At 48.4% G+C, this 139,589-nt stretch overlaps 7 protein-coding genes across 10 annotated transcripts; 5 read left to right on the plus strand and 2 right to left on the minus strand.

Annotated features, from left to right (window-relative positions):
- Positions 1-10,464: 10,464 nt before the first annotated feature.
- Positions 10,465-31,686, plus strand: SLC2A1 (solute carrier family 2 member 1; the record flags this gene model as incomplete). The annotated part of the gene is given in 11 exon segments (XM_082776781.1): positions 10,465-10,487; positions 10,489-10,603; positions 19,076-19,168; positions 26,257-26,417; positions 27,188-27,428; positions 27,852-28,014; positions 28,091-28,278; positions 28,446-28,550; positions 28,731-28,832; positions 29,151-29,354; positions 29,774-31,686. Coding segments are annotated over 11 exon segments (1,593 nt in total). The 3' UTR covers positions 29,972-31,686.
- A 3,355-nt stretch (positions 31,687-35,041) lies between these two features.
- On the minus strand, positions 35,042-47,565 carry ZMYND12 (zinc finger MYND-type containing 12; the record flags this gene model as incomplete). The annotated part of the gene is made up of 8 exons (XM_082776861.1): positions 35,042-35,223; positions 36,397-36,542; positions 37,531-37,651; positions 38,802-38,924; positions 40,323-40,492; positions 41,558-41,729; positions 46,963-47,104; positions 47,450-47,565. Coding segments are annotated over 8 exons (1,110 nt in total), but the record flags the coding sequence as incomplete, so codon positions are not given.
- A 64-nt stretch (positions 47,566-47,629) lies between these two features.
- Positions 47,630-51,581, plus strand: PPCS (phosphopantothenoylcysteine synthetase). The gene is made up of 3 exons (XM_082776835.1): positions 47,630-48,146; positions 48,373-48,476; positions 50,172-51,581. Exons 1-3 carry the CDS (start codon positions 47,645-47,647, stop codon positions 50,493-50,495), a joined length of 930 nt encoding a protein of 309 aa, XP_082632961.1. The 5' UTR covers positions 47,630-47,644; the 3' UTR covers positions 50,496-51,581.
- Positions 51,582-52,774: 1,193 nt separating this feature from the next.
- CCDC30 (coiled-coil domain containing 30) lies at positions 52,775-93,022 on the plus strand (the record flags this gene model as incomplete). The annotated part of the gene is made up of 21 exons (XM_082776862.1): positions 52,775-52,957; positions 53,585-53,699; positions 66,531-66,602; positions 68,863-68,978; positions 70,362-70,469; positions 70,887-70,987; positions 71,853-72,045; positions 75,852-75,953; positions 76,668-76,793; positions 79,092-79,249; positions 80,258-80,504; positions 82,184-82,357; positions 84,054-84,263; positions 84,864-85,021; positions 85,604-85,751; positions 86,671-86,792; positions 87,532-87,673; positions 87,809-87,945; positions 88,243-88,357; positions 91,620-91,687; positions 92,485-93,022. Coding segments are annotated over 21 exons (2,991 nt in total), but the record flags the coding sequence as incomplete, so codon positions are not given.
- A 15,789-nt stretch (positions 93,023-108,811) lies between these two features.
- Positions 108,812-119,536, plus strand: PPIH (peptidylprolyl isomerase H). Of its 3 annotated transcripts, none has more exons than XM_082777144.1 (10): positions 108,812-108,914; positions 109,027-109,091; positions 109,633-109,656; positions 110,172-110,216; positions 111,551-111,593; positions 113,410-113,502; positions 115,060-115,147; positions 115,939-115,979; positions 117,293-117,381; positions 119,343-119,536. In XM_082777144.1, the coding sequence occupies exons 1-9, from the start codon at positions 108,849-108,851 to the stop codon at positions 117,359-117,361; spliced, it is 534 nt and encodes a 177-aa protein (XP_082633270.1). In that variant the 5' UTR covers positions 108,812-108,848; the 3' UTR covers positions 117,362-117,381; positions 119,343-119,536. The 3 variants fall into 3 exon arrangements, with proteins under 3 accessions (XP_082633270.1, XP_082633269.1, XP_082633271.1); XM_082777143.1 differs by having other exon boundaries at positions 119,433-119,536; XM_082777145.1 differs by lacking the exon at positions 119,343-119,536 and adding an exon at positions 117,828-119,334.
- Positions 119,537-123,366: 3,830 nt separating this feature from the next.
- Positions 123,367-133,222, plus strand: YBX1 (Y-box binding protein 1). 2 transcript variants are annotated; one of them, XM_082776895.1, is made up of 8 exons: positions 123,367-123,687; positions 124,031-124,094; positions 127,619-127,652; positions 129,621-129,710; positions 129,931-130,233; positions 130,634-130,716; positions 130,811-131,088; positions 132,843-133,222. In XM_082776895.1, the coding sequence occupies exons 1-7, from the start codon at positions 123,528-123,530 to the stop codon at positions 131,055-131,057; spliced, it is 981 nt and encodes a 326-aa protein (XP_082633021.1). In that variant the 5' UTR covers positions 123,367-123,527; the 3' UTR covers positions 131,058-131,088; positions 132,843-133,222. The 2 variants fall into 2 exon arrangements, with proteins under 2 accessions (XP_082633021.1, XP_082633020.1); XM_082776894.1 differs by having other exon boundaries at positions 123,473-123,687; positions 130,823-131,088.
- A 3,217-nt stretch (positions 133,223-136,439) lies between these two features.
- Positions 136,440-138,570, minus strand: LOC309886227 (claudin-16-like; the record flags this gene model as incomplete). Its single annotated transcript, XM_082776863.1, has 4 exons — positions 136,440-136,753; positions 136,874-137,038; positions 138,066-138,168; positions 138,457-138,570. The coding sequence occupies 4 exons, from the start codon at positions 138,568-138,570 to the stop codon at positions 136,440-136,442; spliced, it is 696 nt and encodes a 231-aa protein (XP_082632989.1).
- Between the last annotated feature and the right edge of the window lie 1,019 nt (positions 138,571-139,589).

Genomic DNA, 139,589 nt, shown 5'->3' on the forward strand with positions numbered 1-139,589 from the left:
CCAGCTCCCACTCTGAAGATGACCTTGCTTCGACTTCCAAAATCTCTGGGAGGCAGCATCCCTGCCCGTCCTGGTGGCACAGGTCACCCCAACGTGATGCAGGACACCCAGCCCACAAAGCAGGGCCCCCTCCCACCTTGCTGCTGCTCATCGGGGTCCCTGACCAGGGGTGCTGTCCCACTGCACCCAACTGTCTCCCCCGGCACCGGGGCAGGTGCAAAGCCAAAATCCCTCTTGCAGAGCTGGAGCCGACCTGGCCCCTCCATGCTCTATCATGCTGGTTAATTACACTGCGGCTTGCCACCCCAGGCTGCCTCGTTGGGCGGCGCGGCCATGGGGAAGGCGAGCCGGGGCCACATCCTGCCTCCCTACCCTGCCTGTGCCGGGGCGTGCGTTGGCCCAGGAGAGGTTTGCGCCGTGGGGTTTTTTGGCTGCTCCTCCCCAGCCCAGGCGCTGGGTGAGCTCCAGTCCTTCTGCTGCCTGAGCGAGATTTAACCTGAAAAGAATATGAAAAAGCATAAAATTGCCTCCGAGTCACTCAGGTGACTCCCCAGCCCCAAAACCAGAGGCCTGAAGAACTGACAGGCGCCCAACAAGGTGCTGTTTTTGGAGCTGGCAACAGTGCTGACAACACGTGGCTGAGGTTCCATAATGATCCCAGGTGGTCTGAGCATCCCCCATGGCTCAGCACCCCCTCTCGTCCCCGGGAAGCCCCCAGCCACACCACCATGGTTGTCCCCAGAGCACAGCCCCAGGTGGGTTTTCCGGCATGCTGGGACATGCTGGGAAGCGCTGGCTTTTCCAACATTTTCCTATTTCTCTCCACTCCCATGCGTAGCATTTGCTGCTAAAACCTGCCCTGAAGCATGGGGAGCATGGGCTTCGCTCTGCTCAACCCCACCTTCCTCTCATGTCCTGCTCCCGTGGGGTCTGGCTTTGGGGAAAAAAAGGAAAAATTGCATGGGACTGCATGGGAAGCAATGCCTAAAAATGGGGAAAGAGCCAGTTCCGCATGCACAGGGAGTGTTTGGGGGATGTGGGATTAAGAGTAAGGGGAATATTTTGCATCCGTGCAGTTTGGGGCGGACTTGGCCACCCTATTTGCAGCAGCCCTTCAGTGAAATTCAGGTATCTGTAAAGGTCCCGCTGCATTTACAGCCCCTGGGAGTGAGAAATGAAATGAAAATCCAACCTCGATCACTGGAAAGATACCAGAGCCGGTTTGGCCGGGGGGGACTTTCAGGCTCCATTGGAGCCTTTACAATTGGCTTACAAGTGTTAAACCCTGAAAAGTGCCCCGATAAGGAAGTTTAAGCCTGAAAACTGCCCCGATAAGGAGAAGCTCCAGGGGTGATGGATGCCCTGAGCAGCTGCCTCCCAGCATCTTCTGCATTCTGGCCAAATCCTACAGGAGAAACCCCCCAAATTTGGGGATTTATATCAAATGGCATGGCTATCCCACACCATCCCCACTTTTTTGGGGCCATGGGGAGTGGCAGCTGAACCCGCCAGCATGCTGTCCCCAAGCCCCAGTCCTGCACCACTGCTTTCTTCATCTAATGAGCGGAGAATTTCCCTCCGCCTTTGTGTTTAATCAGCTGCTCATTAAAACTTTTGCTTTAATTGCTCCAGACGAGGTGCAGCGGAGCCCGACATATTTCCAATTTCCTTTCTTTAATTCTTTTAATTGGGAGAAGCAGTGGGACGGTGACCCAGCTAGCTCCTGGCTGCTCAGCAGGGGTAACTGGGGGCTCTTTCGGGCCATTTTCCACCCATTTTATAGGGCTGTTTCCCACTGCCCCAAAAAATGGGCGGCTCCTCTGACAGTGTCCCCAGACCCCTGTAGGGTTTGCAAGACAGCAGGGGGGGCCCTGAAACAAGCCGAGGGGAAGCGTCACCTCCTGGCAGCAAGGGCGGCTTTCCCCTTGGCTTCCCCTTAAGCACTGCTGGCGGTGAGCCCAGGCTTGATCCTGGTGGCATTTTCAGGTGCCCTCCCAGTGCCACTGGACGCTTTTCCCCCCATGGGAGAGGCCCCGAGGCTGCAAAAGCGCCGGCTGTTATCTCATCCATCAGAAACCACCGCATCTGCGCTCAGGGCACGGATTTGCTGACTGCTCGCCTCTCCCTACCTGGCATGGCCAGTAATGCTATGAACCTTTCTGCAGAGCCTTTCATCCAGGTTTATTTATGGTTTTTATAAACTGTAAATAAAGGTTTCTATAAATCCCCAGGCTGGTGGGCAGGGCTCGTGGGGATGGTCCTAAGCACCTTGAGCTGTGTCACTGCCCGGTGGCTCCCTGCGCTGCTCCTGGGGCTGCGGCGCGGAGCCATGTTCAGAGCTGTAACCTCTCCCGCTCCCCAGACTCGTCCTGGATAAGAACAGGTCAAGTCTTGAGCTTCGAAACCCAGCTCCCAGATTCAGGGACTCGCTGAGTAAAGAGTTCTGAGCGCAGGGCTGTTGGTGCTGCCTAGGCAGCGGGTGCGTGGAAGATCCAAGCCTCTGGCTGGGTGGAACAAGATGAGTGTGGCAGACTCGGAGGGGCGGGGGGAGCACCCATGGGTGCTGCTGTCACTAGTATCATGTCACCATGTCATCCATGGGGGACATCCTTCAGCCCTGTCCTGGAACCACTTCCCAGCCATGGGGCGAGGGCTCAGCCAGGCGGCAAAGGACCACGCCATGCAGCAGGATGAACTCCCCGTGGTGCCATGTCACAGAGCACTTTGTTGGGTCCCTCTGCTCCTGCTGCCATGCCCTGGTGGGAAGGATGGGGCCACTGCTTGCAAAGCACCCCTGAACCCCCCCAAACAGCCCTTTTGCATATTCCTGGGAGACTCCAAGGCCCTAAAACTGAAATACAAAGCCCAACACCACTGCTTTTCCCCTGCAAGTCCGGTGCTGCCAGCTGCCATGCCGGGACGGAGCAGTGCTGACTCTCACCGCCCGGGGCCAGGGGATGCTTTTTCCTTCTTCTGAGTTAGCAGAATCTTGAGTCGGTACATTTGATGTACGGGGCTGCATTTAAAACATGCCTCTACAAAAGAGCTTTTCATGACTGAAGACTAAGAATACCTGACTAATTATTATTCAGGGAGTTATTTAGGTAATGGGTATTAATTCGTCTTCCTGTGCAGAAGTAATTGCTGCAGTGAGCCTGCTCCAACGTATTCCCAGTGCAGGGAACCAGGCACTTCCCGGTGGGGCCCAGTCCAGCAGGGAGATGTGGGGCAAAGCCCATCGTGCCCGTAGCCGGAGGGGTTTTCATGAAAGATTTGAGGCTCTGCGAGCCCCAGGAGGGGCTTCTTTCCTCTCTGGTGCTTTGCAGCTTGCAGAGTGCATGGGGGTGCCCACGCTGCAGCTCCCCACGTGCTCCCCAAAGTACCTGGGACACGTTCACCTGGCTCCAGCTTTGCACGGGCACATGGTGGAAGGGAAAATCGGGGTAAAGGTTGGGGGGCATCACAGGGAGCACCCCAAATGCTCTTTTTCTTCTCCTTTCTCTGTCTGAGGCAGGAGCAGCTCTCCCTGCATCATCAGAAAGAAGCTAAGCAGGGTTGTGCCTGCCCTTTCATTTAATACAGCAACAGTGACAATGTTCCCAGCCTCCCATGAGAGGGGGGACCATGTTCATTCAGCCCCCCCCCCATCCCCAAATGCCTCCCCACTTCTAACCCAGGAGCTCACCCATTCTGGTGAGCTGGCCCCAAAATCCTCCTCCGGCCCCTTTTCTGCCCCCCTCCCCATGACTACTTGCAGTCCTGTGGCTGGTGCTGCCATGGAAAGCCCATTCCGGGGATGCGGGTGGGCAAAGGATGCTCCCCCTGCAATGGTGGTGACACTCATCCACCCCCGCCATAGCTAGCAGGCTGCCAAGCATGCCTTAAAATTAGCATGATTTGGGTTGGAAAATCAGCATATCTGGCTCTGCCATGCCCAAAATCTCTCACCACTGGTTGCAGGGATGATGGGCACCCTAAAACCTACCTGAAAGGTAAGGCATCCTTAGGGATGGCTCCATGGAGCAGGCTTCCTCTCCAACAGGGTCTCCTTGCAGCACTTGTGGGGCTGCTGCAGCTGCCGCTGGCACGGCCCCTATCAGGGTGGCCTCGGGCCGAGGTCGGGTTCTTCGGGACGCAGCCTCGAGGCAGCGAGCAGGAGAAACCCCGCTGGGATGTCCTTCCTCTGCGCCCCATGGAGGGGGAACCGCAGTGGTCAAACCCAGAACCCTGTCAGACCCCAGGCTGCCCGATATCACTGCCCACACTGCAGGGGACAGGGTGAAAAAATAACTGAATTCATGGGAAATCAAAGAAAAAGGAGCCTCCCTGCAAATTAAGACACAGGAGTCACTCGATGACCTTTTCAGTGCTTCCCTTGGTTGTTATCACTAATGATTAATTATTATCATTAACAGCAGCTCTCCTTTCCCTCCAGAAATACCTCCCAAAGAAGAAGAGAGCTCCAGCAAATGGGGGTTGTTTCATCTCAGTGTTAGGGAAAAAATCGCCTTTTTTTCTGCCAACCTGGGTGCACAGGGGGTGGGAGGGGTACACTCAGTAATGGTTTGCAACATCGAAGCCATCGGGGTGAGGGAAAGCAGTGTGTTTTACCTCAGTATCAATATCGATGTACGTGCAGATCTGTGTTTTCAGGAAGAGGAGTTTTCATGGGGCAGGAAGCGCCCAGCACCATGACCCAGGCTCATGAACGTGCGAGGCTGAAGGGCGGGTGGCTGCGTCCTGCCACGGCTGTTGTCTCTTGGTGCTGTGGTGACTCACCGCCGTCAGCGCAGCACGGTTATTTTTAGGTGCAGCCTCTTTTCTCTCAGCTGTTTGCTGGCAGAAAAGTTGCCCTAAAAACGCAAATGTGAGAAGAAAAAAGGCTGAGGTGCAACACCAGTGTTTGGAAGACCTGGCCCTTGAGCAGACCAGGGACAGGCTCTCCCCCCTAGATGCAGCGGGGAAGCAGCGCGGCGCTGGCTGTTGGCTTGGCAATTCCCATCTCCTCCCCACGCCCAGCTTTTAAAAATCTAGCTTGAATTCCTTTGTACACAACAAAAATTTCCTCTTCTGTTCAGCCCTTTCCGTCTTCTCTAGCGGGTGAAGAGGCACAGGCATTAGCACTGGAAGTGGTGCTGGTATTGCTTGGAGAGCTTTCTTCCCTGCACAGAAAGTGGCTGGAAAGCCGAAAAACATTAGGCTGGAGCCTTGCTGCTCATTAATTGGGATAAATTATATGACACATATGGCTGTAGTGGCTCTTACTTAGCGTGTTAATCATTATTGCTTTTTTACAGTCCACGAGGTAATCTGTCTGTCTCGCAGCCCACGGACTGCAGCACTCTGGTTTTCCTGTGCTGTGACCAGCCCGAGCAGGATGAGGCCACTGCCAGCCAAGGACAAGGAGCACGCTGCAAGGCTCGGGCTGTTCAACCCCGACCTCGAGGACATCAAGGTGCTGCCAGCATCTCCAGAAATGGGGGTGCAGGGCTCAGGTGTCACAGTTTGCCTCCTGTGCCTGACCCTATGGGACTGGGGTGCTGCATCAGGACGGGGAACGGGCAGGAAGCTGAAAACATCACCGGGGGCAAAGCACAGCCCCGAGGGCATGGGCAAGCCGTGGCAGATGGGATGACAAACCGTACCGCGCCCTCCTGCTGGTGTGGGGTGATGAGGACAGTTCCAGGGAAGGCTGCGCTGGCATTGCCCAACCCTTCCCATCGCCCAGCCCTGCTGCCCCGTGGACTTTGCCTGTGTTTTGTCGCTTTGAGCTGATGCTTTTCACACTGGGCTCCTGCCTCAGCTCCTGCCGCTTCTGGGCTTGACACGGTCTCACCACACGGCTTTGAGGGCAGCCAACCCACCCAGCCCGGGAGGTTTGACCCAGTTTGCCTTGGATTGCAGAACGTGGCCTCTGCAATGGGGTGACCGGGGTGCGGAGCGACCAGTAGGCAGGCAGGGCCACGGCCTGCCAGATGTTGACAGCTGTTCCCAGCTGTTGTGCAAGTTGTAATAGGAAATGCAAGCGCATTTAATGCTAGCTTTGAAGAGCTAAACCAAAACACCTAAACAAGCACAGGCAGTCGGGGTGACCCAGCCACCAGTCCCAGGGCTGCAACACATGCCTCAAGTGCCATGTGGTGTGGGTTGGGCTCTTTGGGATTTTTTGGAAATGGGGGCAAATTGGGATGATGGCCTTGGCCGTGCTTCAAAAGCCCTGACATTGCACGCTGCAAGGACAAGTGTCTTTGTGCTGCTTTTTGGGCTTCTCTTTGGACAGCAAGCAGGAAAAGTGACTGGAAAACTAACCAAAAATGTGAATTAGACCCAAGCAAATTAAAGCCATTTAACTCATGAACAAGCACGTCCACACCAGCACGGAGCACAGCTCAGACTCTAAATTTAAGTGTCTGTTCCGATGGCTTTGCCCAGCACCCTGCATGATGAACCTGCTCCCGGTGAGGTGGCGGAGCCGGCGTGCAGGTGCAAACAGCTCTGGGGACAGTTCTGTGCCCTGATCTGGGAGCAAAAAAAAAACACCCCAAAGCCCTTTTAGCTCAGTGACTGCTTCTTTTAAAGCTCCTTGGGGCTTAAACACATTGGAGGCCTAGGGAAACATTCGATAAAATTTGCCCTGAAGTGGATTAACTCTGTCCCGCAGCGCAGCGGGAATGCTCTGATTCAGAGTTCAAGTGCCCTCGGCTTAATTCCTCTTCACTCACTCCAGAAGCAAATTCGCTTTGGGGCTGATGAAAGGTGGCTCTGAGCAGCTGGGCACTGATTCCAGCCCCAGCTGCAGGAACGAAGCTCCCGAAGGCATTTCCGCAGCCAGCTCCTCTCCCCCTCCCCCGTCCCGCAACTTTGGCCCCTCAGCCCCAGGCTGGGAGCAGGGGGTGGCAGAAGCCTTCTCCTTCAGCTCCTGGGGGAATGGCTGCTCCCAGTGCTTTACCTCCCCGCAGTGGAAAGAGCTCTGCCCCCTGCTTCAGCTCCCTGCTTCGTCCTGCTCCTCCAGCCCCCCAGCACAGCATCGCTATGGGCCCCACTCCAGCCACCCAATGCTAGCTGTAGCCCTGCCACTGCTTCAGCCAAAATAATATATATAAAAGAAATAAAAAGCAAACCCAAGCCAGGTGAACTGAAGCCTCCCAGCTAGGAGGGCACAGCTGGAGCAGCAGGATTTGTCTCCCCAGGGCGGTTGGGTTTTGGCTCATGCGAGTGAGGGAGTGTTTTTTTAGGGAGCTAGGTGGGCGGCAATGCACAGGGCCCACGCTGCACCCAGCTCCATGGATTTTAAGGACGAGGGCGAGGAGCATTTCCATCCCTTCCCCTGCCTGCAGGACCAGTGCTTCTGGCTCCTCACTCCACAGTCACTCCACGTCAATGCCAACATCAATATCCCTTCAAAGCTGCCTCCCCCCAGATTTCCCTTCGGAAATACTGATTTTACTGCCTAGACCCAAAAAACAGCCCCAGAAAGAGGTGGTCCCCACTTTGCATCCTGGCACTGCAGGGGGGTTTAACACTGCTCTGGGCCATTTGTCTCTTATTTTTGCTCAAGCAAACAGGGCAAGCCAAGACTGGGAGGGCTGGGACTGTGCAGAGGGAAAGGGGAAAGCACTTCAGTTGTTGGGCATCTGGGTGCTGGGACAGCTGTGTGTCTGGCAGCCCTGGGCCTGATCACATCGGTGCCAGCCATGGGCACCCTGGGGATGGGAGAGGTGGCAAGCGTGGGGGTGGTAGCACTGACGTGACACAGGGGAAAATAAAGACAGCAGACTTCCTCGTACGCCCGGAAATCAGATTTTTCCAGAGAATTCATGCCAGCTGTGCATGGAGTGGCAGTTTTGGGGCAGGAGGCACACAGGGAGACGCATGAGACCCAAAGCTCCAGCTTCGCCCCATCGGTGTGATTGCTGTGCCGGCGGCGCTGGCCAGGCTGGGACAAGCCAGCGAGAGGCAGAGGTTGCTCGAGCTGGCAGGGAAGGAGCCCGCTCGCCCGCGGCCCCGTGAGTCAGCGGTGGCCCAGCTTTGCACTTGGGCTCTGGAGCGCTCGCAGCCGCCTGCCCGCTCGCCCAGCCCCAGCAAGGGTGCGATCCCCAGCGGCGCCGTGGCCGGCTGGCTGAGCGAGCACGTGCTCGCACGCTTTGCTGAATCAACCCTCGCCGAAACAGCCCCAACCCACTGGGTTTCTCCGGCCCAGCCAAGTAGCGAGGGCTTGGCTCCCTCCACGTGGGGGCACGGCAAGGCAGAGCCCCTCACCGCAGCCTCTGTCCCCAGCGCCAGCTGAAGCCCCCTGCTCAGAAGCCCCCCATTTGCCCTCTGAGGAGCGATGGGACCCCCGCTCCCTGCACACACTGTAGTCCCCCAGCAAACCCAGCACCCTAGCACCTGCCAGAGCCGGGAGAACTCCCCCTGGGCATGGGGATTTTATTTTTACCCTTTCTGCCCACCCACTCAAAGGAAAGGGACGGGCAAAATATCCCCTAAATCCCCCTCGGGGAGCAGCTTATCAGCACAGACGGAGATTATCGCCTCTGTGTTTCCAAGCCACCCTTTTCCCTTCCATCAGCACTCGCCCATTGTAGCGAATCTGTCCCGGCTCCCAACAGTACTTTCTTTTATTTTCTTTCTTTCTTTTTAGTTTTATTTATTTATTTATTTAACAAAATGCCAGTTCATCAAAAGCCCTTCCTCATGCACGGGAATTTTACGTTTCCCATTTGCAATGAGTAAAAAGGGGAAGGAGGGAAAAAAAAAAAAAATGGTGAGTGGGGAAGTCGTGGAGCCGCCAGAATTCGGACTTGCTGCTTTCCCTGCGTTGCTCAGCCTGAGTCGAGGACTCACCCGAATGCCCAAATTCGGAACAAACCAGTAGGCTTTAAGAAAACAAAACTTGACTTTTTTCCGCACAACCCCCTCCTCCCCAACCCCCCCCCCCCCCCCCGCCCCGGCACGACTTTTTGCACAATTCACGCTTCCTCGCTCCTTTACAAGGCAAAAAGAAACCGTCCGGAGGCTTTAGAGCGAGCCCCCCTCCCGACCCGGCGCTCACACCGCCGTGCCGAGCTGGGTCTAGGGCTGGGAAGCAGCGACTTTTTGCTTTTATTTTGCGAGCACAGCGCCGGCGGGAGGCTTCGGGGGCCGGGGCAGACAAAGCCCCCCCGCGGGACTCCCGCCGCCGCCGTGCGCGGCCCCGCGCGGAGCCGGGCGGCGGGGTGGGATGGGGTGGGATGCGGTGGGATGGGATGGGAGGAGCTGGCGGACGTGCGCGCCGGCACATCCAGCCCCGAAACCCCTCCCCGGCCCCTTTCCCCCAAGATTTCCAGCTCGGCAAAGCCCCCTCCTGCACCAAAAGGGGCAGCGGGAGCCGGGGGGGGGAGCTGCGCTGCCGGCCCCGCACCGGGCGCACATCGTGGGGCGATGCTGCGGGAGGTCCCCACCCCGTCGGCTTTTAAAACGCATTTTTTTAAAATTAATTAATTAATTAATTTTTAATGGAAAGACTGCAGTTTGGCAACTCGGGGCCAGGCCTGCCCGCACAGGAGAGGCTTTGACGCTGCTGGCCCCGCGGTGCCCTCGAGCTCCGGGGTTTGCTGGGGCGAGTTTTTTCCTCGCACGGCTCCGCTCTGTGCAGCAGCACCCAGCCGTGCTGCACGCACCGAGGGCTTGCTCGCAGCCTCTTTCTTTGTCCGGTATTAGTATTCAAGCGCCATTCCCGGCGAGCCCAAGTTTATTCAGCAGCAGGACTGCCGGATTTTTGGGAAGGGAGCCCGGGCTGCAGCCAAGGGAGCGCGGGAGCCCCGGAGACCCCCAGACCTTGCACGTAGCGAATGGGGTCGGTGCGAGGAGCTGCCACGCTCCACGTGCAGCTGGAGGCCTCGTGTGGAAACTGTTGCACACACAGAGCGGCGTGCACGCACGTGCACGGCCAAAGAGACGCCGCCACGCGCATCTCTGCGCACACAGGTGCACGCAGCCGCGTGGAGAGGCGAGTCCATGCAGCTGCGGGCACACTCGTGTGCACTCACACGCACGGATGTGTGCACGCGTGCGTGCAGGGCTGCGTGTGCACACGGACCCACCAACACATCTCCGTGCGCGTGCACGCGGCTTTAGGCACATATTTCCACGGGCACCCCCGCACGTGCGTGTGCCCCCCTGTGGATGCTCCCCCCTGCACCCCCCTATGCAACTTCCCATGCCCCCTCCCCACGCTCCCCCTATGCACCCCCCCGTGCACCCCCCTATGCTCCCACCACGCACAACCCCCCCGCACAGCCCTCCGTGTCCCCCCCCCCCCCCGCACCCCCCCCAGCCCCCAGCCCCCCCTCCCCAAGCCGCAGGGCCTCGCTCCCTCCCCCCCCTCTCCCCGCGCTCCCCCCCCGCTCCCCCCGCCCCCCGCACACCCCCGCCGGGCCCCCGCTAGGCCCCTCCCCCCCTCCCCCCCCCTCTCGGTGCCGTCCAATGGGCGCCGCCCCCCGCGCCCCGCCCCCCCCGCGCTCTTAAGCCGCTCCAATGCCCCCGCGCCGGTCGCGCGCCACCGCTCCGCCGCCCCGCGCCTCGCTCCGCGCCGCCCGGCCCCGCCATGGAGACCGGCAGCAAGGTGAGCCCCGCCGAGCGGCACCGGCACCGGGCACCGCTCCGCCCGCACCGCCGGGGCTGCTGCTTCCCCCTCCGCCCCCGCTCCCTCCCGTGCCCCCGGAGCGGCGGCGTCTGCCCCGGTGCAAGTTGGCGGGGCCGGTGCGCGGCCCCCGGCGGGCGGCTTGGCCCCGGTGGGGGGTGGGGGGGTGGTAAAGCCCGGGCGGTGCTCGGGGTCCTGCCGCTCGGGATCCTGCCCCGGGCTTGGGCCGCGGGGGTTTGAAGCTGGCCGAGCTTAATTGCGTCAGATTTAATTGCATCGCTGCTCCCGGGGCCGGGCTGGCGCTGCGCTCCCTTCTGCCTCTTTCCCCGCTCCGCGTTTTGGGTCAAAACTAAAACGAAACGAGAAACCGAAAGGCGAGCCCCGAGCCGCAGCAGCTAATCCCAGCCCGAGCTGCCCGGAGAGCGCCTCGGAAAGGGGTTTGAGGAGGGGCGCAACCGGGAAGGGCAAACCGAGGGGCGACCGAGCGCTGCCCCGGCTCACCCGGGGGGCTGGGGGCGCCCCGGGCGCTGGCCCCGTTCCGAATGGGGGCTCCCAGCAGGTCCGGTGGCGTCGCAGCCGTGCCGAGCCCCGATTCTGCCGCGTTTTGCTGGAAATGGGGTCCCGGGAGCGTGGTCGGGGGGTGAGTGGAGGCACCGGGTGCAGGGCAGCCCCCCAGGGTTTGGGTTGGAGCATGTAATTTCATGGGGCTGTGAGGCCCCGGGATGGGCTATTGGGCTGTAGGGTCGCTCATATCAGACCCTGGTGTGGGGGGGTCTGGGCGGGCAGAGCTGCCTGTCGGGCCACTGCCGAGACCCCTGTTGCTGGGGCGTTACGCCAGCACGGTGGCCTTGCTGGGAAGGGAGCACACTTGGCTCCTCGGCAGTGCGCTGTCCTGCATAATAAAAAACCATCTTCCAGTTCAACTCTTGGTGGGAGCCCAGGTGGCTTCTGGACTTTGTTAGTGATGGCTCCAAGCGATATTCCTGCTCCGCCACAGGCAGCGAGAGCTGCGCTCAGCTCCCAGCTGCTTTCCGGGTCAGCCCCAGGCGGAGCGGGACTGGGGAGCTGCGCCCAGCCTTCCTCCTGTCCTTGGGTTTGGGGTGCCTTTTCGGAATAGTGGGTTTTTTCCTTCAAGTAGGCTGTGCTGGACTGCTGGTGGAAGGCTTTTTTTGGGGCTTGCTGGGTGGAGGAGGAGGGTTGGCACGTGGTGCAAGGTGCTGGGGACACAGCCGGGGGACGTGATGCCCAGGAGCACGTCAGAGCCAGCGGAGGGAGGCATCAAGAAAACTTGCTGCCTTCCTTAACAAAGAAATCTGAGGCACCGCCAGGCAAATCCAGCCCTCAGCTACAGAAATGGAGGCTTGTAGGGGCCAGAGACAAATCTGGTCTGGTTTTCTGTCTGTAACAGCGATCCCCGTTAGAAATGGTCTATTTTGGTTAAGTGAGTAATCAATCACAGGGCTAGCCTGCTACTCTGTTATGGGTGATGCTTAAATACCAAGTGCATGTTTCCAAAAGGGCCCATCCTGTGGCAGCCAGGCACCTGGCAGCCCACCCCTGGGGGGGCCAGGAGCCGTGAGCAGCGGCGGGGGGGAGGATGATGACCCCCAGGGCTGTGGCTCAGGACTTTGCATAAGAGAATATTTCCTGGGCTTGTTCAAAAGGCATTCCTGCGGTTGCAAAATTCAGAGCGATCTTGTTGATGTCCCCAGCTGACCTTCTTTTTTTTTTTAAAAAAAAAAAAAAAAAAACAGTAAAAACATTAGGCTGATTTTCCCTTCCCCTTGCTATGAGCTTTCTCCCACACCGAGGCCCTTTGGTGGTGATAATCCCAGCACCCGCCTGATGCCAGAGCCCCACATGAGCCCGCGGTGATTGCAGTGGGGCTGGCGGCTGTGCCAGCCTCTCATGCCCTGCCTTGGCTGTGAAGAAACTCCCTCGGCCACCCCATCTGCAGGCACCGGTGCTGTGGCATGTGCTCTCAGTGCTGTGTCTGCTGTGTGGTGTTATTGGCAGGTTTACCGAGCCCTGGGCAGTGGCAGAATTTTTTCCTGGACTGAGAGCTAACACAAGCCCGGTGTTATCGCTGGGCTCTGGATGCCTCCCTGGAGACTGCACAGTGATGCGGTGGGGGCTAGGGCTGGTGGCACGGTCCCTTCCCCAGCAGGACATCGTTTCCACGAGGAGGGATACTGCTGGTGTGTCCTTGGCATGGTGGCCAGCAGGCATGTGATGTTCTCCCTCTCTCCCAGTCCCCAAACTGGTCTGTGATGGTGGGGGGGGGAGGGGGAAAGGGGATCCTGCGCCTTGTGGGACAGGCCACTGTGTAGCCAAGATCTCAGAGGGGTTGAGGCGTTCATTTTAGTTTGCTGGGAGCCTGCCTTTGCGTGCCATCCTAGCTTGCTTACGCCATGGCTGCGCGGGACGCTGTGCTCACAGGGCTGTCTGTTTTGTGATGCAAAGTTTATTTTCTGTCGTCTGCTGCCCCCACTCCAGCAGCCTGGTGGAAGCCTCTTGGGCAGTGGTTTTGTCACACAGAAAGCTTTTGCTGGAGACATCCTGTGGAGCGAGCAGGCTGCGAACCCTTACTCGGAGTGACCTTGCTGGTGGCTGCGGGGTGGGGAGGATTACTCACATGAGTAAGGATTTGCTCCCTCAGACTTTGTTTTTCCAAAACACTAAGCGTGTGTTCAGGCTACATTCAGACAAGCTGGTGGGTGCCCCCACACACCCATGGAGTTTCATTGTCTGAGAGGCAGCCTGGCATTCAAAAAACCTCACAGGGAGCGACAGACCCTGCTCCCCCCAACGGGCAGCCTGCAGGCAGAGCCTGCTGCTGCTGGTGCCTGCTATGGCAAGGCATGTTGCGGAGGGGTCACATTTGCAGCAGGCTGCATGCCTTGTCTTTACAGGCTATTCTAAAAGTGGATTGTCCTGTAATTCCCTCCTGGGAGTTTTTTTTTTTTTGTTTTGTTTTTTTTTTTTTTTTTTTTTTTTTTTTTTTTTTAGATTATTCATTTCCTTGTTCCATTAGGCAGGCAGAGTTCCTAAATCCTTCCATGCTGGTGAAAAATGGGTAAAAAGTGAGGCAAGGGAGACGAGCAAAGGCAATGGGGTCTGCTCGGGACTGAGCTAGCGTCCATCGCGCCACAGGTGCTGGTGAGTGTGGCAGCACCCAGGCAATGCTACCCTCTGAGTGTCTTCAATTCCATATTCAGCAGGAAACAGTGAGCCAAACATCCTTCATGGCGAGCTCTTGCAGTACGCTGGAGTTAGGAGAGGGTATGAGTCTCTTATAGTGCATAGGTCTCCCTGTAGCTGGTACAACACATTTGTTGTCTGTCTTCAGGCTTTGCGGGCCTTCATTTGGAAGTAGCTGCACAGGAGCAGGAGGGGGAAGTGCTTTTTCTGAACTCCAAACAAAGCTGCTGCTTTCTGTTAGGCTCCAAGTGAGGAGTTAACAAAACAGAACTTGCTGCATGGGTTTACAAGAGTTTCCCATGAAAGATGGCTGCTAGAAACTAGCTTTTTTTTTTTTTTTTTTTTTTGGCTCTCCATCTTGAGCCTCTCCTTTAATGGCAAGGTTAAGGCTGAAATGCGGCTGGCCGAATGGCAGAGCAGGCTCGGCAGCGTGCTCAAATGCAGGCGCACGGCAGTGAGCAGGCAGCACTGAGTCACAGCGGTCCCGGCTAGCTTTGCGCAGGGACGGTGGCCAAAAATGCCAAAAGCCTGTGCTGGAACTTTATTCCTTCATCTTGAAGCTGGTGGTATTTCTTAACAGAAAAATGGGTATTTCTGTCAAAGATTAAGCTTGCAAAAGTAGTGTTTTTCTTACTGATAGGCACTGTGGGGTGTATAAAACAGAAGGTAGGGTCTCTTAAGTGTTTTTTGAACTTTTTGCAGTGCAGCCCAAAGTGTATGCTCAGAGCTGAAGACTTCCACTTCTTGAACGCACTCACTCAAAGCGAGGTTCAGTGCCCTGTTTCTTTCTCCTGTACACCAATACAAAGCCTCTGTCCTCAGTTGTGCTGATTGTCTTTTTTTTTTTTTTTTTTTGATAGTAAAATCCCAAGCCTGTGCTGGAAAAAGCCCCTTGTGAAGAGCCAGTACTGCCTGTAATCTTCCTGGAGCAAAGTTCATGCTGAGGACTGGCCAGAGCACCTCATCCCCATCCTCAGCCGTCGCTGCTCCCTTTCATAAAAGCTAGCTGTGCAAACAGGCGTGTTGCAATGGTGTGACTCACCTGCAATGTACAGCACACCCCTTCCTGCTCACCTGAAATGTGCAATATGTGGGGATCGATGACAGACATTCCTAGACGTGCAAACCGGTGCTCGCCGGCATGCTCCTGTGTGAGAAGGCTTTGAGTGGCTAAACAAGGCTGAAATTGCCACCCTTCAGATAGGGAAAACAAAAAACACAAGGCATTTCTAAGTGTTCAAGCATGGTTGTTTTTTTATACGTTAATGGTGGTGTGCGTTGTAGCTGTGTGGAGCAAAGCCATCTGAGGCTGGTGTGGTTTGTGCTGAATAGCCGGAGAGCTGGAAGAAATTACAGCCCTGTGACACTGAGCTGTGCGTGCTGGATGGGGGAGCTTGGGGTTGGGGTTTTGGAGCATGGGGTGTATTTCTGTGCCTGCCACTTGTTTTTCACTAACTTTGGCAGCATTTCTCAGCCTGCTCTCACCCTGCATTGCAGGTCTGGGCCACAAAGCTGCAGTGCTGGGATTTGTTGGGAGGGTTGAGATGCTTTAATTGTGAAAAGGCTTTTGGGCAGCAGCGCAGGGGAGAGCAGTGTCACCATAAAAATGGAAACCTGCCAGGTGTGTGGGGCCTCGCCACCAGCTTGTGGGGTCAGTGAGGTGCAGGAAACTGAAGTCCAAACTCCTGCGGCTAGTTTTGGGAACTGTGGCCCTGGGCTGGTCCTCGCTCTGAAGTTGGCATTTTTTTTCCAAGGTTTGTTAGACGTGCTGGACAAAAGCAAGTGCCAAAACCTCCCCAATTTCTTGTGAAGTGGAATTGTTGTGTTCAGGCCAATACTAATTAATGAACTTAATTAACGGGGCTGGCTTTGTTTCCTGAGGCAGATCAGGGTCCTGTTGGATGCTCACTGGGAAGAGCAGCTAATTCCCTGTTAAAGTGGAGAAAGGCGGATTGGCAGGAGAGCCAAGACCAGCAAGCAGTAGTTACTGCTGCTGAATGCTTTGTATTTCAGCACATATCCCTTGGTGTGTTGTCTAGTCAGCTGTCACCATCACCATGTTGTGCTTAGGTGGGTCTAATTGACACCAGACCTCTGGAAATGTTGCTCTGCGGTGCCAGAGGAGCAAAGTGGGGCTGGAGGTAGCTGGGCAGGCTGCCACTGCCTCCAGGTCTGTGGTTTCACCATGCTCCCCAGCTATACTCCTACTTTTGGTCTTCCAGCTACAAACAAGTGCTGGGAACCACTGGACAAGTGGCAAAACCTGCAGTAGGGGTCTCAGTGGCTGTGGGGAGCTCTAGCTCCCCAGGGAGCGATACACTTCTATGTGAGGTGCTGCTCACATAAGTTTTTCATCTTGGGAATCTTACGTCCCATGCTCTGGATTTCTGCTTTGCAGGAAGGGCAGCATGCTCTGGCCAGGAGCACCCGGGAGTGTCGGGTTCTGTCCAAAAACCATGCCAGGGCCTAGCTGTGCTGCCTGAGCTGCCAGCGCTTAATTGCAGGGGTGCAGGGAGCCTGGGAAGCCCCACGAAATGACCTTTGAAGGCTCTGGGAGCCAGAGGCTACCGTCCCTTTTAGAGGGCTAGATTTGTCTGGTTGGGCTGGATTCAAGTCTCCAAGGGCCTGGATCTAGCACCAGAAAACCAGGGCAGGTCTTTGGGTGGGCGTTAATCTGGATCTGGGCTGGCAGTACTCTTGTGAGCTGTCTGGTACTGGTGAAGCCTTGCACACTGAGTGTGCTGGGTGGCTGCTGCCACTGCACTACATCATTTGTATTTTTGGGGACTCACCATCTGTTTCTCTTGCTGTTGCCCTCCACTTGGGCCGAGGTTCACCTTCCAGGGGGCTGTGCTGGGCTCCCATCGCACGCCTCACCTCTGGGCCCCAGCACTGCTGCTGCTGTTCATGCATCGAGTAAAATGCATGTGGGTCTCGCTTCAAAGACAGCCACAGCCAGACACCAGGACCTGACATCTGACAATTGCAACGTGGTTTTCCCTCTGCAGGAAAACGGGACAGGAAGCGAGGGGGCTGCACTGAGGGAAGAAAGGCCCTTTCAGGCAATCAGGCAGAGAAAAGGAGCAGGAGGAGAGCTGCATGGGCAGCTGTCAGGGCTGGGATGTGAATGGGAGAAGTGCAGCTGGGAAAATAAGTAGGTGGTCAGGTCAGGGAGCTGGCGTGAGTGTTGTTGCTGGGGTTGGAGGCTGGTGGCAGCTGAGGAAGGAGAAGTGAGACTGTTGTATGCAGTTTCGGGCCCTTCCTGGCAGACTTGCTGCGTCACAGACTGGCCCATCCCAAAACGAGATGGTGTGTGCAGCAGGGCTCTTGTGCCAAATCAGGTGCCTGTGGCTGAGACTTTGGCTCTCCACAGCAAGGGAACAGTGCCTGGGATTTGGCAAAGAGTGCTCCTTGCTCCAGCGAGGCCTCCTGTCTGCTGCAGCAAGCATCGCAGCTGTGCGCGAGTGCTGAGCCCCAGAGAAGGGGCTTTAAGTTCACGTGAATGTCCCTAAGCTGATTAACTGAACCTGGGAACATCGAATCCCTGCTCTTGGGGCACTGTGGCTGGGCTGAGCAATGGGGAAATCTCTTGCCAGGGATAATTGGGCCATTGATGGAGGTGTCCAAGTGCTGGCCTGCCCTGACCTTGTTCAGAAACAAGCCTCCAATTGTTGCTGTAGCTTAAGCAGGAGAAAAGGGAGGTGGGCAAGTGCTTGCCAAATAGCCAAAGGCACTGAGGCGTTGGATAAATGCTGGGATTTTGCTTAGTAACTGTGAATTAGGCTCTGACACAAACCTTTGTTAGCAGTGGCTGAACCATGCTGTCCAGGCCATCTCCACGCTGGTGACGGGGATGGTGCTGCCCAGTGTGGCTGTGCTTCACCATGCTGACCCCCAAGCCTTTGGTGCTGGGGCTCGGCTGCCCCAGGAGCACCTCTCTTCCCTTGCTGTTTTCTGTCCAAAGTCCAAGGTCACAGTCTGACGAGGTGCATGGGCAGCAGAGCCTCACAACATAGCCCAGCAGGAGCCGTGAGCACCCAGGTGCTTTGAGCAGATCCGAAGCATGGGTTCCTGCAACGTCCCCAAAAGTGGCCCCAGGAGCTGGGTGCCATGCACTGCGTGGTCAAACCAAACAGGGCTGGGTGCGGCAGGCAGCTGGGGATATCACCGGTGTGCTCGGCTATGTGGCTATCTCTGGCATGCTGTTGCTGTGACACCCTGGCTGAGCGCTTGGCGTGGGGGATGTGGCACATGTAATGACCCCAATGTCTGGGACTGCTGTGGTATAAAGCCTCTGGCCTGAGTCAGGAGGCAAAAAATAATAATAATAAAAAAATAATCCTGGGATCCCAAAAGTTTTGTGTTACTTAGCCCATGTGGATGTCAGGAAACCATGAAAGCATGATGTCTCTTTTGTCCTGGGTTCTGTCCATTCACACTTGCCTGACACAGCCAGTCCGCCCTGGTGGGTGCCCAAGTGCTGGCTCAGTTTGGGTGAGCACAGGGCCCCCCCAGGGTGCTGCAGTTTCAGTTTTCTGAGTTTATGGTTAGGATTTATGGAGGGGGCCTGGGGCTGTGCTTTGATCGGAAGGAAGACCCCTTCCCTCTGGAGGGAGGCATTTTGGGGGTTGCTTGGCCGCCTCAGCACAGCCAGTCCCACATCTTGGCTGGGGGGCTCCCTGTGGCAGGTCTGTGGCACGTGGCCTCCTGAGCCTGCTGGGCTCAGCATGGGCCGGGGTCTGCAGCCTGTGGCTGCTTGAGTGGGTTTTGGGCCCCCAGTGTGTCTGCCCGCTCCAGCAGTGTGTGGAGCCATCATGCTGGGGGGGCTTGCTCCACGGAGGCCAAGGGGGGTTGCTGAGGGCACAGCATAAGCCTTCGATGCTTCCCCTGGGAAGAAGACACGGGTGTGTAATCTGGCCATAGAGGATCTCTGTGACGGAGGTGGTGTGAGCAGGGTGGCAGGGACAGACATCTGAGTCGCTTGACTTATAAAGTATGTAGTACCAGCGGTTCCTGGGGCTTTTGTGCTGCCTCATACTTAGCAGCTCCCCAAGGTGACCGGGGGTCCCGGAGGCGGGGGCAGATGGGGCAGGGTGCTGAGGGTGGATGAGGAGGAGCTTGGTCTTGGGGGTAGGAGGGCTTGAGCAGAGGTAGGGGCTTGCCTCTGCTGGGGCTTGAGTGGGCTGGGGGTGCCTGAGTGGGGCAGAGCCTGGGACCCACACCTAACCTCTCTCCTTTTTCTCCTTCATGCAGATGACAGCTCGCCTGATGCTGGCTGTGGGAGGAGCAGTGCTGGGTTCCTTGCAGTTTGGCTACAACACTGGTGTCATCAATGCCCCACAAAAGGTGAGAGCGGAGCAGCAGCAGGACAGCACACGTGCTGATCCAGGCATGGCAGAGTGCACTGAGCAGTCTGTCTGTGGCAAAATGGGGGGGGGGGGGTTGCTCAAAGAGGCTCTTGCAAGCACTTACTGCCCACCTCGCCCCTCCACCATGAGCCTGGCTAAAATAGTACATCCTGCTAGGCAGCTTACTGCCTCTAATGGGATTTGTTAAGGAGCTATTTAGCTCTTGTGCTCCCAGGAGAATTAGTTTCCTCTTGCTTAGCATTTTGCTGGTGAATTCTGGGAATGCATGTGTGTGCTTCAAGAGGCTCTTGGGGTGGGATCTGTGTAACTTTTAACCTCAGCCTTAGCAAAGATTTCGAAGCTAATTGGGACCTTAGTCATCTCCCGGGCTGTGACCTCTCTGATGGGCAACTGAAGAAGCTGGTTGTTCTCCCACGAGAGGCTGAGAGCTGGAGCCCTGATGCGCAAGGCATGCCATGAGAACTCCAGCACTTTCTCTGGTGTGGCTTTGCAGGGTGAGCGGTGGAGGAGTTTGGGATGTGAGCAGGCCTGGGAGTGCTCACCCACATGGCCTCACAGATCTAGATAACCACCCCAGTGGGCTGCCCTAGCAGGGAGGGGCAGATAATGATTGCCCCAGTGGAGGCAATGTGCAGGAGGCTGCAAAATACCGATGGTTTGGGGTTGCCAGAAATACCTGGCCTCCACCGCAAAGGAAGCAGGGTGCACCAGCCCCCCCCGTGCCTGCCGAGCCTTCACACCCATCTTCTTCCCTGCAGGACGGAGGCGGTGTTGGCTCTGAGGGCCGGTTTCGGCTGTGGCAGGGAGGGTATCTGGCATTGCCTCTTGCCTGCGCCCTTTTGCCACAGTGCGGGGTACCTGGCAAACTCGCTCATCCTTGACTCAGCAGGTGCCAGGCAGTGACAGCTGGGGAGATGGAAGGCAGGGCCGATCCTGCTCTGGGTGTGGGGAGCAATAACTCACCCGGCCTGGGTAACTGCTGTCCTTCTAGGCTGCAGCATGCTGTCCTCCCTCCCACTTCTGAGACAGGAGCCTGGTGTGGGGCAGAGCTGCAGGGGGCTGGGAGCAGTTCCTCTCCCAGCTGCTGGGGTGGCCAACAGGGGGGCCTTCCAGGGGGCAGACATGGGGACCTGCTGTGGGATGTGGCAGCTGTCTTGAGGGGTGGGGGGCAGGATCCTTCTTGGGGTTTCAAAGGGAATCTGAAGACTGTGGTTAGTTGGTGGTGTAAAGGGTGAGGGTGTTGGAATACCCAGAGGAGCATTTATAATGGGGATCCATTGCAGGCATAAGAGACCAAACATCCCCAGGTAAGTGGGTGAGCAGGGACAGACGAGATGAAATGACATAGCTGTGTGTGAGGGGGAATGGAGAGCAGTAGGAATTTGCTTTACTTTACTGCATCTAGCAGATACGAGGACCCTCCCATGATCAGGCACCTGGTGGGTACTTGGGAGTTCTGAAAAACTCGGGTTCCTCACAATTGCACAGCCCTTTGAAGTTTTACAGCCCTGGAAATGTTAGCTCAGAAATCCTGATTTGTGCTTGTTACATGCCCTGGGCAAAGCTCAGCTGCCAGGGTAAGGTGTTGAAAGAAACTGGGCTCCAGCTGCTGCTTGGCTTGAAGGAACTGGCTGGTCCTGGGCTGCAGAGAGGCTTTGATATTTTAACTCTATGGTACACAATCCCAAATAATTAAAAACACTTAGGCAGAATGTGCCACTACTGTTAATCTTATTACTGGTGGGATTTGCCAACGGGCTGTGAAATCTCCTGACATTGCCTGGGAGCACAAACACCAGTGTGTCACCTCAAGCACTGAAGAACTTGTGAAAGGGAAGACCCCATGCAAGTACTTCCCAAAACATGTCAGCATGGAGGGCTGAATCCTCTTGAGGGGAGCAGGGTGCTTAATTGAGGCTGCAGCAGTCTTCATGCTGCAGGATGCTGGGGGCCTGCACCTCCTGGCAAGCTCCTGTGGTGCCTGTGGAGGCCAGGTTCATGGGATGGTGCCATCTTTGCCTCTGCACTGGCTCTGCCATCAGCCTGGATGGCTCTGAATGTCCTCCCCCAATGCTGGCAGCCACAGGGACTGCTCTGCTCCTGGGGAATGTCTGGTCCCCCTTTCCAGGAAGGGGGAGTTGTAGGAGGGCCTCGAAGGGTGCCACCACTCCAGCTGACTTAGTGTCAATGCTTTGACTGTGTGAACAAAGCCCAACAGCTCGAGCCTGTTCCTGCCCAGCCTTCTTGCTCCCATAGTGTTTGGATGTAGAGTCAGGAGCACTGAAAGCACTCAAGAGCCAGAGCTCTGCAGCATCTGCTGAGGGCATTGTGCTGTTCTGGCTCTGCTGGAAAACCCTGGCCTTCCCCTGCCAGATGTCGTCCCCAGGCACCAGAAGGACCCACATGTGCTGCTGGCCTTTACATTGGTCAGTGGTGAGGCTCTGGAGCAAAGCAGGGGTTGGGGAGAGGTGTTTGCCTCCTGCCCATCCCAGAGACAGGCAGTAGGAGCAGTGCATGCAATGCAGTGAGACGGGAAGGCACAGAAGTGTGCTGGGAAGTGGCTTCATGGTTTCTGCTCTCATTTACCCATCCCCTGAGCTCTGTGTGGAGAAGCACTCCTGATATGGTGCACTGTGCTCTGGGACCTTGGGGAGCAGATGCTGTGTAATTACTGCATTGCATCAGTGCCATACCTGCCTGACTCCAGTGCCTGGGACGAGGGCATGAGTCATTTCCTTACACCTCTTTTTCCTTATGGCTGCAGGGACTTTTCTCCAGCCTGTCCAGCTGACCCATGGCAAAGGGAGATGTGAGTCTCCTTGAGGTGGGCAGGGACCACATCTGAACTGCCCTAATGGTCTTTTCTTGGGGGCAGGCACCAGGTGTGATGTGAGGAGAGGCACATGGATGGGTTTTTGGCAAAGAATAGATCTTTCTCCAAAGTGTGTTTCCAGGTGCTTCTATGTCTTAGAGAGCCTGGTGAAAGCTGTCCAGCTGTGCCCTAAAACCCTAGTAGCTCTGGTTCATATGGACCCACAGCAAACAAAGGTCACTGATGCCTCAGTTTCCCCTTGTGCTTTCTTAGTGTTAAGACCCTAGGCTCAGCCCCGAGATGGGCTGTGTTTTGGGGGCAAGTCTCCTCGCAAGCTGCATTGTGCTTGGGGTGCAGAAGTGATGGGGAAAGTGGTTTGAGGTGCCCACTTACTACAGGAAAGCCCCGCTCTGTACCAGGGGAACAAGACAGCAGTGCACAGTGAGGCAGGAGGAAATCTGTTGTGGGCAGCAGAATGTTCTGGGTGTGGGAATTAAACCCTTGCAGCTGCAGGCTTTGTGACCCTACCGAATCTGAGCTCTGAACTTTCCCTGTGGGAAGCAGGGCATGGGATTGGGGTGCATCAGCCCCTTGGCTTTGGCAGTGTGCATCCAGCAATGCTTGCGCACACCAGCACCCTGCAGCCAGCTGCCTTACACACATACACACACACAAAAAAAAAAAATCTAAGAAAGCCTCCTTTCTTGCACTGAGGGCTGAACGCCGGTTTTGTGGTCCTCTTAATATAGTTCTCCCTGCTGAAACAGCTGCTTGTTCCTTGTGGGGCGTCTGTAGACATGATGTGGGGAGGAGATGGCCTGAAACTGTGTGAGGGCTGGTGGAAACACTCAGCCCAAATTAAATGGGGGTGAGGGAGGGGAAGGCAGGAGGGACAGAGAGCCTTTGGGAAGCATAGCTCTTCTTTCTTTCCACCCTTCACGCTTTAAGCTCACAAGGGTTTTTCATCCCTGTATGGCAATCAGATCACAGTGGGATTCTTCATCAATCATTTTTGCACAAGGAGAAGGGCTTACAGGAGGTTTTTTTTTGTTTGTTTGTTTTGTTTGTTTGTTTGTTTTTGAGCTGGGGGAGCCTTCACGGTGCTGAGATGAGCAGCAAACCCGTAGCCCAGAGGAAGCTGGGCCCTGGGATACCAGCTGGCACTTGGATGATTTTCCTTGAGGGGAGAAAGATGGAGGCCTCTGGGGAAGGCAGGGAGGGATCTTGTGCACCACAGTTTGGTCTGTGTGCTATACCCTCAGGGGAGGCAGAGAAGTTCTTCCTCCCTCACTGCCACGTTTTGGAGGGTGGCTGTGCCCAGGGGCCTCGCAGCTGCCCATGCTGGCAGGGTGGGCGATGGAGCTGCTCCGACTCACCCAGGGGAATTTTGGGGTCTTTCCAGTGGGGTCAGGGTGCACACCCTCCTCGAGGGAGCGATGGCACCTGCACTCAGATCCCACGGGAGAAGGAGGTGATGGTTTCCAAACGGCCTCTTGCAGTCCTGCTGTTCCTCGTTCCCAGGAGGCAATAAAACAATGAATCAGGGCTGCTGCTGCTAACAGTTTCACTTGTGTGTCCTAGTGGGGATCCGCTGCAACCTGATAGTGCTTTGTGTGTGGAGCTGCATCCCATGTCCCATTGCTGCCCCTATTTTTAGCCTACATCATGCTGGTGTGTTCATTATATAAATTGTTAAATAACTGCAGCCAGTAAATTCCTGGTAGAGAAGACGGGGTTATTACCTTCTCTGCCCAGCCTGATACTTTAAACACTGTTTCCCTTTAACCCAGCATCTGTCTCCCTAACACAATTTTCAAGTGTTTCCATAATTGGGACTTTAGGTATCAGGCTCTTGATCTGGGAAGAAAAATCAAAAACTTGAAAATTGAAGCCTGCTTCTTGCTTTATGTACATCTCTGAGTCCTGCTGTTGTGCAAGCCAGCTTGGCATGGGGTGTTTAAGGTGGTGGGCTTTTCTGACAGGCAATTCTGTATGCTCGAAATAATTAGAATTGCTTGTTTTGGTGACTTTAGGAAAAGAGGGAGGGAGTGAGGACAGGACACATAAGCATCAAAACATCTATGCTAAGCAGGACTGGGTGACCTGGAGGCAGATAAATGAAATTACTTAAGCCTTGTGAAATCCTTTAATTTGGGGGGTTCGTGAAAGGAACAATTTAAAAAGAAGAAAAATCCCACCACTATTATTGAAATCTACAGTGAGGTACATGGTACAGATTGTATTTCTTGTGCTTTCTCTGCCACGGGTTCTCATTCATAGTTAAAGTGATGGAAAAACTAAATTAAGACTGATTGTGCAGATGTTTTCTGAGGCTCGTAACACGGCTTGCAGGAATGAAGGCTTGCTTCCCATTTGGGAGCTGAGTGTGTGTGCAGCCATTTGAAGCTTCAGGATCTATGATTTTGTCTAAGAGCAGCTTCTCTTGCTTACATGAAGTCTTTCCTCCTTGCAGACAGGGTTGCTCCTCTCTTAGAAGGGACGGTGTAAGTGCATTGCTGAGACCCATGTGTATTTCTTTTGGGCATGGGTGAGCCTTATTCTGTGAAGGGGCTGTCCATGGCCCTTAGGTAACTTGAGTGAAGCTCTTTGCCAGTTGACTGGTTGTGTTTCTTTAAGAATGTATATTAAAAAAAAAATGTTATTCTGCTAAGAAAGTAATTAAAAATGTGCACCTGTCTTGGCTGTCAGCAGCTACTACTAAATTAAAGCCCTAGCTACACATCAGTAGGGAAAAGGGGGTTGTTTTTTAAACTGGGGTCTTTGTTTAGTAGGACTCAAGCTGTGCTCTGGCACAAGTATTGCAGAAATACACTAGAAACAAGCACAAGGAGCTGTGCAGGGGGATGAAAACTGAACTCATCCACCTCCAGCTGCACAGACAATATTGCTTTTATCTCCATCTTCCTCCAGTGTCTGTCCATCTTCCTCCTCCCCATGTGTAGCTTCTCCTCTTGGGATGGAGACCAGAGCTGCCTCCTGCAGCCTGCTCAGCCCCTTGCCACTGCTCCCTGGGCCCTGTGGAGGTGGCCAAGGAGGAGCCCGACCTTCCTGCAGCAGAGCGGCCGCTTCAGAGGCTTTTTGGCAGTGCTGAGCATTGGCAGGGCAAGCTCAGAACCTGTCTGGCTGCATTTTCCCTGTGCATCCCTTCGGGTTTCCTCCCAGATCTGAGCCCTGCTATATCAGCTTGCTGCCAGCCTGCAGCTGGGTGGCTCCCATCTAGTGGAAAGCAACGAGTACTGGGTTTAATGGGAGCGTGCCTGCAAACCAGGGCTTGCTCAGTGACACATTGTCTTGTGACGGGGAAGAGATGGGCCAAGCCTTGTGACTGAGGCTTGCGGGCCAAGGCAGGGGTGATGGGGAGCTGCCTGCAGGCTGTGGGTGGCTGGGCTGAGGCAGAGGAATTTGTGGCACCTGTGATGCAGATGAAATCTTAAGCAGCAGGAGTGGAGGAGGACATGCCCAGCCTTAGCAGATGGGTGTGTAGTTAATAGCAGGGGGAGCCCCTCTGCTTTGAAGGGTGCTTGGCTCTGCTCTTGTGCCAGCCTGGGTCTCAGTGGTGGAGGTGCTCTGCTGCCAGCCCATCCTGGCCTTGAGTTGCTTGGACTGCGGTGGCCGCACCGAAGTCATGGTGGGATCACGGTGGTCTGCAGAGAGGAATTAGGGCTGTGATGAGGCGAGGAGCCTCATTCCCCACCAAAACTGGGAAGGGAATGTCAGCCCTTGGCCTGGGGTGCCATGTTTGGTACAGACTGTGTGAGCAGCAGTGTGTGGCTGCCGTCACCATGTTCTGCTGGGGCTGGAGGCTGCAGGTGAGCCTGGTGTTTGTACCACTTCCAAAGCAGGCCTGGGCCTACCTTCACACCCCAGGCCGGGTGAACCCTGCCCTGCAGCACGAGGGAGAAGGGCTGGTCCTGTGATGAGCCTGGATCCAGGCAAACCTGTGTTGGGGTGTGCTGCAGCCTTCCTGTGCCAGCATGGCTTGTGGCAGTGGTGCTGGGGACGAGGTCTGCTGAGGACTGTGTTGTGGCACCCAGCATCACGGTGGGGACATCAACAGGGCCATGAGCAGAGCCACAGGCTGGTCTTCCTGAAACGGGGAGCATTATAGGTGCCTGTGTGGCTAGAACAGGATGCTATCATTGAAGTGCCTAGCCCTGTGCAGATGTAGGCAAACCTCTTCTCATGAATGAGAGAAAGTCTTACCCTGTGGTTTCATTTCTTCCCCCTTGCAGGTGATTGAAGACTTTTACAACCGCACCTGGTTATACCGATATGATGAACCCATCAGCCCTGGCACCCTCACCACACTGTGGTCCCTCTCTGTTGCCATCTTCTCTGTTGGAGGCATGATTGGATCCTTTTCTGTGGGACTCTTTGTCAACCGCTTTGGCCGGTGAGCACTGAGTGTGTGGGACCTGTGCTGACCCCTCCCTCCCCCATGGGGCCCTGCTGCCTCATCCCCTGTCGTCTCAAACCCACACCCACCCTCTGTGCTGCATGGACCACTGCTTTAGCTGCAGCCTTGCTTTAGTCATGGCAGTTTTCTCCTCTGAGAGCTCTACCACTTCCTCTGGCAGTGGGAACTGGTGGAGGCAGGACTGGCTCTGGTTCATGCCTTGCCCATGAGACCATTCTTCCATCCTCAGTAGCTTGTTACTGCTCGTGCTGGGAGCTGGCACATCTTCCTTTCCCTGCCTTCTCCAAGGCTTGTCCTGCTGTGGAGCTGAGCCCTGCGTGTGAACCAAATTTGTATAGTCTGTCTCCTAATACTGTCCTATAATCACTTCCCTGTTGGCCTTTTCAGAGCCCGCTGATTCAGATCAGCTTGTGTCAAAGCTGTGTTGCATTTTGGTCCTTAGGGCAGCATCTGTATAACTGTCTTGCTGTCTCAGGGGGGCATTGGTCTCATCCCTGCTAGCACCTCTGTTTCTCAGCTGTGTGCAGTGATGTGCTTGCACTGCCTCACAGAATGTGGAAGCAGACTGAGCCCTGTGTGGTGCTTATGCTTCAGCCTTGGATGCTTTTCTGCATGGGAAATGGCTTTGGACACCTCCCTCAGGCAAAGAGTTGGCATTTGGTTTCATGCAGTTAAACAGTGCCTACTGATACCCCCTTTAGCCTGACACCTGTGGTCCTCACTGCCCTCCTTCCTTGCCTCCTCAGGCGCAACTCCATGCTGATGTCTAATGTGCTCGCCTTCCTGGCCGCTGTCCTCATGGGCTTCTCCAAGATGGCTTTCTCCTTTGAGATGCTCATTCTCGGCCGCTTCATCATTGGCCTGTACTCCGGCCTCACCACTGGCTTCGTGCCCATGTATGTGGGTGAGGTGTCACCGACTGCACTGCGGGGTGCACTGGGGACCTTCCACCAGCTTGGCATCGTCTTGGGCATTCTCATTGCACAAGTAAGTGCTGTCCAAGTGGTCTGTCTATCCATGCTGGGCCACAATGCTGTTTCTGCACAGTCAGCCAGGGTTTATTCCATGTTGCTGAAGCTGCTCTGGGCCTTGGAATACGGTGGTCCAGGAGCATTGCTTGTGCTGTGGCTCTGCACTTCCACTCAGAAGGAGCCAGGGACAGAGCTAGGGCTCTGCAGGCATGAGGGTGCTGTGAGATCTAGGGTTGGGATAGGCAGCGTTGGGACACAATGTCTGTGAGCCACCTGGATGCAGCATGGGGCTCTGCCCCTCTGATAAGTGCACTGTGAGGCTTGGGCATCCTCAAGTGCCCCAAGAAGGGGAGCACTGGATCCGGCTTGCATCAAGCTGGGTTAAAGGAGAAGGGGAGGCTCGGTAGCACTCACATGACTCAACCTCTCTTGTCCTCAGGTGTTTGGTTTGGACTTGATCATGGGAAACGACTCACTCTGGCCACTGCTCCTGGGGTTCATCTTTGTCCCTGCGCTGCTGCAGTGTGCCATCCTGCCCTTTGCCCCCGAGAGCCCTCGCTTTTTGCTGATCAACCGCAATGAAGAAAACAAAGCCAAGAGTGGTGAGTGACCCATGTCCCCAGATTAATCCCATTATGCGTGGGGCTCTCAGCCACTCCTGACCCTGCCTCCCCTCAGTCCTCAAGAAGCTCCGGGGCACAACAGATGTCAGCAGCGACCTCCAGGAGATGAAGGAGGAGAGCCGGCAAATGATGAGAGAGAAGAAGGTCACCATAATGGAGCTCTTCCGTTCCCCCATGTATCGCCAGCCCATCCTCATTGCAATTGTGCTGCAGCTGTCCCAGCAGCTCTCGGGGATCAATGCGGTGAGTTTAGGGCAGGGCTGGCAGGTCAAGTACCACATGTAACTTGTTCCACCTGGGCCCAAAAGCTTGGGCTGTGTTGGCTCCATGTCTCCATTGCCTGTGGATCAGTACCAGCCCCAAGCTGAGACCTGACTCCTTTCCTCATGGTGCTTCCCTTCTGTTTGTAGGTTTTCTACTACTCCACCAGCATCTTTGAGAAGTCAGGTGTGGAGCAGCCTGTCTATGCCACCATTGGCTCTGGGGTGGTGAACACAGCTTTTACAGTAGTTTCGGTGAGTTTTAGCCTGCTGTGGCTGTCCCACCAGCAACCACTGTGTTAATGCAGGGCTGGACTGGTGGGCTCAGGGGCAAGCATGTAACATGCTCCCCAGGGAAGGTGGGTGCAGGGGGAATAGGAGTGCTTTTCCCTGGGCAGGGATTGTGCTGACAAACACATCTCCCCCATCTGACAGCTCTTCGTGGTGGAGCGAGCCGGACGCAGGACCCTTCACCTCATCGGCCTGGCGGGGATGGCAGGGTGTGCAGTGCTCATGACCATTGCTCTGACACTGCTGGTGAGTGATGGGGGCTGAAGGGTGGGCTGAAGGGCCCAGGTGGGTGGGCTGGGAGGAGGCACTGCATGCTGCTCCTCACTTGGTGGCTTGTTGGGAGGTATGGTGGGAGAGCAGGACATCCTCCTCCCAGGGGTGACTGCAGAGTGGTCCCCTCTGCCCAGATTGCTCTTGGGGTCCCAGGAAACCCTGTCTCCAATCTAGAGAAACCTCACGGCTTCTGCCAGCATCAGGCTTGCCTGCAGTCTTGTTTGTGCTTTGTCCATCCCCACTGCAGGGCACTCACTAACCTTTTCTCTCTCTCTCTCCCTCTTGGACTAGGACCAAATGCCCTGGATGTCCTATATCAGCATCGTTGCCATCTTTGGGTTTGTGGCCTTCTTTGAGATTGGTCCAGGCCCCATCCCCTGGTTTATCGTGGCAGAACTGTTCAGCCAAGGCCCTCGCCCTGCTGCCTTTGCTGTTGCTGGGCTGTCTAACTGGACCTCGAACTTCATTGTGGGCATGGGATTCCAGTACATCGAGGTAATCATCTCCTGCTCTCCGGGGGGAGTGGGTCTGGGGGTGTGTGCAGGCAGCCTTACATTGTGCCAGCTGGATTATGTGATTAGAAGAGATTTTGAGTCCTAAAACCTGTATTGAGAACAGGACTTGGGTTTGCTTTGAGCTTGGCTTGGGAAATGCACCTTGGGAAGAGGCTTGGGGACAGGACTTGGGGAGCTAGACATATCCTATAGCATGCTGGATTTATTTTTGAAGCAGCAGGTAGGGACAGGACAGTCACTAGCTGAGAAGCCCCTTGGCTTGGGGGGGGTTGGGCACAGGCTGTGGTGCAGTGCTTTGCACTTGGAACTGGTGAGCAGCTGTGCTCTGGCAGCTCCTGCAGAGCCTCTGGTCTTTGGCTCTGTTTGTACACTCACCATTTTGGTGTCTCCCCTTTTCAGCAACTCTGCGGCTCCTATGTCTTCATCATCTTCACAGTGCTGCTAGTCCTCTTCTTCATCTTCACCTACTTCAAGGTGCCAGAGACAAAAGGCCGGACCTTCGATGAGATAGCCTCTGGCTTCCGTCAGGGAGGCGCAAGCCAGAGCGACAAGACCCCGGATGAGTTTCACAGCTTGGGTGCCGATTCCCAGGTCTAAACAGCCCGTGGCACATCCCGTCTCCTCCAAGCCTCCCAACTTCTCTCCTGAGTGTTTTTAATGCTTGTACAGAAACCAGGAAGGAGGGAGCGGGGGGTCTGGTTCTTCTGCATACGCTCCTTCTCCAGACTCCCCCACTGGCCGCCTGGTTCATCAGTGACAGACTGACATATTTTTGCTAGGAACAATTTTAGCTGGTTTCATGTCCAGGATTTCAAAGCTGATAGATGCAGAAGCAATGACTAATATTTTAAAACCAACCAAGCAGCGTCCTCCAGCCTCCATGCAGGAGGGTGGCTCCCTTTTTAATGAAGTGATAGGTTATTTAATGAGAAATCACAAAGTAGAAGGTTTTTAAAGCTGGAAACTTTTTAACATTCTAATCATAGAAAAAACATGTAATTTGACTAAGTCTAAAATAACAAATTTATTTTTTAAAAAATAATTTTTTAAAACAGTAAGATTTCAACCCCCTGTGGGTTCGTGGATGGGGATTCCCTGCCCTCCGGGAATGCCTTGGGGCAGCACTGAGGATGGAGAGGTCTGCGGGTGCAGTCCTGCTCCTCTGTGGGCGCCGGGCTTGAGTGTTTCCCAATGAGGAGGTTGGAAAGGTCACTAGTACTGTAGCAGGTTGCAGAGCACCATCTCCCTTTGCAGTCTCCAGCAGCAGCTCCTCAACTTTCCAAGCAGAGGGCTCTGTTTCTGGCTGTGCATACTTCCTTGTCTGGATTTCAGCTGTTCTCTTGCTGGCTGTGTGCTCAGGTGGGCTGAGATGGGAGGGGAGAGGGGTCTCTTAATTTAATCTTGGCAATATTTGCCTGATTGGTCAACTGTGACACGAAGCGTCAGCAGATGGGAGAGGGGAGAATGCGGCAGAGCAAACCAGTAGCCCTGGCCTTCCCTAGCACGGCGGCATCCCTGCCAAGTTGAAGCCCTGTGTTTGCAGGAGCGGCCGGCGGTCCCACACTACATCCAGCAAACCTGCCCAGCACTACCACGTCAAGTCCCGGACTCACCAAAATTCATCACATGGATACAAACATTTCCTGCTCTGTGTATAGACTGGAAGATATTTATATTATATATATTTTTGTTCAATGGTGTTAATAGCAGACATTAAGTTATAGTGTTTCTGATTGACAAGCAAAAAGTACTGTAAATATTCTTTTGAGTATATTCACATTGTATAATGTATACAAAAGGTACAGATAAAAGGTATAGTTTCTATAGCAACTGTAAGGAAAGCTTGTACATGGTTAGGATGACTTTTGTATAGTTAATTACCTGCACTGTAGTTGTATCTATTGCACTGAATTTTAGTCTTTAGTATATTAAAAATAAGAAATACCCTTCTTTTAAAACAAAACTTAAAAAAAAAAAAAAAACACAAACAAAACAAAAAAAAGAAAAACACAAAAAGCAGCCCTTCTCCCCTGAGTGCAACTGTTGTAGGAGCTACTGGCACAGGCAGTTATTTAATAGTGTTTTTTTTTTTATTTGTCTGTTTTGGAAGTGACTATAATAACCACACCTGAAAGTAAATAAAAGGAAGTAAAAAAAAAAAAAATAACCATGTGACAGAACTCATCACACAGCTGTGCAGCATACCAGAAACTGTGCACTTCTTTCTTTTTTTTCCCCCAACAGATGCATAAAAATAAGTGCCAAGAGAAAGGCGTGTGGTGTGCTAACAATAAATGAGAATGTATGCAGCGACCCAACCTCCAGTGTGCTGTGCTTTTTTTTTTTTTTTTTTGGCTGGGGCATGCTGGTGACTTATGGGCAGTGGATCAAACCCTTACCTAGGCCTTTCCCTTTGGCTCTTGGTCCACTTTGGACATGTGTTTGTTGTCACAGAGCATTTTTCTGTGCTACCCCCCACTCCAGGGGTAGCAGTTGATGGGGAGCAGTGCAACACCCATAGCAGTCCCCAGAACAGAGCTATTACCATCCCAGCTGTGGCCCAAGATAAGGGTTTCTGTCTGTGTTCACCAGTGCCCAGATTTGGGCTGGCTGTGCCCCAACTCCGTTTTTCTTTCCTGCAGCACCTTGTGGTGGGGCTGGAAAGGGGGAGGCCACACTGCTGGAGCCAGCGGGAAGGCAGGATGGGGAAATTTGCTGTCTCCACTGGTTTGGAGATGGGCACAGCTGATGGATGCAGGCCTTGTTCTGGGAACGTTGCTTACAGCACCTTTTGTAGATTCAGGTTCACTGGGATAGGCAGTGGCTGTGCCTGTCCTGCTCCCAGAGCAATTTGTTCCGGACTGGAGCAGTCTGTGCAGCCAAGGCCTCACGGGGCGAGGCAGGGCGTGCGACGGGCTAAATTCCACATTTACCACTTGGCAAAAAGTGAGCAGCACAGGGACAGCCAGGCACCTTTTGGGAACTGCAGAAGACCCCAGCTGGGCTGTGGGGCTGTGGTTTTGGCTGATGCAAGCCAGCAGAGCCTCGTTGCTCACAGGCATCGTGTGCTGCCTACCTACAGTCAGGCCCAGGCTGCCTGCAGCCCAGGAGCTCTGTTTTGGGCCCTGCTAGGTGCCAAGCAAGAGCTCCTGCCAATGAGCTACTTTATGGGATTGCCTCAGCACAGGTGCAGATTAGCAGGGCTCCTCCAGCATGCACAAAACTTTCCCTCAAAGGAAACCAATGCTTTTGGTTACAAAAGGTCTGTGCCATGCTCCTGGATGTGTTGTTGCCACCTCCTGGTACTGCTGAGCTGCCCTCAGACATCGCCAAGCTGCTGCATGGGCCCATGGAGGAGCCTTACCAGGGCCATCCTTGGGATTTAACTGCCCCAAGCCCCACCTGGGACCCCCGGAGCTGCACTTTCTGCTGTGGAGGTGCCACCTCTGCCTCCATCTGCAGCTCTGCGGGTGGGCACCTGACACGATCCATCCCCTGAGGGCTGTCGCTGGACCCCACAGCTGCCCCTGGTCCAGTTGGCTGCTCTGGGAGCTTCTGGGGCTGGGATCTGCGTCAGGACAGCACGTTCCTGCGGCTCTGCTGCGAGCACCTAAGACAGGGAGGAATGGCGCTGGTTCCTGGGGGAATTTTTCCCTTTAACAAGGTGCCAAGCACTACAAGCCCGAACACTTCCAGGCAAAGAAATGCTGATGTTGATAACTTCAGTTTTCTACTATTTATTGAAATGTCTCTTTCCCCTGAAGTGTATACAGAGGAAAAGGCTGTTCCTGAGGGTCAGAGGAAATAGCTCCTGTAAAAAATCTTCCAAATCTCCCAAAAATGCTCCTTGTGCAAATTCCAGCAAGACACACAGTGGAACACTGGGTTGAGGATAAGGTCATCTGCCCAGGGCTCCTCTCATTACCATTTCTAGGGTTTCCTTTTCCAGCCCTTGCTCATCAGTGTGTAGGCCCTGCTCCTGGAGATGCCCGGCCCTCAAACCTATGAAAAATTAATTTTCACACTGCTTTAAATAGCCGGGAACAGTGATACTGTGCTGTGTGGCACCACCATGGAGGGGACACAAGCCTGAGACGTCACGCAGAGACAGCCTGGCTGTGGCATGCCCTGGGGGGATTACTGCCTCCAAATCCCCAGCCACAGTGATCCAAATCCTCCATGTCCTGAGGCACAGTGCCAGCAGGCGCTGAGCATCCTGGCTGCTGGCACGCCCCCTTGAGTCCCCCGCGTGCTCGGCCCAGTTTCAGTGAGAGCTGCCCTGCTCAGCTGGAACAGAGATATGAGGGTGGATGTGTCCACCAGCATCTCCCGTAGCAGTATTTGGAGGTCTCCCACCTGCCCCCAAGTCTGTCTGCTATGGGTTGCCTTGTGTGCACTGCTCAGAGCTATCCCACCCTCTGTAATTAAAATCAGTTGAACTGGAGTGAATGGCTTTCCCTTTACCAGGAATATCAGTCCTTTCTAATTGTTCAGGTCCCAGCTCGATGAAGCATTTAAAAGCGTACTTGACTCCATCCCAATTCAGCAAGGCAATTAAATGCATTCATAAATCCTCCTGAAGTAAATGAGAATTAATCGTGGGCTTAACGCTCAGCTGAATCCAGACCTCAGCAGCAGGGCAAGTTTCCCTTAACCTCTTTCCCAGCTGTCACATGCTTCAGGGTCTGAACCAAGCTCACTGCGCAGCTGCCTCCAGGTACAGGGCTGGCTCTCGTGGGGCTCCTCTAGCCCTTCTCTAATGCATCTTGGCCTTCATACACCAAGGGTCACACATACTCTGTGCCCTGCTGTTCTTCTTTCTCTGCTCTGCAAGGAAGCCCATGAGAGCTTGGCAGCCAGTTTGATGGGAGCCTATGGGGAGCAGCACACAGCAACTCAGGGGATTTTGTCCTCTCGGGGCTGGCACCAGAGAGAATGGGATGCCTATGTGCTGGCAAGCTCTTGGACATGAAGAAGGCACTTCTTTGGGCTGCAAGCTCTGCTTGGCTAAAAGGCTAGCTAGCTTTTTAATCTTTTGCCTCAAGTCCATTGACAAGCATGCTTACAGCTCTTGATGCTGTTCTTATGGGTCCTCCTGGATGCAAGTTCTCCCACGTGTGGAACAAATGAGTCCCTCATTGTCCAGAGCTACCTATGAGACTCCTTTGAAGTGCTGCAAAAAGTGAGACCGTGGTTGGAGACTGAGAGGTATTACAGAACGGTGAAACACCTGAGCAAGCCCAGCCATGTTCAGGGGAGCAGGTGTCAACCACCCAAGTTAGGAATGTAGTGAAGACCTTCCCTGGTTTCCTCCCATATCTCTCCATGGTATCTCACTCATGAAAGTGAAAAGAAAATTGAGGAAAACAGTAACAAGTATATGTCAGCTGGTTTTAGCTTCTGAACAGACAACATGAGGATGTAAAAGGCTGTTCTTATTTACATAAGCAAGTAGGTAACAATTTATGCATTTTGTGATGGTTGTGCTTTTGTTTCCCACCCTCATGCTGTTATTCCATAACAGTCTACAGAGGTTGACCAGCATGTGAAAATAAACTAATACCACAAAGCTGAACTTTCAAACACCTGGAGATGGAAAAGGACACATCTAGAAAGATGACAATAGCAGACAGGACCTATGCCTTGTAATGTATTTTCATCGTTTTCAGCAACATAGTTAGATAACTAGGATCTGTAGCTAAGGACCTGGCCCTGGTAGAAAGGGCTCCTTATTTTGTGTAAAAAGGCTTGGAGTTAATCAACTTTAACAAACGGCCAATGGCTTCTAGAGATTCTTGTTGGGGCAGTTGTTTCAGCAGGTCAAAGGCTTTTGTCCCCATTTCATAAGCCTGGAATGAAACAAAAAAGACAATGTAATTGTCAGAAATTTGGCTTTTCTCAAGGAGCACTTAAAATACCTGCAGAGGCTCATTGGAATAGCTGCACTGGATCAGATCCAGGCTCCAGTCACTCAGCTGCCTGTTTCAGAGGGTGACCTGTACAAGCTGCTTTAGAGGAGAGAGTAAAGCTGCCAACAGATTTATTTTATTTATTTTATTTATTTATTTAGGATCCAGTGGTGCAGACAGAAGAGATTACTAACCCCAGCTCCTCCTGCTGGAGATCATTACCTCCCATCTGATACAGCAGTTCATCTGAACGTTCTCAAAGCTATTTCAGGCAAAAACAGCTGTATTGACTCAGTTTGAACTAAATCCCTCACTTCCCTCAGCAGTTCATCTAGTGACTAGACATTCCCACAATTACAAAGCTTTGCCTTTTTTCTAATTTGAATTTGTTTCTTTGTGTCTTCCAAATCCTATGGCTTTCTCTAGTAGAACGAAGAGACCATTAATAATCTGTATTTTCACCCTTCAAATCACAGGCAGAAGAAACATGAGTTTCTGACTGCTTATCCCAAACAAAAAGGCCCAATTTCTAGATGGTTAGTGTTCAGCACTTTCTCAAAATCCATTATTCTGAATGCAGAGAACTGGACACTGGTTACACCTGAAATTTGTAGCCACAATCTCTTAAATAAAGCAGTGCAAATTCAAAAGTGAATTAGAAGGTCCGATAGTGTGAACCTACATAAACATCATGGTAGATGCAGGGAATCTTGCTCAAGTAGGGACACATGCAAGACCTATGTTTTTTTTGCTGCTTAACATCCAAACTGATGTCTAAATGTGGCTTGTGACAGGCAGGTACACTGCCAGGACATCCCAGATAAAGGACAAACCTAGAAAACATGAGTAACTACTGGACCCATTGTGGATGGTGTGGCAGAGATCAAAACAGATCCAGTGTTTTTTTTTTTTAACTTTGACAGGGTGCAAATCATGGGCTGGCTTCATGCAGAGCTGCCAAGGCATATTTGCCTTAGGTTATCCAGTGCTCCAAGGCAGTTTTGCACTCAGGACAGGTGCCAGGACTGGCTTGTTCCTCCTTTTGTGGGATGGGGCCAACACTGAAGCAGAGGTAGGGAACCCTCCTGCACCCTTTCACCTTGTGAAACTCACCTTTGATAAATCCATAACCAGATAATAAAGCATTGCAAGAGCATGTAAAACTCTTGCGGTTTCACCAGGTTGTTGCTTCGGTGCCTGTTCTCTGATGTCTAGTACTGCATTCAGTACTTGAATTGCTTCTGCTTGCTGGGCTTCAGCTGCATCAAGAATGAAATAAACTTGTTGGATGTATATATACAAGATAATGTATTCAAAACTAACTAATTATCTCTTCTAGACATCAAAGCTGTTCTACTACAAGCATCAATGTGGTATCCCAGCTCCATGCAAATTCCATACCCATTAACAGATACCTTTTCATCCAGTCAGTAATTGTGTTGATTAGCCTTTAGTAAGGATGTGAAGTCAAAACAGCTGTATGAAAAGAGCAACTTTCATACTCTTGTCATAACCAAAGATGGAATCATGTAGCCCTGCCTTGTGTGGTTCCTATTGCAGCAACTACTGCTTGAGAGAATGCCAGGCATGGAGATTTGCAGAAACATTTTTCTTCTCTGACAATATTCTTAGGAGCATAGACGGTTAAAAGAAGACAAGGAACAGAGCTTAGTCTTTTCCTAGTCACTTCACTTCAGTGGAGTGTAGAGTAGTACCATACAACCTAGCGTATTTCTTAATGCTTCATGCAACTTCCCCTACGTCCAAGTGGGAGATTCCCCAGCTATTCTTCTGAGAGTATTCTCCAGATTAATATATCCAATTATCAGCATATGCTATTCCACTGTGTCCCACTGCTTCAGATGGAAACCTACATAAGTGAGATGAAATATCACTTTCACATAATTAAATGGACAGAAAGGAGCTGTCAAGAAACAAGAATGCTCAAGTGGAATAAAATCATGAAATACAAAATCTTGTATTGTTGAAGTCACTGCCAGGAGTGCTGTGAAAAGGAGCAGGTAAACCAAAAGGAGAATGCTGTGTTTTCACTTGAACACCCTCATTTCTAAAGTGGTCTCACTTGTTTCATCCAGCACTATCCACTAAGCATAAATACCCATGATTCTGATTAAATTTGGTCTAAAGTAATGCAGTGCAAAACCCAACACAGTAAATATGAACACTAAGATATATGGATTTTTTTAAAATCCTGTCTCAGAAACATTTTTGCGCAATGGTGATTACTCATATTGTCTTCACTGATTTCCTTGTCCTCAGTGAATGGAGACTTTTCTGCTCTTGACTTGTGAATTTGCTCCTGTGTTTGAACTGACTTCGTAAGAAAGGCATGCCAGATGTCGGTTACCTACCAGGAAGTAAATGAATTATTTCACTTGTATGAACACACGGCATTTAGCAACTAATTATTCTATAAACAATGTGTCCTGCAATGCATGCCCCTGCCACAATAACCCAAGTGCTTGCTGGTCAGTGGGCCGGCTGCTGCCGAGCTGGCTCTTTCACACAGAGATCTGATGGCTCTTCTCCCAGTGGGAGCACAAGCTGGAATTTCATTGCTCTATCTTTTAATTTTCATCAGACTCTAATAAATCTAACTAAATTGTTAACCAAAAGCAAATTTGGTGGATGTTTGTAAGGGGAGTGGAGGCAGATTGCATTATCTGACACAGCCTCATTTACCACAGAAAATCAGGCTAAACAAATTAAAGATTTTTTTTTTCTTTTCAGTTATGATGTTGGTTAGACAACTGTTCACAGAATCATAGAATCACAGAATCACAGAATGGTTTGGGTTGGAAGGGACCTTAAAAAACATCTAGTTCCACCCCCTGCCATGGGCAGGGACATCTCCCACCAGATCAGGTTGGTCAAAGCCCCATCCAACCTGGCCTTGAACACCTTCAAGCATGGGGCATTCAAAGCTTCTCTGGGCAGCCTGTGCCAGTGCCTCACCACCTTCATAGTGAAGAATTTCTTCTTGTTCCTTCCTTTGCTTTGCATGCTGACAAGCTTTTATCACTGCGACTTTTCACTGGTACTCTGCTTAAATTTTACATTGCTTGTTCACATTCCATTGCTGCTCTTCCACCCTTCCCTCACTAGGGAAACTCTGGCCACCATCTCCAAGACATCTGGGTATGTCTTTAACCTTTTGTGGGGAGCTTTTGGTAGTAAAGCTATTTTTAACAAGGTTTGGCTGCCAAAACTGAAGACTGCAACTTTTATATATATATATATATATATATATATATATATATATATGTATGTATGTATGTATGTATGTATATACATATATTTAGCACATGTAGAATTTATCTATTCTGGTTTAACTCAGGGAAATATATAGGTATGAAAAGTTTCTGAGATTGATGCTAAAATGCTGATATAGTGACCATCATATTAAAGGCAGTCAGAAACAGGAAAACACTGAAAAGTGCACAGAAGAAAAAAAAAAAAAGAGAAACAGATACAGGATGAGTACTGGTTTTACTAACCTCAGCATACAGTGAGTCTGCTATGTCCATTTTGTTTTGGCGAAAGAAAACATTAGCCATGTGGAAACACCCTCCAGAGGTCTCAATAGATTTTAGCCCAAATGTAGAACTAGCAAGGTAAATCTGAAAACAATATTTAAAAAATAATTATGCAGAAATTTAGCATTCATATCTACCCTGGGAAATTTTTCACTACAGATTAGTAATACTGCAAGCCTTCTGTCTTTCTGTGTAACTATAACATTAGTTACACCTAATTATAACTATAAACTATGTTACTACAAAACCTGTATTTTGTGTTTTATACAAAGGAATGCAACACCCCCAAATCCCTGCTAGTTGGGGCAGATGATTCCTTATCATGGTGTGTTACCCTGCTGAAGAGTGGAACAGGTTTCCCACACCTCTTACTGTGCAACTCATGTCTCTCCTCTTCAAACGAACAACTTGCTGCTGCTTTTCAGCTCTCCAGTCATGAGCCAGGAGGCTGTTTCTCCCCCCGAAGCCCCAGCCAAAGTGAGGGGAGGGAAGTGGGAAGGCAGTGGTACATTGCAGTAGTACATTCCAGCTATTCTGAGCTGGCGTGTGACTCTCAGCAGATCTCAGACACGCAGCCAGAATTCGAGCAGGTCTTGGGCTGCTCTAATGTAGGCCAGCGACTCATTAATAGTAAAAAAAAAACTATAACTTTACTCCTTTCAGGCACCAGATTCAGGGAACCTAAAAATACAGTGGCATAGCAGGGAATCTCTAGGTTTACAAACTAAACAAAGACAGGGCTGTATTTGTTAGGATGGAAAGTGTCTAATTCTCCTCCACCTTATGTCAACGTTTACACCCACACAAAGCTGTTGTAAAAAGCTACTATCAAATTCAACAGTAGTTGGTATACATCACTCTGCACTGGATAAATTTAGGCTATACGGGACATAAATAGGAAGTCATGGAGACCATCTGCCTTTTGGGGGATTAAATAACAGGCAAAGCATCCCAAAGAACACTGCTGGAAATAATGACTTCAAATTTTACAAACTGCTCTTATGGCTAAAAAGATTGAATTGGGGAACATGTTATTGAACCAGACATTTAAATAGTTAAGTAAAACATTCATTAAATAATGGATGATGGAGAATTGTCACCTAACAGAAAAGTATTAAGGAAAATGACAGCCAAAATATAAAGAAACCTATCTGTTGAATAAAAGGCAACTATACCAATTTATGGTAGGAATGCCTGTTCATCTCAGGACCATAACAAAACTGATAGATAAATTTATAAGCAGACCTAGTAAAGCCAAGTTATGTATCACTCAAGAGAATAATGGCAAGTGGTAAAAAACAACTTTAGCTAACACATGGATACAAAGGTGTCTTAGACTACACAGGTCAAGTGTTGTTAACATGTACTCTTATGGTACTTAAGATCACTCCCAAAAAACTGTCTGCTGAGGTTTTCTATAGGATCTGGAAAAGCTAGAGAAGGAAGGAAAATTGAAGTGTTGCTGTATTTTAATTGGCTCACATCATTTGCCAGGTGATATAAAGCCTGTTCAAAGTTTCCTTCAGCAGCACAGAGAAGCCCCAGACTGCGATGTAATCTATGCTGAACTGCAGTGCTGCAGTCTGGAGTTCTGAGGACAATCCACTGAGCTTGGGAGAGATACTTAGATGCCTGCAGATGATGGCCAACACCTGAAATGACAAAAAAAAAAAAAAAGAAAAAAAAAAGAAAAAAAAAAGGCAGAATGAAGATAATTTCATATTTAGAAATGCAGAGGATACTGCCAGCTATCCCTTTGCTGTAGATTGACATGAAGACCTAATTTGTGCATTCCCCTCTTTTCAGAGTGCTCCTCAGTCAAGTAGGTATTGAGAAGCTAACTTGCAGGCAGGCTAGAGCTAAGAGAGAAACCAGAAACTGTGTATTGCATTCAGGACCTCTGAAAGATGTGTACAAAACAGGCTAGCTCCAGACAGCAACTAACAACTAGTGTATTATCACACTAGAATTACTGATGTGATCTTTTTCCCTTACCTCGCCACTCCATTTTACAACAATCCTTGAGATTGCTCAGTTTTGCCAGTAGAGTATTGTGGATACTCCTATAACAGCAATGGTTTACAGTAGTTATAGAATCATTCAGGTCGGAAAAGACCTCTAAGATCATCTAGTCCAACCTTTAATTTTAGAAGTTTAAATTTAATTTCTCAGTCCTTTATGTTTACAGCTGAGGAGACCAGTTCTCTGCATAGAGGGTCCCAACTTGACATTTTTTTTTAAAGCACGCAGTCAATGAGAAAAAGCTCTGCTTCTGGTGGAGCTCACTTCTGTGAATGAACTGAGGTGTTCCTCTCATGCAATGGCCTCAGAAATGTGCTGGTTCCCAGAGAAAACAGCCCAACCAACCACCCTTGGGAATTTAATGCTTTTGAGAATTCTATGAAGCCACAGAGGTAAACAATAAAATTTTATACTGCTTCTCATGTGGGAATCGGTAGAGACGGAGAAAACATTTCATTTGCTTTCATTGATCTCTCACCACAGATGAGTGATTCTTTTCCCCAGACTCACGCAGAAAATGGGGAGTAACTTCTCAAATCTCTCTGGAATGCCCTTGAGGCAGGGCAGAGTAGAGACATGGCACAATGCTGAAATGTAGAGCTGGTCCTTCCCTGATAAATGGTAAAAGGAAACCAGAAATCTGATCCAAGGGAGATCTTGTCCTTGCCAAAGTTACTATTTAGACCAGTGCTTACCAATGCAGGCCTCAGCCAAGAGGAGATAAGCAGGCACCAATTGCACAGAACTTGAGCCATACACTTCAGTGCTGAAACGCAACGCATGCAAAGCTGCAGGCATTGCTTTTTCGTGCTTTCCATCCCAAAGAAACTTCTGTGCTGTGCTGTATGTAAGATCAATGATGTATTTCTGCAGGGATAAATAATAGTGGGACAGAGTGAGCAAGGGATAAGGAGAAAGAATATGCAAGGTCTCTTTTTACATCCAAGTTTGCCAATTGTTAACAGCGATTGTAATTTTTTCTGTGTCTGTAATTAATAGATGGAAATTAAAGCTGTCATATTAGAACTTGGATTCCATTGCTACTTCTAGTAAGAACAGCTTTGGGCACCCTCTTAGGTCAGGTGCTGTCTTATGAGACAAGGAATCCGTGAGGCCTATGAAGAAAGACTAATAAGGTTGTAGCAATAAAAGCTATGAAGCACAGAAAATGATCATCACAAGACCACAGAAAAGATTAGACAAATGGGCTACGGCAGGATTTTGCTGACGATAATAACAGTGGCTCATAGCAGGCAGCAGAGCGTATGGTTTACCAAGCTGGTGCCAGCATGGCACAGCTCCAGCTGCAGGAGATGCTGTCTGGAAGCAAGGAGGGAGCTCACCGCATAGTGCTGCAGCACACTGCCCTGCAGCTCTGAGTAAGGTCAGGGCGGGACAGCAGCATACCTGCATGCATCCTGGAGCATCCTGGTTGCCAGCTTCCCCTCACCCTCTCCTGGCCAGTTCTGGGCTCTGAAGGCCTGCCGGTTTGGGTACAGAGTCTGGAAAGCTGGTCAAAGTCAGAAAACCCTAGTGCATTGAATTATACTCTTGTGTCTCCATTGCCCAAGCTCGGCTTGGTGGTCAAACAACTTTGTAGGATTTCTGTTTGCTGTCAGAAACCATGTTTCTCACAGGTATAGTTGCTTCCTAGCAGTCCACACTGCATTTGGTCTTTTTACCCTTTGCAGCACCTGATCTGCTTATCAACTCCCAAAATGTACATGTATCTCCATTTGAATGCCCATTCATTGCCAAGTGCTCTCCAGCAACTGTAGAAGCTGTGCCCTTACAACAGGCTAAGGGTTGCCAACAAAAAAGAGCCAGGATACTTACTTATCTATTTCTCTTAGCTTTCATCATAATTGTTGCCAACTCCTGGCACTTCTGTGTTGGCTTTTCGTACAAGTGGTGCAGAGGGAAGGCTGCCTGCACAGAAACCTCATTGCTGGTGTGCCTAGCAGGGCGGCCATGGTAAGGCAGCAAGGCATCTTCTCTTGCCTGTGCAGCGAGCACCCGCAGAAAATAATGCTTTACCTCTTTGCAGGCTCTGCTTTGTTGCCTGGTTTTCCAGCTGCAACTGAGCAGAGGGCAGAAAAAGCAAATTCCAGTGCTTTTAGAGGACAGGTTATGGCTTAGGCATTTTACTGAACTTTAAGTGATCAGAGAGAGTCATGCCATAGGTGAAAGAATGGCTCAGGGACAGGGAACCACAAGGACAGTGTATGAGTGCATCCTGGAGATCACAGCTGAGATAAAGGGACTGTGCTTTCCAGATAAATGAGAGCCTTGAAGAACCCTGCTGCAACAAGGAGACCCAAGAGCATGGAAACACAACCATCACCCCCTCTCTAGCCCCTGAGCTATCAGCATATAGAGAGTGAAAAAGATGCAGAATCATGGAATGGTTTGGGTTGGAAGGGACCTTAAAGCTCATCTAATTCCACCCCCTGCCTTGGGCAGGGACACCTCCCACCAGACCAGGTTGCTCCAAGCCCCATCTAGCCTGGCCTTGGGCACTGCCAGGGATGGGGCAGCCACAGCTCCTCTGGGCAGTCTAGGCCAGTGCCTCACCACCCTCTGAGTGAAGAATTTCCTCCTCACCTCTAATCTACATCTACCCTCTTTTAGTTTAAAGCCTTAACTCCTTGTCCTATCACTGCAACTCCCTGACAGTCCCCCCCAGCTTTGCCATAGACCCCCTTTACGCACTGGAAGGCCGCTGTAAGGTCTCAGTCTGGGGAAGAGGAGGCTCTGGGGAGACCCTACAGCAGCCTTCTGATACCTAACGGGGGCCTGCAGGAAAGCTGGGGAGGGACTCTTTGTCAGGGAGTGCATATGCACAAAACACAAACTGAGTTGGGGGATCAGGTGCTGAGGTGAAAGTCCGCACATGGTGAGGGCAAGACACAATGAAAAGTTGCTGTTTATCAGACCGTCTTTTCCGTCCTTGCCACTTGTTCTACCAACGCTGGCTCTGATGATCAGATTGTCATCTGGAGAGGTGCTGGAGATCTGCATAATTCTCGTTTTACTCCTTGTCAATAGGATGATCACCAATTCCCATGAGGTAAGTTATCTTAAAACACTGGCAGTGAGGACAAGCTAAAGGTTAGACTCTTGCACGGTTCCCAGGAGGAGAAAGGGCAGGAGACAGAAGCCCTGCAGTGCTGAATATCTAAGGCAGCACAGTGGCAAGCCTAGAGGGCATCGTTAGCTTTGGCCCTGCACTGTCTTGTTTAGCCCCACTCCTTCCTGGAGACCTGCAAGCTCTGGGCTCTTTTCATGTGTGTTGCAATTACAGAGATCTCTCTGAAGATGCCCCCACACAGTTTTTCCCTCAGTTAGGGTTTGAGGAGGCTGAGGACCCCAGCTCTGCTCCAGGCGGGAACAGGGGGCTGGGCACACACCTGGGGTTCTGTGCCATGTTCATTTCCTCACTCAGAGGCACCCATAAAGATGGCATGCTTGAAGAAAACACAATTTGAAGAGGAAGTCAGGCTTCCAGTCACTTTGATCGTGGGTCCTTGGAGTTAAAACCCACAATCAGCAGGGCTAGCATCAGTGCTGGAGGACTGCTGTAGCTGCGGTGTGAACTCTTTTCCCACACCCAGAGGCTGGGGTAAACTGACAGCACAAAGGCAGGTGAGGCTATTTTACAAACAGAAACTTGGAGTTTTGTCAGTTTGGAGGTGCTGTCTGTAGGCACCCCCACAGCTATGTTGACAAAAGCAGATTTCTATCAACAAAGTTTTGGAGTACATAATGAGGTATGAAACTCATAACCTCCTGGCTCTCAGCTTAATGCACCACCTTCCCTTAGGCCAAAGGGCATTTTGGCTTTCCTGTGTCCTGACAGAGGCTCAAGCTGTGTTTTTTTCAAATAAACACAGTGCAGGAGTTTGTGAAGTACAAGAGAAATGTTCAAAAAATAATAAACCTATGTGCTGGCTTTCAGCAGAATAGTTTCTCTATGATTGTGAGGACACCACATAGCTCTTCCCTTAGCTCCAAAGGCCTTCTTTAGAGCATTTTTATTAGCTCTGTGAATAGGAAAATAATGAAGTCAGCAAGATGGGGCATTAAATACTCTCACTGTCTCCATACTGCTTTTCTGATGCTTGTCAGTCAACCTAGGCCAACCCTTGTTTAGCAGTTTCCCTATACCTTGCTGTACGTAAAAGCAGACCTCATTTGTAGGCCAGGAGCTGCAGTCTCAATGTGTGAGAAAGCAAGTATCAAACAAGATGTTTCCACTTCTTCACTCCTTTCTTAGGAAAGAAGGAAGACAACGCGTATCCTCATATAACATTCTGAGAATGTGTTTTATTTAAATAGTTTGGAGACAAAGGTCAAAGAACAAATGCAATCATAGTTGTTAAAAATCCTATAAATATCTTCACTTAGAAAAACAATTTCCGTTTGCTGTCTGTAGCTTTTCCTACAAAGCCAATCCAAACCTTGGCTCAAGCAGCACTTTTGGAGTCACTGCATGCTAACCTAGGTGTGCACTCTAATCAAGAGGAGGGATTCTCCCTTTGCATACTTCTCTATCAGCCCTATGTTCCAGGTGCTTTCACTGGAACCTAATAAAAACAAATGACTAGCTTCTAGCTAAAGTATTTCCCTGACTCAGTGGTCACGTGAACTGTTGTAATGTACACAGCATAACTTTAGTTGCTATAAAATCAAAGATGTAATGACTGATGTTCAATGTCAATGTTCAATACGTAGGTAAAGTTTTCTGGAAAAGCTTAAAAAAGTAGGATTCCCTGGTTTGCCCCACCCCCATGCTTTTGCATTTTTCTTGAGGCTGACCCCGTATTATAGAAATACTCAGAGAATTTGAAAGACAGTTGTGCAACTTAAGGGTTTGTTTGGGTCAGGAGTGAAGCCTGTTTTTCTGATACTAAGGATGTCTTTCCCATCTCCAGACAGTGGGATTATAATCCATCCTACATGTTTAAATCCATAACCTTTTTTACATCGTCACTTCCACCCTCTTGGTTTCTAGGACGTATTGTTACAACACGCTTTCTTCAGTCAACAATCTTATTTGTGATTTTCCATCAGATGGCATTTTCAAAAACAAACCGTGTTGTCAGTGCCTAATTCCTACAAATCTTAAAGGAATCTGTTGCCTGAAGCTTTCACAAGCTTTTACCATGCAGGACTTTTGTCCACCCAGCTTCCAGCCCTTTCAAGCCTTTTTTCTTCTGTATGCTCCCAAGAGAGGTATTGACTGCAGCAATGAGCCACTTGCACCAAAGTACTAGCATCTGGCCCAGAAACAATCTTCAAAGCAATACAGGGTGTAAAATCCAGAAGATTAATGATGTTAATCTTCTCAGTTAACATTTGATTGTTACCATTTTACACAGCAGTTGTTCTGCTGTCCTACTGTTCTGTGATTTGGAGTTATGTAACGACAGAAGGATAATTTATTTTTTATGGAAAAGATCATTCTAAATGGTAGATGTATTTGGGTGGGTTATTTTATTCTATCAACATTGTGGAAAGGCAGATGCTGCACCCCATAAACAAAAAAGAGTTCAAAACCTCCCCAGCTGGAAAGGAGCAGCACATCTGCAACTCCTAAGAGGCCAACAAAGCAGAGATAAAAGACCGCAGTTAGTGGGAAGGAGCATTTAAAGTTGGCCAGGTAAACAAAGGGAGAGGACTTTATTTCTTTACACCCTGCTCAGAGAAAGGGGAATCCCTCTCATCACTGAAGGACGAGTACACTCTGTAAGAACCAAAACTGGTTCCCAGTCTCATTGGGGAGATGTACAAACTACTGATTGCCCTTGCAAGGCAGGAGGTGCAGGACTACTGCTGCCAGGCCAGCAAAATGAAGAAGTTCAGAACTAGGAATAAAGACTGCTAAAAAGGCAGTAGGTTTGTAGAATTGGAAAGAGGAGACTCCCGCTCCTTTTATTAGGAAGTTTTAGTTGCAAACTCCACTCTTATTTTTTTCAGATACTGATTAACCAACCGCATGCCCTCCCAACACAACGCACATCAACATATAGGAAGAAGAGATCTAATTAAACTTCGCCGGCAGCACTTTGAAGTGGTATTCCTTCCTTCTTGTACATACCTGCCTCTTCACCAGCTGTTCCACTCCATGTTTTCTTTCTTCTTCAGGAATGAGAAAAGGGAGGGATGTGCGGACTGGAACCAGCAGCTGACATATTTTCTCATGGATACTAACCCAGTCGGCTTTCTGGTGATCTGCATCACTGGCAAAACCAGGGGGGAACGATATTTTTGTTTACTTGGAAATGATGTAAAGAAAGATTGTTTCTGCAGGGCTTTCACCACAGGAATTATTCACAGCAGCCACCAGCCCGTAACGTCTGTTACTCAGCCTGATTACAGAGCATTTAACGTGCTCAGCACAGAAGGGAGCGGCGTCCTGCCGAGTCGCAGGTGGATCCCGGCACGAAAGCCCTTCCCGAACCCCTCGCAGCCCCCCCGCTACCGCTGGGTTTCGCCGCTTTCGGCACGGCAGCCACCCGGGCCTCACCGCCGCCGAGCCCGGCCCGTGAGGTGAGGGAGCAGCGCGGGTCGGCTGCGGGACCCACCAGTAGTGCGTGAGGCGGCAGCGGCCGCAGCGGAGCCGCGCGGCCGCCCCGCACAGCTCGCAGCGCCGGGGCCGCTCCAGCGTTGCCAGGGCGACGGAGCGGGGCTTCCGGCGTGAGGGCGGGGCTTAGCGCGAGGGGGCGGGGCTTTCGGAGGAGGGGGGCGGGGCTTCTAGGGCGGGGGCGGGGCCGGCGGCGATGGCGGCGGCGGCGGCTGCGGGCGGCGCGGCGGAGGAGGCGGCGGCGGCGGCGGAGGAGCGCGTGCGGGCCTGGGCGGAGGCGCAGGCGGCGCGCGGGCGGCGCGTGGCGCTGGTGACGTCGGGCGGGACGCAGGTGCCGCTGGAGGCGCGCGCCGTGCGCTTCCTGGAGAACTTCAGCAGCGGGCGGCGCGGCGCCGCCTCGGCCGAGCGGCTGGTGGGCGCCGGGTACGGCGTCTGCTTCCTGCACCGCGCCCGCTCCGCCTTCCCCTGGGCCCGCGCCCTGCCGCCGCCCGGGCCCGCCCTGCTCGACGCGCTCCGCCTCACCCCCGGGTCGCCGCCCGGCGTGGCCGCCGAGCCGTCCGCCCTGCCCGGCCTCCTGCCCGCCCTCCGCGAGTACCGGCGCGCCGCCGAGAGCGGGGCGCTGCTGGCCATCGAGTTCACCGGGCTGGCCGAGTACCTGGCGCTTCTGCGAGCCGCCGCCCGCGCCCTGGCGCCCTTCGGTACCGGGGGGGGGGGGGTGTAAGGGGGCTGGCCCCGGGGGCAGCACCGCTCCGAGCAGGGTGGTGAGGGGGGCCCGCGGGCACCGGCCTGGCTGGGCTTGGTGTGAGGGGGGCTGGAAGCCGGGGGGCCCCGGTCGGTCCCTGGGGGTCGTAGTCGGTGCGAGAGGGCCTGACAGGTTGGAGCAGGTGAGCAACGGTGAGTGCTGGCGGTTGTTGTCTCTCACAGGCTCTAGCGTCATGTTTTACCTGGCAGCGGCGGTGTCTGACTTCTACATCCCCGCCTCGGAGATGCCCGAGCACAAGATCCAGTCCTCGGAGGGGCCTCTGCAGGTGAGGCACCCCTGGGCTTGGCAGCCCCCATCTGCAGCCTCGTAGTGACCTCCGAGCACCCTGGTGGTGCCATGGTGGTGCCGGTATCCTGACGGGGTGGGGATGGCAGGGGGATGACTGAATAAGACCTGGGAGAGGTCACAGAGCAAAAGCTCATTGGCCAAAAATGTGCATTTTCCCTGGGAATGCAAAGGTGCATTTCCATGGGAGCAGGAATTTTTTTTTTTTTTAATTTGTTTGTCTTAGGGTGAATTGCTGCCTGTCGTGGTTTAACCCGACCGGCAGCTAAACACCACGCAGCCGTTCGCTCACCCTCCCCCCTCCCTCTCTGGGACGGGGGAGAGAAATGGAAAGTGAAGCCCGTGAGTTGAGATAAAGACAGTTTAATAAGACAGGAAAAAAAATAACAAAAATAATAATAACAATAATAATAATGATGATACAATGGTGATAATACGAAAGTAATAATAGTATGTACAAACAAGTGATGCACAATGCAATTGCTCACCACCCGCTGACCGATGCCCAGCCTAACCCCGAGCAGTCTGGCCCCCTCCCCCCGGCTAGCCACCCCTATATATTGTTTAGCATGACGTCAGATGGTATGGAATACCCCTTTGGCTAGTTTGGGTCACCTGTCCTGGGTCTGTCCCCTCCCAGCTCTTACTGCACCCCCCAGCCTGCCCGTTGGCAGGACAGAGCAAAGGCTGAGATGTCCTTGGCTTAGTATAAGCACTGCTCTGCAACAATTAAAGCATCGGGGTGTTATCAGCACTCTTCTCATTCTAAGCCAAAACACAGCATTCCACCAGCTACTAGGAAGAAAATTAATTCTGTGCTAACTGAAACCAGGACACTGCCTAGATCAAGTTCCTCTTGTTTCCCCAGCTGCCTCTTTGAGCTTCGCTGCAAAAGAAGCAGTGGGGCTGTGTGGTGGGCAAATAAGAGGGCACGGCAGGATCAGTCCTGTCCTAGAATGATCTGCATTTATGTTTAGTACCCTTCCTGTGGTTAAGGGGTGTAGTGCATGTCTCTGGTGCCCAGACCCTTTTTACTTATGGGAACAGGTGGATCTGGAGTTCTGTATATAACAAATACCAAATTTGTTCTGCTGGTTTAGTTTAATTAGCTTTTAATGAGTTGCTGGTCTTATTTTTTTTAATCCTTAATGTAGGAAAAAATAAGATCCTACCTGAATCCAGTGACAAGCCCAGAGGCTGAGAAGTTGAATAAAAAGGCTACTATGTGCCCCCTTCTTCCCCCACATATTTTGGCATATATATGCCTCATGTGTCTTGAAAGAGTTCATAGAAAGGAGAGTTGAGCCTTGACAAGGTGGATTTTGGAGAGCCAAAGACACAGTGTCTTGCTGTTTTAAGTCTGTACTAATCTTCCTCTGCTTAAGTTTAAGTTCTTGAGCACTCAAATGAGAGAAGTATGTTGATGCAGTTACAGTTTCATTGCTTAACAACACCCTAATTGTTGTGAATAGCAGGTATTTGAATCTAGTTTTTCCGTTCATGTTAGTGAAATTTTGGTGAGATCTGACAAAATATGGTCTTGAAAAATCTCCCAGTGAGAAGTCATGTGAAGGCAGAATTTCCTTAGTCTTTGTGTTGCTGTCCTTATCTCTCATTAAAACACATTGTTATGTTTTTACTGAAACTTTTTTTCTGTTGTGTTTTCCTAACGTAGATCACAATGAAGATGGTGCCAAAAATGCTCTCTCCTCTTGTCAAAGAATGGGCTCCGGAGGCTTTCGTTATTTCCTTTAAATTGGAGACAGATCCCTTGATTTTAATTGATAAATCACTGAAGGCTCTGGAGAAATATCGTCACCAGGTGGTGGTAGCAAATATCCTGGAGTCACGGAGAACCTCTGTTATTATTGTAACCAAAGATTCACAGACTCCATTGTCTCTTTCTGATGAAGAAATAGGGCAAGGCATGGAAATAGAAGAAAAGATAGTGAGCTATCTTCAGGGCCAACATACCTTGTTTATAGAGAAGAAAATATGAGGTTTGGCTCTGAATGAATTAAACAAAGTTGTACTAGAGAGGGAGTGGAACTGGAGCAGTTCTCTATTCCAGGTAAATAGAATCACGCTATGGAAAAGGCTGCCGTCCAAAACTGTCTACTTTTCTACAGCTTGGTGATGGTTATTGTTGATTGCTTTGAAAAAGTAAAATACACAGAAGTGAAAACATTCCAAAGGATGATAAATTAAATTGTTTTAGTTTGTAGAAAAGGAACAGGCATACTGCTATATTTCTGCCCCATGGGCTTAGGAGAACTGGGAGGTGGAGAAATGGTATCCATATGTCTATAAATGATTTTTCTGAATCTGCCTCTTTAAAGTTTCTTTTTGAAATGTTGGATGGAAAGAATGGAGCTCTGCAGGAAATAAGATGTTCTGTTACACACTGGAGTGGAACTGTAGTGCTGGCAATGGACTGGTATTGAAAGTGGATGGTGAAACCAGCGTGGCAAAAAGGAAGGAGACCATCGTGGTAACAATGGGCAATGGTGGAGAGCATCTGTTACTCTGAGATAGATCCTGTGGACCCACACTTCAAGAACTCTGCCTACAAACACTTTTCAGAGCAGAAATGGTAGCAGTTGCTGAAGTTGTGGTTATTTTCTTTGAGCTGAGTCCTCTTGAGTACCTGTTGCAGGAAGTGCTGTTCAAGCTGAGCTGAGAGGAACTGGAGAGTGGCAAGAGCAAAAGAGCAGCCAAATAGGTACTGTAATGGTGTCCTTAGAGCAGCTTTGCTCAGTGATGTTCTTTCCAGCGTGAGTGTTCCCAGATTGCTGGGGGGCATAAAGGTGAAGGGACATGCAGCACAGAGGATAAGTGGCAGTGTCAGGTTTGGGAACAGGTGGTTAGTGATCAGCCTCGGGAGGAAAGTACTTGTTAGCTGTTGGGATGGAGTTAAAGAGGGAGCCAGTTAGAACTGTGGGATTCCAGATTTTCCCTAAATCCTGCTTCCATGTGATTGCTTATTGTAAGCATGAGGAATGTATGCTTAGAAGCTGGTTAAATGTGCCATTAATTACAGAGTTAAAAAAGAGAAACAATAAATTTAATTGCATATCTACTGTTGTCCAATGCGTGCCTTTTTGCATACTTTCCTCAAAATGAATTTACTGTAATTCTGTAAACAAAGAAAATACACTGTAGTGCAATTCTCACACTGAGTCCTCTCCAAAGGTGAGGATCATCTCATCCTTAAGGTCCCTTCCAACCCGATCCATTCTATGATCTTAAAACCACTGAGCACACAAGAAGGCAACAGGAAGAAGTGCTGTTACGACAGCACCGATCACCTGAGAATAGGTTTGCTCAATGAGGAAAAGAAACCCAGCAGAACAAGAAGCTGAAAAGAGCATGAGAACGGGCTCAGCAGAGCAGGAGGGGTGCCTGAAAGACTTACAGTTTGCAGGCAGGTTATACATGTATTTAGTGGTGGAAGAAATAGCCCAGGTTCCTCAGGAGAGCTGAGAGAGCTAGCAGTTTAGGAGAAGGAACCAATACTTTATGTATGGCCGGGACTGATGCCTGCAGAGGTCTGTAGTGGTTGTTAAAAGTGGTTGATCTGAAGGGAGAATCTGCCAGCACAAGTGATGCGCACGTGGCTGGTGCTGAATATTCCTGTTAACACTGGAGACCTGGCCAACCTGCACTATCAGGGAGTAAAAGGCTGCCTCCTGTCTGTAGGGTAACAGCAGAGTGTGTTTTAAGAAACTGAAATGGAGACTGTGATCAGATGTGGGAAGTACCTGTCAAAGTGCAAGAAGGTAAAGTGCTTAGGAAAAAACAGAATGTGCTGCACGTGTATTGTATGTGCTTGTGCACTCGGAAAGCTGCCTGTTTTAATCTTTCGGTGCATGATCAATATGAATGTATGGTCCTGCTAGCTTAAAGGTTTCTGTTGCCTTATTTTGAGTCTTGCACTTACAAACAGAGGTGGGCTGGCAAAGGTGAGAATTACATGAAGTCAGGTCCGAGTAAATTAAGCACACCCTTGAAGCACTGTTAGAATAAGTGGTGGAAGAAGTGCAACGAATGTCATCTTGGTACTCTGCCCTTTGTGAGGGGGTTATGGAGGAGGGAAGCCCCAGGCTCCACCTCTTGGAGCCCGCAGGAGGCCGTGGCGGAGCTGGGCCATTTTGCCGGGACCCCTCGGGGGCCTGCTCGGGGGGCGGGCCTCTCGCTCGCAGGCCTGAGTGACGGCTCCCCCGGCCAATCGGCGTCGCGCTCGCCCCCCCCCGTTGCCACGGCTCCCGCCGTGCCGGGGGGGCCGTGGCGGGGCCCGGGCCCGCGCCGCACGGTGCCTGGGGGTGCCCGCGGGTTGACCGGCAGCGCCCGGGCCGCGGCGTCCCGCCCGCCGCTTACGGCCCGTCTCGGTTCCCCCGCGGGCGGAGCAGCCGGGCCTGGCTCGGAGAGCTCGAGCGGCGGCGTGCGGGGGAGCTGCGAGAAGTAAGGGCCGGCTCCCGGCCGCGGGGCTGCCGGTGCGGCGTTACCGCTGCGCCTCTCGCCTCCCGTGCCCGCGGCGTGTAACGGGGCGCGGTGCCGGCTGGCGGGCGCTTTCCTCTCGGCCCTGTTGTCAAGTGCACGGCTGCCGGCAGCGGGCCTCGGGCTGCCCCGCTCCTGTCAGCGGGCCTCTGGTCCCCACGCCAAAAAACCTGCCCGAGAGCGGGGCCAGTGCGGGGCCAGTGCACGTCCCCTGCGCCCGCCGGTGAATCCGGTTAAAGGCCGGCTCGGGCTCCTGGTGTTGTGCCAGGTCTGCTTTGCTGCCCAATGCTGAGCCTTTCTGTGTCTCTTCTGATAAGACCTTTTTTTTTTTTTTTTTTTTTTTGTAAGAAAAAAGGGGTGGGGGGGGAGAGAAATGGGGCCTTTCTAGTTGAAAGGCTGCCTCCCTAACAAAATGTCCCCGGATTCTAAAATGGCACAAAGCGTAGTGTTGTGCAAATGGTTGAGTTTATCTTGTAAATCTTGGGGGTGAAGGGAGCTTGAGAGTTACTCGTGCCAGTAACTTGCTGATAAGTAAGTTTCTGAGCTGGTCGTAAGCGTGCTGAAGCATAGGGACGTTTTCATGTTTTCTAGGTGGAAAGCTACGTGGGCCATGTCCGTAACCTGACAGAGGAATGGGACAACGTCATCATGGAGTATGACAAAGAAAACGAGCACCTCAGAGATGAGCTGATGCAGCTGCAGCAGGGTAATCCTTTCGCTCTGAAGCACAGTCCAAGGGGATGCATTGCCAGGTAGTGCTCTACAGGTTTTCCAGCAGAGCTGGCTGAAAGCTTCTTTGCAGGAAGAACAACGTTTCTCAATGAGTTCTGTGAGACAAGCGTTCATGGCTTATTTTTTTGGGAGGTTGGCAGAAGTGTTGATGAAACTGAAGCATTAAAATTGTTTTGTAATCGACTTAGTGATTCTTGTCTGCTTTTACTGGCTTTATTCAGTAAGTTGGACAGTTTCTCACCTCATGTAGATGCATTGTCACACAAAGTATCTTTCAGAGCATGTCTGAAGAACAGAATGGATTGTACTGTTCATCTTCCTACTCTAAGTTGTCCGGTAGCTGAGTGTTGAGCTGTGCTCCTACTGAAGTCAATGAAGCAACGTTGCCATTCATTGGCTTTGCTTTAGACAAGGCCCATAGTTTTTAAAAACAACTTTGAAGGACAGATATGTTTGCAACAGTGATTCAAAACTTGTAGTTTGTGCTTATTTTCATGTAGTTGTTCTGTTTAGAGCAAATTATTTCACTTCAAATGATCTGCTTCTCTCTCAAACCTGGGGTTGTTTTGTTCTTGATTTTCTTCAGTCTTATGAGTCTTCTCTTGTGCTTTGAGTGCTGCTAGCAGCACGCTGTTACCGTTAGCTCTTCCTTCTGTGGTATGTATTATCCTGGGCCAGTGGCGAGACTGGGGGTGAGAAACATAGCTTGAACAGGGTCTTTGTTATGCATGCTTTATTTGGGGCAGTGAATATAGGAGTTTGGGGAAATGTATTGCAGGTCTGAGCGTTTGGCTCTGGTCAGCATGCAGGTTTCAGGGAGCATGTCTGGTGAAGTGACGCTTAAAAGATAGGTGAGCTTAAGCACTGTCTGAAAATCTGGTCCTCTGGCACCTCTGGGCTCCAAGAGCTGTACTGTACTGTTGAGTGCTGGTGCGCAAGGCTTTGAAATGACCCAGTGACTACGCTAGGGGTAGAGAATTTTATTGCTGATTCTTCCCTCATCTTTCCCACGAGGTGGCAGGCGCGTGATGAAAACGTCTACAAAGCTGTATTTACATTTGTTTCCTCGTGGTGGCTCTGCTCTTTTCAACTTTGTCCATTTTTAAAGGATTCTCATGGCTGTTGAGCAATGATTAACACTGAAATGGAAGCTGACATCTGTGACCACGATATTGTTGGGTTCCTAGTTGTGACCAAGTTATTACCAGCCTGCAATTCCTGAGGAGTTCCTGTGGTTCCATGGTGCTTTGGTGCTGTATGGTGGTTTCACACAGCTTTCTGGAGAAGTTTATTTTAGGATGTTGCTGCCAGACTTTGGTTTTTAAGACCTGTTATTGCCTTACTGATGGTGGTAGCTGCAGTTCTGCAACACATACTGGTGGCTTAGTGATCTGGCCAGTGGTATGGATACGTCGATAAAGCCCTGTCTTCCACTAGGGTGTTCTCCACAGTGAGAGATACCAGCCTTGGTGTGTTTTGGGGTGCTTATGGATAGCTTCCTTGTGGAACTGGCCTTTTGGCTTGTGCAAGGCAGCTGCTGGCCATGGAAGGGTGCAACAGGTGACAAGCAGGCACTATTATTGGCTGTGCAAGGCAGCAGCTTGGATTGTGGCTGAACTACCGTGTCTGCATGTGCCAGCATGTCCCTAGAGATCCAGGGAGAGGTGCTGGAGGGAGGACTGGAGTCCCTTTCTTACAGGAGTGAAGTTCATCATCTTCCTATCCCACCTCCAGCTCCTTCGAGGGTGATGTGAGACTGCTGGGGGGGGGCAGCTTGAGGGCTGTAGGCATGCTTTGTGGTCTGGTGCCAGGCAGCAGCCTCACGTTGGACAGATCTGAGATACCTTTGAGTCTGTGTCCTGGGTCCTTGCATGTTTGTGTCTGTGTGTCGGCTTTTCCCTCTGAAGGTACTGACTGACACAGAAGTGGATGCTCAAGTTGTCTGTTGTCAGTGATTGCTCCAGAGTGCTCGGAGGTCCCTGGCTCTGGGCACGATGTGACTCAGCTGGTAGGAGTTCATGTGGGTCATTTCTTGCTCTGTGAATATTTGTTATTTCTGCCATTTTTCTCTTTCCGTTCTGTTTCCTCCCCACCTATCCTTCCTCCTTTACAAAACAAAACAAAACACAAAAAAAACACTGGCCATCTCTGGCACAGAGCTGCTGAGCATGTTGAGGAATGTGCTTGTGCCTTAGCAGCTGTGCTTGCTCAGTCCTTTACCTGCTCCGGTTCTCTGATCCACCTCTGCTGTGTGGCTGCACAGTTCAGTGCTGCATCACCACGTTTGTTCCATGGGCCTCTGCTTTCTCCTGGAGTTTGTGCAAACCAGCCGAGAGGTTCCTCCCGTGTTCTGCGGGGTGCAGAGCAGGCTGAGGGTCGGTTGCCCTCTGGGTCTTATTGCACCTCTTGTTTTCTCTTTAGGAGGGACAACATGATACTGCAGATCAGGCTTTAACAAAACAGGGCTGGAGAAGGAGTCTTGTGAAAAGGAAGACCCCAGCTCACTGGGATTGTTAAACAAAAAATGTGAGTAAGGCTACTCCAGAGGGCCACGGCAGGGAGCTTTTGGGAGGCTTGAAATCAGTTCAGATGGGAAAGGGTAGTTGAGGACAGTGGCTGGTTGAAGCCTGTGGTGCAGCCAGAGGATCAGCATGAGTGGCAAGGTGCAAGTGGACAGGATCTGTCCAGATCTGGAGTGCAGGGCAGGCCAGTGGCAGCTGGGAGAACAGGCTTCGGAGACCAGGAAGGAAAAGTGCCCTCAAAAGAGGTGCAAAGACTTGGGTAAATGCGGGACATCACTTGGGTGGACTGTGGGGGCTGAGCATGCTCCCTCTTCCAAAAAAACACCCAAACAGATCAGAAGCTGTGCTTGGTCCTAGGATTGCTGTGAACAATTTGATCTGCCAAAAGCTGTTTCTGATGATAAAAGCAAGTTTATGCTTATATATTTATTTCTTGCCTGGAACGGGCCCGCAGAGTTCCTGCCGTGCCTGGTTTTATGCTGAGCTATTGATCTGAGCTTTACCTCATTTGGTTCCTCTGCCCAGAGTGACATTTTTCCTTTCCTCGAGGCACTTCATAATCCATTTCTGATGGTTCTCATCTGATATGCTTCAGTGTTTTTGGAGGGCAGATCGAAAACTCATGCACAGAATTACCAAAGCTTTTATGAAAAACAGATGTAACAGAAGTAAAACAGGATGCTGTTGGGGCCTTGCCATGATTTAAGGAGTGAAACAAAAAGAATCGTCGTAGCCTGAGCTCGTTTGTTGTGACAGCTGTACTGCTTAAATGTCCCCTGCATGGATGAGAGGACACGGCTTCTGTGGTGGGTGTGGTATCTGTGAATTGCACATTTCTGTGCATTAGGTAGAGAAACTTCCTCTCTTGCTTTACAAAGGTAAGACACCTTTGCAGAAACAAAGCTCACTTCAGAGAAGCAGAGGTGCAGTAGGTATGTGCTTGTGGGAGCACATCAGGGCACTGACATTGATCATTCAAGGTGTTTGCTCTCTTTGCTAGGTCACATATGATATAATACAGAAGGGGGTTGTGAGATGCTTGTAAGGAACCAGTGGGCTTTTACAGGAAGGTAATTTGTGCTTTGTGCTGCAGTGTCCTCTCATCCTCACAGATCTTTTTTTTTTTTTTTTCCTCTTCAGCCTGTGGAAGATTTCTAGATCATGTTGCCACATCTATGTAGCATAGTATTGTTTTGCAGGCTGCATGCAAGGGAAGTACCTTCAAGCAAAACTGTCCATATAGGAGTAGTTTTGTGAGTTCTTCTGTGAGCTCAACTTGTGTGAGTTGTGTGAGTCCCTTTCACCTGCTGTCCTGCTTCTGTCCATAAGCAAAGCAGCTACCAGGGGAAGATGCAAGAACCCCAGTTTGGATTGTCAGTGGGAGGAATCTGTGAGGCAGCTTGGAGGCCATGTGGGTTTCTCAGTTTAGTGTGAGCTGTGGGTTCTTCATAAGGCATATGGAACAAGGGGTCAGTTATTTTTAAACTGTAAACTGCAATATTTTGTTCTCCTTCATACAGGAAAGCTGCAGGAGAGCCATGCTTTACCTCTTCATTGAACAAGCTGTAATTCATAACCACAGGGAGGGTGAATGGGAAACCGCAGGGTGTTTTCCATCCATAGGGCTGGACAGAGCCAGCTGCAAAGTGCAGAGTGGAAACAAGCAATTGATTTGAGCCTTAGGGTGTGATTGTGCTGGGTCCCCTGTTAAATCCAGTGTGTGAAAGTGCAGAGCAGGCTTGTCCAAAGCTGTATATGTATTCTGTGTAAGAGTATGAGAAATACTTGTTCTGTGTAACTTCTGAGGCTTAGCTCCCTAAGCAGTGAAGGAGTGTGACTATGCCTCCCTCGTCAACAGAAACCCCGCAACTCCCTGATTCCCATCCTACAGCTCTTGGAAGCATTTATAAACTATTTTGGGCTAGAAATTGGGAATAGTTTTCCTTTTTAATGTTAATTAAATTACTGGAGAAAAGACTGATGAGAAATGAGCAGTGTTTACATAGGGAGGTTTTCAAAGCCCTTCTTTAGATTAACAAGCTAATAGATCCAGTGCAGGAATTGCTGCCATGGCCACGAAGGAGACGAAGGCATCCTCATGCTCTCCAGGTGGATGAATTGCCAACCAAAGTGAGGGGTTCTTGTGTATTTTTTTTTTTTTTAACAAATGATCCTGAGCATGCTGCAAAATGGAGTTCAAACCAAATAGGAAACCTCTTGTATTGTGGTTTTTTTTTTTTTTTTTTTTTTTTTCCTGCACGTTTCTTCTGACAAATGTACCTGGAGAAGTGTAAACACAACTGTATAGTGCTTGTAACCTGGGCAGTAGAGCCAGCTGTGGCCCCAAACAAAGCAGTGCCTAGCTGTAAACAAATACCGTTATGATCCGTTTACCTCAAAAGCCATTGAATCTTGAAGTTTTTCCTAGTACAGAGTCTTCCTAGCTGTAACTTTGGGATAAATAGTAATTGGTAATTTAATTCTGAAAGGAATTTTTGCTTGTTTAATCTTACAGGAGACCTCCAAAAAGCAGGTTTGCGTTACCAAGAAGTTGTCCTTAGCCTGTGGGATTACAGCTGGTTTTGGAGGAATGTGCATGGGGGAAAAAAGCTCTTAGGAAAATTCTGTTTATATGAGTGATATGGTATTTTGTGTCTCTTCTTTCTAAATAAACTGCTTATGTGATTGCCTGCTCATCTGCTTGGTTTCTCTTAATGCTTTTTTAATCTGTTTAGTTTCCACCAAAGTGTGTTAGGGGGTAAGAGTGTCAAGGACAAAAAGGTTGGTGAAGCATAGCTGCTGGGTGGAGGTAAATGGTCATAACAACTCACCCCTCTTAAGGGCAGGAGAATTCAGATGTAGCAGGTCCTGTCACTTGCTTGTCAGGCAGTGTAGTGGGTGCGAGCGGGAATGTCACAATGGTGGGAATAGGACTACCATGGTAGGAGAGAGTGGGGGATAGGAGGGAGCAAGGAAGCTGGGAAGCAGGAGAACAGATTAGAATTTTTGTGAGCTGTTGGAGCGTTCCAGGAGAAACTGGGGCTGTCGTGGTGTTTAGAGAACTTGGGGCACAGATCCTCAGGGAACTGGGCTTCCTTTCTTCTTGTGCTCACAGAAAGCCTTGTCTTGCAGAAGCCCAGCTGAAGGAGGTCAAGGAGATGCTGGAACAGGAAGGCTTGTCCGAAATAGCTCACAGTAATGCCAGCGAACAGATTGCTTATTTATTGGTAGAAAGAACAGCGCTGCTGGAGAAACTGGAGATCACAGATCAGAAGTTGAATTCACACAGCTACATAGACAGGCTGTGTGCTGCACAGTTTCAGGTACACCCTGCTTTAGCTGCTCAGACTGTCTGAAAGCATGCTGGGGAAAAGAATATCTTTGAGATTTTTAAATTAAAAATTATTCTTCTATCTATGGATTGTTAGTGATGAAGTTTATTTCTGTATTAGTTTTCATTTAGTTTATGTTTATGCTTGATTTGCTCCCAGGTCTTGCATAGGGATAATGAATAGAATTATTTTTGAGAGAATGTTGAAGAATTTGTGATATAATTGGGTCTGAATATCTTCATTGGGCTATAATGGCTTCCTACTGATCCAGATTTCCTGATGATCCATTATTTAATTACAGGTGAGAGAATTCCCTTGACAGTCATTAATTTAAGAAAAACCTTCCCTGTACTCTAAGGTGAGGTTAAAACTCCTTCCTTGTCTTCTAGCTGCGGAGCTAGAGGATGGAAGTTAAGTAAACCTCTGCTTACAGATTTTGTTCTGTAAATAAATTTGACAACATGACTTGGTGGTTGGCAGGCTAGGGGAAGACCATCTACATCTTGACCCTTACTTTTGAGGTCAAGATGACAAAACGGACAAATGGTGGAGGAACAGCAGCTCTGGTGTGTCAGAGAGGCAGTTTGTGACCACCTGCCTCAACTAGGGCAATCTCCCTCCCAGCAACTTTGACACCGACTTCCACCTACTCCTGAATATGACTGTTAAAGGGAACTGGGGCCCAGGAGCTCCTGGCCATTGTAGTTCCTCATTTGCAGCTCTCCTGCATTGCTGTGCTTGTTGGCTCTGCTGTGCAACGCTCAGTCTGCCCTTGTGCAATACTCACCTCAGCCCTAACTTCATTTTGACAGTCATGGCTGTCAGATGTGTAGGAGCATAAACGTTGCTGCCCTGGGCTAGGTCAAGAGCCTGTTTAGACTGCAGCATTTGTGATACAGAATGTTCAGTTTCTCTTACTCTTCCCAATCTTCTTCTGCCACTTTAGAAGTGGCTGGACCAGGTTGTGCTTTGGGGTGGGGGGAGCTGTTCCTGCATAGGGACGCAGTGGGTGAGCTCTGGGCTGAAAGGGAGATGCAGGAGGGCTTGGAGCTGCAGCCCCTGCAGAGCACAGCCAGCCAGAACTGGGAACAGAGGAGATGGCAGGGCTTGGTGACACCCAACTGTTTGCCGGAAGCAAGGGCTGCCTGCTAGGGCATCAGCAGGTGGAAGATCTGTGTGCAGACCATTTCATTTCTGTCACTACCTTGACTTTTCTATAGTTAAAAAGTTGGGTTTATAGTTTTTCATTCTGATAAACTGGTTGGAGTTGAAAAGCTTCTTGGCCTCTTTTGGGTGAGCACACTTAAGGAGGGGGGCTTGTCAGGCCTGCTTGTCAGGCCTGCTGCGAAGCTCAGCTTGGTTTGGACTGCATTGCACCATCTGAATCTCAGAGGACTGCATAAGGGCAAAAATGTAGTGGTAGTACATCTGAAATATCCCCCTTGCCTCCAGTGCTGTTAAGTGTCTGAACTGTAGGTGCTATCTTTGTATTTATTAGTCCGTGATTAATTTTTCTCTTCTGTGAGTGTGGTTGCTTGTTGACGCCATGCAGTTTTCTTACATCCTCAACATTTTGCAGCAAGGTTCAGTTACTGACACGTTCCTTTGTTTTACTGTGCCATCGCTGGGCTTTGCTTAATGCTCTCCAGCTCTTGCATTCAAGGCAGTGAACAATTGCCTCTTGTCTGTCTTTGCTGTGCCACTCAGGATTATACTGACCTCAAGAGCCTCAAGGCTGGAGAGTCCCAGTCTGCCTAACTGTTACCGGGTTATGTGTTATTCATGGTTCATTAGTGGTACAATAACACCTTCAGATATAGGTATTTTCCTCAGAATCAACGAGTTTGCTTACAGTGAGGGAGAGATACTTCCCTGAGATGTTGCCTCCCCCTCCTTGTTAGAAAATGTCTCTCTGTGAATCGTGAATAATCTGCATGTGAATGTCTGTCACTTAATACAAATGTTTGCTGCAAACAGACCATTTTTCTGATGAAGCATTGTAATAGAAACCTCACTGTAGTTAAGAGGAAGCAGAGCTGTAACCTTCCAGTGAAATGCCAGTTAACCACATCTGCTACTGAGCATTTACGAGGAGTGATCGGGTTTGCACTTCCTTCACTGCCACGTCTGAGTAAGAGAAGTAGAGCCAGGTCAAATGAGGAATGTAGATGCCTCCAAGTCCGGTATTGAATCCAGACCTTCCTGCATGGAGCTCATCCTTCTGAACGCGTAGCTGATGGGGACTTCTGTCTAACAGCCTGCAGATAAAGCACGTACCCATGTAAGGTGTAAGTTCAGGTCCCTTCTGTTGATCACTTCAGAGGAATTCCACTTGCATGTTTCTCTCCCTGGGTAAATGAATGACTTTCCATCCTTGTGTTGGAGGTGGCCACTGAGCAGTGAAGACAGGTTCCTGGAGCCGGAAGAGCAAGCAGGCAAGGAGCAGGACTGCAAATAGGGGTTAGGGATGGAAGTCCTGCTTTCTCCTTCTGCTCTCATTCCTTCCTATTTCTCCATCCACTCTGGGGCTGAATGCCCTCTACACTTGGCTGCAGGCTTCCTGGAAAAGAGCTACAGCAGTTATGCATTCAAACTTCTGTTGTGGCATACGGTGTCTGCAGCAACAGCTTCTCCTAGCTGCTCGCTCTCAGACCATTCTTTCTGATGCTTCCATAATGACCGCACAATATGTTTCTGTAACAAGGCTGGCGTTGACTACTGGGTAAAATTGGAGAGTGTATTGTTGCAGCTGTGCTGGGTGAAGGACGAAGCCAGGGCAAAGTCTGGTCCGTAGAGATAGTATAGTCTACATGTGAAGAACAATGTGGACTTTTCTTGAATTCCTCCTGTTACACAGTGCTAGACTCCCCCGTTATGTAAAGACAGGCCTGTAAATACCTGACTTCTATCCAATTTTCATACAGCTGTTTAGAAGAATGAGGCTTGGAAAGGCAAGTGTATTCTTGCGTGATCAAAATATATTATAAGGTTAATGCTCCTCATTCTGAATCAAACAGAACTTCTCTGCGGTTCTTACACTGGACACCTTTCTTTCTGTGTTTTTAAAACCAGGTGAAAGACTGTGAAGATGTGCTTTTCAGGAAAACAATTTCTAAAGCAGACTGTTTTTTCTCCCCAAATGATGTCATTGGTGTTCATGCTTGTGAGCTAGAAACTGTTGATTAAGCACTTCCTTCTCCTGGGTAGCATCACACATTTGTTCTACAGGATCATTAGAGTCACAGCAGTGTTTCAAGTGAAAAGGTTAATTGTTCTCATTACTCTGTTAACTGGAACGTGTAACCTTTCTAATTCTCAAACAAACTTACGTGCTTGTTCAACCTTATACCGAAAGTCCAAATAAGTTTCTGTCTGTTATGGAAATTAATATGTTTGTTTTTTTTTTTTTTTGCTAGACTGCTTAAGCATAGCTGATTTTTTTTTAATGCATCCTCAGTAATGTCGAAACCCTGGGTACAAACATGCATTTTTGTGTAGTCATCCTGATACACAGGTGGGAAAACACTTTGAGTAGTGCCAGAGAAACCTGGCATGTACAAGCACACACCTCTCTAGCATCAAGCTGCAAAAATGTTAATGACAACTAACCTGAGTAGAAGCAAATCCTTGATGCTGATTCATGTGCACAGACCACAGGAGCAGGAGGAATCTGTAAACTTGGTAAGCAATTCAAAAGAGAAGGGCATGAGGAAGTAACCCACCGTTACACTGATCGAGTAAATCTACCATAGATTTCTGGGAGCAAAGCTGGGCCACTATGCTCAAAAAGGAAGTTGCCAAGGAGATCCTGACTTTAAAAAAAAATATGTAGTGGGCCTGTAGAGTACTAGCAAAGTATAATAGACAACTGAGGATTTTCCCAGGGATGTGGTATATCTCAGGTTGAAACTTGTCCTTTAAGGTATGATTACAACCCCTTGTTAATGAAGGTACGTTAAAACTGAGAATACTACACCCTGGTGTCCGTGGCAGCATGCTTTCTTGTGGTATTGATCTATTAAAATCTCTTTCTATGCAAGGGTGAGTTTGATCACATTCATCAGACATTGGAAGATGAACTCCAACAACAGTACAAATCCATGCAGCATGCAGAAGAGATGATAAATGAGGTAGTACATCTGCACGTTGCTTGCTGATGACGTGACATGTAGCTGAGATTTCAAGCAGTGGGTCTGTTCTTGAGCACACTGTGAGGTTACTTAGTGTTTTTTGCTGACAGGTTGGGAGCGTGCTTTGAACTGCAGGCTGTGCAATCTTATGAGCCTGGTGCTACACATGAGTTACTAACTTCTGCTGAGAGCCAGGGCTAACATCTCACCAGGGTGAGATGTCTGGGTTGGGGCTGTAAGTGCTGTAAGTATTCATGTGCCTTTCATTCTAGCCACACATAAAACATACTGGAGACAGAGCAGACCAAAGTCATGGCTGTGAGGAACAGCCCTTTTTATATCAGCTGAAATTACTTCTCGGCACAAACACCAGGTCAGTGGGTGAAGTGTCTGGCTCACAGACTAGGAACATTTTGTAGGCTGGAAGAGAAGGTTTCCATTGCTGGGCTTGGTTGGGACCAGCTCTCACAACAGCCATGGGACAACAAACATGCAGAACTGACTTGTTCTTGGAGCAGATACTCACAGGGTGTGATGGAACCCTCAGCTTGGAAACCCCCCATATATAGATTTTTCTATGTGCTGTCTGTAATCATTCGTCCTTGTCTTCAAATGTGCTTGAAAGTGCACCTTAATTAACAGCATTGTCTCAAGGAAAGAAAAACAGAGCTTTGTAGGAAGCAGCCGTGGCATGCTGTTCAATGTCTGCTCTTTGACACCTGTCCGTGGCAAGGTGTCACCCTCTACATGTGTGTCTCTTGCCTCTGCAAGATCACCTGATTTCTGTTTGTGTCACCACCCCTGTTCTGGTGGGCCCAGAGGAGCGTGGAGGGGGGATCTCCTGTCACCAGGAGGGTTATCTCATTTCCACTGGAGCATTAGATTGTGTGCTCCAGTCCTACAGAGAGGAGCTGGAGAGGGAACAGGCATCACATGTAAGAGTTGAATGAGAGCTGGCTGAGGCCATGCAGAAGCTGCTGGTGGTCCACAAAGGGATCTGGAGGCTGACAGATGAGCTGGATACACAAAGAAAGGAGCAGAGCAAAATACGTCAGTGCTTCTTGTGTGGCTGTGTGCCACTCCTAATTACTGGCCTGCATTTAACCCACCCCTGTTCAGTGTGAGCCTTGCACTTCTCACCCAGGGGAACTGGAGAAAGGCCGTCCCATGTCCTTGTAATGAGGAGAAATCTGCTTCAAGGGTTGCTTCAGTACCTAGGAGACCTGAATGCAGAAACACAGTCAGGATGAATCTGGAGTGTGGAAAGCCAGAACATGGGGCAATCTGATCCTTGATAGGAGTAGCAGCAGCGTCTTGACTTAATTCCTCTCCCTGGCTTGTACAAAGGGAGAAATACACAACACAGAAGGGGATTGAGAAGAAATGGTAACTTGCTCCAGAAACAAAACAGCTAAAATAACTCATACACAGTGTCAGCATGTCTGAACCACCCATCTCCAGGTTCTCCAGGTGCTATTTTTGGAATGCTACCTCCTTTAGGGGTCATTAGCAAGAGCTCATAACCAAGGCTTGTCAATGGTCTTGAAGTGACTGGTTGGATTCTTACAACTGCTAATACTCATTTAACCTCCTTGAAAGTGTTTAACCTCCATATTGAAACATCTGTTATTGTCCAGCCCTGCAGTATTCCATTTTTTTTAAATTACATTTAAATACTGACAAAAAAAAATAAATAATAATAACTGTTTTTTGGAAAGAAGTGAAACTGTTTGGTAAAGGTCCCAGTGGAATGATCCCTAAAGCCAGGTCCTTCACTGTTGCCTCCAACAGGAGGCTCCCCCAGCAAAACACTGGTTTCTAGATGCTCTTTTTGTTACTCAAATTGTCCCAAAATCTGTGATACAGAATTTCAGCTGAGAGCAGCAAGGTGTGATACTGCCCCATCACCTTTGCAGCAGCTGCTCTCTTAAGGAGACTGGTACCAACGTGGGCAGGGTGATGGCAGATCACGATGCTGACCTCGCAGCTTGTGCATCACACTCAGGTGTAGTCACTAAACCTTCTAGCCAGCCTCCAAACCCATCGTTGGCAGCTTTTTAATCAAAGCACCCTGCAGTTATCTGCTTTGCCTATTGATTGGTACGCATGCATTCGTGGGCACAGAGTGAATGTTGTGTTGCAGCCTCCAAACCATACTGCTTCTCCAGATTTCGGACAGGCTGCAGCATGACTCCTCTCCCTGGATCTTAGCCTGAGTGGGGAATCTGTGTTCTATAAAATTCCTAAGTATCAAATGAATGTAAGACTTTCCAAACTGTGAGTAAGGGTTTCATGCTTGCTATGTCTGTGTGGTTTATTATGCTGTATTAGTGTGCAAGATTAGTGCTATAACATCTCAGTGACTTCCCCGATGATGTATATCTGCATGCCTTCTCTTCCCCATGCGCTACAGAACCAAATGCTTTGTAAATAAACTGATTTTTAAATAGAAAACTAAATGAAATCTCTGATCTTCAATAAGATTCCACTTAAGCAGTGTATTTTGGTTCAGTGATTACTTGCAGCTGCTTGCTTGCATTGATGAGAAAATACAAGATTGCTCCTGGGCAGTTTGTAGCTCAGTTATTGGGTGTTGGTGATGGTGATTGGAGATTTTAAGTCGTGTGCAGTGGTCTAGATGTCTGCTTCTTATTTTTCATTTTTTTAATTTTCTTACAACTCTATATTTAACAAAGAAGTGCATCAAAAATGTTGCTTTTTTTTTTTTTTTTTTTTTTTTTTTTTTTTTTTTTTTTTGCTGTTGTTCAAAAACATGCAAATGAATTGCCACAGCAAAACTGTCTCTTTGTTGACCTTGCAGAAACTGCCTTGTGGTCAGCCCTGCAAGTGCCTGAGAGCTGGGAAGAAGGGGTGCGTGAATGGAGAAAGAGTGGTAAGTCGACCAATTTATAAGTGGAGAAGATCCAACATTTTATCTGTAACGGTAGACAACTTTTAAGCAAAATGAATGCTTTGGTAGGAAGTGTTTCTTCACTTTTATTTTAAATTACAAAACTGAAAATCCAATAGCAAAATCCCTGTTTGAAAGTGGGGTGTGTTGTTGTTGTTTTATTTTTTTTCCTCTAGTTTAGAACCAAGAAAATAGGTATATTTTTATTTTTGCCTGACAAAAAGTCAAGTTTAAGTTGAAAAGGGAAAAATCGCGTTCATCATTTCTGTAAGGAAAACTGGCTTCTCTACTTCTCTATAGTTCTACTTTTAGGAGCAGAATACCAGTGTACATGCAGTCAGTCAGGCATGTTTCTGTCAATGTTTCTAATACAAACATCTTTTTCCTGATTCTGCCATTTGAAATACTAGATGGTCTGTGTCAATTGGTGTGATGGTTGCATATGCATATTGATTCAGACTTGATGGGTTGGTATACAATGATTTTTACTCTCTGGTCATGCCATAAACACTAATGTTAGCACAACACTGGTATATTCACATTGTAGTTCCTGCTCATAGCAAGTCATGAATTTTAAGCTGAAGTTGGAAGTTTCTCACTGATAAGGTAACTTTTCCAAACCGTTTGAAGTATATTTTGTGGACAGGCATCAGGTCTGCCCATGCTGCTGATTCTGGCTGGAGTTTGAACTAGAGCATAGCTCGCGTGTGCATGGTGGCTGGTCGTGGAATTTGAACTTGAAGGTGAGCTTGAGCCCTGAGCTAAAGTGACAAATGCCCAAGGACCGCTGTGTTACAGCAGAGCTTAGACTCCTCCCTTATACATAATCTAATACATACGGGACTAAGGCTTATTGTTGCAAATAGATTTTTGCACAACTTTGATTTAGCAGCAATTTAAGATTTATTAATACTTTAATGGTAAATCACAAGATTGAATTGTATGAGTCTTAACAGCACTTAATCGTCAGCCAATTCAACACAAGGATTCAACAGTATTTGCTGCAATACAAACAGATTTAGTTAAAAATTTGATAATGGAAATGTTCATGTGAGACTTACAGCGGGATATGGGGGGGAAGTGTTCTTTACAGAGTCATGCGCTTTCAGGTTTTTTCCCCCTTTTCAGTGAATGTCTCACCCTTCTCCTTTGTCAGTGTTTGTGGAGGAGCTGTGGTCCTCGAGGAGGTCCTGAGAGGTGCCCCAGCTCAGCAGGAGATCGAGGGTCACAGCCCAGTGTGATCCCCAGAGAGCTCAAATAAGCTTTCTCTGGCCACTCTATTTATAAGATAAAGTGACTGGCTCCTAGTCATACTCAGATTCCTTATCATGTTGTTCTCGAGCTCCAATGTGATCCGTCATTTCCCCATGAGGGATTTCAATGGGTACCTGCTTTCAGGCAGTACCTCCCTTTGTTCGTGGTCATGGCCGTGGGCATCCACCTGGCACTGTTGGTGGCGAGCTGCCCGGTTCAAGGGACAATCACCTCGAGGCCTCCTGTGGCTCAGAAGCCTGAGCAAGTCCTGTGCCAAGTGCAGGAGTAGAGCGTCCCTGCCACACTTGTGTATACTCTTACTTTTTCAGACATTCGTGGCATGGACCCCCCCAGGGTGCTTATCTTTACCTTGGTTTAAAAAATAAAAAGAGTTTTGAGTCTGGCTGGACTATCCCCCACCCTCTGCAGGGCTTGTGCAGCATATCACAGGTGCTGTGCTGTCCCTTTCAGAGCAAACATCCCCCTGCATGAACTGTTCCCAGTGCTCACCCTCTTTCATGTTGCATGCTTTGCTGTGATTTTGTGGGATGATACTTGCCAGAAATTTCTAGAAGAAGTTTTAAAATAAAATTAAACAAAACCTGTTTGGAGTTTTCTAAAACTTACTGTTGCTCTTCTTGAAACCCATACCTACATGTCTGAGGCAAGGTGTTTTCCCTGATCTAGAAGTAAAGTTATTCCTTGGAATAACTATGGAGAGACTGCTGTGATCCTGCAGTAAACAGCATGGCTTAGTAGCACTGATGGCGAACCTGGATCTCCAGAAACATAAACCTCTACGGTATGAGTAAGAGAATGGTGTTCCCGCATGTATCGGGAACTGCTCTCTGTGCTGTGCTCCCAAATACCTGTACGTAAGGGCAATGTAATTTCAGAAACAGTATTCATGCAATAGCTCTGCTCTGAGCTTGATGATGGTCAAGGGCCAAGGAAGTGTTGGTGAGCAGCCTGTGTGTGCTCTGTCCAGACAGGACTGCGCTACAGAAGGCCATGGAGCACAACAGCAGGCTGGACAAGGAAATTCTGGCACTGCGAACACGGGTCCAAATGCTTGACTTGGAAAGAAAAGCATTCCTTGATTTGGTGAGTACCCATCTTGTCCTGGCTCCTTCTCCAGGCCTGCTGTGGAGCCACTATTCCTGGGTTGGCTCCTGAGGCTTAGATGTGCTCCTTATCCTGCCCTGCCTTTTTATTTCCTCTCTTTTTTCTTTAATGAGTATTTCCAGAACTGCAGCTCTGATGTTTTGTGGCTCATGTAGTAACAAACACCAGGAAACTGGCAGAATAAATATTCAAAGCATGTTTTAAGGCAGCCGCTGTTACTGCAGCCCTAAAAGTAATAATAATAATAAAAAAATCAGCTATCATAGTATCTTTCAGTGCAGGATGAGATCGGTGGTACTTTGATCATGGAGGGGTCTGTTTATGCTCAAACTGAGTATGTGCTTTAGGGCTCCTGAGATGCTTGGTTTCTTGTGCACAGCATTCAGGATCAGATGGATGCTTTCTGGTACTAGCTGTTGTTTGCACAAAATTAGGTGGATAAACAGAGGCAGCAACAGTTCTACATCTTCTTGGGGATTGTTAATAAAGAAAAGAAGTAAGTTTAGTTTAAAACCCTATTTTTCAAATTATTTTTATTTTTTGCTCATGTGTTGATACCTCTCAGCCTCTTTGGCTTTTTAATGTAGTTTTGCGGGTTGGCTCAGTAGAAGATAAACTTGTTACTTTTCATTTTGTGTGGAATGTCATTGCTATTACTTAGGTGGCTGATATATTAAGCATTGGTTTCTCTAAATGTTGTAATCTTTATCAACAGAGTAGTTCCTTAATGAGATTGGCAATAGGAAATAAATATTAAATGAATATTAAAACATGTAATTTGGCACAAATTTTGCTTCTGTTCTTAATTCTCAAATTCTTTGTATTAGTCCTTCAGCAGCCTATAATTGATTCTCAGTAGTATGTAATTACTTTTGCCATCCCATGTCTTGCTGTTCAGTAACTAACTGAGCTAATCTCAGTAACTGAGAATAAGCGTGTGAATGATTGGTGGCTGTGTGGTGTGAATGCTTACCTGCTATTAGGAATGTTATATTGATCCTATCAATAACAGCAAAGACAGTCTTAGAAATAGTGGTTGTGATCAGTCTTCCCCTTGGCATTCAGTCCTGTTTGGTAAGAGGGGATGCACAATACATGCACAATCAACAACTTAAATGAAGAAAAAATGCTTGCTTTTTAATGCAGTGTGGTATTACCCATTTTACTTCTCTTTACCTCTCAAATAGTCTGAGGCCACTTGGCTATAGCAGCCATGTGAGCTCCTCAGCCAATCCCTCAAGCTGAGTGGTTAATATTAATAAATCAACAATTATCTGTGTCAAGTTTGAGGAGGATCTTAGTTTTCTAAGACAGCAAGATGAAAATCAATCAAAAATACGAGCAAGTGTTTTTATTTTGAAGGTTGACCAGCTCAAAGAGGAGATCTGTGAGTATCAAAAGGGTGAGAAGCAAGGATTTCCATTGTCTACACCAGTTGAGACTGAAGAATTGAGCATGTTGCAACTACAGGTACTTTAAAGGGCCTTTTGTTCACTACTGTAAAAAGCAAATAGAGCAAACAGGCCCCACTCTGCATTTTAATCCCCTGTCATAAATGAAGAAGCATAGCTTGTTGTGCAGAAATGCTTGTGTTTTCCTTTCTGTGTATGGGACATCAGTTTATTTGGTATGCCCAACATAAATCTTATGTGTAGAGCACATCTGTAGGTGTAAGCTTGTACCCACTAGTGCCTTCATAGCTGTTACAGGCCTTGGAAGGTTTTGCTATTATAGCCAGTGGATTATCTAATATGAGTAGTTGCAGCTGATGCAGCTCATGTTTTCTTGTCCCATTCATTTATGAGGGACTTAGGTAGCTTTAGAATCATGTCATGCTAAGATTTGAGTCTTAATTGTGTAGTAACTTCATTTTCTCTTTATGCACAGGGCACAAAGGATGAAGGGAGGGTTGAAGGGGACCACACTTCAGGCAAAGCTGGTTCAGATCAAGAAGACAGATATCAGAGTAGTGAAACACTTCATAAAAGGTTTGCAATATATAAGTACTTTGTATATTGTCTTTTTCTAGTGGCTTGTCTGGCACTCTGGTTGCTGGTATTCTGTCTTGCAGGGTGCGTTTAAGTATTGGGTTCTTTAGAGTATTCTTTGGTACCAGTTTTGTTCCTTTGCTCCCAGATTTGAACGTTTGGAGGTAATGCAGTTGTGAGTGGGTGTGTAGTCCTTGCTATTAAGAATACAGGCTGTTTTCTGGCACATTCTCCAGTTTTTTGTTTCCTAAAAGAATAGGTGTTGGTCTTTTGTGGATCCCTGCAGACAAAAGCGTTGTTTTTGAAGCTGTTTTGCTGCTGGGAGGATTTCCTCTGGATTTGGTTGCTGTCCAGGGGTGTACCAAGACACTTGGCTTTCAGACTTCCATGTGTAAACTGGGATTTTTGAGGGAAATCAAATTTTTATTCTCCTGTGGCCTGCTTAGGAAATTGCTGCTGCTAAATCTCTTCTAGCATGTTCAAGGAGGAAAGGGCTGTCTGATCCAATCCCTCTGTCTCTTTTCCCTTTCAAATGCCCAAGCTTGTTCCCCCACTTCATGAGGCTGACTTTGTCATTGGCTTTCTGCTGTTAGCATCCTCCTGCCCGACCAGTTCTCTCCACAGACCCTCATCGTTACTCATGCAGAACGCATCGCCAATAATTCCACACATCACCACCTAAATGAGAACAGGGACAGGTCATGCTGGGTCTGAGACTCAGAATTAGCAGGATAGATATCACACAGTGGAAAACACATTGGGTCTTCCTTGCTTGGTGGTTTGTCAAGAGGTAAGTGATCTGTCTGTGTGCTGATGTGTTCACATAGCAGTTTCAGCCTCAGTGATACTGGTCTTTGGTGTGCAGGTGCCAGGAGGTGATTGAAAACATTGAGGGCAGGAATTCACAGCTCCTTCACAAGCTGCAAAATCTTGAGCAGGAGCATGAGGATTTGGCTGAGCACAACGAAGAGCTGGAATCAATTCTGGGAGAGACACGGATCCAAACAAAGCAGGAAAAGGAACAGTTTGAGAGTGAAGTGGAGGGACTTCACTGGAAAGTAAGTAAGAAATGGAAGAAATGCTGTTTGGTTTTGTTTAATTCTAGCTGCTTTTCTCTCTGCATATTCATTGGTAAAATAAAATGTTGCTTGACCTAAAGCTGCATGCTCCTTTGTTTAGTTTGACAAGAAATACAACTAGCAAAATCTGCCAGTTTCAGAAAAGTGGGAGAAAAAATAATTATAGCAGTGAGTAAATGACTCTGGCTTGGAGGTACAGATTCCCCCTGTGGAGGTACAGCAACATTGTCTTTTCCAGCTTCTATTCCCCTTTTTCATGCTTGCACAAGAACTGTTAAGTAGCCAACTTACATCCTGGATCCACAAGACCAGTCAATGCTCCCTTCACAAACCGCCTTTTCTGTACATGTGGACTGTACTAGCATTGGTTTCTTCTCTGAGCTGAAGCAAAGCCTTTGTAGTTCAAGTTTGAATTGCCTCATTTTTCTCTGGAGCTATTTCTTTTGAGCCTCTTGTAGTTTGGAAGCATTTATTTCCCCTGAGAAGCTGTCCTAGGTAGCATCAGTGCTCCTGCCAGACTTTTGCATCGGTCTCCTTTAGGAATTGCTTTTCCACCTCGGATGGTTGTTTCTGCTTCTGCAGTTCCTGCTGAAGAGCAAGTTCACTTTAACTTCAGTCCCTCTCTCTTCTCCAGACCTGTCCAACAGAGAATGTGGTCCCTGTGGGGCATTGGTGCCACCTGAACCCAGGAAAGGTCACTGGTTAAGCATGCTGGTGATGAAACACTGCACTTTTTGACTTCTGATGCCACCTTTGTCAGGGTGCTCTTTAGCTCTGATTTGATTAGGGACTTTCCATCCTCCTGGAGGTAGCTTTGCGAGGAACACCTGTGCTTTCTGACCGCTTAGTAACTGCTTGCCCCAAAGGAGATGCTGTCTGCAGCATTTGTGCAATGTTGCTGCCAGGACACGTGGTCTGCTACAGACAGGGCAGTCAAACAGGTCTTAGGACAGGTCCTCTCTGCTAATTTCTAGGCAAAAAGAACAGAGTGAGCCAGGACCTGTTTTTGCTTCTAGGTGGGTTGGCAGCTTTTCCTCCAAAGAGGCTGGTGGAGGAGATCTTTTCCACTGGCAAGCTCAAGGCCTTGCTACCTGGCCAAGGGTTCTTCCTTGGGCTGCGTAGCCCTCTCCCATCTGTCTGTGGGTAAGAGATGTTCTGAAGCTGCCAGGCAGCAGGACCAGTCCATGGTGTCCCAAGAGAACCTTGGATTTCTGAGGTGAGAAGGAAGGACACAGGTTTTTGAGTCAGGAGTGGCGCTTTGACATATCCACACACTTTCTGTTGTGTTACACTGCAATGTAGGAGGTGGTACAAGTGTGAAGGTATTTCCCATGTGAATGGGCAAGCAGCCACACATCTCCAAGATGAATCATTACAAGTAATTTATCTTGTCTTCCTTTGAAGTAACCTCTAGCTGTAAGGGAAAATTGTGTAATGACAGTAAAACAGACTGAAGGTGTGTTCAAATATCTCCTGAAAGACCCCAGCAGATGTCATGTTTAGAAAGGTATAGCTGAGGAGCCGAGGGAAGACACTGACCGTGATGGGAATGGCAGCAGGTCTGTCCACCATGACAGGGCTTTTATTTAAATTGAATGGAGCATTTGTTCAGCACACATTCAAATGTTTCTCACTTTTCTCACTGAAGTAGAATAAATCAACTCTCCACAAATCAAACAAAATGCATTTGCAGTTTGGGGAAATCCCTTCTTCCCTCAGTCTGTTGTTAAAAGAATTCTTGGGAATGCAGAGCGAGCGCAGTGGGGGGCACCAAGTAGTCAAGGAGATGCAAAGCATTTTGGCTGGTGTTAGCTTGGAGCTGCGTTCTGCTGGGTACAAAAAAGAGCTGAAAAGGGCAGCGGAGAGACAGGTGAGACAGACTGTGGGATGGAAGAGGAGGGGGTTAAACCTTGGCTAGATCCAGCCTCTGCTCAGATGGAGGATGCAAAGCTGCATCCTTCAGCTCTGAGTGGCTTTTGGATACCTTGGCTGTAATGAGGGAAGAACTGCACAGAGGCATGTGTGCTGGAGCCTGGAGAAAGCAGTGCCCCTGGGCGTTTGCCAGGCTGCACTGTGTGAAAAGGACCTGGGAGTCTTTTCTGTTTTGGCAAGCCTACAAAAGTCCTGGCTGGTTAGGCCACTGACACAGAACGAGGACACCAGGATACAATGTGGTATTGTTCTGCCACTTGCATGGGACTTACCTGCCCAGCTTAAATGCTTAAAACTTAATGGCTTGGGGAAAAATAAGCAAAATAATTGAAATGCATAGCTGGGTATCAGCTTCCTAAGCAAAGGTTGATTGGTAGCTAGGGAGGGGAAGTTTGTTTTGTTCCTGAGGTTCCTTCCACAGCTCCAAAGTCTTGTTGAACCACAAACTGTCATCTGGTCACGGAAGAGAAAGCAGGTTTCTGTCAGAGGCCTGGGTGTTTCACTCTATGAATGTGCGTTTAACACCTGGTTTGGTAACATCATCTATCTTAGAAAACAATACATCTGCTGCCCTCTGTTAGAGATTGTTCCTTGCTGGGAGCTTCAACAGAGCCATCTTGTGCCTGAAGCCTGTCAGTGGAAGCAAAGCTCTCTTGAGCTTTGACATGCTGCTTTGTAATCACTGAAAAAGAACCGAGTTTTGCAGAGACTTGGCACTTCCTTTTGGCTTCCTGTTGAAAAGGAATGAAAAATAGGATCTGAATATATGCAGAGAAAGGAGAAAGAGAGAGACATAAAGCCTGTGAACGTGCTGTGGAACAGGTGCATGTTCTTTGTATGTTATGGTGTATGTGGTGGACAGATGAACACTGAGGCCGGACTTCATCCACTGTAGCTGGACTTCATCCACTTCCACTTGCTCTGCAGCCTCATGAAAGTCCAGCCTGTTCAATGGGGAGGCCAGCTTGGTGGTTTAGAAACAGGAAAATCAGCACAATTCCCCCCCCCCCCCCCCCCAAGTGTAAGAAGCTGCAAGGAAAGGCTGCTGATTGCTGTGCTGGCTAGCAGTGAGGCAGGCCTGGGCTGTTAGTGCCAAGACTCCCATTTTTCAAAAGGATCTGCAAGAACCATATCAGGAGGGGAAATTGGACTGTGGAAATTGGACTATCTAGCTCAGATAAACCCTTTAAAACAGCAGGACTGATAATAATTACCACCAGGGCCCCTGCACTGGAAGACTCCTCTGGTGGAGGGGCAAACTCGGAGGGCATCTTTGTCCAGACGCCTCTCGTCTGCCAGGAGAAGAGTACACGTCAGCGTCCAGAGCCCTTGGAACCTTGCAGGAGGGAGTTACAACCTCCTCTGGGTGGTGGAGGGACTAGGACAGGTCCAGGGACTGGGTCCAAGGTCTGCTTGGATGAGATCAGCTGTGGGGGTTGGGCACTTCTACCTGAGCATCATGAGACTGTGGGAAAGGAGGATGGTCCATGGTGTTAGTCAAGGGTGCCTTTGTATAGGGTCTCGTGGCATCCTGTGTGCTGAGAGAGCAACATGTAGAAGGCCCACAAGCTGTAGAGGCCTTGAATTTTAACCACATATCTGGGTTGTTTCTCTCCTTTTGTGAAGCAGGGTTCTTTCATTTGCCTACTTGGCCCTGGATGACCTGTTCAGCCTTTGAAGCAGCAGGATGAAAGACGTGAGCTGCAGCTAGCCTGTGTTGGCAGCTACCCACATCCCCCCCCAGTCCTCACTTTCAAGCACAGGGTTTATTCTGTAACTGCTGCACAAGGAGCAAATTCACTACTAGTTGCGGGTACTGGTTTGGTTTTAACTTATGGTTTGTGTATGTTAAGATCATGAGTTTAGAGACAGAGTTACTTGAAGTGCAGAAGAACAAAGCTGAGATGAGTGGGGAAGAGCTGGCGTTGTCTGATGGAGCACAGGAGATGCAAGAGGTAAGAGGTTTTCCTTGGGAAATACATTCATTTGTTTAGAAATGTATTCAATGAGCATCTAATGTGAATGCTCTTTGTCATCTTCTGAGAATTTGTATTCCATCAGCTCATGCGAGGCAGATAGCTGTTTTCCTCCAAAGATATCCAGCATGCCCACATTATCTCTGTGATAGCTCATTTCTTTGAATGCTCTCTTAAGAGATTGTCTTGCTATCAGCACTGCAAGCTGAGGAGAATGTTGACTTCCCTGTGAGGGTGAAAGGTTTACACATGTAGAGGAACATCAAGACCTGAAGTTCTGCTTGACCATTATTTAGAGATTAGTGAAACCAGCGTAGCATATAGGTATGCTTGCCATGAGGCTGATTCGCAGCTAGTTTTGGGCTGGCTTTGCTGTCTGTTTGTTACTTTCTGGTCAGATGATGCTAGTCAGACAGCTGGAGTTTGTTACTTGTTAGTCAGGTTTCTTTCGTGGGAGAAGACAGAGCTTATAGCGTGGGGGAGATCAGCTTGCTCAGGTACCTTGGGTCAGGTGAATGCTCCAGAGGTGTCTAGCCAACTCTAGATAAAAGGTGTAGGAGCTCTCGAATGTTGCCAGCAGGACTATTTTTCCCAGTCTCATCTTTCTAGAAGACTTATTTTCTGCAATTTATTTCTCTTTTTTTCTAGAATAAAGGATGCTGTGGAAGTCATTCTTAATCTTGCTTGTTCCAGATGCTGGAAAGCTGTCAGGAAACAATAGAAAAGTTGGGAAGTCAGCTGGGAGAGCGGAGAGAATGGAGAAAACAACTTGCATCTGAACTTGAACTGTTGCGGGAAGATCTGAAGGCTGAGAAGAAGGTACTGGGCAGTCAGATGTGCATCAACTACAAGATTGTGCTGTTCTCCCAGGAACTGTGTATTTTGTAGTTTGAGAAGTGGAAAATTTTTCTAAAGGCTCTGCTCTTTCAGGAGAATCTGCACATAGTTCCTACAGTGTGACTGCCTGCAGGAGACAGTTGCCTTTGTGACTCCATAAAACATAACAGTTGCCCTCCAAGGGTGTTGCGTGGAATTCTGTTGACTCATTTCTCTAGTCCAGCCAGTTCCAAAGCTTATTTGGCAGATGGTTTTAAATCTAACTGTTTTAATGGAACTGTCTCTAACTCCATAATATATTTTTTCTTTCAGTGAATCTAATAACAAAACAGTAATTCAAAGTCTATAGCCAAAGCCCTCTTCTGTAGAGGACAGAGAAAGAGTTTTCAGATTGAGTATTTTAATTAAAAGCTGTAAGTCATATTGGTTCCTTAAACATAAGTAAAAAACAGGGAGGGTCTGAACTGTTGGTGTAATTGCATGCATGCCAAAGTCTTGCTGGAGGAATGGTGTCATCTAGAGGGCAGGTCTTTTGTAGAACTTAGGCAACAAATTCACATTGGAAAGCTCATGTTGCAGACCAGGCTTTGTGGAAAAGCAGGTTAGGAAGTGGCTAGGTCAGTCTATAAATAAGATATAAAAAAAGGAATCGTCTGATTTGGAGATGATGGGAAGAACAGGAGAGGTCACTCTAACCTCTGCATCCCAGTAGTTTAATCTACTCATAGTCCAGGGACCTTTTAATCAAAATTGTATATATCTGTGAATTTGTTTGTCATTCAGCCACCTGTTGGCTGGTGGTTTTGCTTAAGCTGCAGAGCAGGCTATTTCTCCATTAAAGGGATCATGAGATGAAATCCAGTGGCCTGTGTTAGGCTGGATGGCTGTAATCATCTTGGAAATAGAGGACTTGCATGTGTTTGGTAGGATCATTGACTTCACAAATGCATTCATCCCCTTTTGTTAGAGTGGCTATACTGGGACAAAACATCTTCCAACAGAGTGCTGGAAGTGAGCCTGGCATGAATTTATTGGGCTGTTATGAGTAATATGCACCTAGAGATCAAGATTTGAGGTTGTTCGATGTTGTTTGTTGGGATGTCCAAAACACAGAAAGGGCCTAGTAATTTCAAACTAATTATTTTAGTCCTTGTAGCTTTTAATAATGACTATGTATGTGATGTGCCATGGGCCAATGCTATACACAGAGCTGTTTGCATTTGTTGGAACCTTTTTCTTGTTTTTTAAAAGATTTCTGGACATTTGAGAGGAGAAAGCTTTCTCTGAGCTTATAGTTAGAGGTATTTCATTGCTAACTGCTTTCTTTAACATGGGTTGCCTGACTCAAAACCAGACCATAGAAGCCATTATAATGACCTCCAGAGTCTGCAAAGATTATCAGCAAACAGGGATTTCTTTAACGTATTCCACGAGAAGCTACAAAAAGATAATGCTTTGTTAGATACAAAGGTGAGAAATGTAAAGGAATCACCGTCCTTCTAGTGTCTGCTGCAGATAGAAGCTGCTTGTCTGCATTGTTCAGTATAAACAAACACATCTGAGGGTGGATAAGAAGACCTGGAATTAAAATATTTGTGCTAGTATATACTTAAAAAGAGCTATTGATATAAACAAACACACAACAACAACAAAACCACAAATTTTACGAAACAGAGTAATAACTCTGGGTTTAACAGCATTTTCCTTTGAAGGATTTGGTTTTGCCACTGCTTAGAAGCAAATACTAGGCTAGGCAGATCCTGGTTCCAGTCCAGTTTGGGAGTTCCCGTGTTCTTACGCATTCCTCATTCCTTCTTTTCTTTTTCATCCCTTTTATTTTCTGTGCGTTTGCTCTGTGTCTCAGGCTTTGGGTTTGGGTCTGCCATTGCCATGTTAAGGCATAGGTGACACTGAAAGAGGAGAGCAGCCATCCACAGAAAGTTGATTTGGTTTGGCTTTGGTTGGAGGATGCTCTCTCTGTTTTTCCAAGAGTTGCTAGTTTTGTAAAGAAATGTGGCATGTGATATAAAGCACTGAGAACTACAGATGGCCAACAGAAGGATGAAATCAAATAATAACTGTGATTTGGTGATAGTTTACACACAGCTGCCTCCCATGATGGAAAACTTGTATATATATCTTCAGAGGTCAAGAGCTACAATAATTCAGCTGCAGAATAACAGACCTTTGCTTGATGGAGTCCCCAGGCTGTGTTATACTGTTTGGAATATTTCAATGAGAGTGAAGAAAATGAAAGTCATGGTGTTTCTGACCTTGCAGGCCTCTGAACTTGTACAAGAAAGTGAGCAGATTAACAAACCTGAGCAGCAACATGAAAATTTATGTACAGATGAAAAGACACATGAAGAGCAGATGGCTAAAGTAGTATTTTTGGAAGAGCAGATCCAAAACTTGACGGATGAACAAGAACTTGTACGGTAAACCTTAAAAAGGCCTGTGGTACTTTCTGCCATTTATCTTTGATGATTAATTGTTTAGTCTTTTCAAAATCCAGAGTGTTTCTTCTGGCAAGAACGGGCACAGCAGTTTGTGCCTTCCTCTAAGGTATAAGGTAATCAGCTCTCTGTAGGGATTTTTGATGAATAAGCATTTCCCTTAGTGATATCATGATCAATCAGCAGTAAGCCTTTTTTTTTTTTTTTTTTTCTGCACCTGCTCCACATTCTGAACAGCGTAAATGAGAGCTATTCTTTGGCAGTGGGCTTTTTCTCTTTGAGTTAGGTAGCATTTGGACTACTGTGGTCCCAAAGAGTTCCCATCATGGGTTAAGGCTTCTTGGGCCTAACCCCTGCCAACAGCTTATGTTGTACATCCTGCTCTGAATTTCAGTGATCCTTGAAGAACAGGTTTCAGCAGATGTCAGGGGTATTCCTTCACTCCCCTTTTTCGGTAGACCAGTACAAATTTGAAGTTAAAGCATCCATGCTCAAACTTTCATTAATAAGTAAAAGTATGGATTAAATCCAGTATGGTTATAGTCAGCTCTCAATTACCTGGCTAGCTCAGTACTGAGATAAAGTAAAAATTGGGATAAGACAGGTATATTAGCTTGTAAGGTCGTATAGTTTGGATCAGGATAAGTCAGACAGCTGATGGGGAGAGCTGAGCCCCTACTTCCATGCAGCAAGGCACTGTGTGAGTGCTCTGGTGCTGCTTGTTGGTGCAGAACGGTTCACATGGGCCCATGCGAGTGTTTCTTTGCATAGCAGTTAAACTAGTAACTAATGACTGGGAGCTGACCCTTTGGATACATAGTTTTGTGGATCAGTGTCTGTGGGAGACTGAACCTTGCCCAGAACTGCTAGTCCCCAGGATTAAAATCCCTGGGATTTCACTGGACTCTCATATCCCTAGTTTTCTGTTCAGAGAGTGATTTCCCATGGATGTGTATAGTTATCTCTTTGATTTACTATTTCTTCTTCAAGTTCTGAATTACTAGAAAGCAACAAGAAGAGAGAGGAGCTAGAAAAGCAGCTAAAGGAGAACAATGAAGAAAAACAGTTGTTATTGGAAGAAATTGCCAAGCTAAAGCAAGATATCCTGACTACCAGGGAGCAGCTTGACAGCACAGTTGAAGAGACTTTGAGGACGAATCAAGGCATGGTCCATGGAGACAACAGGTTTCTTGTGTCACAGAGCTCTGCAGGCAGCTTAAATGGGAGCATTAAACAGGTATGGACAGTTTTGCAATCTTTGACATCTCCAGCATCAGCCAGTTCTTGCAGTGCTATAGTGTTAACACACTACAGCAGGAGATGAGAGGCAGGCTGATTTCCTTGGGAAAAATGCTTGGGAATGAGCAAATGTAATGATTTCCTTCTGTCATGTTTTTGGACATAATGAGAACTTGGATAAACTGAATGCCTCTCTTACTGCAGGTGAAAGAAATAAGTTATAGAGTCCTCAGATAATATTTTTGACTTTTTTAGAGCTCTTTCTTATCTCCCTTTTGGAGTGTGAGCAACAGAGCTGGCTTTCAAGCCCTTACAAGACCATCAGAAACTATTCCACTGCCCTTGGGGTTTTCTGCTTTTGTACTGCTGTGCCTGAACTCATCACCTGCTGACTCCAAGTGGCAGCTCACAAGCCCCTGGATTTTGCTGCAGCCTCGGTTACTGCTTGCCAATTGCTCTACCAGGCGGCAGGCAAGGGCTGTGTGCTGCTGTGTTTATCTGCTTTAAATGCAAGTTGTTCACCTGTCTTACTGCAAGAGCTAAAAAAGGAGGGGAAGAGCAGCTAGCCCTATCAAGAAGAAGAAATGATGAAGAAACCCAGGCTGGGAAGTTTTAAGATAAGCAATGATTATGTGTGGGAGTTTGGAAGCAAAGAGAGGACAGGAGGGCCTGCAGGCAGGAGTGGGAGTGCAAAAGAGGATCAGAGCTGCGCTTGATACCAAGATGCATCACATTTGTACAGTTAGAGCAGACCAGAAAAGTGTACTGTCTTCTAGAGCAAGATAAGAGGTGTAGAGGGGATACAGAAAAGGATCCTAACAGGATAAGGTGAGAACAAATCCCTGTTGGGGGAACATCTGGGAACAAATGACATTGCCAGATCCAAGAGCACCAAACAAAGGGTTCCCACACAGCTGAACATTTATTGAGAATGTAAGCTTGATCTTCAGGGGACTTCACCTGGTCCCAAGAACAGAAGGTGAAGCTGCAAGGCAAGAATGCAGATCACCAGATGGCTGAAATTGATGCTGGGAAGAAGAAGGATTTTGATACACCAAACATAGAGCTTCTAATCTGTGTACAGTGCACTTTCAAGAAGATGGGGGACCGAATAGCTCAGTCATTTTCTGAAAGCTATTGTAAACCTGTTTTCCTGTGACAGAAGTGGGTGACCACTCCAAGGTGTCCAGGCTGCTGTTGCACTGTGTCAGTGTCCTGCACTGCTGCAGGACCCACTTTGTTCCTCCTACCTCTGGAAGTTGTGTCTGGGTGCACCACTCGTGCTTAGCAAGACTGTCACAAAACTCTGCAACACCATCAGAAACCAGTTCAGCATCAGATATCTGAGTTAAGAGCAACCTGCGTTGTTTTTCTTTAGTTTGCTAGGTTAGCTTTAACGGGGATTTCTTGCCTGATCCAGGTTATTGCATCTTCTCCTTCAACCTCTAGAGCTGTATAAGCTTCTCCATGGAGATGGACAGGGTAGGACACAGGTTATGGTGTTGTGGCAGTGACCTGCTTGGGTGGGAATCAGAAGAAATACTGTACCCCTTTTCCTACTTAAATGCCCATAAAGTCTACTGGCATACTTTTGCAATCCTCACCTTTCTTAATTACCAGTCTTTATCCTTCCTTTAAATCACTTCTCCCATGACCTTTGTTTTGCTGTTCCTGCAGAGTATGTCTGAAGAGAGATTCCAACAGCAGGAGGTAGAAGTGCAGCAGCTGCGTCAGGACTTGCGTCGAGTTCAGAATTTGTGCAGCTCAGCTGAGAGGGAGCTGAGATATGAAAGGGAGAAAAATGTTGACTTACAAAAGCAAAATCTCTTGCTCCAGCAGGAATGCACCAAGGTAGGAACAGAGCAGGGATAACTGCTTGAGGAAAGCATCACCTCAGTGCCAGGAAAGGTGGTGGAACAGGTCATCTTGAATGCAATCACACAACATGTGCAAGACAATGTGGGGATCAGGCCCAGCCAGCATGAGTTCATGAAAAGCAAGTCCTGCCTGACCAACCTCATCTCCTTCTGTGACCAGGTGACCCTCCTGGTGGATGAGGGAAAGGCTGTTGACATAATCTGCCTAGACTTCAGCAAGGCCTTTGGCGTGGTTTCCCACAATATTTTCCTGGAGTAGATGGCAGCCCATGGCTGGGACAGGTACACTCTGCTGGGTTAAAAACTGGCTGGGTGGCCAGGCCCAGAGAGTGGTGGTGAATGGGGTAAAATGCAGCTGGCCACCAGTGGTGTTCCACAGGGGTTGGTGTTGGGGTCCATCCTTGTTAATATCTTTATTGATTACTTGGATGAGGAAATTGAGTGCACCCTCAGTAAGTTTGCAGATGACACCAGGTTGGGGGAGGAAGTGTCAATCTGCTGGAGGGTTGGTAGGCCCTGCAGAGGGACCTGGGCAGGTTGGGTCGATGGGTAGAGGCCAATGGGATGAGGTTCAACATGGCTAAGGACTGGGTCCTGCACTTTGGCCACAAGAACCCCATGTAGCTTTACAGGCTTGGGGCAGAGTGGCTGGTAAGCTGTGCAGAGGAAAAGGACCTGGGGGTGTTGGTCGATGCTCACCTGAACATGAGCCAGCAGTGTACTCAGGTGGCCAAGAAAGCCAACGGCCTCTTGGCTTGTGTCAGGAGTAGTGCAGCCAGCAGGGCCAGGAAGGTGATCGTCCCCCTGAACTCTGCTCTGGTGAGGCCGCACCTCGAGTACTGTGTTCAGTTTTGGGCCCCTCTCTACAAGAAGGACATTGAGGCCCTGGACCGTGTCCAGAGAAGGGCTGCGGAGCTGGTGAAGGGCCCGGAACACAAGTCCTGTGAGGAGTGGCTGAGGGAACTGGGGGCATTTGGTTTGGAGAAGAGGAGGCTCAGGGGGGACCTTATTGCTCTCTGCAACTGCCTGAGGGGAAGGTGTGGGGAGCTCGGGGTTGGCCTCTTCTCACAGGAAACTAGAGGGAATGGCCTCAAGTTGCACCAGGGGAGGTTTAGGTTGGAAATTAGGATAAATTCCTTCTCAGAAAGAATGGTCAGGCATTGGAAGGGGTTGCCCAGGGAGGTGGTGAAGTCACCATCCCTGGGGGTATTTAAGGAAGGGTTGGAGGTGGTGCTTAGGGAATGGTTTAGTAGGTGACCTTGGTGGTAGGGGATGGTTGGACCAGATGATCTTGGAGGTCTTTTCCAACCTTAATGATTCTGTGATCATTTTACAAGCTATGGGAGGTCTGAAGTGATGATTTGAAGAAACTGGGTCTCATTTGTGTTCTTGTTAGCACTAGTGACTATTTGAGTCTATGAATGTATTGGTCTCTCTCCAGTTTTTGCCCAAGAAATGTTCTGACCGTGCAGTAGCTGATGTTGTCAAGCATCCTCTGCCTCAGCTCCATGGAATTGCACCACCTCCAAATAAATATGGTGTACTTGGTCCCTGTATTTATTCTTTTATTCTTTTTCAGTGTCTGGTAATCCTGTTTCCCTGTTCTAGATCCAGACATTTCAGATAATATATATAGAAGTTCAGACTTGATTTCTTCTTTTGAAACTCAGGTCAAAGTTGAACTGAAGCAAGCTCGGGCAAAGCTCTCAGACACAACTGAGACATGCTCCTCTCTCTCAGCACAGTTGGAAAAAAGTCAGCAGAAGGTCAAAGAACTTGAACAAGAGCTCTTGAAATGCTTCCATGCTGATAAATTGCAGAGCAGCCTGCAAGAGAAACTTATACAGGAGAAGTCCAAAGTGTATGAAGCACAAAAACAGGTAACTCATCAACATGGACTAAGGTAACATCTTAGCTATATTTTACGTATATTAGGTATATTTTTAGCAGTTTTATATAGCTGCAGTTCAGAAAAAGAAGCCCTAGCAGCTCACAAATCAGCTCCCTGAAGTCTATTTTACTTGTTTGAGATCACCTGGGAGGTTGGCTGAGTATTTTAAGAGACATATTGGTTAATAGTGGATGCATAATTAAGACAATAGAAAGCAAATTGGATGCCTTAACTCCTGACTCTAAAGTTCGGTATCTGAGAATACTTATAGTGGGGCTGGCAGATGTAGGGAATCTGGATCATGTCCTCACAGAGGACCCTGGCTGCTGTTCACAATCTAGTGAGTTACAAAAGCTTATGTTTTCTATAGCATCAATTCTTCTGTGTTCCTGACTAATCTTTGGGTTTGTTTTTGAAGGGTACAGCATTGATTTAAGTGTAAAAATAAAAATAAAAACATGTTGCTAATTCATGACATAGTATCTGATCCAAACTAATTGATAGCCATTTAAAAATATTATTCATTTTGGGTCCAAGTACTGGCTTGTTAAATTCAGAAAATTTAATCCATGTCCCATTTTAATCTGAGATCTCAAAGCTCCATCAGAAGTTGAAGGATTCACAACACCAGCTCCTGCTGGCAGAGACCCGTGTTTCAGACAAGAAACTCCTGGAGGAGGAACTGAAGGAGGCTCGAGAAAACGAAGCTCGAGTGCAGCAAGAACTCCGTGAGGAGCTGCTGAAAAGGTACCCAGAGCTGGGTAAGAACTGTGCTGTGAGTGGAGAAGAGGTGTGTGCCAGCCAGCAAATGCTTCTGTGTTCCCAGCTACCTTCTGCAGCTCCATGCCTGGCCCTAGGTGGGCTCACAGAGTTGCTGATTTTTGCCTCCCATCTTTTCTTTTGTGTCTGTGATAGACAGTCTCCAAGTGTCCGTGCCAGACAGAATCCCCTAAAAAAAAATTAAAACATTTGTGGAGACTTCAGCTGCCTCAAAAGGTGCATGTGCCTTTCCAGCCAGCCCAGTGATTTTGGTTCAGTGATTATTTATCTTCTAGACGCCAGCAGCTGTTCCTGCAGTGTCCCAGCACAGCTGTGTTCACACTGGGTTTGACATTCCCAGATAGGACAGTCGCCGTTTTGCAGGGCACTAGGACATGGGGACACGTGGGATGTGCTCGTTTCTTTCTACCTACCCTCAGAGTTGTCCAGGGCAGGTGTGGATGCAGGCACGATGTTGTTTTTAGACCACAGCTGGCCTTCAATTCATGGTGGGACACCATGGGCTGGCCTCTGTGTCTGTGTCTCACTGTCACACCGACGTGCTTTTAGGAAGCTCCTGGAGCAACAGGTGGAGGAGCTGCGGCAGCAGCTCCGGCATTCGCATGAGACAGAGGCATCACTGGCCAAGATGCATGTGGAGCTGCAGGCCAAGACTCTGCATGCCCTAGAAGATGAGAGGAAAACTGATTCGAGTGAGGTGAGCTGCAGCACAGACACGTCCACATCACCCAAGGTGATGCTGTACTGGTGGCTGGCTCCAGGGCAGACTGAACTCTAGGGAACAATTTGTGTGGGTAAATGGGACCATTCCAGTATGAAATCTGTGTGTGGGAACTGGTGAAATATGGCCAAATCCAGCCAAGTGCTGAGCAATTACAGATCCCATTGACTTAAAAAAAAGAACTGGAGGAAAAGCACCATCCCATCTTGAGTAGGTTTCCTGGGGATGCAACTGTGAGGGCAGGGAAGGAGGGCTTGAAGAGAGAGAGGAAAAGGCCATCCCATTTTCTCATGAAGCATGGAGATTTTCACAGGAAAATTTTGGTAGAGTTCACTGTCTGGCAGGATGCATTGTCTTCCTCTGCCCTGTTGAAGCTTGTGGTCCCCCAGCAGCACAGAAGTTCATATTCCACTTTCTTTTTGGGGAGGTGTGGTGGTTTCACCCTGATGGGCAGCTGAACACCACACTGCTCTCTCGCTCTCTGTTTCTCTCTGTTGTTCTCTCTCCCAGCTGCTGTTGCACAGCAGTTTTTTCCCTTTCTCTGATATGGTCTCCCAGAGGCACAACCAACGGTGCTCATCGGGTGGGCTTTGGGCAGTGGCAGGTCCCTTTTGGAGCTGTCTGGGACTGGCCTTTCTCTGACACGGGGCAGCTGCTGGGCTGTGCTCACAGAGGCCACCCCACTGTCCTGTTGCTACCAAAGCCTTGCCACGTAAACCTGATGCAGGAGGAGGCAGTGGCTTTGGCAGCAGGGAGGTTGGGAAGCAGGATGGATGGATATTATCTGTCACGGGGAATGTGAGGATTAATGACAGACTGCAAGAGAGACCAGCCTGAAAAGGAGGCAGAGGGCTGCTGTAGCTGAGGACACACAAATAAAAAATAACTCTTCCAGCATCTCCAATGTCACAAGGAGAACCAGAAGCTTTCAGAGCAGCTTTCACTGCTGAAGGAGGAAAACAAAGCTCTTTATGAGGAAGGAGTCCGTCTTTTGAACCAGAAAGATCTGTACATCAGGTAAGGACTGAAGCAGCAGGGAACATGAAGACAAATTTCCCAGGAATTGCTCTGGTGGTCACACACGCCATCACTGTTCTGTAGCCGTTCGTGTCTCTCCTGTTCAGGACATTTAGCACTGAGATACTAGCCTTAACCTGATGCCCTTTTGTGCAATTAGGTTATGCATCACACATCTGCTGCTACTTCGTGTTCCTCTTGGCAGCTAAAGCAGTGTGCAAAATGAGAGGGTGTCTAAGGAGAGCTGTGGGTGCTGCTGTTTAGGGTCTGGGCAGAGGGGCTTCATGGAGCTGCTTTTTCCCATCAGAATACTTTTGAACTAATTTGAAGCCCGGTAGCGTTTTTCTCATGAGTTTTGAGCAAATGTATGCAAACGTCCCTAATCTGATAGAGACTTTTGTATGATATTTTCCAACTGGGACAGAAAGGAAAATTAATTTAAAAAAAAAAAAAAAAAAAAAAAAGGAAGTCTTTCCTGCCTAAATGGACAGGATACAAGGGGAGAGCAGCAATCGCAAGTCTCAGGAAAGAAAAATATTTAACCCCAGTGTTGCTGGTTACCAGTGAGCTGGTGTGCTCATTCTGCCTTTAACTGGGAAGCCAAATACATGTAGAGCTTGGTAGATGGCTGCCAGTTCGTGCTTGGAAAAGCCCGAATAAACACAGAACATCTGCCTTGTTTTTGACCCAGAACACAAAAAGATTTCATGGCCTTAAGTTTGTCTCTGTGCCTCTTCAGGAAATATAATGAAATGCAGCTCCGCCACAAAGACAAGATCCGCAGAGCCAAAGAGACGTTCATCCATGAGGTGAAACAAAGGGACAGCAGAATTAAGCAGCTTGAAAGTGAGCTCAGTGAGTCAAAACTCCAAGTAGAAAAGGTAAGAGAACACATCAAGGGCTTTCCCTCCTAGGGAACATGCTTGATGGTGATCCTTTTGGTAAGACACTTTGAGTGGATAGAGAAGAACAAAGCGTAACTGCTGGTTGTTGTTCCCTTCTGCAACAACACTCAGGGGAAGGTGCTGATTGCACAGATCACTACTGAGAATGAGAAATTACTCCAGGAAAGAAGACGACTCCTCCAGAAGATAACTGACCAAGAGGAGACCCCTTGGAGCACCAGGTCTACGATTGCCACCCTGCAGAGCAGGTAGGCTCCTAATGATGTCTTGGTGAGATGCTCCTGGAAACCTGCCTAATCCTAGTACTTCTTTGTTTTTATTTTCCTTTCTCTGAAGAAATCCCTGTTCTGTCTGGAGGAAAGCCTGGATTATGCCTCAGTCACTAGTGCTGGGGCTTTCGTTGCTGTGGGATTTAGTTAGGCCCTTGGCATGCAGCTGAAGGCTGTGCAGGCAAAAGGGTCTGAGTTTGAAAAAGAAAATGCCCTTTTGAAAGCACAGTGTGCCTGGATGGGAAATAACTTATGCCTTGTATACAACGTGCCCAGAGTGAAGATCCTGGATGAGGAGAACATGGGGCTGCATGAGAGCAAACTGCAGCTCTCCAGCCACGTGCCCACCTTGCAGCGCGCCATGAGGAGCATCCACACTCCCAACACGGAGGTGAGACCCTCTGAGCAGACAGGTTACAGGAGCTGATGTCCTGAGAGTGGGTCAGTATCCAAGCTGCAGCTGAGGTGCCAGGGAAGGGTTGAACCGATCCTCTGCTTTGGGTGGGAAGTGACGCCAAGCCCGCAGTAGACTGCAATGGCTTTGTCATTGAGGAGGGACTTCAGGGGTAGCTGACCTCCTAGCCTGGTATGGCACTCATTATTATCTGCCCTTGCTTTTTCATGTGGGTAGCGACAAATTTATGATGAGAAGTCCAAGGGTGATTAAAGGAGACTTCAGAGCCTTTGGGATCCTTTGAGATATTGGTAAAGAGATCATGGGTGCCAGCAGAATTATCCTCTATCCTTTGAATTGTACGGAATTATATCAAAACAAGCAGGCGGATCTGGCTTATCCATATGTGGTTCCAAGGCTGGTGTCATTGGCAGAATTTGGCTTTTTTATCATGCGGTAGTCTACGTGACACCAGGCCTGCTGGGGCCTGGTAGGATTCACCTTTCTTAAAGGGGGGAAAGAGTTTTGCTTACAAGTTCGTGTGGCTGAGTGAAAGAGCATTAAACTAGGTTTGAAGGGGAAGAGGGATAAAATCAGGCTCACTAGTGATAAACTATGGGACAGCATGACAGTCTTTGAGGAATATTGTGCTGATCAGAGCTTTCACTGAATACACTGAAGTGTATTTGAAATATTTGTATGCTAGTGCACACGGTATGAGGAACAGAACTGGAAGCTTTGGCTCAATCTCACACCTATGATATCATTGGCATAAGGGAGACTTGGTGGGAAGAGTCCAGTGATTGGAGAGCTGTGATGGACGGCTTTAGGGTCTTCAGGAGACATAGCAAGGGCAGGCGAGGTGAGGAGCTGATGCTGCACGTAAAGGAGGGGTGAGGCTGTATGCAGCTTGCAGTTGGAGATGACATGATTGAGAGCCTCTGGGTAAGGATTACAGGAAAAGCAAATAATGCAGATGTGGGAGTCTGTCATCATCGTGGCTGGATGGCCTATAGGACAGGTGTATTGTTCTGTAGGGAATTGAGGGATTTCTCTAGACTTGTTTGTATCCTTTAGTGTGACTTCAGCTTGCCAGATGTTAACTGGGAATACCACACAGTGGATACAGACAGATCCAGGAAGTTTCTAAAGCATGTTGGAGATAACTACTTGGTATGGGCACTATGGGAGCTGACTAGGAAAGGTGCTCTCCTAGATTTGTTGTTGGTAAAACAGAGAGGGTCTTGTGGGTGAACTGGCGATCGGTGGCTGTCCTGGCCACAGTGACCGTGAAGTAATTGAGAACTGCCTCCCTTACTTCATCAAGGATCCTTTCATGATTGCTGTCTCCAAGACAGCCTCCAACTGTCCTTCATTCACAAGTGCTTCCCTCCTTGCAAACAGCAAAACAAGTGGGGCACCTTCCTTAGCTGGCTCACTCACCATTTGTGTCGAGAAACTATCCTCCACACAGTCTGGGAGTCTTCTAGACTGTATCCGCTCTGCTGTGTTGTATTTCCAGTAGATGTCTGGGAAGTTGAAGTCCCCCCCCACCCCAAGAACAAGGGCTAGTGAGACTTCTAGTAGCTTACTGAATGATTAATCTGCTTCTTCATCCTGACTGGGTGCTCTGTAACAGACTCCCACCATAATATCTGTCTCATTGGCCTTTTCCCTGACACTTAAGACAGAGACACTCAACCTTTTTATTGTCCTCGCCCAGCTCCATGCAGTCAAGGCATTCCCTAGTGTACATGGCTATCCCATCTCCTCTCCTTCCCTGCCTCCCTGTGTTGCAGAGCCTGTAACCATCTATCCCAGCATCCCAGGTATGCCGTGTCTCACTGAGGTCAGTGATACAGCCATGAGATTTAACTAAAACTTCCAGTTCCCAGTGTTCATTTCCCATACTGCATACATTTGTGCAGAGGCACTTAAGTTGGACCCCTAGTGAAACTGGTTTTTTGGATGAAGTGGCTGGAATTACTTTGTGCTGCTCTTCAAGTGTTATCCCACAGACCTCTGATCCCTTTCCTGGCTCCGAGCATCTATTGCTGGCACTGGCATCAAACCAGTAAGAGCTGAGTGGATTGAGGTTCCTCTCCACTGGTAACTTCAGTGCAAAGGCCTCTTCACCAGTTAGCAGGCCTGTAACCAAAGATGCTCTTTCTTACCTCCAACAGATGGACCCCATCTGTCCCCAGTACACCAGGTTTCTCAAAGATAGTCCCATGGTCTAAAAAGCCAAATCCCTGGCTAAGGTACCAGTCCCATGCATTGATCTGCTGGATTCAGCTGCTCCTTTCAAAGCCTTTTGACTGGTAGGATCGGACAGTAGAGCACCAGTACTTCAGAGCCTCTTACAGCTGCTCCAAGGGCTCCGTAGTCCTTCCTGATACACCTTGAACTGCTCTCGACAGTGTCATTGGTACCCAGATGAAACAACAGCAGGCGATAGCAGTCTGTGGGCTGCCCAAGGCTCGGTAGTCTCTTGGTAGCAACCCTGATACAAGCCCCTGGTAGGCAGCAAACCTCTAGAGAGTAAGTGAGGTCGGTGAGTGGGTACCTGTGTTTCCCACAGAAGAGAGTTCCCTAAGTTCACATTGTCTCTGTTTCAGTTTTAGCGCTGTTAAAAGACTTCAGTAATTGGGGCCTGGCCATTTTGAAGCTAGCTTTAAAATTCTGAATAACCCAGAACATTGTGGTAGGGAGTTAGGTATGTTATTTCTGTGAGCCAGGAAAACCTCAGACAAAGCTGACGGACAGTAGTGACTAAACTGAACTGAACAAAGCATGTCTTACTTATAAACTCAGCTCTGGATTGAACAAATTAACAAAAAAATTAGGGGGGAGAAATGGGAAAAATCCAGGAAAGTCAAAGATTTTGTTTCAACAACTCTCCAGATAAAACAGGTGGATATGGAAGTTTATTGGTACATTTTGAAATTTAAAAGGAACCCAAAGCAGAAACACGTGATTACAAATGAAACAAAGTGCTTTCAGGACCTGGTAGAAATAGCTGTCTGTATGCTCCATTGCATTTCATTTCTTTCTGTTTCTTTGAGCTGGGCTGTTTGTTTGTTTGTTTTTAGTTTAGATTCAGACCCAGAAAACAAATATAAGATTATTACCTCTGTGGAGCTGGGGAGTTGGGGAACAAGCTGTGAAGTGGGGGGCACTTTCAAGACCCAGACTGTGTGTTGAAACTGAGGATCTGATACATACCTCCTACTTTGAAAGTCTCTGTTTATCATTCCAGGACTTGAAGGGTGTTAACTTCTCTGAACGGCAGCTACAGAGTAAGGTGTTGCCATCTCCCCGTACCAGGTATTGTGGGGTAAAACAAGAAGGAAAATAATTTTAATTTGTATGTGGCAATGCAGAAATTGTGCATTTTGGCAGTCAAAACAAATGCTCCACTCTGTGCTTTTACAACCAAGGTTCTTTTTCTCCCGCCCCCCCTTTTTTTTTGGTCTAGTTACAAGGGAAATGGTATTAAAAAGACCCCATGAAACTGATAGGATGGAGAAGTAAAATTTTCAAAATATGTCAGGAAACACCAGGATTTAGAAGTGAGGCTCACATGACTGTGTAAATTCCAGCACTTGCTGTGACATCGTCAGCTTCGTGCCCAGTGAATTTGGAGAAGTATTTTTACATGAGAGGTCATGAGGCTTAGAGGACGGTTGCTGCCTGGAGCTGTATGACCCATGTCCCAGGATAGTTTCATGACTAGTGGGCAAGGGGGCAGGAGGGACCCTGAGCTATTTCTCAGCCTCTGGCGTAGCAAGGAATACCCCAATCCACCCCAAAAAGCGGGAGGTAAGCACACTAATGGGGAAAGCAGAGCATTCTAGTCTTTGCTTGCTAGAGACTTGGCACAGTGGTCCTGCTTGTGGCCTTTGGGTGCTAATGTGGGTGATGGACAGTGTCACAAGTCAGAGTATGCTCTGGGGGAAATGGGCTGTCAGCTACATGCTGGAGGAAGAGTGCTGGAGCCTTAGCCCAGGCAAACTGTCTTGACCCTGTGCTGCCTCACAGCGGTGCTGGGAGGAGCAATGGGGCTATGCAGGTAGCAGAGAGTTGGAGTTTGCAGAATGATTTGAGAGGAAATTTGTTTTCAGCTTCCCATCACAAGAACTGCCAGACTCTCTCAGCACCGTGAAGCCCGAAGGAGGAGCCGAAAGCCAAGACTCGTCCTTTTGCTTATCACCTTCTCAGCCTTCTGAGATTGGGTACTTAAATGTAGCCTCGCCTGGAGACACCACAGCCTCCCAGCTGCAGGAGGAGAGTCAGAGCATCAGCTCTGAGAACTTGTAAACAGAGAGAGATGTTTGTAAAATACACCCTCACTGGACTGCAAGGATTTGGGCTTGCCATCAGGTGACAAGGACTGCAGGAGGGAGAATTGCCAAATGACTTACTTGGTGATTTTTGTGATATCTTTCAACTAAATTATTCAACATCTTTTTTTTTTTTTTTAACCTCACCTAACCCTAACTGTGTGTGTGTCATCCCAGATCCACCTGGGATGCATCCACCTGGGAGGCTGGAATTTGCAGACAAACTCGGTAAAAAGGAAGAGATGTGGGGTGAGACATATGTCCCCCCTGAACTCTAATTCCCTGTCCAGTCCAAAACTATGAATTTTGTAAATAAAACTTGGAGAAATTCCCCTACATTCTGCTGTGTGTCCACTTTTCTCCATTCCCCTCTGTCTGTGCTCAGGTACTATTTGTTCCTCCTTTTGCATGCTCATACTTCTCCATTTAGTTTTGCATGAGCCTGGGGAGGAGAATGGATGAAATGTGAGTGCTCAGAGCTGAGGCTGGAGGTGCACTGGGAGGAAGGGAGGGCACTGGAGGATGGAGGGGTGGAATCAGAAGGGGCACAGCAGGAAGAGAAAGGAAGGTGGGTGTACAGGGGCTCTGCATGCAAAGAGGGAAGCAGAAAGGATCAGAGCATGTGCTGGGGGGGGATGTTCTGCACACATATAAGTGTGAATGGAAGAGATATGAGCATGCATGGAGGGGAGCTGAGCACAGAGTGGACAAGTAAGAATTACCATTCCCATGAGGGGGAACTAAGGCTGTCAAAGGAGGAGGGAGGAAGTCCTCAGAAAAAGTGAATCAGCCTGGAGGAGATCTGAGCTGTCACAGAGGACCATGGTAAGGAGAAAAGCAGTCCCAAATGGGAAGAGAGGAGATCTGTTCTCCCAAGGAAGGGAAGTGGAACATCTCTGAAGAGGATGAAGAGGATCTGAGCGTGCATGGGGGAGCAGAGAGACTTGGGGCCCACTGAGGGGCAAGGGAGGCCTTTCCCTTGTGCCTGCCTCTCCCTGCACACAGCAGAGCAGGTGTGGGCAGTAGGTGCTCAGCTGGGTAGCCACAATTTGAATGCATAAAAGCTGTCTCTTGTCCCTTTGAATCTCATAATCAAGTTTCTTAGGTGAGAAAGGTGCTAGATTTGAAGGGGAAAGGGATAAAAACAGGCTTAGCAGTGATAAACTTATGAGACTGTGCCAGCAAGATCCTTCAGTCTGCTTTGTGAGGTGCTGGGTACACTGGAGCACGCTGGAAATGTTGCTACACCAACGCACGCAGTACAAGGGAAAAACAAGAGGGGCTAGAAGCCTTGTCTCAGTCCCAGAGCTACGGCATCATTGGCGTAAGTGTAGCCTGGTGGGAAGAGCCCAGTGGCTGCTGTGCTGTGATGGACGGTTACAGGATCTTCAAGAGGGACAGGCAAGGCAGGGGGCTGATGCTGCAGGTAATGGAGGGGCTGCGCTGTACAGAGCTTGCAGCTGGGGGTGACACTAGAGCCTCTGGGTATGGACTAAGGGATAAGGAAATAAATCGGATGTCATTGTGAGAGTCTATTACAGCCCACCCAAAGTGATACTGAGGACTCTGGGGTGTCTCAAAAGGTACCTGCAACAGTCCAGAGGTACCCTGAAAGCACACAAAGAGGATGGGGTACCCCATAAGGCACAGCCATGAGTTGGGGGATGTACTGGGTCTGGCTGGAATGTTAACTTTCCCGGCAGCAGCCCATTCAGTGCCGTACTCTGTACTTGTAGCTGGAACAGCAGTGTTATCACACCAGTGTTGTGTCTACTGCTGAGCAGCAGTGGCACAGCGTTGGGCCTTTCTCTAACCCTCCTAGGGGGTGGGCAAAAATTGAGGAGAGAAACATCACTAGGGCAGCTGACCTAAACCAATCAAAGGGATATTCCATACCATGTGGTGTCACACTCAGCAATAAAAGGTGGAAACAGGAAGAAGAGGGGAGGGGTGGGCTCTCGTTGAGAAGACGTCGGTCCTCCTCTCGAACACCGGCTGCGTGCGTTGAGGCCTTGCTTCAAGGACGTGGTCAATCATCGCTCATTTGTGGGAAGTAGAGAGTAATTTCTTTCCTCTGCACTTCCATATAGTTTTCATTTATTTTGTTTGTTTGTTTTCCTCCCTTTTTCCCCTTTCCCTTTTATTTTCCCCTTAGTTAAATTGTTTAGTTCATGGTAGTCTTTATTTAATTATTATAATTATTTCCCTTTAATTAAATTATCCTTATCTCAACCCGTGAGTTGTTCTTTGCTTTACTTCTCCCCCTCCTCATCTAAAGGAGGGGGAGTGAGAGGGCGGTTGTGGGGTTTAGCTGCCCAGCACGGTAAAACCACCACAGTCCTTTTTGGCGCCCAACGCAGTAAAAGGCAGATCAAGGGGTGCAGAGCCACCTCAAAAGGCTCATACAGGGTCTTTGAACACCCTAACAAAGAAATGGAGGCATCCAGAGTGTCCCAAAGGCACACCAAGGGGGTTCAGATGTACTGAAAGGCACACTGAGAAAAGAAACAGATTGCACTGGTGAGTGCTGAAATATGCACCCAGGATTCCAGAGACACCAAGAGGCATGCCCAGGGCTCTGGGAGGTGTCCAAAAGCAATCTGAGGAAGACAGAGCACCCAAGATGGCAAACAGGGTAGGCAACAACACTCCAAAAGATGCACTAAGGGGTCCAAATTGCCCCAAAACTCTAAGTGAGAGGTCTGGTGTACCCAAATATGCATACCCACTGGTCCAGGAGTGCCCTATAAGGCCTACCAAAAGCCTTGGAGAACCTCAGAAGGCACAATGAGAAGTCAAGAGCACACCCAAAGATGGTCCCAGGAGTAGGGGATGCAACAGAAGACACTTCAAGGGCTCTGGGGCATCCCTGAAAAGGGGCCCAGGAGACCTGAGCATCTGTAAAACAAGGGGTTACGTGATGCACCAAGACAAAATGGATGCCAAGCGGTGTGGGGGCAGTGCAACAGGTGCACTGTGGGGATCAGGGTGTGCCAAAAGGTGCACTCGTGGGGACTGAGTACATTGAAAAGCAAACCAAAGGGTACAGGTGTCCCAAAATGGACACCTGTATCGTCTGGGTTTCCCTCCAGGAGATATCCAGCAATCCAGCGATGCACAGAGGCACAAGAAAGGGTCACGGGTGCACCCAAACACGCACTGAGGACCCAGTACTCACGCTGAGGTGCAATGGTGGCATCCTGCTGCCTTCTTTCATGCCTCTTGGAGCCTTGCTGGTGGGTGCCTGCTCTGACAAACCCATCCTTCTCCACACAGATGAGCTCTGTGTGGGTGCCGGGAGAGGACGGGATGGCGGCAGGGGGCCCACAAGGACCTGGGAGCCATGCAGGGGTGGGCTTGCACAGCCCCATGCTCTTTGGCTTGTGTGAGGGGCTGTGTCTTCAGCTACAGACACGTGGGCCCCACCAGCCTCTGGAAGGATAAGATGGCCACCCCCAGCCGGCCCCTGTGCTTTATGATGTTGTCAAGCATTTTACACCATCAGTGAGTGTGTTCAGCAGGCCGGGGCACTTGGGCAGGTCCCACAGGCCCTGTTCCTGCTGAATGTGGTGCCGGTGCCGGTTTTAGTGGAGCTGCTGCCTGTGACTTACCTCTGTGCCTCTTGGTGCCCACTCTCAAGGGCGTTTATGTGCGCTTGGCACAATCAGTATGTGTCAGTATCACTGGGAAAGAAGTGTGCCTGGGTCTATTACAGGCTGTCAGCACCTTCGGGAGTATGGCACACTTCAAGGTTTCTACAGGAAAAGAAACGCAAGCTGGGCTTCTGGCTGAAGGTGACATGCTGTGCCACTGCCTCGTCTTTCAGAGCAGCATTGGTAAGAGGAACTGCTTGCTGGTATATTGCTCAATTTACACTTTATTTCTTCTCAGTCTCAGCAAAATGATGAGGTCTGGTTCCCCTATAGTGGCAATCTTGAGAAATAAAAAATAAGCTTTTGTTTCCTGTAGCATTGTAAGATTTGCCATCCCTCTAGGTAAGGGGGCATAAGGCCTTGAACCTCTCGTGTCTTTCCCCCTGCACCATCCTCCCTGGGCATTAGCACAGGTGGGTGTAGGTGAGAAGAAACAGACCAGAACAGGGGTGCGATGAAAGAGCTGGCAGAGAACAGGACTGTTCCTTCTGTCAACTATCCACTGGTGCCAATTTAATTCAGGATGAAAATACCAGCTTCTTCCTACCCTGGAATAAATTTCATCTCAAGAGATGAATAACATGCAAATATCTTTCACTGTTGTTAGGACATAAACCGTTACCTGTCTGTCCTCTGGCTGCATTCAGGTGCGTGTGTGGTGAGAGCACTGCACCTCGCAGGCATGCAAGTTGTACAGTGCTGTAGAAGGAGCTGAGTGCCTTTGCCAGGTGCCCTTCTGGAAGGAAGGTAAGGATGGAGACTGGAGCCCACCTGTCAGCTAGGGTTTGACAGATGTGACTGCTTGAGGAAAACCAAGCGCCTTTTCCTTAGCTGAAATACAAGCTCAGCTGGTTTTGGTTAAGTTAAATTTAATTTTCTTCATAGCAGCCAGGATGGTGTAATGTTCTGCATTTGTTACCAAACCAGTTGATAACACACTCGTGTTTCAGCTGTTATGCAGTCTTTAGGCTTTCTCCATTTCTCCCAGAGAGGAGGATGGCAGCATGCAACTGGTAGGGGGGGAAAGCAGCTGGGACAGCTTACTCATACTGACCAAAGGGATATTCCCTATTGGGTAACAGAATGCTCAGCAGTAAAAACTGGGACGTTGCAGGGGGTGGGAGGGAATTTGCCAGGGCTGCTGTATCCTGGGGTTTGGCTGGGCATCATTTGACTGCTGGTGAGTGATGGCTTTTTGCAACAGTCGTTTTTCTTTGTTTCCTTGTTTACTTATTAAACTGTCTTTATCACATTCCAAGAGTTTTATCGCTCTTACCCTTTCAATTCTCTTCCTCTTCCTCACCCAGCTGAGGTGAAGTACACAAAGGGCAATGTAGTGCTTCATTGCCTCCTGGTTAAGCCAAAATGGTCCTTTTTTGGCACCTAAACAGGGACTCAAAGGGTTTGAGATAATGCCAGATTTGACCACAGTGTGTTAGACGGAACTTATACGTTTGACAGTTACTGGTCACAATGTTGACCTTCTTGTTCTCAACATTGTTTGATTTGTTCTTTTATCTGATCCATGCCATGCAGCTTTTATTATTTATTTATTTATTTTGTACATTACATTTGAGAACTTTTTAAAGGCTGTTTTTTTTTTTTTTTTTTGGGGGGTGGGGGGGTGGGGGTGCTGTACTGTGTAGCACTTGGCTGTGTTTTTCCTGGGAGAACTATGAAAAAAGCACTGGCCTTGAGCCTAGTCTGGTATTTGGGCCCTCCATTGCTGTTATCTCTGTACTTTGGGAACCATCTCATGGCAACACTTAACAATTACATTTTTTTCCCTTTTCTCCACCAAAAGCAAATCTGTGGAGAAAACAAAGAATGTCATCTCCCCCTTCTTCTCCTGTGGGACATACCTTACAATAACCCTTCACTGTCTTGAACATCCTTGGGTAACCAAAACAATCCTATTGGTATGTCTCAAAAATCTGTTTCCAGATTTTCCTAAGATCAACCATCTATTTAGGGGTATCACACAGGGGTATGTCCTGAGTCAGAATAGTTACGGTTGGGGGGAAATATGGGCAGAGGTGCCTCGAATGTTTCTCACCTCTGATGCTCTGGGATGTCACCCCCAAACACATGCAGAGTCCTGATGGAGTGGTAGAATGAGATGTAGCTGCTCTGGCCCTGCTCCTGTGCCCAGGAGCTTGTGCGGTCCCTTGAGGCTGCCTAGGGGATGTGGCAGGATCATGGACATGACTTGCACAGGGATGGTGATGGGACTGGTGTCCGAGTGGCCCAGAGGGTTTGTGCAGGGGTTGTGAGGCCGCTGGTGCCCGCGTGCTTGTCAGGCAGGAGCAAGCACACAACTCGTGCAGGAGGCTGTGGTTTCACTTGTGAGCCCATATTTAACCTTAACATTAACCTCATCCCTAACCTTAAGCCTAACCCTAAACCTAACCCTAAATACAACCCTAACCCTAAACCTAATGCTGATGCCAAACCTAACCATAACCCCCAAACCCTAACCCTACTGCTGGCCCCTAGCCGTTAAACCTAATCTTAACCATAAACTTAGAGCCCTGCTCTTGTTGCTGCTTGTCAGGTGGGGCAGGAGCGGGCTCCTGGCTCTCCCAGCAGCAGCAGCAGGCCCGCTGATAGTGACAGTGCCATGGGGTCACAGGAATGTGGCAGCTGTTGGAGCAGGAGCAGGTGCAATGTTGTGCGGGCACTGGTGTTGTCACCTGAGGCAAGCAGCCTCCGGGGATGGGGCAGGCAGGTGGCTCATACAGGTTGTCCTGACATCCCTTGGTGCTGTAGAGCTGACAGGGCAGCAACAGCCACAGGTGATTGTGGTTCCACTTGTGGCTGCCTACCTGATAGGGCAGTGCGTGCCTCATGAGGTATGGCAATGCCTACCTCATAAGCAGTGCATTTGCTGCTGACCTGTCACATCCTTTGCCAACAGCGACAGCACAAGCACCTGCACGATCTCTGCTGCCCAATCTGCTCAGTCACAAGTGGCATCACAAGGCCCTGTGCAGAATGGGCTTGCTGCTGCCCTGTGTGCTACTACTCAGGCACGTAGGGCATCACAAGCACTTCCAGTGCTGTCCCTGCTCCCAGCCCTTCTGCTACACAGGGATCAGTGACCTGAGAACCACCCACCTTCACATCCATTCTCGTGCCCCGTCATCTGCACAGCAAGAAGCGTGGGGTCATGGCTAGGGTTAGAGTTAGGGCTTAGTGGTAGGGTGAGGGTTTTGGTTAGTGTCAGTTTTCAGGTCAGGGTTTTGGGCTTCAAGTAGGGATAGGGTTCAGGATTAGTGTTAGGGTTAGAATAAGGGGTAAGTTTATGGTTAAGCTTAGGGTGTTACACTTACAGTTAGGCTTAGGGGCTAGTGTTGCATTGAAAATTCCCATTAGGGTTGGGGTTAGGAATAGGTTTAGAATTAGGCATAAAGTTAGGGTTATAACCTAGTGCTAGGGTTATCTTTAGTATTAAGTATAGGGTTTGAGTTTAGGGTTATGGTGAGTTTTAGGGTTAGGCTTAGAGTTAGAGTTGTGGTATCGGTTAGGATTAGCCAAGTGCAGCAGCCTGAAGCTACAGTCAGAGCAGTGAACCTAGTCCCCGTGCAGCAGTGGGTTTCAGTCTCCATCCCACAACAGTGTGCCCACCCTAGATTTGTTTCCATGCTGTGGCGAGGGTTTCTGAAGTCTGTTGATCCCCTGGCCTTCACTGCTCTGCTGTATGTGAGGGTCACTCATCTGCACCAATATCAGGGCTGGAAAAGCTGTTGTGCATGAGTATCGACGAGGTCCAACAACACTTTGCGGCTGGGTGCTGGGCTGCTGAGTGATGGATGCTGATCCTCCCTCCTCCTGCCCGGGCACCAGATGCACTGCAGTGCATGAAGGTCACCAAGTCCCCTCTGTGCGCTGAGAATGATTGTGCTGTTGTATGTAAAGGTTTCCAAATTCCACTAATACAACAGATGGACAAATTCCCCCGATGGACAGAGTATACTGCTGTATGTGAGTATCAACGACTCCTTCTAGTAGCTGGTGAATCAGTTTCCTGCTATGCACAAGGGTTCTCGTGACTTGCCAGCACCAGAGGGCTGAGCACACAGCTGGGTGCAAGGGATGCTGAGCCCTGCTGCTGCACCACACCTGGGCTCACCAGCATGGACAAGCTCTGCTGATGCACCAGCATTTGCTGCCCTGCTGTGTGCGAGGGTCGGTGAGGTCCATCGGTGTGTTGGGTCCAGGCAAACTGCTTTGTACAAGGGTTTGTGAGCCTTGGTGGTAGCTGGAGCCCTGTGGTGGGCTCCTGTGCATCTTCATTTACTCGGACCTGGCCACAGTACTTTGTATGAGGGATGCTGAGCCCTGCTGGTGCCGATGTAAGGCTGAGTAGGCTGCTGTCTGCAAGGGTCACCCAGTCCCTCCAGAGCTCCTGGAAAAACTGTGCTTGCTAAGAGTGAGGGTTTGAGACAACCCATTGCAGGGGCTGGGATAAGAGGTAATAGGCACAAGCTGCAAGATGAAAATTACAACTTGATTGAAGAAATATGCTTTTTTGTTTGTTTCTTTGTTTGTTTTCCATGAGTGTGGTCAAATGCTGGAAGAGGGACCCAGACAGGTGAAGGGATTTCCACCCCTGGAGATAATACTCAACAGGCAAGGCTCTGAGCAAGCTGCTCTTAACTGGACCTGCTCTGATTGTGAGTTTGGAGTAGATTTGTGTTGTTCTCTAGTCTATGTGATTTTGTGGGTTTATGATTTCATAAACCAGTATCTTGGGGACTGCTGCATTGGTGGAACAATGACTATTGATGAGATGAATGAGGAATGATGAGAGGAATGGAGAAGTAAAAAGGAAATAAACTCCTTCACAGAAGTCTATGACAACTGGTCATTATGGTAATAATAGCAGAAACTTTAATACTCTTGCTGAACTTTGATCATGTGAGTTTAGGTTGACATGTGAGAAAGGACAGAAAAATAATAATAAAAATAATTAAATATAAAAATTGAAGCCTGTCAGCACTCAATATATGATTGAGAAATCTTGGAAATCTCTTGGAAATATGTTACATGCAGATACCTGGCCTCAGTGTTTCATGCTAAACTGTCAACATCTGAGATGCAGAAGCAGAAAAGTTAAAGCAGTGCTTATGCTTGGGACTGTCAGCCTTCCCATACTGATCAGCCATCTCAAGATTTTTTTCCTATGTTTATTTCATTACTTCCCTTGGTTATGAGACCTGACATGGGCATTTTTTGCTGCTAAAGACAGGGCAAGCCATTGCCCTGCCAGCACATTTTTAATGCATGCAAAAGTGTAAAACCAAGCAACTTTTATTAGTATTTGCTTTACAACTTTGAGTTAAGCTCTGTTCTCTGATATATCTTCAGTCGAGGAGGAGTGTTTCCCTTTATGCTGTCTACTAGGAAATAGCTGCTTACGGTCTCCTCGCCACTTCCCAGGGAATTAGGAGCAAATGAGGGGATAAGGTGCCCTCCTGTGGCTACACGAGAGATAGGTAGGCCAAAAAAAAAAAATAAATAAAGAAAAGGCAAGTTTATCAATACGAGCTTACTACTTATAGCCATTGCTTGTTCTGTCATCCTCTCAGTTCTTCCTAAAACTTGCAAAAAAAAGGAGCTCATTCTAAAGCCTGTGTGCGCCTTTCAGCCTGCCTGGTGCTGCCATAGTGTGTAACACACCTTGATGTTGCTGCAGCTTGTGGGCTGCTGATGTGAGCCTTCAGGTTCACAGCACGACTGACATGATGACAGTGGTATGAAAGCCAGCAGGAGGCCTGGAAACCCCTGGGACCTCCATCAGCTAAATGCTCCTGGAGCCTCATCCCCAGAGTTACACACAGACTCCTGGCTCCCAAGCCTCTGAAGCTGTTCATCAGCAAGGCTGGCTTGATAACTCTCTACTGATCACACAATGGCAGCTGGCACATGGCCCCCAGTCCCAATCCAGCTGCTGGCATGGAGACCCCCATTCACATACATGCACACAGAATAAAAGGCTCCTGACACAGGAAAAGTGGTAGAGATGGAATTTAATGAGAAGACGAGACAGACCATGCTGATCAGGGTAGGGCATATACTGACTGGTAATCTGTTTATGTATCTTTTTTTTATTTTAATTATTTCCTTCCCCAGGTTTATTCCTCCCCAAACCCCATTGATCCCCACTTTTCTCCACCTTTGGTTCCTCCCCTAAATAAGTTTATATTCAATAATATAAACTTATTATTAAACTCCTCCCAATAGTAAGTTTAGTGAGATCCTGAAAGTCTCTTCCCTTGCATCCCATAATGTGACCCATATCCCTAGACCCAGAGAGAGGAGAGGGCAGGGGAGGAACTGGGGAGAGAAAGAGGGAAAGGAGCAGGGGGAGAAGCTCTCATTGACTCATCCTGACAGGTTTCACATCTGAGGTTCTCCTGGGCAGCCCTGGCAGTAGCAGGGCCTGGATATTATTCTGGTTCTCCCACTTGTCATTGTTCCTCTGTGTGAAGACAAGCTTTTTAAACTTTAACACTCATTTCAGGGGTCACACATCCAGGAAAACGTATTAGGAATATGAATGTATAAAAAACTGTATATAAATATAAAAACTTTGTTCCTGAAATATTGAAATTTGAAACAAAGATCTGCCTTTTGAGCAAGCTGTGTGCCTGCATTCTCCATTTCCCTGTAGCAAAGTGCTTTTGGCTATGTCAGGAATGCATACACAATTTCCTTGGTGCTACAGGAAAATATTAAAATAAATTTGCATCCAACAGTAACTCTCTCTCTTATGAGGTAGTCATTCGCTCATTCTCTTTACCAAGCCACTTGTCATGGGGTGCATACAATAAAGCACCATCTGTTAGAGTCATCCTACGTTGCTATAAAACCAATCTCCCACACTGTTGTGCTCAACCTTCCATTTTTACTATATTTGGTGCAAAATGCTATGATGTTGAGTCAAATATGTGAAAAAAATATATAAATGCATACCTTATTGCAGAGCCTGAGTGGGACTGCCAATCATTGCACCTTGGCTGTGACTTGTGGATGCATTCTTCCAAATAAGCATGTTTGGAGAATAAAGTCAGCTCAATATCCAGTCACATGCAGAGTCTCTGAGAGAGTAAGGAATGCAGCCTGAAGGGTGTGGTAGACACTGAGAGTTTCATCAAAATATTATCTGAAAGTCAAGGTCATGATCAATGGCAGTCTTGGCTGTAGTGACCATGAAATGGTGGAGGTCAGAATGCTGTAGGCAGGGAGAAAGGTGAAAAGCAAGCACATAGCTTTGGGCTTCAGGGGAGCAGATTCTGGTATTTTCAAGAATCTGCTCGGAAGAGCCCCAAGGCATAGGGTTCTGGAGGTAAGAGGGGCCCAACAGAGCTGGTTACAGGAAACCTGCTTAATATGGAAGGATCACTTACTCCAAGGTCTAGGGCAATGCCTCCCAACAAAGAGAAGTCAGCCAAAACTGCCAGGAGGCCTGCAGCAGATGAACAAGAAGCTCCTGGTGAAACTCAAACACAAAAAGGAAGCCTACAGAGGGTGGAAGCAAGGACAAGTAACCATGGTGTGTTGCGAGGACATTTGTTGTCGACGGAAGGAAGACACAGACGCTCAATATGAGTGATCAGTGAACTTCGATTTATTGGATAGCTCAGTCGTCTTTTATCTAATTCAATATAATTAGCTCATACATATTGCAAAAGCTAAGCTCATGATTGGTTAGTACATTTCTCTATTTTATCAGCTAGTTTCTCACTCCCATCAACCGAAATAACACAGTTAGTACTTTCCCAGACCACCAACAGATATCATGTCCTTGTACCTGAAACCTCCCTGAAACCTCCCTGAAACCTCCCAGATTTTACGTACTTTCTCAGACTCATATGAGCTGTGTTCGATACTTTGTTAGCTCGCGACCTCCTAGCTGCTCAACATTCACATGACCTACTTCACTTAACCATTCCTCCACAATTCCCCCATTTTTATTTTGGGCTATAAACACCTTCTCTGTGAGTTGTTCTAGTTTCCTAGATAAGCAGCTAAGGACTACCCGCGCAGCAATAATAATCAATACAATTATAAGCAAAAGGCGAAGTCCCTCTTTGATTAAATAAAAAACCCATCCCCCTACATTTCCAAAGACAGATTTAAGCCAATCATCAAACCAATTATTCTGTATCGTAATTTTTTGCGTATGATCCATTAACCATTTTAGTTGATTGTGAATTGATTGCCCATGATCAGAGAGATTAAAGCAACACATTCCTTCTACATCTTCACACCCATGTCCTTGAGCTAATAACAAGAAATCAATAGCGGCCCTATTTTGTAACACAGCATGTCTTATGCTCTCCATATCTTGCGACATTTCAGAAAGAACTTGTGTTGTTACATTTGATTGTTTAACAGCCCAACAAGCAAGCTTATTAATGTTAGTCAAAGCATGTGCAGTTCCTACAGTCAGAAAAAGATCCATTAAGCAGAGTAATACTGGCAGAATATGGTGCTAACATTTCACTCAGTTCCTTTGGATCCCCTATTGGGACCCCAAACAAGCATGTTCTAAAAGGATACATAACATAACACAACTATACAACTTAACCCTAATAACACTACAATTACTGTAAGCACTTAATGGTAACACAATTAATAGTAAGTAACACAACTTAATAGTAACACACTTAAACCTAATCACTTGATGGTGATCGAAGGCTGTTCTTGACAGTTGTCGAGGTGTCACAACCCACGTCATTGTCAGAATAATTATCAGGAACCTCTCTCTTCCTGGTCGTCTTCGGCGTGTGCAGATTCTAAAGCTGCTTCAGTCCACTTTGCAGTGATCCACTGGGTACCTGTTTCCGGCACCATTTCAAAATCTCTATAACATTTTTGATCAAAAAGTTTTAAACAGTACGTTCCCTTAAGTTTCTCCTAGTGGCTACTTCACACAATGACCCCATACTTGTGAAACATGATTTTGCTTGACCAGTACTAATTTCCTATGATTTCAGCCTGTACTATGGCAATAAATGGGCTCTCACTAACACAGTACACAGCACACTCACACCCAGAGCACACTTGCACACTCAGAGCACACTTGCACACTCAGAGCACACTTGCACACTCAGAGCACAACTGTACACTCAGAGGCCTCTTGCACATCTCACTCTCAATCATACCACAACCTCAATTATACCACAAGAATATAATTTAGAATGATAAGCAAACAATACGTGCGGCCAATATAATTTAGAATCATAACCAAACAAACAAGTATTGTCTCTCATTGTGTTCCTCCTGAAGTGACTTGCAACACTTTGTTTTAAAACCTTACCTTTACACAAATACTTTCAACACAAAATACCTGGACATTTAAGAATAACACATACAATTATTAACACTCCAGTTAGTATTCCTTTTGCATTGCAAGGTAAACCTCTTATAAAAAGAATACCAGAGAGAAGCAGCACAGCTGCCGCTGCTTCCATGGTTACGTCAGACAGGCTGCAGGGTCCTGATGTCCGTCCCTCTGCTCTGTGCCGACTCGCCACACGGTGAGGGTCGGCTGCCGTTCGATTCCGGGGAACTCCGAGTGCAGCGCTGCTCGTGGCGGTGACTGAGGGGGAGGGGGGGAGGCTCCCATTGCCCCGTAGCCCCCTGAGGCAGCGTTATCGTTCTCACTGAAGGCGGCAGTGGGCAATCCCCAGCTCCAGCACTTCCCGGCAATCCCAGTCGCTCTGTAGCGGTAGCAGCAACTCTCTGCTCAGCCTGATGTATAACTAAGGCGTTAGTGACTGCTCTCCAAGGCTTCAATAATTTTTTAGCAGTCTTATTTTCATCAAACAATTTGTCCCCAAATTTACGCCACTCTGTTTGTTCAAAAACTGTATCAGGATTGATAAAACAACCCTTAGCTACCCCATATGCTAATAATCCTGGTAAATTCTTTTTGCAGTCTATAAGCTGCGTGCTCCGCTTTTCTAAAAAGCATTTGAGCAAATCATACGCCGCTTGTCTCTCCATACCTTTATATACGTCGGTACCGTTGCAGCCTTTGCAAAGACCTCGGCGACGCTTTCCGGCGGGACCCTCTATAGGCTCATCCCGGGTGCGAGGACTCCCTTTCCGAGCTGCGGGTGTGGGGATTCCAGGTTTCTTGTCCATTCACCTTTCAGACCTCGGATGCAGGGATTCAGCAATTTATAATCCTTTTCACCTCCTGAGCTGCGTTGCAGGACCGGTCCTCGTATTCCGTCCAACCGTGGCTCGCAGGTACAATTCCAGCGCAGGTTCAACTCCAGCGAAGTCCCTGTTCCTGTATTGCATGTCCCTGTTCCCGTTCAGATTAGTCCCTGTTCCCATTCAGATTTGTCCCTGTTCGGGCGCCATTTGTTGCGAGGACATTTGTTGTCGACGGAAGGAAGACACAGACGCTCAATATGAGTGATCAGTGAACTTCGATTTATTGGATAGCTCAGTCGTCTTTTATCTAATTCAATATAATTAGCTCATACATATTGCAAAAGCTAAGCTCATGATTGGTTAGTACATTTCTCTATTTTATCAGCTAGTTTCTCACTCCCATCAACCGAAATAACACAGTTAGTACTTTCCCAGACCACCAACAGATATCATGTCCTTGTACCTGAAACCTCCCTGAAACCTCCCTGAAACCTCCCAGATTTTACGTACTTTCTCAGACTCATATGAGCTGTGTTCGATACTTTGTTAGCTCGCGACCTCCTAGCTGCTCAACATTCACATGACCTACTTCACTTAACCATTCCTCCACAATGGTGGAACATAAAAACATTGTCTAAGCAATTTCATCGCCCCCAGGGATGAAATTAGGAAAGCTAAAGCTCAGATGGAATTGAATCTGGCCAGGGATGTCAAAGACAAGTAGAAGGGCTTCCATGAGTACATTGGTGATAAAAGGAAGACTAGGGAAAATGGGGCCCACTGCTGAATGAATGGAGTTACACAGGATGGAAAAGGCTGAAGACCAAATACCTGCTTTGTCTCAGTCTTTTTCAGCAGGGCTGGCCTTCAGGAGTCCTAGCTCCCAGAGACTGGGGGAGAAAGCTGGAGCAAGGAGGATGTGCCCTTGGCAGAACAGGATCAAGTCAGGGAATACTTCAGCAAATTGGACATAGAAAATTCCACATGGCCTGATGGAAGAGGGAATGCCTGATGCAAGGAGGAGAGGGAACTACAGGATGATCAGCCTTACCTTGATCCTTGCAGAAGGGATGGAGCAGCATATCCTGAAAACCATTTCTAGGAACATGAAGAGCCAGAAAACCATCAGGAGTAATCGGTATGTGTTCACCAAGGAGAAGTCATGCTTGATCAACTTGATAAACTCCTACAATGAAAAGACGAGCCTGATGGATGAGGGGAGAGCAGTGGATATTGCCTTCCTGGGCTTCAGAATGGCCAATGATACAGTCTCCCATAGGATTCTTGTAGGGAAGCTGCTGACATATGGGCTGGATGGGCAGACAGTGAGGTGCATTAAAAACTGTCTTGGTCCAGAGGGTGGTGATCAGTGGTGCAAAGTTGAGTTGGAGGGCTGTGGCAGATGGCACTGAGAGACCACCCTTGATAATCCTTGATCAATTGTGGCAACTGGGAGGAGTGCCCAAAGCGTGGAGGAAAGCAAATGTCACTGCTGTCTTCAAAGAGAGGCAAGGAGGAGGGCAAAGTGGTGAAAAGTCTAGTTGGAGGTGAAGTAGCTAGAGGTTTACCCCATGGCTCTATACTGTGCCCAGTCCTCATTAACTATCTGGACGGTGGGGTAGAGTTTGCAGCTGACACAGAACTGAGGGGAGCAGCGGATACACCAGGAGGTGGTGCTGCCATCCAGAGGGACCTGGGCAGGCTGGAGAAATGGGCCGCAGGAACCTCCTGAAGTTGAACCAGGAGAAGAAGCTCAAGGGCCTGCATCTGGGAACAACCCCAGCGCCGGGACATGCTGGGGACACCCAGTGGACAGCAGCTTGGCAGGGAAGGACCTGGTGGGCCTGAAGGGTGCACGGAGGACGGAGCCAGGCCCTGTTCGGCAGAGCCCGGTGCCAGGACAAGGGGCGACGGGACAACCTAGAGCCCGGGCGGTCCCAGCCGAGCACCGGGGAGCCCTCCCGTGCTGTGTGGGTGTCGCAGCCCTGGCACGGGCTGCCCAGAGGGGCTGTGGAGTCTCCTCCTTAGAGAGCCTCTGCAGATGCCTGGGCACGGGCCTGGGCACCCTGCTGCGGGCGGCCAGGACAAGATGGAGCCGGGGCACCCCCAGCCCCTCTGTGCTGGGGCCGTGACAGGGCGGCGGTGACGTCAGGCCGCGCTGTGGCACTGCAACGAGTGGCCGCTACGTGCTGCTGTGACGTCATGGCGGTGTGACGTGCTCTGCCATCAGCCCCGTGACGTAGCGGTGACGCCTGCCGTCCCGCCCGGCCGCCCGAGGGAGCGCGGCCCCGCCTCCCGCTGCCGCTTCCGGGCGCCATGGCGGTGCTGGCGGCCAACCCCAGCAACCCCGTGGTGTTCTTCGATGTCACCATCGGCGGGCAGGTGGCGCCGGGCGGCGGGCCTGGGGCGGGGAGAGGGGCTCGGTGGGGCGCGGCGGGGTCTTCAGGCCCGCGGCGGGTGGCTGAGCTGGGCTGCTCTCGCTCTCTCTCTGCAGGAGGTCGGCCGCATGAAGATCGAGCTGTTCGCCGACGTCGTGCCCAAAACTGCGGAGAACTTCAGGTGAGGAGCAGCCGGCGGGCCTGCAGGCTTGGCACGGGGCTGCCGGCCTGGAGCCAGGCTCTACAGGCTTCACGGTGCAGGGGTGTTGTGGTGTTAGTGACGGCTTGTCAGGGCCACTGCACCCGCTTCAGCTCTCTGTCCACACAGAGCTGTCCGTGACCATGCAGCATCCTAACCCCCAGCGGAGCCTTTCTGGCTTGAAGGTGAAGGGCTCTGGTCCTTCTCTGCTCCCTCTGTGGAGCTTCTGATACGCTCACTGTGTTTACTAAAGAGAGTGCCTTAACATCATGGTAAAAACTCCTTGCCACCCCATTCTCTGTCATTGATTACAGGATGTACCACGTGGATTTCCCAGTTCCGGAAAAGTGATTATGCCCTGTCCCCTGTGGAACGTGCTGTCCTGCTCCACATTCACTGTCTCTTACAATCTCAGTGTTAAATACCTAAACCTCAATATCTCTGCAAAGCTCTGTTTAGAAATGGAAGTGATGAGCAGTTACTGATGATTCCTCTGGTCTTCTGTATTTTTTTTCTTTTCCAGGCAGTTTTGTACAGGTGAATTCAGGTACGTGGGTTATATTCTTTTAAGTAGCATACTCAGAAAAACAGGGCTGGGTGACTAGAAAGAAGGCCCACTGGGAAGCTTTCTTTACTATGCTGCTATAAAATGAAAGACTTGCAGAAATCTGCTCTGCTGAAAGTGATTAGCTTGGTTGGTCACAGAGATGGTGCACTTTCCCCTTTGGGCTTGACTTTGGTCATACTCCAGTTGCTCTAAAAGTACATTGCCTGCAAATCCCACCTGTATGTGCTGCAAATTACAACGGTATGCTGTTAAGATTTTGAGATGGGTGTCATAAGCAACCATGTCATTTAATGTGCAGAGCCCATTCAGGGTTTCCCTTGGTCTCTGATAGCATCACTGCATGTTAGGACCCAGCAGGCACTGCTGGAGGTGGGTTGTATATCAAGGTTGTTCCTAATGTACAGGACAACCATTCAGGACTCTAAACTCCTGGGAGGGTTTCGTGTTGGGATACCCAGTAAGTGGTAACAATTTTCCTTTTTATTTCCTTGCAGGAAAGATGGTGTTCCTATAGGTTATAAAGGAAGCACTTTCCACAGGTACTTCTGCTTTTGCTTAGAAGTTTAAATAGAAGTATGAGTTAAGCGTGATTTTCAGACCTGTCCCAAGGGCATTATTGGTGTAGGAGGCATTTGTAGGTGGTCATGGCTAATACTGTTCCTCTGGAGGATTTGGGGACGCTGTCAAATGCATACCACAGGTCACTGCAGAGGGTTTCTCCATTCCTGGTCTGCCAGATGAGAGATCATTTCCTTGTATCTGTTATGTATCTGTGTCTCTTGTTGAACAGCAATGGTCCCTGTGGTGGATTGGCATTGGCTGGGTGCCCACCAAGCTGCTCTCCCACTACTCAGCAAGATGGTGGGGAGAAGATGCAATAAAACAGCTCCCAATTGAGATAAGGACGGTGAAGTGGTTCACAATTAACATCATGGGCAAAACAGACTTGGCTTTGGGAAGATTAATGTATTTTTTTGCCAATTAATATCAAAGTACAATAGTGAGAACTAAAAGCAAACTAAAAACACTATCCCCACCCTTCTTCCCTGGTTCAACTTCAGTCTCTGTTGTACTTCCTCCTAAGCGGTGCAAGGAACAGGGAATGGGGGTTGTGGTCAGTGGAGCACCTTGTGCTGCTCCTCCACAGTCACTCTCCGCCCTGCCTACAGCGTGGGGTCCCTCCCACACTATGCCATCCTTCCCAAACTGATCCTGTGGGGGCTGTTCACAGGCAGCAGCTCTTCAAGAGCTACTCCATTGTGGGTTCCCCACAGGCAGCAGCACCCCCCACATCCACCTGCTCCACCAGGGGCTCCTCCACGGGCTGCAGCATGGAGATCTGCTCCATGTGGAGACCCATGGGCTGCAGGGGGACAGCCTGCTGCACCAGGGGCCTCTCTGCAGGCTGCAGGGGAACTTGTGCTGCATGCCCGAAGCACCTCCTGCACTGACCTTGGTGTCTGCAGGTTTTCTTCTCTCACATTTTCTGACTTTTCTCTCACAGCTGCCAATTAGTGTCTTTTTATTTTCTTAAATTTGTTATTATGGAAGCACAAACAACATTGCTTGTTGGGTTGGCTTTGACAAGTGACAAATCCCTTTTGGAGCCATCTGGAACTGGCTTTATATGTCATGGGGGGCAGCTTCCAGTCTCTTTTCACCAGGAGCTACCACCCCTGCACACCCCTCCCATTCCTCCGATACAGACCCAAATTACCTGATACCAACCAGTAGTTAATATTCACTGTTGGTTGTAGACTGTAACATTCATAGACCCTGATGACTTTCTCTGTGTTGTAAGACATAACTTCTTTTTAATGCATATTAAGCTGTTTGAGGCATTTTTCTACTAAGTATCATTTTACTTTTCTAGGGTAATAAAGGATTTCATGATCCAAGGAGGTGACTTTGTAAACGTATGTATTGCTATATTGCTTATGTATTTTTTCCTACATGGTGCATATGCAACTCTTTTCCAGGGTCCATGCTGATTCGTGGTATCTCCCTCTCTGTTTTGAGGCATCCGGTGGTAACTGGAGGCTTCCTCACAGCATTGCTACCAACTTACTGCAACAGATAGTAATGTACTTGAAAACAACTCTGTAGTCTTGGGTGAAAATATCTTCTCCTTCCCCATAATATTTCTTCTGTAAAATAGAATGGCAGTATAGCTAGAGGCTTTTTAAACTTGCAGAGATATTTTTATTTTTTTTTATCCTGCTGTCCTCCTTTCTCCTGTCTGCCCAGGAAGAGAGCCTGTGGATTTCCAATGTCTTTGTGAAGACAATACCCTAGTACAGGAACAGAGTGTCTAATGCAAGAGAGTTTAAATCAAACCTAACTTTTTTGCTAGTGAATTGTCTAAAAATAGCAGAGAGTATTTGTGCCTGCAGTGTTACCATGGGGGGAAAAGCAGGGTATTTAGGCGAGGCTGTAAGACCACTGAGTCTTCACTGTCCTAAGACCCAGTAGTTACTTCATTTCTGGAACTATTTGAAATCTGAAGGGTGTGGTAAAAGATTATTATTATTTTTTTAAATGCAAAACGTGGCTGTGTGAAAGTCATTGAGAGAACTAACTGTACAGGGGGCAGCTTAGCCACACCAGGTATTTAGGCAGTCCCCAGTTGTGATGCTGCAGGAAAAGGAGCAAGGACTAGGCAAGCACATCAAAAGATGCGGAGCTGTGCCTCTTATATTATTAGCACTTATTTTCCTATTAAGTCTGGCCTAATAAAGAAAGTATATGTTAGGTAGAAAGGCAATACAGGGAGACAGAGTACATCAAGCCAGAATAAATGGGGCTAAAGCAAGCAGAATATCAACGCAGAAAGGGAAATTACAGTCAGAATAGTAAATTTAACTGACCATGCCAGAGGTATCTGGTTGCATTGCTTCCACAGCTTTCTCTGAAGGGTTCCTCAATGCACCATTTTAAGGCCATTTTACTGAAGAGTCTCTGCTGGCACTGTACAGGAATTTCTCTGTAGGGTTGGACCAGAAGTCAGGGCGGCCTTTCAGTGATCCCACAAGCTATATCTCTATGAGTTGTCTGTCAGGCTTGTGCAAAGTCATAACCTCATGAGCAGTCAAAGCTTGCAATCTGCAGCAGTTACAGGCCATGCTGCTTTGATTTATAAATATGTTGAGGACTGAGAGCAAGCACTTGTAGTTAAGTACAAGATACCTCAACTTGGTAGAAAGTACAGCAAAAATGAGAAGCTCTGTACTTTAGAAACTGCCCTTGCTTGTGACTTTGCAGACAGTAGCTGCTAAAAACTGAACAAAGGGGGCACTTCCCTATTTTCAGCAGAGTCACAGAAAGTAAGGTGAAATAAGCGTGACATCAGCCAGTTTCTTCCACTTCCACTTCTGCTTTCCTTGTTCTACCAGCCAATACTTCCTCCCCTCCCTTTTCCCTGGAGTGCCTGTTAAGACCAGGTGGTTCCATACCAAGCAATCTATGACTTCATTGCACTGAAAGGCTTGGACTTAATCCTTATATCTCTTTGGGTTTCTGCCAGCATATTGATGACAAATGATGTACTGTGTAGTTAGAATCCAGTCACAGTTTCTCTTCAGAAATGAAACATCTGAACATGTTCATCACTGTTGTATATAAATGGCAGTACAGCATCCATTTTGGGCTGAGTTTAACACTGCTTTTGCTTGGTTATTTGAAATTCGTGCTACAGAACAAATGCTGTAGCTGACTAATCCCTCTCTGATGCAGGGAGATGGCACTGGAGTAGCCAGTATATATAGAGGTCCTTTTGCAGACGAAAACTTCAAGCTGAAACACTCTGCTCCTGGTCTGCTTTCTATGGTAAGTATAAAATTAAGATTTAAAAGCTTTTGTTACTTTCTCTCTATGCTTTTCCTAAATGTATAAAATGTTTGCCAGACAGCAGAAATCTCTATCACTGGATATAAGGTCTGAAAGACCAGCTTTGTAAGTACCAGTCAGGTTACTCATGGGTTAATGTGTCGAGTAACACTGAAGTCCTGATCCTGCAGCATCCTTTTTCCTTACCTGTTGGAGTTCAGGGGCAGGCTTTGTTTGATCAGCTTTCAGAATAGCTTGATTATTGACGTTTTTGAACAGTGGCAAGTGCTGTTTTTTTTTCTTCCCCGATACTTTTATTAAACACTGACCTTAGCAAGGATGAAACAGAGAGATTTGGGAGTTTCAAAGCCATAACAGTGTTACCATGGTATCTTTCAGAACATATGCTTCCTGTTCAACGCTGTAGGAAAACTGCAACCATTGCATGTTGTCTGGTAGGAACAATACACTGTTTTCTGGGAGTAGAAAGCAAGTGGGGCCAGAACCAAATGTTCCTGACTACAACTGCTTTTCCCTCCACTCTTCTAGCTGTCTTGTCCTTAAAATTACTTGTTTTGGACATTTACCATTTGGATTTGATATTCACCCTGTTCAAAATATGGTCCAAACAGATCTGTCACAACACAGCTAAGCAGGCAGTGTACCACAGTATGTGAGAAGGGATGCCATGCTGGTATTGCCAGCTTTGTGTTAAAGCAGCATGGCTCTGGAGTTGTTCTGCTGGGCCAAACCAAGGTCCATCACAGCCAAAGGGATTAGCCTTAGATTGGCACTAAGGAAAAGATCCAGTGTGACTGTGTCCTGTGTAGCCCTGCTACAGCCCTGTAGCCCTGCTAGGTGCAGGACTTGCACAATTCACTTGTCAGCACAAAAACGTGCCTTAGTGTCTCCTGATTGGCAAAAGAGATTTGGAAAAATTGAGATGGACTTGAGTGTTGCAGAGATGTTTTCGTAGGAGAGACCAAATGCTCTGGGTGTTGCATTCAGCTCTGAATTACTCAGTGCATCATGCCATTCCTGTGAACCCTGTGTTGGCATGATCATTAGCTTTCTGATCCTGACCATCATAACAGGCACCTTTTTTCTTCTTAGGCAAACTTCCAAATAGCAGAAATCAGCTTCTTTTTTTTCTGTCCTGGTTTCTGGCTTTCAGTTTTCCCCAGGATAATACTGCAGCCAGTAAGTACTCATCACCAAAAAGTTCAGCCCTTTTTCAGGAACATGCTCTGGAGCCCAGGTTTCGGCACAGTCTTGTGCTGAAGGTGCCTTTGTAGAATTATCATAAGAAGAAGTTGACGTGGCTCTTGCACACACTGGCAGGACTGACTTGGTAGTACACTGTGTCCAAGCACAGGGTACTCTCCTGCAAATAAATGTCTTGTTTTCTTTGGTTTGTATAGCAATAAACTTAAAAAAAAAAAATAAAAATAAAAAACCTAGGTTAGTTCTTAAGCAACAGCTCTTTCTTATATGCGATATCTTTGCCTTCAGCTTTGGGAAGTCCTAATTTTGTATTCTGACATTCTCAACCCCCAGGCAAACAGTGGTCCAAGTACTAATGGCTGTCAGTTTTTCATTACGTGCTCCAAATGTGACTGGTTGGATGGGAAACACGTTGTGTTCGGTGAGTATCTGTCACGCAGGCCTGGTATACTGGCTCGTGGATGCACTCTGTGGCACAGCTGCTGAAATGAACAGCCATGGACTGCTTGTTCCTTCCCCATCATTTGTGCCAGCAGAGGTATTTGTGCAGCCAGATACTGAGATGGACCGCTGGTGAAATGAAACATTTTTTCACAGCTTTCATCCAGATTCAGTTCTTTGATCAGTGTATTATGTTACTACATAAGTCCTCATGCCAGTGCAGATGGGTGAAGGGTTACCTTTCTTCTCCACTGTCGGAGAGTGGAGCTTTGAGCTGAGTTTGTAGAACAAATGTGGTTCTGGGGAGTTACATTTCCATGTACTTCCTCTTGAGCTGTAGGGTTTCAAGGCCAGATGTTAAGCTCTTGTCCTGTTTACTACTTCCTCTAATTCTTGAGTAACTCTTGATATTATTCTCTGCCATTTTTGCATCGTTACACATAGTGTGTTGATGGAGTTGATACATGTGCTGATGGTTGTACAGCTCAAGCTGTATTTTACTACAACTGGTGGAGGTAAGTCTCAAAATCTAGTTTTCTACACATGCCACCAGTGTGAGGGGAAAACACGCATGTGTTCTGAATGTGGCAAATGTTTTAAGAGGGATTGTTTCTTTCATCAGTTTAGAGATCAGTAGCAAACCGTGAAGTGCCCAATTACTATACGCTGCATAGTGCTTTCTGGAGAGGAAAAAAAAATCATATACATGTTGGGGAGGGCAGCAAAGGTGGAAACAGGCCATATTGAAGTGGATCCATTTTCTCATTCTAGGTAAAATCGTTGATGGACTGTTGGTAATGAGAAAAATTGAAGTAAGTTGAATTTGCCTTTATTCTCTGTGAATGTCTGTGTTGGAAAGTCACGTGGGAGAGCAACAAGGGTTTTTCTGTTCTCTCCTGCTGTCTGTTTAACGGTTACCAGGGAATACCAGTGATGGTAACTGGTGTTACTGGTTGTCATCGTTAATAAGATAATAGGAAACTGTTGTGACAAAGTCTGTCATTTAGATTGACTTTAGAAATGCTGTGATCCCGTTGTTGCTGGTTAGTCTTTGAGTGGGGATTTTATTCTTGTGGCTTTATTTGCAGTGCTTTGCATTTGTTCAGGAAGCTAAATTGAAAAGCTGTTCCATCAGCAACTCAGACAAGAGAGTAAAGCAGATCACTTCTGTGCCATTGCCTAGGATTGTTCAATGGATACTAAATCATCAGTTCTGCTGATCTGTGATCAGCATATGTAATAAGAAAAGTTAAGTCTTCTGATGGGCTTCCAGGAGCTCTAGATAAATATGTTCAGACATGGTGGTTACCCTGTATGGAATACACCACGACTGGGTGTCATGGCAGGATGGTGAGTGGACTTAACAAACAGTGTTTTATACGATACAGCTGACAGTGACTTCATGGTACACTCCTGCTTTGCGTGGGGAACTGTGTGCAAGGGCCATCAAAGAATCCAAAAAGTGGGACAAACACAGAGCTGCCAGCTGTTAGGTATTGAGAAAAGGTCCCGTGCAAGGAACTATGCAGCATGATACGGTTGCTAGCCCTTTGTTGCTAACATTTTTCACTAAAAGCACTGATGGAAGAAGGGTTGTGGTCTGTGCTGATAGGATGTACATCACTGCAGGGAGTGGGAAACTAAAGGAATTAACTAAGAAGTTCTCCTGGACTTGGCTGCTCTTTCATGAACAAGGGGTTCAGAATAGGGGATGCCTTGTGACTATCTGTTGTTTGGATTCCCCTTCTGTACGAATATCAGTTTACTTTGCTTGTTGCAGCTCTAATTGGTAACTTTAAAGGTACATAAACCAGAGCAGCCCTAAGTGACATCTAAGTGATATCTTCTCTGTTGTATCTCATGAGGAGCTCCCCAGTTTTTGCTCTCTTACATCTTATCCATGCAAAGGATCAGGGTCTGGTCTGTATGCCAAACTGGTGTACGAGAATGTTCACTGGATTGTTCATTGCCAAGATACGTGAAGGTGCTTATATGCTGCCCAGAGCTCTAAGTTTCCATGTTCCTGGTGTTGCACAGATGCCTCTTAGCCAGTCTTCAATTACCTGTCACTCACTGGGTTTGCTTTTTTCATAAGGTGTAACATTCTATGTTTGTTTGTTCCCAGAATGTGCCTACAGGTCCAAATAACAAACCCAAGCTGCCAGTTGTGATCTCCCAGTGTGGGGAAATGTAAAGCAATGGAACAGAAATGTGGTAAGTCTGTCTTCTGAGGCATCCAGTGCAAGTGAAACATGGGCTGCCATGTTTCTTACTTTTCTCTTGGCTTGTTTTCACATTCATCTGAGTCTGCATAAAGTTGGCTCATCTCACTGACACTGAAACCAGCCGAAAACACACCTCTAATATAATTCTAATAGAATTTTTACCAGCTCAACTCCCTGATGCTGTTTCCCTTCAGGCTACATAAAGACCAAAGGCAGCATTAGAGGGACAGGATTTTGTGGCTGCTGTCTGAGGGAAGATGGGGTCATGGCAGCCCTGCCTTGGGTGGGGTTAGACTGCCTTGGAGCCTCAGCTTTAGAAACCAGTGGATGAAAAGAGACCTGCAACAGGAATGCAGCTGGTATTACTCAGGCAACTTGCAGGGATTAGGGGGTTCACTTTGACCTGCAGTTTGGTGAACTCTCCTAATTCTACAGAAAGTAGAGCGTCCATGTTTGGTGCAAGCAAAGATCAAGAAAAGAAGTGCTGGGGGAAGAGAAGACTTGAGCCTTCTTGCTCACTACAGCCATAGGACAGTTACCACTGGAGGGCCAAGGGATTATCATTTTGCATCGCTTTACCTTAATTCAGGAAGATACCACTGTCATTACAAAGGGAGATGTTTCCAGCATTTACTATGGCCCAGGCTTCGTTTTGTTTAAATCAGTAGCTACAAGACTGAGCTCAGTACAGTATTCTGTTTACATTTGTTTGCCCACTTCACTGTTAATAAAAAAAAAAAAACACCAACAAAAACACACACACACAAAAAATAGAAAAAAAATAAAAAAACAACATGAGCATTTTAGCAAGTCTGACCAGATTTCAATATGTCAGGCTGCAGCTTGTCAAAAATCTGCTGTATTAGCTTTTGGTTGCTGATTTTCCAAATTTCAGCAGGCAGGCGCTGAAAAAGTAACTGCAAAATTTTTGACTTTTTGTTAAACAATTGCCAAAGGTGTCTGGAATTACCTGTGAAAATGCATCCCTGTTGCCGGGGTTAAGTCTTTCAGATCTGCAGTGCTTCAGATATTTCTCCTATTTGATGAAGTGACAATAGGGAATGTAATCATTCTTTCATTTTCCTGGTACTTCTGGTGGCATTTATAGGCTTTTGAAGATAGGCACAACCTTGTTAAGCAGGCTTTCTTGCAGATGAAGAGACCTGTGCTCATGAGTGGGATCCTTAGATCCAGACCCGTTGATCTTTGGAGCCTTTGTACGTGATCTGTGGTCAACATCCTTGAGACTGGAAGGTGTGGGTGTGCGGCTGGTGCCACCGTGCTTACTTCCTAACCAGGTCTTGGGAGCTGCCTTTGTGTATGCTGCTGCCTGTCAGTGGCCTCTGGGCAAGAATGGGTTTTGTCTCACCCAGCTTCAGACAGCTAAATCAGTTATTTGTCAAGATCCTTTAAAATCAGCCCGGTGAAACAAACACTGCTGTTGGTTTTAAGTAGACTGGAATGGAGACCCAGAAAGACTCCCTGGTTCCCTAGGTCTTGTAGACAGGTTTGGCATGACCTGGTGCATGCAGCAGGCAGTGCTCGCTTCAGTGCCACCACGCAGTCCTGCTGCTGTTGTACGACATTACAGATGGCCATCAAGCATTCCTCATGGAAAGGGACTCTTCACTGGGGAGCATAGCAATAGGACAAGAAGTAATGGCTTTAAACTACAACAGGGTAGATTTAGATTAGCTACAAGGAAGAAATTCTCTCTGAGGGGTGGTGAGGCACTGGAACAGGCTACCTGGAGAAACTGTGGATGCCCTATCCCTGGAAGTGTTCAAGGCCAGGTTGGATGGGGCTTGCAGCAACCTGGTCTGGTGGGAAGTGTCCCAGCCCTCCCTGCCCATGGCAGGGAGTTGGAACTAGATGATCTTTAAGGTCCCTTTCAACCCAAACTATTCTGTGGTTCTATGATTTGGACCTGTTTATTCTCCTTTGTTTCAGTGTTCCTTCACTGGTGGTTAGGAGGCCTTTGCTGGCTCCATGCAGTTTCAGTTCCAGCCACTTCCCTCACTGTCCTTGTCCTCTTTACAGGCCAGACCTGCGCTCTTGACGTTCTCCTGAAGTTATTTAATAATTGGCATCTATATTTTTTTTAACACATTCAAATGTAAATAAAGGATTGTGGTAAATACCAATGTAGTGGACATCAGTTAACATGCTTGGGAATGGATTCTTTGGGTGAGAAGGGTTACTGGGTTTTTACTGTCTACTGTGTCTGCAGTGTGCATTGCCCTTAGCTGATCCAATAGGGAACACGTTCTGTGCATGGTATTGAGAGGCATTGCTGCTGGAAAGAAGGGGTGAAAGGAACATGGCAGATCTGTGTTACACCAGTTCTTTTCCTTGGCAGGTAAATAAGGCTGCCTGGCAGAGAGGTTCTTAGCATCTTAGGAGTGTCTAGAACCTTTTTACATGCAGCTTTATTGAAGCACAGGAGATTGGTACAGCATAAAGGCTTTATCAGCATGAGTTTGCTGGGCTCCAAGGTGAGTTATGCTGTAAACCCTCCCCTGGCACATCCCAGTGCTAGGCCATCGGGCTGCTTTGTGTCACAGGTGTTACAGGAATTTACCTGGGTGTTACAAGGATGTTATAGAAGGCCTTTGGGCTGGGAAGCAGAGAATGATTGTGCTGTAGGAGTAAAAATCAGGGCTCCGTGTTCTTCGTGGTTGCAAAGAACACCGTCAAGGCTGCAGGTTTGTGGAAAAACTGCCAATCTCAGACTGGGTTTGCAAACTCACCTGCTGGGTGACTTGAAAGCTCCCCTCATGGGGGCTGGGCTTCAAGGTGAGTTTTCTCGTGCAGCAGGTTAAGTATAAAAGAGGTTGGACAAAGTCTGTTTGATCACGTGCAATTGCCTCATCCTATCCTGATACGCCCCATGGCTCCTTGGGCAGCAAGAATGTTTTATGATCTTTGCCTATGGTGTGCTGTGTGGGGCTGTCTCAGGGAGGCATGGTCTGTGCAGGTAGCTTGTTCTTTACTTGCTGCTGGAGAGCAAATGCTGATGTATTGGAGGAGAGATCCTTCAGGCAAGCTTTGGTGTCCTCTTTTATGTAACAACTGTTTAAAATGTTTATGGTAGGCTCTGGTAGTCAGGCCTTCCATGTCCCTATTCCTGTGGTTGCACAGCTGCTGAGGACAGTCGCACTCGCTTCTCCGCAGCCCAAAGCATTTTTTGTAGCTGCAGTATGTCAGGTGATGAAGAAACAGAGCGTACCTTTCCTCTCCGGGCCAAGAAACTGCATGGGGCTATCTCATAGGAGATGAGGGTTGAAAATTCCTCCTATGGAGGAGAAAACTGGACCCAAATAACAGCCGTGAGGTAGAGGTGACCGAAAAAATAAGACAAAATTCAGATGTTCCTGCTCAGGAAATGTGTCCAGATGTCCTTTCCCTATGGGGTTAGGCATGAGCTTAGCTACAGGTGGCTCATAGACATGCTGCCTGCCCGCTGCAGTGCTGAGGTTCATGGTCTGGCTGTGGGTACCCAAATTCACCGTGCTTTTTCACCAGGGAACCTATTTCTAGGTCCAGGCAGAGGAGCACTTTCTCAACCTGATGTATTTGTATCACTGTGATCAGCCAGTCTTTCTTCCTGCATAGCAGGAGCCACACAGCTTCCCAAAAGTAATTTCTAACAGTAGTAAATCCATTGTAACCTCTTGAAAGTTGAATGGTGAATTAGATTCCTGGTTATGTTTGTCCCCCTCGGACACTGAACATGCTGAGTTTCAGCTTTCCAACCGTTGCTGTTCCTTACTTGCTGGCTGAAAGTTCTCTCAACTACCACATTTTTGGGTTTAATTCCCTGGGATGAAGTCATCCTTCAGTCATATGTGAAGCAAATCCTGGAATCTGCTGTAGAGCAGATGATCGTTATTCTCTCTGAGCTCCAGTATCTTCCTCCAAGTATGGACGTTCCTACTGGAGGTGGTACATGTATTTCTGTCTGTCTCTGTACACCTGAGTACCAGGTTAGCCTTTAGACCGTGCAGGTGCCTCTCCTCAAAAGACTCTCATGCCCTGCTCTCTAGCAATCTGTGGCCCACGCATTCTGTAGGTGTGTGACCCATAAATCCTTACTGGCATCTTACTGCAGATCTGAAGATTTCTTGCCAGTTATTGATAAAACTGATAAATTGTTTTGACCCTCTATTTTATCTGACTCTATATGCCATTATATTTTGTCAATTTTCTCAATTTATTGAATGCCATCCGGGTTTGATGCCACTCTAGTTTCTTGATAAAGGTTGTGATATGGATGCAGACCCCCTACAGGACTGTGTCGCTGGATTAAGATCTTTCCTTCAATGGCTGAGTTGGAGATCTTATGGAAGAAGATACCAAGTTAGCTTGACAAGACCTGTGTCTGTAAACCCACAGCAACTGTTGTTGGTTTGAAACAGTTACATGACTTGTTTTGGGTTGTCCATTAATCAAGCCCTGCGTTTTGTCAGGGATTTCCATCAGGTCTCTAATTATTTTGGTCACGGCATCACATGCTCTCTCTCCTTCTTTGTCCATGGATTGCCTGCCTTGCAGGGCTGGGAAGCCCATTAGACAGCCTGAATCAGCAGAATCAGTCAGCTTCCAAGAGAGGCTAGCAGTCTGTCATACCCTAAGCAGATGTGTTTTGGACTGTGTAGGCTCTTTGCTAGAGCCTGGGGAGGTGAGGGGCATGGGGCTGAGCTGGGAAGTACCTGCCACTTGGCAACACAGCTCACCTGGAAGCTTCTCCATCCAGGATGAGCAGCGAGGCACCATCTCTTTGCACCCTGTGACTAAGTGCTGCCTTGGCAGGGCCCCATCCAAGCCCTTATCCGGCCGGGACTCAGTGGTAATTGTAAGAGTGCTGAAGGGCTGACCCCAAGGGGACGCTTAGCGCACTGGTGGCAAAGATGGTTCAGCAAAGATGGTGCAGTGATGGGTCCTGCGGAGACCTTGGCTCTGTTCTTGGTGGTTGCTGTTGACCTTTCCCTCCTCTAACATGGAAGGAATCACGTCGCCAAGGGCAGGGCTGTCAGTCTGCAGCCAACAACCACAGTTCACGTGCATAAGGAGAATAACTTGGTGCACAAGAACACTCTGTTTCCCTCGGACCTTGTAGAGAATCCAGCAGAGGTTTCTCTGAGTCACTGTAAAGCGAAGCCACAGGAGATGAAGGCAAAGAGGGGAGGAAAGGTGGTCAGTGGAGAAAGGGCTCCATCAGAAGGAACCTGGCACTGGTGCTTTCCCCGCTGCCCCAGGGGGAGGAAGGGTTCAGGGGAAGGCGTTCCTGGGGCAGCCCCATGCCTCCACACCCCGGCACTGCAGAGAGGTGTCACTGCAGGGAAGGGCCGGAGGCACAGGAAAAGGCTGATTAAAGGCAAGGCTCTGAAGAGACCTCTGACCCGGGGCTGCGGCCTGGCTCTGAAATAGCTCCATGAGGAGGCGGTTATCTGGGGAAACTGCCCTGCGAGGAGTGACCAGAGGAGCTCCTCGGGGAGCCACGTTAACACAAGCAGATGGAGTCCGGCGTGATGGCATCGCCCTGCCCACCTGCAGCGCGGAGGGATCCCCCCCCGCCCCCTCCGGGCCGTTCCCGGTTCCCCGTCGGGCCCCGGCCGCGGGCGCGTGCTCGGGGCGCTCCCGGCCGCGTGGCCGCGCGCCCGGTCCCCGCCAGGCCCGCAGGGGCGGGAGCCGCGGGGCGAACGGCGGCAGCGGCGGCCAATCAGGGGGCGGGGGCGGAGCCTGGGGGTGGGCGGGGAAGGAAGAGGAGCCCGGCCGCCGCCGCCCGAGCGGCCAATGGGCGCGCGCGCTGCTGAGGAAAGGCAGGTGCCGCCGCCAACGGGCGCGCGGCGAGGGGGCTGCCGCCGGGACGAGAAGGGCCAATGGGAGCGGCGCGCCGCCTGACGGGCAGCGCGGGCGGCCAATGGCGGGGCGCGCGGGCGGGGCGCGCGGGGTGGCTAGCCGGTGCGGGCCGCCATTGTGGCCAGTTCGATCGGTATCGGGAGCGGAGAGCGGAGCTCAGCGAGCCCGGAGCAGGGAGCAGCCCCCCCACGGCCGGCCTCAGTCACCATCACACCGCGGGAGGCGGCGCAAACAGCCAGTCACCACCACCGCCCGCACCGAACAGCCGCCGCCATGAGCAGCGAGGCCGAGACCCAGCCGCCCGCCGCCCCCGTCCCCGCGGCGGCCCCCGCCGCCGCCCCCGCCGACTCCAAGCCCAACGGCGGCACCGGGAACGGGGGCAGCGGCCTGGCCTCGGCGGCGCCTCCCGCCGGCGGGGACAAGAAGGTCATCGGTGAGGCGCGGAGGGGGCCGCGGCGGCGGCGGGGAGGGGACGGGAGGAGAGGGCCTCGGCGGTGCGCGCGCCCCTTTCCCACCCCCCCGCGGGGCCGCGCGCGCCTCCTCAGAGCGCCGCGCGCCCCCTTCCCCCCGCCCCCCTCCCCTCGCGGCCGTTGGGCGCGCGCCCCGCCGCGCGCGCGCCGCCGGGCCCCGCGTGTCGGCGGGTGGGGGCGGGGCGGCGCGGCGCAAAATGTCCGCCACGCGGGGCCTTTGTGTGCGCCGCCCCGCCACGTGCCGCGCCTGACGCCCCGCAACCCCCCCCTTCTCTCCCCTCTTCTCTTTTGTCGCTCCCTTCCCAGCAACGAAGGTTTTGGGAACAGTGAAATGGTTCAACGTACGGAACGGTTACGGCTTCATCAACAGGTGAGCGCGGCCCCGGGGCCCGGCGGGGCCTTCCCCGGGCTCCTCGGGGTTGGGGAAGGCCGGCTGCCGGCAAGAGCTGGGCTGGGAATAGCTGGAGGCGCCTAGAAGCGTGCTGCCCTCGGGAAGCTGCGACCGTACAGGGAAACGTGCAAAGTTCGGGCTGCTTTTCTCTCATAAGGCTGGAGTGCGTGGATGGGCCTCGAGAAACAAACGCCTGGGAGGTTCTCTTTCTGACAGTAGGTGATTTAAAGAGCAAATCTGAACGCTTAAGGGTGTGTACATAGACTTCAGGTTAGCGTAGCAGTGAAGCTGCTGAGTAGCGCAGGAGTTCTGGAATTGCTCTGCTAGGCCCTTCTGGAAAGAAACGGAAATCCTATCAGCCGGTGTGTGGGTTATTTGCAGAGGCTGTATTTGTAGGAGCTGTTTTCCCCTTAAGCACCTCCGCGGGAATGCATCTACCAGAAATGGGGAAAGACATAGGATAATGTATTTGCTACTGGAGGGTCTTCTTTCTTCTTCTATGGCAGTATAAGGCTTTTTGGATCAGGAAGGTGTTGAGTGTAAGTTGAACAAGTGGGTTAAAGTCTGAAACAAGCTGAAGAAAGACATATTGCAGCTGGGTGGCTTCAAACCCTCTCTAACAGTATTTGACAGAAGGCTTGGGAATCCTTTTCTAGGGAAGCAAGTGTAGCTACTGGTCTTCTTATTTAGCTTTGTTCTAAAGATTGTCTTTTTATCTACGTGGTACCTTTTGGCCTTGTCTTAAGTATCGTCTGAGCTCCTTAGCTGGTTTTGTGTGTGACTTGCTGAACCTGTCCAGTTCCCCATATAGCATTTGAACGTTGGGTGCTGAATAGCTGTCTGTTGTTAGCTTTAGCGTCTCTTGCTCTTCTTGTAAGTGCCTATAAAGTTACAGGCCACAAACTCTACCTCTAGGGAAGCCTTTTCTCGGCTCCACTCAGTAGTGGAAATGCTCAGTTATGTGAGTCAGGCACGGAAGCAACAGCAGCTAGTTAAAACATCTGAATGGCTTCCCCACTCATATTGTTTTGGCAGCTGTTTAATCCCTGAGGTTGCCATTTTTAATGAGAAACACAGCATGATCTCATGTTATCAGGAGATTAGAGCTGCAGCCTGAGAACTGAACTGGAGGACATTTCCACAGCTCTGGAATCTCTCACTTGATACAAGGGAAATTGCGAGAGCTTCTGCTCTTGCTTGTCTTTGCTTCAGTTGGGTACGCTTGCAGCTAAAACAAGCTTTGCAACTAAAATTCAGCTTTCTAGGTGCATGTGAGCTTCAAGTATTTACTGTGTTATTTTAATGTTGAAGTGCATTTTTTTTCTGAAATATTAGTTTAAATTCTGTCAGTGGTTTCTTCCAGTTGTCAAAGTAATAAATGGATATGCAGGACACTGTTAACTGTCCTGCTAACAAATTGGAACTGCACATTGATGGCTGGCTTTGTATTTGCAGCTTTGCTACGTTTTCATGCACAGTTGGTCTGCTTGTCTAAATGTTCTTTTAATGCAGTTAAAGGTATTGATAGGAATATCATCTAGTTAGTACTAAGATGAACTAACCAGGTTGTTAGGGCTTCAGAATGGGGGTCTTCTGTGCTGTTTCATATTTTGGTTGAGAATGTGATAGCTGCTGTTATTCCTGCGCCATCTGAGTGGCAGTACACTTACTGCTTCTAGATGTGGTTGCTGGAAAATGCCATCTTAGTACAGGAATCATGCACCGGGCTTTGAAATTAACCAGTAAACTTTCTAACTAATCACGTATACACCTTGAATTACTTGTGTGTACCTGAGTCATTCATTTATCTAAAACTTCAATATACTCTCAAATGGAACAGCCGTTGAAAAAGGACCCTAGTGACAAACATCTGGTATTGTTGCCAAAAATCTAAGTTGGGCAAGAGTATAGAGCATCCACACTTGAAGAGCATAGGTGGTGAGTGCTTCTTGATGCTGCTGTTCAGCTGAGAGTGCAGAAGGATAGCAAGCATCTTTACTGAAAGCTGTTACTTTCCTGGAGGTTATCAGCTATTGGTGCATCTCTTTAGAGATCTTGTATGGTGAACAAGCAAGTATTTAGGCTCTGGCTTTCAAGGGCTTCTCAATGCTGCATCACCGGCGGCTGGAGATAAGATGCCTCCTGATGATCACACTTGCTCTTCTCTAGTCCTTTCTGTTGTCTTTACTACAGTAAACTTGGAGGCCTGTAGTATTTTCAGGCATCAGCTCTGTAAGGAAACAAGGTGCCTTTTAGTGGTGCTGTCTGCCAGAATAGCCATAGCTTGGATTGAGTTTTGGAAAAGTCACAGTTGTCATTCTCGCATTTTAAAGCCAATGGTGAGGCTTTATTTTATTAAAAAAATAAACATAAAAAAATCAGTTATGAGCATACTTTAACACAAGCTTGCTTTGCTGTGCCTTTAACCAGTCATTCTAGGAAATAAAAGGCACTTTGCTGTTGATTCATGAGTCTGTGGAATGACTTGAAACTAACACCACAGCAAGGTTTGGTTGGTGTGATGTGACCTTGAATGTGGGGCTCTGAGCTTGTTATGAGTGGTGGAAATGGTGAGTACAGCTCTCAAATCATTGTGGAGGCCGTTTCAACTGTGCTGCTTAATTGCAGAACAGAAACTTTCCTGACTTCATTTGGTACTGATTGTGGTTGCCTGGCCTTGCTCAGCATGGCAGTTGTGGAAGCTATGGCGTGATCGCCCTGAAAGATGCTTTTGGATTCTTGTTTAGGTTAGAGGTACAGATTCGTGATGTTTTCTGTTTCTTGTGAGTAGAGAAGCCCAAGGTTGTCTTTCTCTGTGTTCGCAAGTGAGACTTGAATAACCCCACTGCCTTTCTTCAGTGGAGTGCTGATCAGTTAATGCTGTTGCTCCGTAGGTGAAGGAAGCAGCATGGCTGAGAGGAGGTAACTGAAGTGGTCGCAGGTGGTTGTCAGCAGGAAGCCAGTGTGATGTATGCGCACAGGGTGCTTGCCTTGCTTCGCAGCAGGAATGTGTCTTGTGCTCTGGTCAGCAGCTGTCCATGGAGCTGTCCTCACAAGGTCGCTGCAGCTCACTGTTGCAGGCTGTAGGAAATGTGACCAGTGAAGCAAGACTCAAATGGTTTTCATAGCCTGCAATGGCACATCTCCCCCACGGTGTTACCAGAAATGATGGACTGGTCACTGTGGACTGTCAGGTGGTTTTCTTCTTCAAGCCTCTCTACTGGTGGGATTGCAAGGATGGAGAGAGGAGAAATGCTTTCATGAGAGTCTTACAGGACTTCAGTGTGTACTCTAAACCTTGCATAGGCTACCTGATAAAATCTTTCCTTTAAGCAGTAAGCTAATAAGAGAACAGTTAAGAGCAGGTTGAAGAGTAGTGCTGATGCTGGAAGCTACTTGTCTTGACAGTTTGCTGTTTTGATCCCACTGCTAAACAGCTGCATTTTAAAACTGGGCTTACTGTGCACTTGACATCTGAATTTCAATTTTGTGTTGTCTTACAGGAATGACACCAAGGAAGATGTGTTTGTCCATCAGGTAAGATCCTCTGGAAACTGAAAAACATGTTACCTATCTGAGACGTGCTCTGCACAACCTTACCTAAGTGGATCTGAGGGGGTGAAAGTACCTCAAGTTTCCAAGAACTGTTACTTGAACACAAGTGACTGTTTCTCATTGATAGGATGCACGTAGAGCTTGCGTGTGGTTGGAGGTCTTGCATATCCACATGCATCCATCATCAGGACTTTAGGGTGGAGTAGGCTGATGCTATATAGTGATGGAAATTATAGTACCCCAACTTGGGAATAGCTATCTAAAGTCCATTTAAGTTGTCTTGTGGGTTTACAGACTATAGAAATACGGCTAAAAGAAAAACGTGCAGCAGAGAGGGAAAAATGAATTGGGTTGTAATAGGAATGAACCAGTGAAGGTGTGTTTTTTTTTTTTTTTTTTTTGGCAGAACTTCTATGGATTTTTTTTACTCCAAGCTTTCAATGAAAGTTTATAAACATTTTAGTAGATGTATTTTCAATCAGACATAATCATTTAAATATAACCTGTGGGTAGCACAAAGTGAGACTGTGATGCATCTGTGGTTTATTTCATAGAGCAAATAGGCCTTCATTGAGTCTGTTGTGTCTGACTTGTAAATCAGTGTGACCAGCTCAGTGTTTTTAAACATAATAAAACTGTGGAGGCATTTATTAATAAAACATTATTCTGTAATGGGCAGTGGAGAAAGTCCAAGAGACTCAACTGGTTTTCTGTGGACGGAGGCAGGAATATATACCCTGAAGGAAAGCAAAGCGGTTGGACTTCATTACTTGATTTGCAAGTAGGGTAACCCGTAAGGGACCTTGACTTACTGTCAGATTTATAGACTTGTCGTATAACTACTGTCAGTTTCTAACAGCACAGTTTGGCAGTGGCTTGTTTTAATGTAGCAATTTTCATGATAAAACAGTTTTGGGGTTTAATTTGAAATAAATGATCATGTTCTAGGCTGTGTATGCTCCTTCTCATCCTCATTACTAAGCTGGTTTCTCATGAAGATGTATTACACTCTGCTGCTGTTGTAGTAAGGTTTCTCATCTCTCCCTAAAATCATTATATGCTGAAAATTTTGGACACATTTTTCTGTAGATTTTGTTTGATTTAGGGAAGAAATCTAGCTGAACGCTATTGCTGGCATTTATTTGTAAAGTTGTTTCACTTGTCTTACTGTTCAGTTAAAGTATTTGGCAAATAGCATATGGCTGAGAATAGTGCACATAGGGCACTCTCACCTGTCAAAAAAAACACTGCTCAACAGCATAGAAAATTCAGCATTTTCCAGTAGTGTCATTTAACACGCAGACACTTAGACAAAAAGTTTTCTAGTATTGACACTGTGGAAAGTGTAATGATTGGTGTATAATATTCAGCTAGAGTAGATTTGCAGTTAGTTGGTAAATAAAATACTGTGGCTGAAGCAAGAGTATCGGAAGCCTCAGAGAAGGAAGTCTCTTGATTTCTGGTTATTGATGTGTTCATGTAGTCTGGGACAGCCTCAGTTGAGTGTAGGCTACTGCATATTCTTGTGGGAAGTAGAGGGATAGAAACCTGATTACACGATCGGAAAACCCAAAGCAAGCTTTTTGTATTGGTGTGCATACTTCATGGGAACGTACAGATACTATGGGTTGCTTAGTGATCAAGTTCTTGTTCAGTTTGCATTGGTTTTGTGGTTTCTTTATATCTCTTCAAACTGCTTTTTCAACTTCTCAACTAGCCGAAAGCATATTGTCAGATATTTCTAGGCAGTGGAAGAGCTTCAGATAGGCCAAAATTGTAGTAAAACATGAATTTGACTTTGAGTTTTCACTGTGGTTTAATTACTTGTTCAGGAGGATGACATCTTAAGGAATAAGTACTTAAATTCCTTTAAAAAAAGGTCTTCAGACATGCTAAGTAGTATTTTAATGCTGTGCCTGTAAATGTAATTCTGCAATATTATGTTGTTAGACTGCCATAAAGAAGAATAACCCCAGGAAGTACCTCCGCAGCGTAGGAGATGGAGAGACCGTGGAGTTTGATGTGGTTGAAGGAGAAAAGGTAAACACATCTCAGGTGTTACAGTATGCACAGAAAACTTGGTCTGCAGGCTTTGTTGTGGTGCCTGTGGTTTGAGTCGATGCCTGATGACATCCAGGGAGATTAATGGGTTTTCATTGCTTTACAAATGTGGATGTAAATTGTTGCTCAGTACTATATTATATTATGCTGTAACTGATTTGGTGCTCACTGCTTACCTAACACTCTTCCTGCTCTGTAGGGTGCGGAGGCAGCTAATGTTACAGGCCCTGGTGGAGTTCCAGTGCAAGGCAGTAAATACGCAGCAGACCGTAACCATTACAGACGATATCCACGTCGCAGGGGTCCTCCACGCAACTACCAGCAAAACTACCAGAACAGTGAGAGTGGGGAAAAGAATGAAGGAGCAGAGAACATCCCGGAAGGCCAAGCCCAACAACGTCGCCCCTACCGCAGGCGGCGGTACCCACCTTACTACATGCGTAGGCCCTACGGGCGTCGACCACAATATTCCAACCCTCCCGTGCAGGGAGAGATAGTGGAGGTAATGTTTGCGTGGTGCTGTGCTGACTTGATTTCTTTGGAGCATGGTGATGGGGTGCAGCTCTTTGCCATTCTTTGTGGATGCTCAAGATCTGTTCCATAAGGCTTAGCAGTAAGATGAAATGCTTGAGCAGATAGTAATATGCTGGAGGTCTTAGTCACTACTCTTGAAAAGCAGTGTGATCAAATTAGTGTTAACTTTCTGTATAATTAACTGGAAAAATAATAGATTCTGCATAGTGCATACTTCTATGCACTGGGACCACTATCCACCTTATTGTATGCTTCAGACTTCAGCGGTCAGCCCTCCTGGCTTACAGCAGGCTCTCCATGGTTTGGCTAGTTGTGGTGGTAATGATTTTGCATGTGGCTAAGATGGTTTGTTGCCTAATGTCTTCCAGGGTGCTGACAACCAGGGTGCAGGAGAACAAGGCAGACCAGTCAGGCAGAACATGTATCGAGGTTATAGACCACGATTTCGCAGGTATGCTGCAGATCAACTCTTTTTCTTTTACCTTGAGCTTTAGCAACACAGACAGAACATCGCGATGGTCAGATGCTGCATTGTTAAAGCCTAGCTTGACTTTCAGGGGTCCTCCTCGTCAAAGACAGCCCAGAGAGGATGGAAATGAGGAAGATAAAGAGAACCAAGGGGATGAGACCCAAAGTCAGCAGCCACCTCAACGTCGGTACCGTCGTAACTTCAACTACAGACGCAGACGCCCAGAGAACCCTAAACCACAAGATGGCAAAGAGACGAAGACAGCCGAACCACCAGCTGAGAACACGTCCGCTCCCGAGGCCGAGCAGGGCGGGGCTGAGTAAATACCGGCTTACCATCTCTACCATCATCCGGGTGCGTGCCAGGATGTTTTTGAGGATACGATCTGATGGTTGACCTTTTTCTTTGGACGCTTTCCTCTTAATTTTTGCCTTGAGAGATTTGAACTATTTTTGCTAATGTGTATTGTAACTGAGCTGGCCACACTTAGTGCACTTACCAAGTTCTGCAGAACTGAGCTGTGAGATTTTGCTGTCTAAATGCTGGTTAATTGGGAGGACTCAGTTACAAAGCTCTGATATTCACTGGTGGAATCATTGCCTAGAGTATTGCTAATCTTAAAATCTTGGCTACAGTCAGTAACCCAGGCTTATGACAGTTTTCATTCACCCAGAAATAGTAGTTCAAGTGATGCTGGTATGGTGAGCTGTAAGTATCCTGCTAGGAGAAACAGGTATGCAGAGGTACTAGGATTTGCTTGAGACTGTAAGCATGTTGGCTTTTACTGCTATGTCCCAAAGGGCATTTGGATGGCATTAAGACATCTAGGGATTCATTTCTAGTAAGTTAATGTTGAATGTGCAGGAATAACTTGGTAGTGGCTTTTTATCTGAACAAAAATGCTGGCAGCAGTTGTATCTGTGGTGGATGTTGCATTCAGCTGGAGGCTTCACTTTCCTAGACTGAAGTACTGGTGTGGCTTGGTGTTAAGGTCAATATTAAAAACGTTGCCTTCATTGCAAAGTAAGCTAGTTGTGATTTGATGCTAGCTTGGTGCTGTCTTCTGATGGATTCGCTTGCTAATTTGGGGATTTTCATTGCCAGAACAGTTTACTTGTTCTATCTTCTGCTTTGTTTCTGGCACCTTCCTTGTCTGTTCTTCCTCTTCTGTATTTCCTTTGTTAACCAGAGTTCGTATCCCATTCCTGTTGTTTCACTCATTGCTCTTCTGCCTTTGAAGGCCAGCATTCAGACTTATTTAGATCCTGGTGAGAATGTTAATGAATGGATACATTACTGGGAAGAATAGGGAATGCAGGAGCAGTAGTTTGGTGTCATTAGTAGCTATAGACCTCTCCAACTATGAGGTCTTAGGGACTCCTACTTTAAGGGCTCGGATGCTGCTGAATTTGTTGTACAAATAACTTATTTTATACCTCTATGTCTTGCTGCAGCATTTTCTGTGTGCCTGACGTGAGCCTTTGTATTATCCTGCTGTTAATCTTAATGGTTGAGGCAAGCTGGATGAATTCTTTAACTAGCAGGCTTCAAAGAAAGAAAAAACACAACGCTTTATTTTGCTTTTTCTATCTATTTGGTAGTATTGGGGAATATAAATCGTGATTTCTGGTGCATAGTGAAGCTGTTCTACCTCTGTTCGGCATAGGTGGAGGTTTGCCATTCAGCCATCTTTTGCGGATCTTAAGTTGTTCTCCTGACTTCCCAGGAGTTTCCTCAGAGTTTACCAGCTTTGTTTCCAGACGAGTGTACGGTAGAGTTCTGTGTGTCTGCAGTGCCTGATTTGAGGAGCGTTCTCCAAGAGGCTGTCGTGAAAGAGTCTGAAGCAGGAGGCCAGTGCAGGGAGAGGTGTAGATAGAATTACGTTCTGTTAATTTTTTTTCTTTCCTGGAATTCTTTGCACTTATTTTGCATAGCAGCTGGCAGTTTTGATCACTGGAAAGTGGGCTGATGTGCTGGACTAATTTAAGAGCTGTAGCTGATAAGATTCTTCTGTGTGTATGAAAGCTCAGTGTGAATTTAAATTGCAGGTGAGTCTTGGTAGACAAAACATTTATATCTGATTATACCTGTCCCTTTTTTTCTTTCAGTTTAGTCATCAAAGAAAAGACCTAAGAAATGAAGAAGAAAAGAAAATGAAATTCCAGCAATAAGAAATGAACAAAAGAATTGGAACTGAAGACCTTAAGTGCTTGCTTTTTGCTGTTGACCAGATTACTAGAACTATCTGCATTATCTATGCAGCATGGGGTTTTTATTATTTTTACCTAAAGAAGTCTCCTTTTGGAAACGATAAACACGTTTTTTAAAAGTCTGTTTTTTCTCAATACACCTTTAAAGGTTTTTAAATTGTTTCATATCTGGTCAAGTTGAGATTTTTAAGAACCTCATTTTTAATTTGTATGAAATGTACACCTGATTTTTTCAAGTCAAACTGCAAGCATCTGTTAATAAAGGTCTTAAAGAATTAGTGTGTGCTTGGTTGTTTGAAACCCACTTTTGTATGGAAAGCATGTAAGTTAAGCATTCATAAGAGGCTTTGAAAAAGACTGCTTTATTTTTTTCAGCGTGATGTATTTGGATATCTATCAAAACTATGTTGAACTCATACACTCTTCAATTTTAAGTGTCCTCAGCTCTCTTCAGTGAAACCTAAGTGAAATCTGTGTGACCCTAAGATGCTTGCTTCCTGTACTTGACTTCCTGGAGCCTGCTTCTGGCTGCCTGTCTATTCCTTACCTTACTGCAAGGGAATTTGGGTTTGTAACATGCTTCCTCATTCAGGCTGTTGTGGTAAAACAGACTGAGAGGTCTACAGAGCCTCTTGTTGCACATGAGCTTAGCAGCTCTGTGAAAGTCACAGCCTGGGACTGAGGGCTCAGGGAGATGACGGCTCTTGGTGCAGGGCTGGCTGCTCAGTGGGAGGCTGCTGTTGCCTCACACCCTTCCCATAGGCTGCAGTGGGTGGAAGGGCCCTGGCTTGTGCTAGACACCCCTGGGTGCAGTGCAAGTGGTCATTTGTTAGTGCTGGTGCCCTGGCTTCCAGTGTAATGACTGGAGGGTTGCTGATACCTTAAGCAGCAGGTGTTATATGATGGGAGTTTCTCTGTAAAAACTCCAGTTTGTGAAACTGGTGAGTTAAATGCAGAGGCTGAAATCTGTTTCTCTTGTTAAGTGAGACCTCTTTGAGCAGGGGCCTTTGCTTCCACCTCTCCAAGGCCATGGGTGGCTGAAAGGTTTCTTCCTCCTGCTGAATTAAGTTTTGTCATCAATCTCCTTGAGGAAGGTAGTCTCAAATTTGACACTTGCCGGCTTTGTAAGGATGGTCAGTCACAAACTTCTGAAAATGGTGTAATTATATCCTGATACAACTCGATGGAAAGGCCAGAGGATGATGAGGGGAGGTGCTTAGTGTCATCCACGTGTGTTTCCAAAAGCTGTTTGCTGGAGAAGCTCAGCTATGTCCTCAATGGAATATGACCACTGCAGAAAAGAGGTGATGTGGGAGCCCTTTTGGGAAGGGGGGGCACTCATCATCTGGTATGATGCAAAGCGCTGTTGCTCCTGACTTACTAGGATGTGGATGTGATGTTTTCAAAGGTGAGTCACTGCAAAAGTTGCTGCCCCCCTTAACTGCTGTGTGGGGAGGGAACCTAGGGCAAACCAGAAGAAAACATAGGTCTCCAGCTGGGTTTGAAGCTGAGCTTCCCTTCCAAAAGGGGAGAGCAATCTCAAGTGTGCATGGATTTGATTTAACTCATGCTCTGCTCAGTGTGAGCTTCTGACAAGCAGATGTTGGAGCTTCCAGGCTGTGCTTCCCACAGGCAAGTCCAGGTGGTGACATGCTTCTCTGCTGTGACTGAATTGCTCTTATGCTGGGGTTCAGTGAGCATGGAAACTTGAGCTGTGCTTCACAGAGAAGCTGGCTCCTCTGATTAGACCTTGCAGCAAGCCAGGTGTGTGTGTGTCAGGGCTGCTCGGGGCCTGCTGGAAATCCAGAGCTGTTTCTTAGCCCAGGTGTGGCTCACTTGGTCCTGCCCAGCCTTGCAGAGCAGTGTGCTGTGTGCTTGTAATAAATTTACTGGTGATGAATGCAAAGCTGCTAGTGAGGAGCACCCAGTGGCATCGGAGTTGTCTCACAGCTTTGAATGGGAACTGTAGCTTTTTCCTTTCTATGCACTAATGAGCTCTTTGCTTTTATCATGCAAATGCTTGCTCTTTTTAATTGCTTTCCTATGTGCTCAAGTGCCAACTATTAAGAACCCAATGCTGTGTCTCTAAATGCCTTTTAACATGCTGCTGGCTGCCTGTGTCCCTTAGAGCAGTGGAGGTGTCTCCTTTAAGCTACCAGTTCTTCGGACCACAGACCTGGTCCAACCTCCTTTCACTGCCATATGGTTTGTCTGCTGATCTTTGGCTAAGAAGTAAGGGATAGGACAAAGACTGAGCAGGGAGGAGTGACTTTTCTCTCCAGGCTCACCTTTGCAGTTAGAGATGAACTTTCCCCAAGGAGCGTGGCAGAGGGCCCCAGCATCCTCATAGAGGAAGAAGCAGGCAGTGTGGTGCTGTCATATGGGCAGGAAGTGAGGCTTCCTGGATTGCACATCACCTTTGGCTGTTGAGCAGAGGAGCTGAGCTTGAAATGGGGAGATTTTAATCACAGCCAATGGGGGAGAGGGTGTTTTGGGGGTTCACGCTTATTTTCAAAGTGTTTTGTGAGTGAAGAAGGGTAATTCATTTGGAAAACAGAATTCTTTTTGCATGGGCTTCAGTACCCAGCTCTGCATGAAGAGCACCTCCACTAGTTTTCAAATTGCCTCTATGTGGTTGTGGAGTTACTCTAATGATAACCCCATGATAACATTATTGAATGCTCCAGGCTACTGGCTTTACCCAGTTTCTAAATGGCACGTATGCTACCAAATTTCTGAGTGCAGGGGCAACTTCCAGCAGCCTGCTGCATCATCAGGGCCAGCAGCCACGTGGAGTCAGTGTTGCTCTATGCAGTTGAGGCTTTTTGCTCACCTCCTCCAAAGCAGCAGTGGGGCAGTGACCAGGAGCTGCTTTGCTTCTGTCACCCTCAAGGTGGTGAGAGCTCCCCAAGGGGCTTTGGGGTGGCAGGAACAATCTAGCTGGGGTGCTGTTGCATGCAGGGGGAAGCAGGAACTTAGGACCCCAGGTTTCATATGGGGTCATATGAGGTACTGAATTGAGCTGTGTGATCTGGAAGGGTCCTGAACTGCTCCCCTCGTGTTATGATGGGAAAATAAGGAATTAAACTGGGAGGGATGTTAAGCTTTCCCCCACCCCCGCAGAGACCTCCTTCTCTCTTTTCTGGCATCAGTGAGGAGCCTCTTTTCATAAACCACCACTTTTCTAGGTTTTATTTTTGAATAAACGTGGCTGGAATTGGCAGTAACGCCTCTTTGTCTGTGACTTGCTTCTGCAGCATGCCCACTTTTTGCAGCTGCTGATGCTATAGCTTGTTCAGGCCCTGCCTGGAGCCCTGAAATTGGAGTCCTAGAGCAGTTGCAGAGATGTCCTGGAGTAGATGATGGTGCTTTAATGGGTTCAGACTTGGGGTGAGCATCATGCAACGGACTGGGTGCAGGGAGATGCTGCTGCCCATCACACACGGGAGTCCGTGGTGTACATCTTGCTGGTGACAATTCGGCGCTGGGGGAACCTCAGGGGCTCCTGGCGGGCACTGGGGCCTTGCAGGAGAGAGTCAGGGATGTAACACAGGGGCCATGCAGGACAAGAAGCCCCCTGCTGTGGGATGGGGCAACCCAGGGCAATATGGACTGACCTGAACAAGTGTAGAGGCAGCAGGTCAGAAGGATGGATGCCATGAAGCAGCCTGTTGAGCCAGCCATCCCCAGCCAGCAAGACCACCCGAAGTCATAGTGGACTCCCAGGAATACATTGTGTGACATCAGCATGGCCCTCTCCACGTAGACATCCACTGCATACCATACGGAGCCCACCAGGCCCAGGATGCCTGTGAGGAATAGGGCCAGTTAAGGGAGAGCCATACAACTCCAGGGCCCCTCTGAGGTTGCCTTTAGCTCCCTACGGGCCATAAGGTCCAGCTGCCCCCTAAGCACTCCCAGCCACGCACTTCCAATGCCAAGGATGACACCAGCCCCATAGCACATCCTCAGTTTCGCATGAGGATCTTCCTTGAGGAACTTGATGCAGTCGAGCCCAAGGAGCAAAGTTGCCAAGGCCAGGCCCACCAGGAGGTCTGCTGTGATCAGCAGCGTCCGTGTCACCACAATCTTCACTGGGGGGGAAAAAAAAAAGACAGGGGACTGAAGAATGATCAGAGGATCTGCCTCCCCCCTCCCCAACTGCTGCTTGTGGCCCTGCTAGAGTCACCCAGCTTGCTGCTGGGCATATCTGTAGGAGATGTTGACACTAGGACATTCCCCCAGCCCTATGTGCCACTCACCATGTATGTACTACAGCCAGGGTGCTCATCAGAAACCCTGCAACAGGACTTAATCAGCCTGTTATCAGCTCAGCTCAACAAACCAAACAACTTAAGGTGCACCAGTCAGCATCTGGGATATGGTCGTTTCCTTGAGACCTTCACATCACTGCGTGTGTGATGTGACTTCTCCCTGCAAAGCTTTTTCCCCAGAGCAATACAGAAATCCACACGTAGTCCATGCTAACTTCACATTCCCTTCTCCTCTGTACAAATCTGTGCTGTCCCACACTAGCATTCTTTAAAGGACAAGAGCTCTCCTGTGCAGGGCCTGATGTGTCCCATGCAGGCCTTACCATGCCGTGTCTGTCCATGAACTGAGGACACAAGGCCTTGGCCAGTGGGCATGGCCCTCACCACCCTCCCTCAAATGCCTGCATACACTCAGTACAACTGCTTTGACTCATGTCAGGCTCCCCTCTCCTAAAGAAATTTCCTTTTCCTAAGATGAGAGGGGGTTGCAAATCCCACCAGGAAATGGTGGAGCAGGCTGGAGCTGGGCCAAACCACCTCTGTGGTGTGTTGGCCTCTCAGCACAGCTTCGTGCCCTTGCTCAGCAGATGTGTCAGGTCCTTGGGCTACTGTCCTGGCCATGCTGGTGGGGCAAGAGGCCTGCAATGCTCAGACACAAAGGTCAGCCCTTCACAGTGAGAGTCATCTTCTCAAAGGGAATACTTTTAGCTGAGAACTTAAAAGTGCCTTTGTGGCTATTCGTGAGAGATTAAAGGGATTTGGTGGAATAGGCAAAGCATTTGCCTCCTGCTAGAAAAGGGTTAATGATGTACAGTAACGCCTCCACCTCCAGACCCTGCTGGTTTACCTGGATGGTCTGCCAAAATGGAGTCATATTGGTCACAGGTCCTGACCCCATCCTGCATGTTGGTGACACATTCTCTCCAAAGCCCCCGGCATTTGTGGCTCACCTGGAAGCAGGAGAAAGATGCTCAAAGCAGAAAGCACTCAAAAGCCCCCCTGCTCCTCGGGAATATCCCAACCCAGCAAGGCAGATCTTCAGGCTCTCACCACCATATCCTGTTCTTTGTCTCTCCCTTCCTTCTGGTCTAGTATTTTCCTGGTCCTCCAGCTCACGCAGAAAGTGGTGGGCTTATCCCACCATGTTCCCCCTCCAGGCCAGTGGAGTCATGATGCAACCTCACAGATATCAAGGCACTAACCTGGCTCTCAACTATGATCACAGCTGCTCTACTCACCTCTAAGCTGTCATCAGCATTCACCATCCAGCAGTCAGTGCATGTGGCCAGGAGGAGGAAGAGAGTTGAGAGGAGAGTGAGACCGAACGCCATCATCTGCAAGACTGCAATCATGGGGACACCTGCAAGGGCACAGAGATGTCTGCTGCCTCTGCTCTGGCCACTTCCCAGGAACCTGATCCTCTGAGGACAAAGCACTGCCTGGGTCAGAGTGCTGGATCCCTAAGAGCTGCTTGGAAGGTCTCAAGTTGTCCCGGGGAGTTTTAGATTGGATATTAGGAATAATTTCTTCATGGAGAGGGTGGTCAAGCATTGGGATGGGCTGTCCATGGAGGTGATGGAGCCCCCATCCCTGGAGACAGTGAAGAGACATGTGGAGGTGGCACTAAAGGATGTGGTGTATTGACAGGACTCTGTAGCTCAGGTTGGTGGTTGCACTTGGTGATCTTGAAGGTCTTTTCAAACATAGCTATGATGCTATGATGCTATAACACCTGGAATCCATCCCATGGTCCTCAGTGCTTCCAAAGTGCTCAGGTAACCTAGGCTGAGGCTGAACCACCAATTTTGCGTGTAGATAGGGCCTTTGGGGTATGTTCATTTTGCAGTCACCTCTTCCACATAGACCACCTACAGTTGCCAACCCTTAGTGTTGCCCCTTTGGGAATTAAGCATTCTTTGGAAACTATTGTCAAACAGCGACCATTGTCAGACCCTATGATCTGAGCAATTGTTAAATAGATATACTATTAATGAAATCACATGGGTCTCTGAGCTGCATGGGTTAAGCAGCCCTGACCCCATGTATGTTGTGGGGTGATGTTCACCATTGTAGGGTCTGTGCCCTTTGTGCAGACACTGCCTGCTCTAGGGGCAGGGCCAGGAAGCAGGGCATGGTGCCCTGAGCCTAGTGAGAAAAATATCCCACAAGATCCTCTCTTGGGACACCTTCTGGGAGTGGAGGTACCACTCACACTGTCTTTGAACATCTCCATCAGCTTCCCTCTGCTATTAACAGGCAGCTTCTTAGACCCCAATTTACAATGCTCTTTTAATTTCCCAGGCCACCTTCTGAGCTAACTCCCCATAACCTTTCTTCTTTCTATTAGACCCTGACTGTTTTGCAGGCTTTG

Source organism: Aythya marila (genome assembly GCF_965140915.1).
Source record: "Aythya marila genome assembly, chromosome: 21".
Lineage (NCBI taxonomy): Eukaryota > Metazoa > Chordata > Aves > Anseriformes > Anatidae > Aythya > Aythya marila.

Coding starts and splice junctions, on each gene's coding strand:
- PPCS (XM_082776835.1), top strand. CDS start 47,645: ATGGCGGCGGCGGCGGCTGCGGGCGGCGCGGCGGAGGAGGCGGCGGCG. Junction 48,147..48,372: donor CCGCGCCCTGGCGCCCTTCG/GTACCGGGGGGG, acceptor TGTCTCTCACAG/GCTCTAGCGTCATGTTTTAC. Junction 48,477..50,171: donor CCTCGGAGGGGCCTCTGCAG/GTGAGGCACCCC, acceptor TTCCTAACGTAG/ATCACAATGAAGATGGTGCC.
- PPIH (XM_082777144.1), top strand. CDS start 108,849: ATGGCGGTGCTGGCGGCCAACCCCAGCAACCCCGTGGTGTTCTTCGAT. Junction 108,915..109,026: donor ATGTCACCATCGGCGGGCAG/GTGGCGCCGGGC, acceptor CTCTCTCTGCAG/GAGGTCGGCCGCATGAAGAT. Junction 110,217..111,550: donor AAAGGAAGCACTTTCCACAG/GTACTTCTGCTT, acceptor TTACTTTTCTAG/GGTAATAAAGGATTTCATGA.
- YBX1 (XM_082776895.1), top strand. CDS start 123,528: ATGAGCAGCGAGGCCGAGACCCAGCCGCCCGCCGCCCCCGTCCCCGCG. Junction 129,711..129,930: donor ATGTGGTTGAAGGAGAAAAG/GTAAACACATCT, acceptor CCTGCTCTGTAG/GGTGCGGAGGCAGCTAATGT. Junction 130,234..130,633: donor TGCAGGGAGAGATAGTGGAG/GTAATGTTTGCG, acceptor AATGTCTTCCAG/GGTGCTGACAACCAGGGTGC.